The sequence below is a fragment of the Odontesthes bonariensis genome, chromosome 14 (genome assembly GCF_027942865.1).
Source record: "Odontesthes bonariensis isolate fOdoBon6 chromosome 14, fOdoBon6.hap1, whole genome shotgun sequence".
Classification (NCBI taxonomy): Eukaryota; Metazoa; Chordata; class Actinopteri; order Atheriniformes; family Atherinopsidae; genus Odontesthes; species Odontesthes bonariensis.
Window position 1 is genome coordinate 4,826,310 of NC_134519.1, and position 122,411 is coordinate 4,948,720.

The 122,411-nt window shown below is 43.7% G+C and overlaps 2 protein-coding genes across 9 annotated transcripts in view; both read right to left on the reverse strand.

Annotated features, from left to right (window-relative positions):
* The window catches only part of LOC142398604 (disco-interacting protein 2 homolog C), a 262,105-nt gene extending 223,705 nt beyond the window's left edge, over positions 1-38,400 (reverse strand). For 6 of the 7 annotated variants that reach the window (XM_075482675.1, XM_075482674.1, XM_075482671.1 and 3 more), the window contains exon 1: positions 38,163-38,400. In XM_075482675.1, coding sequence (XP_075338790.1) covers positions 38,163-38,241 — 79 coding nt within the window. In that variant the 5' untranslated portion in view covers positions 38,242-38,400. Of the gene's footprint in view, positions 1-26,495; positions 26,558-38,162 lie in introns of those variants that run through there. The other variant, XM_075482673.1, reaches the window with a different exon arrangement.
* A 14,484-nt stretch (positions 38,401-52,884) lies between these two features.
* larp4b (La ribonucleoprotein 4B) lies at positions 52,885-121,051 on the reverse strand. 2 transcript variants are annotated; one of them, XM_075482657.1, is made up of 17 exons: positions 120,525-121,051; positions 107,680-107,813; positions 91,372-91,525; positions 89,199-89,378; positions 87,236-87,314; positions 82,584-82,720; positions 77,775-77,878; positions 75,605-75,715; positions 75,346-75,399; positions 68,001-68,207; positions 65,814-65,917; positions 64,801-65,064; positions 63,613-63,637; positions 63,258-63,428; positions 60,764-60,960; positions 60,559-60,670; positions 52,885-58,487 (listed from the first exon to the last, which is right to left on the reverse strand). In XM_075482657.1, exons 2-17 carry the CDS (start codon positions 107,758-107,760, stop codon positions 58,146-58,148), a joined length of 2,322 nt encoding a protein of 773 aa, XP_075338772.1. In that variant the 5' UTR covers positions 107,761-107,813; positions 120,525-121,051; the 3' UTR covers positions 52,885-58,145. The 2 variants fall into 2 exon arrangements, with proteins under 2 accessions (XP_075338772.1, XP_075338770.1); XM_075482655.1 differs by having other exon boundaries at positions 63,613-63,658.
* Positions 121,052-122,411: the final 1,360 nt, after the last annotated feature.

Here is a 122,411-nt window from a genome sequence, read left to right on the forward strand (position 1 = left end):
ATCTCGAGTTTTTCTAGCTGTGTACACAATCGAGTTATAAAATACCTCTATAAAAGGGAAATATTTAGCTCCCCCTCTGCCCCCCCTCCCTTTCACAGGCTTTGCCACAAAGGATGTTTTAAACTAAAATGTAGGTCAGAGTGCACACGCCTCCTCTAAGAATGTGCCGTTCATGATCATGATGGAAGTGGAGGGTAAAGGGGTGACAGCGATGGTGAGTGGGGGCGCTACGGGCTCCATATGCCATTTTCCATCATTCCCCGTTTTTTTCAGGTGCCCTAAAAAACGAGTGTTGAGACAGAAGGGCCGAACATACGGACCCTCGCTGAGCCTGCAGCTGAGAGGGAGGGATTACGAGAGGTGCCTGTATGTGGACCGCAGAGAAAGAAGGAAACAAAAAGGCAGAAAGAACCTTGGCAGGAGTGTGTCGCCAACTGTTTAAGCTACTTACGCTGCCGGAAAACAGACAGGAAATCTGTCAATAAGACTTTATTGCATCCCCCGAGGGTAAGCACTTTCCTACGTTTTTAAGTATTAATCGTGCAAAGAGACCCTAACGTCAAAGCCAGATGTGTCAAGTTTAAATTCTAAATATCAAGTGTGGGATTTGAACCCACAGTTTTTAAGATCAGCTGGAAATGTTAAGCTTTATTCCACTAAAATAATTACTGCTCCGGAGTCTATCTTTAACCGAATGGACTGGTGGTAAACTGAGACCTAAAGTAGCCTGAAATGCTGGATGGAGCAGCAGACGCCACGTTTATCTGTGGCCTGGCAACAACAACAACAACAACAACGTACAGTAGGACTGGTGATGAGCCAATTCACAAGCCAACCTTCATCCCTAAAGGGCAAAGCTACAGTACCAGAACAATAAGACACACACACACTGCAACTCTGGAAGCAAAATGTCACGCAATGTAGGACGCATGAGTGACTCGAATGACAGCCAAAATAACCGCAATGATCGATGGGCCAAAATCACTGCAATGATGGGCCAAAATCACAGCAATGATGGGCCAAAATCACAGCAATGATCGATGGGCCAAAATCACAGCAATGATGGGCCAAAATCACTGCAATGATGGGCCAAAATCACTACAATGATGGGCCAAAATCATTACAATGATGGGCCAAAATCACAGCAATGATCGATGGGCCAAAATCACTTCAATGATGGGCCAAAATCACTGCAATGATCGATGGGCCAAAATCACTACAAAGATGGGCCAAAATCACAGCAATGATGGGCCAAAATCACAGCAATGATGGGCCAAAATCACAGCAATGATCGATGGGCCAAAATCACAGCAATGATCGATGGGCCAAAATCACAGCAATGATCGATGGGCCAAAATCACTGCAATGATCGATGGGCCAAAATCACTACAAAGATGGGCCAAAATCACTGCAAAGATGGGCCAAAATCACTGCAATGATCGATGGGCCGAAATCACTACAAAGATGGGCAAAAATCACAGCAATGATCGATGGGCCAAAATCACTACAAAGATGGGCCAAAATCACTGCAAAGATGGGCCAAAATCACTGCAATGATCGATGGGCCGAAATCACTACAAAGATGGGCCAAAATCACTGCAAAGATGGGCCAAAATCACTGCAATGATCGATGGGCCGAAATCACTACAATGATGGGCCAAAATCACAGCAATGATGGGCCAAAATCACAGCAATGATGGGCCAAAATCACTGCAATGATCCATGGGCCAAAATCACAGCAATGATGGGCCAAAATCACAGCAATGATGGGCCAAAATCACAGCAATGATCGATGGGCCAAAATCACTGCAATGATCCATGGGCCAAAATCACAGCAATGATCCATGGGCCAAAATCACTGCAATGATCCATGGGCCAAAATCACTGCAATGATCCATGGGCCAAAATCACTGCAATGATCCATGGGCCAAAATCACTGCAATGATCCATGGGCCAAAATCACTGCAATGATGGGCCAAAATCACAGCAATGATGGGCCAAAATCACAGCAATGATGGGCCAAAATCACTGCAATGATCGATGGGCCAAAATCACTGCAATGATCGATGGGCCAAAATCACTACAAAGATGGGCCAAAATCACAGCAATGATGGGCCAAAATCACAGCAATGATGGGCCAAAATCACAGCAATGATGGGCCAAAATCACTACAATGATGGGCCAAAATCACAGCAATGATCGATGGGCCAAAATCACTGCAATGATCGATGGGCCAAAATCACTACAAAGATGGGCCAAAATCACTGCAATGATCGATGGGCCAAAATCACAGCAATGATGGGCCAAAATCACAGCAATGATGGGCCAAAATCACAGCAATGATGGGCCAAAATCACAGCAATGATCGATGGGCCAAAATCACTGCAATGATCGATGGGCCGAAATCACTACAAAGATGGGCCAAAATCACAGCAATGATGGGCCAAAATCACAGCAATGATGGGCCAAAATCACTACAATGATGGGCCAAAATCATTACAATGATGGGCCAAAATCACAGCAATGATGGGCCAAAATCACCACAATGATGGGCCAAAATCACAGCAATGATCCATGGGCCAAAATCACTGCAATGATCGATGGGCCAAAATCACTGCAATGATCGATGGGCCAAAATCACTACAAAGATGGGCCAAAATCACAGCAATGATGGGCCAAAATCACTGCAATGATGGGCCAAAATCACAGCAATGATGGGCCAAAATCACTACAATGATCGATGGGCCAAAATCACTACAATGATGGGCCAAAATCACAGCAATGATGGGCCAAAATCACTACAATGATGGGCCAAAATCACTGCAATGATCGATGGGCCAAAATCACTGCAATGATGGGCCAAAATCACCACAATGATCGATGGGCCGAAATCACTACAAAGATGGGCCAAAATCACAGCAATGATGGGCCAAAATCACAGCAATGATCGATGGGCCAAAATCACTGCAATGATCGATGGGCCAAAATCACTACAAAGATGGGCCAAAATCACAGCAATGATCGATGGGCCAAAATCATTACAATGATGGGCCAAAATCACAGCAATGATGGGCCAAAATCACAGCAATGATCGATGGGCCAAAATCACAGCAATGATCGATGGGCCAAAATCATTACAATGATGGGCCAAAATCACAGCAATGATGGGCCAAAATCACAGCAATGATCGATGGGCCAAAATCACAGCAATGATCGATGGGCCAAAATCACAGCAATGATCGATGGGCCAAAATCACAGCAATGATCGATGGGCCAAAATCACTACAAAGATGGGCCAAAATCACAGCAATGATGGGCCAAAATCACAGCAATGATGGGCCAAAATCACAGCAATGATCGATGGGCCAAAATCAATGCAATGATGGGCCAAAATCAATGCAATGATGGGCCAAAATCACAGCAATGATGGGCCAAAATCACAGCAATGATGGGCCAAAATCACAGCAATGATGGGCCAAAATCACAGCAATGATCGATGGGCCAAAATCACAGCAATGATCGATGGGCCAAAATCAATGCAATGATGGGCCAAAATCAATGCAATGATGGGCCAAAATCACAGCAATGATGGGCCAAAATCACAGCAATGATGGGCCAAAATCACAGCAATGATCGATGGGCCAAAATCAATGCAATGATGGGCCAAAATCACTGCAAAGATGGGCCAAAATCACAGCAATGATGGGCCAAAATCACAGCAATGATCGATGGGCCAAAATCACTACAATGATCGATGGGCCAAAATCAATGCAATGATCGATGGGCCAAAATCACTACAAAGATGGGCCAAAATCACAGCAATGATGGGCCAAAATCACAGCAATGATGGGCCAAAATCACAGCAATGATCGATGGGCCAAAATCACTGCAATGATCGATGGGCCAAAATCACTGCAATGATCGATGGGCCAAAATCACTGCAATGATCGATGGGCCAAAATCACTACAAAGATGGGCCAAAATCACAGCAATGATGGGCCAAAATCACTGCAATGATCGATGGGCCAAAATCAATGCAATGATGGGCCAAAATCACTGCAAAGATGGGCCAAAATCACAGCAATGATGGGCCAAAATCACAGCAATGATCGATGGGCCAAAATCACTACAATGATGGGCCAAAATCACTACAAAGATGGGCCAAAATCACAGCAATGATGGGCCAAAATCACTACAATGATCGATGGGCCAAAATCACTACAATGATGGGCCAAAATCACAGCAATGATGGGCCAAAATCACTACAATGATGGGCCAAAATCACTACAATGATGGGCCAAAATCACTGCAATGATCGATGGGCCAAAATCACTGCAATGATGGGCCAAAATCACAGCAATGATGGGCCAAAATCACTACAATGATGGGCCAAAATCACTGCAATGATCGATGGGCCAAAATCACTGCAATGATGGGCCAAAATCACTGCAATGATCGATGGGCCAAAATCAATGCAATGATGGGCCAAAATCACAGCAATGATGGGCCAAAATCACTACAATGATGGGCCAAAATCACTGCAATGATCGATGGGCCAAAATCACTGCAATGATGGGCCAAAATCACCACAATGATCGATGGGCCGAAATCACTACAAAGATGGGCCAAAATCACAGCAATGATGGGCCAAAATCACAGCAATGATCGATGGGCCAAAATCACTGCAATGATCGATGGGCCAAAATCACTACAAAGATGGGCCAAAATCACAGCAATGATGGGCCAAAATCACTACAATGATGGGCCAAAATCACAGCAATGATCGATGGGCCAAAATCATTACAATGATGGGCCAAAATCACAGCAATGATGGGCCAAAATCACAGCAATGATCGATGGGCCAAAATCACAGCAATGATCGATGGGCCAAAATCACTACAAAGATGGGCCAAAATCACAGCAATGATGGGCCAAAATCACAGCAATGATGGGCCAAAATCACAGCAATGATCGATGGGCCAAAATCACAGCAATGATCGATGGGCCAAAATCACTGCAATGATCGATGGGCCAAAATCACTGCAATGATGGGCCAAAATCACTGCAAAGATGGGCCAAAATCACAGCAATGATGGGCCAAAATCACTGCAATGATCGATGGGCCAAAATCACTGCAATGATGGGCCAAAATCACTGCAAAGATGGGCCAAAATCACAGCAATGATGGGCCAAAATCACTGCAATGATCGATGGGCCAAAATCAATGCAATGATGGGCCAAAATCACTGCAAAGATGGGCCAAAATCACAGCAATGATGGGCCAAAATCACAGCAATGATGGGCCAAAATCACAGCAATGATCGATGGGCCAAAATCAATGCAATGATGGGCCAAAATCACTGCAAAGATGGGCCAAAATCACTGCAATGATGGGCCAAAATCACTGCAAAGATGGGCCAAAATCACTGCAATGATGGGCCAAAATCACAGCAATGATCGATGGGCCAAAATCACTACAATGATGGGCCAAAATCAATGCAATGATCGATGGGCCAAAATCACTACAAAGATGGGCCAAAATCACAGCAATGATGGGCCAAAATCACAGCAATGATCGATGGGCCAAAATCACTGCAATGATCGATGGGCCAAAATCACTACAAAGATGGGCCAAAATCACAGCAATGATGGGCCAAAATCACTGCAATGATGGGCCAAAATCACAGCAATGATGGGCCAAAATCACAGCAATGATCGATGGGCCAAAATCACTGCAATGATCGATGGGCCAAAATCACTGCAATGATCGATGGGCCAAAATCAATGCAATGATGGGCCAAAATCACAGCAATGATGGGCCAAAATCACTACAAAGATGGGCCAAAATCACAGCAATGATGGGCCAAAATCACTGCAATGATCGATGGGCCAAAATCAATGCAATGATGGGCCAAAATCACTGCAAAGATGGGCCAAAATCACAGCAATGATGGGCCAAAATCACAGCAATGATGGGCCAAAATCACAGCAATGATCGATGGGCCAAAATCAATGCAATGATGGGCCAAAATCACTGCAAAGATGGGCCAAAATCACAGCAATGATGGGCCAAAATCACAGCAATGATCGATGGGCCAAAATCACTACAATGATGGGCCAAAATCAATGCAATGATTGATGGGCCAAAATCACTACAAAGATGGGCCAAAATCACAGCAATGATGGGCCAAAATCACAGCAATGATGGGCCAAAATCACTGCAATGATCGATGGGCCAAAATCACTGCAATGATCGATGGGCCAAAATCACTGCAATGATGGGCCAAAATCACAGCAATGATGGGCCAAAATCACAGCAATGATGGGCCAAAATCACAGCAATGATGGGCCAAAATCACAGCAATGATGGGCCAAAATCACTGCAATGATGGGCCAAAATCACTGCAATGATGGGCCAAAATCACTACAATGATGGGCCAAAATCACTACAATGATGGGCCAAAATCACTACAATGATGGGCCAAAATCACAGCAATGATGGGCCAAAATCACAGCAATGATGGGCCAAAATCACTACAATGATGGGCCAAAATCACAGCAATGATGGGCCAAAATCACAGCAATGATGGGCCAAAATCACTACAAAGATGGGACAAAATCATAGCAATGATGGGCCAAAATCACAGCAATGATGGGCCAAAATCACAGCAATGATGGGCCAAAATCACCATAATGAGAGCCGTGCACTTTATACAACATTTTTATCAACTAATTTATTGCTGTTTTGTATAATGTGACCCCCTGGCATTGTGTTGTATTACCTTAATGTTCTGTGTTTTCAAAAATTGTAACGTCTGACTTTTCAATAAAGTTTGTTTAAAAAGAAAATTTGAATTAAACAAAAAATTGAATTAAAAAAAGAATTGAATAAAAAAAAAATATTATTATTATTTTTTAATTAAAAAAAAAAAAAAAAAGGGAAAAAAAAATTGGAAACTTTATCGGGAAACGAAATATCGATATATATCGCAGTATCGATAAAATTGCTCAGCCCTATGAGTCATCCTGGATGGATGCTGCGTGTGGTGTGGGCATGAAACCCTCAGAATATTAGCACTCTAAATGTAACCTGAGCCATCGGTGAGGGAAACCCGGCACTCCTCTGGATGCTTTATATCTTTTATTGTTGTTTGGTCGACTGATTAATCAGCAGCTGCTGCTCTTGTTGGACTCCTTGAAACAAAGTTCTGAACCTTCAAAGCGACATGTCTACATATGGAGCCTGACCAACCATATTAGTAACGGGACGAACCCACTCACAGAACCCTGTATCACACAGAATACGAGCGGATTTGAACCGTCCTCACCTGTAATTTTAGCATCATTTGGATCCTGCAACCACAGAAATATCATCCATCACCTGAACCTTACGAAACACTTCACAGAAATAATATCCTGCTCTGGCAACGAGGCCCGACGCTGGCATAAATCATGCATGCACAACTGTTAAACACACCGTGTTCATTAAATCTCACATACGAACCTGATCAGGTGAGAAACTTAACGACTGCGTGAAACCAACAGCAGAAAAAAATCAGCCGTTCTCGATGCAAGTGGTGCGAATAAATAGCAGATTTTTACATCGACTATGAGCAACATATGGTACAAGGGCAACAGGAAGTTGTATTGAGCAGCAAAGGGCAGAGTGGGACATACAGGTGACTTCACATGATTCGATGATGGCACCGACTCGCATCCAAAGCCTCAGTGACCATCTGCTCTGGAGTTTTTCTCCCACACCGGATGGAAAAGAGGCTAAAGCGCTGATCCGTCGCCCCTTAAAACAATATAAAGCCCATTCATCGATGTTAAACCTGAGCCGATGATGTAAAGCAGGCAGCCACAGCCTGGATTAAGATGCGGTTTAACAAGAAAGGCGAGTGGGAGTTATAGATAATCAAAGCTCTGATTTTCAAACCCAACAATCAAGAAAAGGAGCAAAAAGAGCAAAAAGAGGGGATTTCCGTCCCCTCAGAAGGAGGGAAAGTCTTCGTCCCACAGCTGCTGGTTTCAGAGTAAAAGAAAGGAGTCACATGGGGTTAATAAAGGAAGGGAAGATATGGGAGGAGGATGACAGGAAGAAGAATTATAAAAGGGTGAAACAGCCCAGAACAGGGAATACTGCACAAAGAACTGAGGTCTAATTGAGACGTAAGTGAAGGTGCTTCCATCTTAAAAGGCCAGCAGACCGCCGCTGACCTTTGGAAAGGCCAACCATCGACTTGGTCTTCCTTTAAAGCACCATTAACAGCTTCATTAGATAAACAATCAAACAGCTCGTCACCGAAATGTAGAACTACAGGTTCGGAAAACTCTGAAGACCGAAGTATGATCCCAGAAATAACAGCTGACTGGGAGCAGAGGAGCGCCACCTCAAAAAGCCTTACCCCGCCACCAACACAACAACATATTATATTATCTGTATTATCTTATTATATATAATCTTAAATACAAAAAGATACCACATGCAGCTTACAAAATGCCATGTCAGTGTATATTAGAAGTTTAAGTTATTTAATTTAGCATATAGCTCATAACAATAAAAATAATCCACAGTCGGGACTTCTTGTTGTGTTGCAAACACAAACCAGACCAGGTTGCCTTTGGGCGAAATTAGCTGCATGACATGATGCCTCAAGTCTAATTCTAGTTCAGCAAAACTAAAAATCAAACACAGTCGTGGCTAATAGCAACATGTTAGCAAGAGGCTAACAGCTAGCCTATAGCCTACGTCACTGATAGAAATCTGCATCCCTTTATCTTCTGCCCGTTTCTCCTCTTCTTCTCTTTCTAAACTGGGCACCTGATGGCTTCTTTGCTCTTTCACCATGATGATGATCCATGATGACTCCACATTATTACCTTTGCTTTTCCCATTAACGCCGTCCGTTCAGCCGTCAATCAACCGCAGTCACGTGACGTAAACACATTCACGTGGATGGCTGCACAGATTTATTTATTTTTTTACATTTTTCACATAACCCAGTTAATTACATGAAGGTATATGGGTCTATGTTCATTTTAGGAATGAAATACAGTTTATTTGTGGCCTGGGATCAGTGTGCTTATGGGTGAGTTTTTATTTTTCCCCTCTTCTTTGATAGTTTTTAACTGTGTTTTAATTTTTATTCTATTTTTTTTCTCTTTAAATTGCTTGTTTTTAATGCTGCTTTATGCTGATCTTTTAAATGCCTTGTCTTTATGTAAAGCACACTGAGTTGCCTGTGGTATGAAATGCTCTGTATAAATAAAGATGCCTTGCCTAGGACTCTCAGCAGCAAGTTGACGTGACAATGAGCGTCCACTCCACTAACTTCTCATGGAAATGAGCAGTAGTTTAGAAAACTTTTTTTGTGCGCCCTCACATAGAGGTCGCCCACATTGCCCACAGCAAAAACCGGCCCTGGCCAGCAGGGTGGACTTGATGTTTGGATCTGCTTTGTGACGAGGTTCTGATGAACCCAAAGCAGCAGGTCCAGGAATGAGCAACAAACCATTTAAGTGTAAAAACCGAGTCAGAGATGATTTGTTCACAAGCTGCTGCTGCTTCATACGAGTTATTTCTGCCAACACACAGGAGACGAGTGCATCCAGAGGCCTTCTGCCTCATTATCCAGGCCCAACAGATGGCCCGAACTCTGCATTCAGGATCTTATTTCATGACTTTATGAGCTAAAAGGACCCGTCAGGCAGCCTGAACTCTGATCACTAACTGCTCTGAAGACGGTAAAGCTGCTGAAACAAACATGATCACATACTGTAGAGGCCTCCCTCTGCTGCCCGTCCTCACCTTCAGACCCCCCGGCAGGCGCCCGCCCTCCGTCCAGCGTGTCGCTCAGCTCACGAGCTGCTTCCTCCTCCAGCGTGCGACCGCGGTTTAATCCTCTCATCTCTGCCTGGCAGCTCAGGACATCCTGGATTTGCAGCCAGGCTTCCTGAGCCTGCGCACACTCTCTCCTGAAGGCCGTGTGGTGCCGGCGAGCTCAGATTCCACAAGCTAACAATGAGCTAAATCATTCTAAAACATAAAAAAAATGAAGCGCTTTCTGTAATTAACCCTCTCAGCTGTCAGGGACTGAGCACTGCCCGAGGACGCCTCGCGCCGGGGAGGCTCGAACCCTCGACCTTCCGACCCGCTCCACTTCCTGACAAACAATACCTGCACTGTGAGCCGGCGTATAAAAGCAATTACTTCTCAGGTGCTGGATGGCTGCATCGTTTTGTCCTTTCTCTCAACGCTTCACATCTCACCGCTTTTATTCAGTGTCGATGACGTACAAAAAGTGCATCTTTAACACAAAAACAACTGAAATTAAAGGGATAGTTCGCCTCTTCTGACATGAAGCTGTATGACATCCCATATCAGCAACATCATTTATGAACATTTTCTTACCCCCTGCTGCGTCCTGTGAGCAGAGTTCCAGCTACATTCTTCCTGCTTTGTGGTGAATTAAAGCTTTCTTTAGGTTTCTCCCAACAGATTAAAGGCGGGGTAGGGGATCTTTTTCTGGAACTTTTTTTTTACATATTGCTTGAAATACTCTTCACACCCCCATTGCAACCAATTAATTAAAAGTTTTGACACAAATATGAAAAGTTTTAGTGTCCTCTAGAACGTACAATCTAGGAAAAACAGTATCCAATCATACTGAACGGACCGTTCACAATGATTGGATTCTGATGCCGTCTATCAAACTGCAATCTGCTCGTGCTCGTTCATGTACTCTAGAGGCGTGCCTTCGGGGGGAAAGTGAAGAAAAGGGTTGGGACTTTTTACCGGTGTATTTTCAAAATGCAGCTTCGCTGGACTCAAAATCCAGGATCTCCTACCCTACCTTTAATCCCTAAAATGAATTTCTTCTTCTTTGAGTTTATTAAATAAAAATCACAGAACAAATTTGACTAATTATTTCCGTTCTCTTCTCTGTAAAAGAAAAAAAAAAAAACCAAGAGCTACATCTCAGACTCATGTTAAAGGTTAAAGTTCATGACAGCACAGTTAGAAACAGACTGAAGAAGTATGGCTTGTTTGGAAGGGCTGCATCAGGGGTTCACTTAGTTTCTCACTCAATGATGCTACAATTTGGTTTAGTTTGTGTTCAACAAATAATGGCAAGGTGTCGTATGTCACAGTTTTCTGTTTTTTTCCAGTTGTTACTGAAGATAATTAAAATAGTTTGGACTTCTTTAACTGTTGGTCACACAAAGAGATGCATGAAAACTCCAGAAATATGTTGAGTTAATCATGTTCAATTATGTTTTAAAGTCTAGATAAATGCGATGTTTATTTGCTCTTCATTCATAGAACACTTTCATGTTGATCTGTTAAAGAAACTGTTCAGATTTTACACATATTTTCTTCTTGTTTCATAAGGTAAACATCGAGTCACTGACACCAGAAGCTTCAGAGTCTCCTCTGATCCGCTGATAAGAAAACTGCCCCATGAACAGATAAATACCCCCAGGAGCAGCAGGCAGCAACACATTTTGTGTTCCACCTGGTCTCACTCTGTTCCCGCCTCCGTCCTCTCTGCCGTCTGCCGGCTGTTTAGTCAGAGATAAAAACACTAAAAGCCGAGCAGAACAACATGTTAATGTCCCTGAAGCCCTTATCTGGATGAGATGCCATCGGACAGAAACACGACCGCTGCACAGATCAGAGATCAGAGATAAGCCGAACGTCTCGGTCCTGGAGCGCTGCCACGGCGAGGCCACAACACCGGGAGCATCTCTGGAGATCAGCAGTCTGATCCTCCTCCTCCTCCTCAAAGCGTCAGAAGATGCCTCTCCAGATGCATCTCCAGATGCCTCTCCAGATGCATCTCCAGATGCCTCTCCAGATGCCTCTCCAGATGCATCTCCAGATGCATCTCCAGATGCCTCTCCAGATGCCTCTCCAGATGCCTCTCCAGATGCCTCTCCAGATGCATCTCCAGATGCCTCTCCAGATGCCTCTCCAGATGCCTCTAGGTGTCTCCAGATGCCTCCAGATGCATCTCCAGATGCATCTCCAGATGCATCTCCAGATGCATCTCCAGATGTCTCTCCAGATGTCTCTCCAGATGTCTCTCCAGATGTCTCTCCAGATTTCTTTCCAGATGCCTCTAGGTGTCTCCAGATGCCTCCAGATGTATCCAGATGCCTCCAGATTTCAGAGTCAGCCAAATGTCAGACGCTTGCTGAACATGTCAGAGAAACAAAAATGGCCGTTTTGCGACATTACAAGTGATGGAATATATGCACAGACGGGACCCTGATCTACAGAGCGACGCTGACGGGCATCTCAGGTGAACTCAGGTGCTATGTTTGAGTGAGGAGCCGAGACCGGAGACTCTCTGATGGAATCACTTTAAGCCTGATTTATGGCCTGATTTATGGAGAGGACTCAACAAGACAACACAACCATCTTATGAATGAATTTAACATCTTAACGATAAAAAACTGTTAACTTCTAATTAATAACCAGCCGTTTTGACCTTTAACCCACATACAGCCCGATAAGAAAATGCAACGAGGCTCTTTATGTCTCACTCAAAATAGTTGTAATTTGGTTATTACCCATCGACATTTCACAATTTCCCTAACCCTAACAATGTTAGCCCTAACCCTAACAATGTTAGCCCTAACCCTAACAATGTTATCCCTAACCCTAACAATGTTAGCCCTAACCCTAACAATGTTAGCCCTAACCCTAACAATGTTAGCCCTAAACCTAACAATGTTAGCCCTTAACCCTAACAATGTTAGCCCTAAACCTAACAATGTTAGCCCTTAACCCTAACAATGTTAGCCCTAACCCTAACAATGTTAGCCCTAAACCTAACAATGTTAGCCCTTAACCCTAACAATGTTAGCCCTAAACCTAACAATGTTAGCCCTTAACCCTAACAATGTTAGCCCTAAACCCTAACAATGTTAGCCCTAAACCTAACAATGTTAGCCCTAAACCTAACAATGTTAGCCCTAACCCTAACAATGTTAGCCCTAACAATGTTAGCCCTAAACCTAACAATGTCAGCCCTAACCCTAACAATGTTAGCCCTAAACCTAACAATGTTAGCCCTAAACCTAACAATGTTAGCCCTAACCCTAACAATGTTAGCCCTAACAATGTTAGCCCTAAACCTAACAATGTCAGCCCTAACAATGTCAGCCCTAACAATGTCAGCCCTAACAATGTTAGCCCTAACAATGTTAGCCCTAACAATGTTAGCCCTAACAATGTTAGCCCTAACAATGTTAGCCCTAACAATGTTAGCCCTAACCCTAACAATGTTAGCCCTAAACCTAAAGTCCTTCTCCATAGAATTACCTTTCTTTCTAAAAACCTTTCCCACTTCATCTTTTCTAAAGCCTGATTTACAGTCGTCCAGGAAAGGCTACAGCCAACATTCCCATCTATCCGTCGAGAAGGCGGAGACTCGCGGAGACCCCAACGGTTGTGATTGGTCGGCTAACAACATAATTTCCGGAATCAATTTCCCGGTTTAGCTCCTTCCTCTCAGAACAACAACGCCGCCATTTCTGAAAGAATTTACTGTGTGACGGTCAATATTTGTTCAAAATTATTTGCATTTCAACATCAACAAGCTCCAACTCCAACAACAGTCTTTCTCTGTCGGTCGCCATCGTTCACTGTGAGGAGTGGAACGGAGCCGGAAGGTGAACAATCAATCAACCACTTTCACCAGAGACGTCGTGAGATTGGGTCGTCTAACGTAGCGCCGCCTACTGATCGGGAGGTGAACTGCCTTGCGTATCCGACATCCCGACGGAGAACTTCGAAAGGTTTAGTGACCACGGAGTCGGATAGCGACGGAGAAGCATACCGAGGCCTTTAAACTGAGCGACAGCACGACACAGAAGACTCGTCCAAGCACCGTCCCAGGGTCTGTTTTTAAAGACAGCACTCCACTCAGCGGGGTCACATGGCACTGAAAGGATCGGATTATTGGCTAAATTACAATAATAATAATGAGTTGAGCAAGGGTAATTATCCTTGGATACATGGCGGTGAATGAATCGTCACACTCATCACACTCAAAGTGTGTAAGTGACTCAAACCGGTCAAATTCACATAATAATCTGAGGTAATATTTGCCGTTGGGCACACTCAGCCTCCAGTGTTCTGTGGGCGAGGACAGAAGGGCAATAGAAGCTGTTCCACAGCCTGGCTGACTGGAAGTCCTGCAGTTGCCTGGTTATGTGAGAAAACAAACCCAAATCAGGCCTGAGGAACCCAGAACCCCACAAAGGGCTCGTTTAGAGCAGCAGAGGGAAGCTGGGGATCGCACAATGCTGTCAGAGCCAGAGGAAGGTCATTGAATGCCACTGATGAGCACATTGGGGGCGTGGGGGGGGGGGGGGGGGGGGTGCTGAAGGGGGATATCGAGTCTTTTTTTGTTTGTTTTTAGACTAAAAGGAGCAGTTGATGAAATCCTGCTGAAATGTATGACTCATCCATCTCCATCAGGACCGGGTCAGCTGGACGTAGATGATCAGTTCGAAGCTTACGGGGACGTCCCTCCACTCAGCCGGCCTCTGCTCTCTGATGCCTCATCATTAACAGATGATTCCCCCCTTCATAAAGGTCAGGAGCTGCCGCACTCCTTCCCAGCATGCTGTCGGTTAGGATTTACTCAGGAAGCAACTTTACAAAGATAAATAAACTAGGGCTGGGCAACGATTAAAATGTTTAATCTAATTAATCACATGATTTCTCTGATTAATCACGATTAATCGCATTTGTACGCAAAATCCCAAAGTGAATCCAAAAGTAGTGTATAGCTTTTAGCATTTAGCTTTATTTTAAATGTGCTGCCATATGAATGAAAGTGCCATAACATTTGTGTGCAAACACACTTTTAACATCAGCATCTTTCTGTAGTTTTTATGTAGAAGCCTCGCTCCACTGTCTGTTTCCTTGAATGACTTGCTGCTATCAGTTGTGTGTTTTGCCTTTAAGTGATATTTTAGACTGGAACTACTACGCTGAGAAGACAATTCAACTTGGCAGTGTTTACAGATGACTTTGGTTCTGTCCACTCCGCCGTCTGGAAGAACTTTAACATGAAAATGGCCGAGTAAAAGTTCCGTACCCTTCTCCATGTTTGGTGGATCCGCCGATTACTTTCTTTTCCTGTTCCACAGCAGACAGCATCAGACTTTTACAAAATAAAAGCCTGTGAGCAACAGACTTTTACAAAATAAAAGCCTGTGAGCAATACGAAGGGAGAGAAAATAGGGCCAAGCGATTGTGAGGTCTGACTTTTTCCTGGAGAACCATTTTGTGATGCAAATGTATTACTCTGTTGAACGCATATTGTTCTGAGAAGCAACACGCTTTATTTTTTTAAACCCCAGCCAACTAGCCGGACTACCTTCATCAACACCAAAACGAGGCTGGAACTCTGCTCACAGGACGCAGCAGGGGGTAAGAAGATGTTCAGAAATGATGTTGCTGATATGGGATGTTACACAGCTTCATGTCAAAAGAGGCGAACTGTCCCTTTAAGGAGAGAAAACACACGAATGTGAAAGAAAGTCCAGCCGAGCGAGTGAAACACTGAAAACAGCTGATTCGGTTCTGGAAGAGCTGAGATATCAGCAGCTGGCAGAAGGTTAAAGAGTTTAACTTTACGATGCGTTTCAAACCCTTCTGCATCATTCATGCCCCCCCCCCCCCTTTAAAACACAACACCTCCACTGTTCCTCTGAGTTTAACATTAATAAAGTTCAAGCCGTTTTTCCACCTGAGCAGTTCATGCAAAGTCATTTTCATGACTCTGTGTCTCTCTTTGTTCAGCTCAGTGTTGATTACATCATAATAAAGCCCCCCCCGCCGCCCCCCCGCTCTGGTCATGGACCTCAGCCAGCAGCCTAAAAATGCAAATCCGTTTAATCTTCTGTTAAAACAACAGTCAAAGCTGCTTCCCTGCGACTTTGAAATCAGAATAAAAAAGCAGCAAAGCACCTGAAATGTGTGATTTTCACCCGTTCAGAGTCGCGTTATTTCCTCTGATCACCTGCTGACCTCCGATCAGTTCAACTAAAGAAGATTAAATCTGAGAGTTTCATTCCCACCATTCCCTGACACCATTCCCCGTCTATAAAAGGAAATTAAAACATCACCTGTACTCTATGGGACTGTCCTAATACTTTTTCTTCTGTTTATAGTTGCCATTGCAATTTAGTCTTTTGATTTATTGTAATTTATTTCTTGATTCATTGCTTGATTATTGATTTTTGTGACGTTGTTTTTATTCTTTGTTTTTTTTCCTCTCTCATTAATCCATTTGTTGTTTTATCCTGATAAGATACATTTAATTTAGTTTCTTTATCTTAATGGTGAGGTTCTCGATAAGCCCCCCCCCCCCGCAACTTATCTTTTATTATCTATTGTATATATATATATATTTATTTATTTTTATTCTATTTCTTTCTTTTCTGTGAAATACTCTTGTTTGTAATGTTTTATTAAAGTGCAAACAAACAATAAACAAATAAACATCCTGACCGCAGCCACATCTTTGTCCTCAGAAGACAAACCGTGAGCTCAGAGGCTTTTATCTTAAACATCTGCCGACTGTAATAAAGTGAAGCAGTTTGTGAACTTTGTACAAAGCTCCACTGAAACAATAAATCAGCCGACCTGAAGCGGGGCAGCGAGTCGGCTTCAGGTGCTCACAGCCAATCGGGGGAAGGGTTTTAGAAGCAGTGGCAGAACTGGAGAATCATTACAAGTCGCTCTGACTCTCATCACACATAAAACGACTGTAAACGCAGAGAAAACATCCAGATGATGCTCAATACGGATCCAAATGTTGGAAAACTTCCAAGGAAAAGCCGTCCTGAACATCCCTGCAGCCTGAATAAATCAAAGCTAACACGTGTATTTATGCAGGTTTAGTGGAAATGTGATCATGATGAGCATCGATCCACTCAGACACCCGGCAGGCTTCTCCATCACATCTTTCTAACTTTAACTTTCAGCTCCTGGCTGCCTCAGAGGGAAAATGGCCTCGGCGTGTGAGGGAGGAGACGAGCTTTTATTTACACGTAAAAGGCAACATCTGGATGGCTGTAAAGCTCCAGCGCCCTGCCCAGCCAGCTGTGCTCCAGGGTTGGATCCAGTTATTTACAGGAGAAGCCACACGGTTTGTATACAAAGAGGGAGAAGGCTGTCAGAGCTGTCCTGTTGTTCCTCCCCAAGAGCCCAAAGAGCCCAAAGAGCCCAAAGGCCAGAGGTGAGCTTTTTTTGGGCTCTGTCCCCGTTGGAGGATTTTAAGACCCTTAGTTTGTTTTTGAGCCACCGTTTGCAGAGTCCTGTGATGCAGCTGTGGCGTTTGACTCCTCGCTCACGCCTCAGCATGACGGAGCTCATCCACCTTCTGCCCGGCTGGATGCCGTCTGTGCTCAGCTCAGTTTGGCCTCCTGTCAGAATGTTTGGACAAACGCTCCGAAGACGTCTAAGCACTCGAGGACGGAGAAGTGAGAGCCGTGCTCAAACTTTCCACAACAGTCACAGCTACAGGTCCGTCCAGATGTTTCCAGTCCAGATGTTTCCAGTCTCTGGAAGAACGGTGTGTTCCTGCGGGGCTGCAGCCGGTGCTGCGCTCACTGAGCTGTCGTCCACGTCGACCTGCAGCCGATCTGCCAGCCAGCTTTTCCTGGAAGGCTCTCTGGATACGAGCCGCTCAGAGAGTTTATCACCCCGACATACCGGGAGGGCCGAGCAGCCAGAGCCCCGCCTGCCTGGGCCCCAGCTCCAGAGGGCCGGGCCTTCCCTCGCTTTTCTCCTAAAGCCGAATCACTAAAGGGGCTGGAACTGCTTTAAAGGGGAGGGCAGATTCCAGGAATATGAAGAAGAGGTGCGAACCGGGCCAGAATCTAACCTACCGACTGGTTTCAGCCATCTTCAGCTCAACCTGATCTTTACCAGGGATGGGAATCGAGAACCGGTTCTCATAGAGACTCATAATAACTTAATAAAATGGGTTTTGTTGACACTGAAAAACTGTGATGCCTACTTTTTCCACACAGAGAAAAAAAAACAAACACAGGAATCGATAAAGAATCGGAATAATGGCATTGATATCGATAAAATCTTATCAACTCCCCTCCCTGACCTCTACAGGTGCAGCTGGTGCCACAGGCCTCTGAGCCTCGGCCATATGGGCCCGTCAGTGCACCGAAGGGGCAGTAACTTCAGGTTTTAAAGGCTATTATTCAAAAACAACCATGAGCTTGTGCATCTTTAGCAGGACTGACAGGGTTGTTATCCATATCAGCAGCAGAATCTCATTAGAAGGTCTTCAGGGGGAAAATGTCTCGGATTTTCCACTGAATGTTGCCACATTTAGCGCCTTCACAGGAGCTAGCCGGGCCGCGTTAACCGGAGTCCAGCGGAGAAACGAGGTGGTCAGACCCTGCACGCCGGCACAGATGTGCGAGCATGAACACAGATTGGACGCAGCCCAGCTAAAGGTCAAAGGTCAAAAGATAATTACTCGGCGTGCCTGAGCTTTATGTCAAAGACTGAAGTCAAACCAGCAGCTTTTCCAGTGATCTTTCATCAAAAACCTCGAGTTAAATCATCAGAGTTTCCCTTAATAATGGAAAACGACCCTCTGACATCACATCTACATCAACAAACTGACAACGATGAGGATTAAAAGCTGCATCATGCTGCATAGAAGTGAAAATAATCGTTATCTTCACCATATATGAAGCCACCAGAGGTGGGTAGTAACGAGTTACATTTACTTGAGTAAGTTTTTGAAAAAATGATACTTCTACTTCCTTAAGTTAGAAAAGATCAAATTTATGAAACTTGGGCCCCACTTTTATCTTATTTGGAGAAGCTTGAAGCCCTCACACATGACTGAAAGGTAAACGGGAATAAAGACTCGGGCCCCATCCACACGTAGCCGGGTATCTGCTAAAACGAATATATTTTTCTACGTTTGGACCTGTCATCCACATGAAAACGCATGAAAACGCATCGTAAACGAATGTTTTTAAAAACTCCGGGCAAAGTGAAGATTTTTGAAAACTCCGTTTATGCAGCTGCGTGCAGACAGAGATAACCGGAGTTTTGCGTTTTCGAACGTCACAATATGCGCCAAAACAACAACAACAAGTGCGCCCTTTGTTTACTGAAGAAGCATGGATGCCCTGAGAACTGTGGTGGTTATTATTGTGCAGGCGCTGTTTACTGCCTTGATTTTACACGCCCAAGTCGTACTCCTCACTCCTGTCGCTGTCGGAATTATTACGTCCTCATATCGAGTCCACTGTCATGCGATCACCTGTCCGTGTGCTCAAAAAAGTGGCGTGCACACTTTATTATTTAGCCGACGAGGGCAGATTACGCAAAACAGCAAATGCATTTGGGTTGTCAAGACAGGTGAAAACGCAGATGTTCGCTTATGTGTGGAAGGTGTTTTTTCGAAAACGAGGCAACGTGGATACAGATTATTTTATAAACGGAGGGGGGGGAATATTCGGTTTTAAAAATAACCTGGCTACGTGTGTACATAGACTCAGAGACCTCAGAACACCGGTGTAGTGACAATTAAAGAAAGCAAATAGCCTGCTGGTACTGTCCTGAATATTATTATTTTTTATTTTGTATCATTATTGTCTTTTTTTTATTATAATTTTAATCTTGTATATTTTCTCGTCTAACTTTTTTCGAGTGTAACATTTGGGGTGTACTTTGTTTATTTTTATCATTCAGCTTGTTTTTTTTTTTATAAAAAAGCCAAAAAAACAGAAATGCGGTTCTTTTAGGACGGAATGGCTGTCTGACTGCAAATAGAAGAACAAGCGGTGAAACTGGGGGAGATTTTTTCTTTTTCGAGTGAGAAAGGTCTACTCTGCAAAGCATGCAGGCTGCTAGCATGACTCTCACATATAACAGATAACATACTACACATCTGATGAACAACAAGATTGTCTTTTTCATTTTAAGTGGGCCGAATCGCTTATATTAAAAGTAAAACTAGTGAAAATTGCTGCTGTGATTTGATTCTTTTAATAAGCCATGTAACTGGCTATGATCCAAGGTTTTGAACATTGCGTAGAGGTGTTTTTATGAGTCAAAACAAGCAGCGTCTGGAGCAGGAGCTGCAGGTAATCACCCCCAATCAGCCCCGCAGAAAGGAAAATATTCACCACAGCGGGGGGTAAGTGGGGTCAGGGGGTAGCAAGGCCGAGGCTGAGTCTGTAAACTGGCAGGATGGAGAGGAAACACACCATCTGAGGCTGATACGTGTGTCTGAGAGAAACAAACGGAGTGCGTTTCCCCCGTCGGTTTCATTTGTTTCCACAGCCAGAGGGCAGAAGGGCTCCTTTCACCCCGAGACCTCCCATCTGAGGGGCAAACGCCTCGCAGCCCGCTGCCTCCAAGAGGAGGGAAGAAAACGGGCACAAGTGGTCTGAAAGTGCCCGTCTGAGCAGCTCTCTGATGCAATCTGCCAGAAACCCACCTCCACAAAACTGCCCCCCTCCCACCCCTGCCTGCTCCAGCGATGACATCACCTCCCCGAGAAGCAACATGGCAGCACGCAGGCGCTGGAAATGTGTCCCGACAGCAGTTAGCTCGAGCTGTCGCCCCCTCAGAGGAGAGAGGATCCAGGATTAGTGACTTCATGTTCTGTAATTCCCCCGTTTCAGAAAACGCAGAGAACTGTGGGTCAAAGAGATGAAATCTGAACTGAAAGCTGCGCCTCTGGACTTAAATCCACCGGATCTCTAACTGTTATTCTGCAGAGCGACTGTTCAGCATCATCTGCAGGACATACGGAACGTTTCATGCAGGTTAATTAATGATGAGAAACACTGGCTGAGAGCTTTCAGGTGATCAGCGCAGCCTCCTGACAGAACCTGCTCTTACAGGCGTTAGCTTCCCTGGTAACCGCTCAGTAAAACAAGTTAATGTTTGCCAAGTCGCCTTGAAAATGGAGACAATCAGCAGGAAAAGACGTCCATGTTTTACGCCATAAACGCTACAGGAGTGAAAAAGGACCAGGCTATTCGCTAGCTGCGTACAAAGCAGCCGGCGCACTCCACAACCGCAACAAACCAGAGGACGCGCCTGCTAGCAAACCAGAGGAGGGGCCTGCTAGCAAACCAGAGGAGGGGCCTGCTAGCAAAACAGAGGAGGCACCTGCTAGCAAACCAGAGGAGGGGCCTGCTAGCAAACCAGAGGAGGCGCCTGCTAGCAAACCATAGGAGGCGCCTGCTAGCAAACCATAGGACGCGCCTGCTAGCAAACCATAGGACGCGCCTGCTAGCAAACCATAGGACGCGCCTGCTAGCAGACCAGAGGACGCGCCTGCTAGCAGACCAGAGGACGGGCCTGCTAGCAGACCAGAGGAGGCGCCTGCTAGCAAACCAGAGGAGGGGCCTGCTAGCAAACCATAGGACGCGCCTGCTAGCAAACCAGAGGAGGCGCCTGCTAGCAAACCAGAGGAGGCGCCTGCTAGCAAACCAGAGGAGGCGCCTGCTAGCAAACCAGAGGAGGCGCCTGCTAGCAACCCAGAGGAGGCGCCTGCTAGCAAACCAGAGGAGGCGCCTGCTAGCAAAACAGAGGAGGCGCCTGCTAGCAGACCAGAGGACGTGCCTGCTAGCAGACCAGAGGACGCGCCTGCTAGCAAACCAGAGGAGGCACCTGCTAGCAAACCAGAGGACGCGCCTGCTAGCAAACCAGAGGACAGGCCTGCTAGCAAACCAGAGGACGCGCCTGCTAGCAAACCAGAGGACGCGCCTGCTAGCAAACCAGAGGAGGCGCCTGCTAGCAAACCAGAGGAGGGGCCTGCTAGCAAACCATAGGACGCGCCTGCTAGCAAACCAGAGGAGGCGCCTGCTAGCAAACCAGAGGAGGCGCCTGCTAGCAAACCAGAGGAGGCGCCTGCTAGCAAACCAGAGGAGGCGCCTGCTAGCAACCCAGAGGAGGCGCCTGCTAGCAAACCAGAGGAGGCGCCTGCTAGCAAAACAGAGGAGGCGCCTGCTAGCAGACCAGAGGACGTGCCTGCTAGCAGACCAGAGGACGCGCCTGCTAGCAAACCAGAGGAGGCACCTGCTAGCAAACCAGAGGACGCGCCTGCTAGCAAACCAGAGGACAGGCCTGCTAGCAAACCAGAGGACGCGCCTGCTAGCAAACCAGAGGACGCGCCTGCTAGCAAACCAGAGGACGCGCCTGCTAGCAAACCAGAGGACGCGCCTGCTAGCAAACCAGAGGACGCGCCTGCTAGCAAACCAGAGGAGGCGCCTGCCAGCAAACCAGAGAAGGCGCCTGCCAGCAAACCAGAGAAGGCGCCTGCCAGCAAACCAGAGGACGCGCCTGCCAGCAAACCAGAGGATGCGCCTGCTAGCAAACCAGAGGACGCGCCTGCTAGCAAACCAGAGGACGCGCCTGCTAGCAAACCAGAGGAGGCGCCTGCTAGCAAACCAGAGGAGGCGCCTGCTAGCAAAACAGAGGAGGCGCCTGCTAGCAGACCAGAGGACGTGCCTGCTAGCAGACCAGAGGACGCGCCTGCTAGCAAACCAGAGGAGGCGCCTGCCAGCAAACCAGAGAAGGCGCCTGCCAGCAAACCAGAGAAGGCGCCTGCCAGCAAACCAGAGGACGCGCCTGCTAGCAAACCAGAGGACGCGCCTGCTAGCAAACCAGAGGACGCGCCTGCTAGCAAACCAGAGGACGCGCCTGCTAGCAAACCAGAGGACGCGCCTGCTAGCAAACCAGAGGACGCGCCTGCTAGCAAACCAGAGGAGGCGCCTGCTAGCAAACCAGAGGAGGCGCCTGCTAGCAAAACAGAGGAGGCGCCTGCTAGCAGACCAGAGGACGTGCCTGCTAGCAGACCAGAGGACGCGCCTGCTAGCAAACCAGAGGAGGCGCCTGCTAGCAAACCAGAGGACGCGCCTGCTAGCAAACCAGAGGACAGGCCTGCTAGCAAACCAGAGGACGCGCCTGCTAGCAAACCAGAGGACGCGCCTGCTAGCAAACCAGAGGACGCGCCTGCTAGCAAACCAGAGGACGCGCCTGCTAGCAAACCAGAGGACGCGCCTGCTAGCAAACCAGAGGACGCGCCTGCTAGCAAACCAGAGGAGGCGCCTGCCAGCAAACCAGAGAAGGCGCCTGCCAGCAAACCAGAGAAGGCGCCTGCTAGCAAACCTGAGGAGGCGCCTGCCAGCAAACCAGAGAAGGCACCTGCTAGCAAACCAGAGGACGCGTCTGATAGCAAACCAGAGGACACACCTGCTAGCTCACTGGGTGTTCAACACAGGGTGTCCAACACTGTCAAACAGCCACTCATTGGTGCCAGTTTCAGGAGCTAATGATGGAGGAAGTGGCTTCGCTGGCCACACGTGTTCATGTGAGAGTTGAAAATGTATTTCCAGAAACATCAACACTGGTTTGTGGCATAAAAAAAGCTGAATTTTCCTGTTAAAAACTTGAAGAAAGACTGTAGAATCAAACAGCTACAACCAGATTTAAGCACTGATTAGCTGTGAAATACTTATTTTCTTCAGCGTCACAGACGTCAGTAAAAAGCAAACCTTTACTACTTTTCTCCGGCAGGATCTAAAAAACATCTCAAGCTCTCCTCCTGGCCTTCTGTTGGACGTTTAGTTTCGGTCGTTCAGGGTTGTGCGACACCCCTCGCTAACAGTTAACAGCTAACATTCCTCCAGACCACAAACTGTAGCTGTGCACAGCCTGGACTTTTTACCCAGAAACCCCTCCTGCACAATGAGCTGGCAGAAGGTGCACGAACCTGAAGTAAACCCTCCCAGGAGTTACACTCTGGGCTCATTAAACGCAGATTCTGGAGGACGGCGCCGTGTTTCCCGATCAGCGCCGCCTTACTGAAGCCAATCGGGTGATTTTTTTTTTTTTCTGTGCTCTGAAAAGGTTTGATGCTGATTGGACAGATGTTCCAGGCTGTTCCTGTCAGGTGTGTTAGAACCTGAAAGCTTCACATTTCCCATCTCTTCCTGCTCCAAACCAACAAACAGACCCATAAAGCCGGGTTTCTGACAGCCTGCTGAGAACTGACAGCCCAACGGCGGCTGCAGCCGGCGCCCGTTCGCCCCGCTGACATCTCCAGCCCTCAGCCTTGTTGTGCTGACGGCTGACGGCGAGGGGCAGATGAATATTAATGCCTCCCGTGAGAAGCCACCCGGCTCCTGGAGACGGATGACAGCAGATGACAAACGCGTGGAAGAGGAGTCGCTGCTTATCGCTCAGCCTCCCGGCGTCTGTAAATCCTCAGCTTTATGCCGTCTAATAATGGGAATAATCACGGCGAGCAGGTGCTTCTTTCAGCTTAATCACTGGCAGGCAGGTGTGTAATTACGGGTGGAGACAGTACAGAAAACACTCGAGCTCCGGGGGAGTCGATTCAGCCGCTAACGGGGGTTTGGGATGGCGGAACGTGGGTTTGGGATGGCGTAAAGGGGATTTGGGATGGCGGAACGTGGGTTTGGGATGGCGTAAAGGGGATTTGGGATGGCGGAACGGGGGTTTGGGATGCCGGAACGGGGGTTTGGGATGCCGGAACGGGGGTTTGGGATGCCGGAACGGGGGTTTGGGATGCCGGAACGGGGGTTTGGGATGCCGGAACGGGGTTTGGGATGCCGGAACGGGGGGTTTGGGATGGCGGAACGTGGGTTTGGGATGGCGTAAAGGGGATTTGGGATGGCGGAACGGGGGTTTGGGATGCCGGAACGGGGGTTTGGGATGCCGGAACGGGGGTTTGGGATGCCGGAACGGGGGTTTGGGATGGCGGAACGGGGCTTTGGGATGGCGGAACGGGGCTTTGGGATGGCGGAACGGGGCTTTGGGATGGCGGAACGGGGCTTTGGGATGCTGTAACGTGGGCTTTGGGATGGCGGAACGGGGCTTTGGGATGCTGTAACGTGGGCTTTGGGATGCTGTAACGTGGGCTTTGGGATGCTGTAACGTGGGCTTTGGGATGGCGGAACGGGGTTTGGGATGCCGGAACGGGGTTTGGGATGCTGAAGCCATCAACTTAAAGTCAACTTCAGTGAGAACATAACTCCCTTCCACAGGAGGTGTGCAGCAGCTCCACAGCTGTGAGTCTGCTGTGTTTGCTCAGCTCCAGAGGCTGACGTCACCTCGCTGGATCTGAAGTGCTGCCTCAGACCGTCTTTAAACAACAGCCTCATCTGTAATAACGAGGCGTTTCAGCGGATATTCCTCCGGCGGGAGTCAGGCGAGGACAGTGGCCAGATTTACGTCCGGTGACGGCACGTTAGGAGTCTTGGAGCTCTTTTCATTTCCCTCTGGGGAGCCAACAAAGAGAGAAAATACAGATTTATGGCCCTGCGGCGGGGTACGGGGGCCTCTGTGGCTCCCCAGCAGAACCAGCCTCGCTCCGTCCCCGCAGGTCATAATCTCCCAGGAAAGGAGGAGAGAAAATAACATCTCTATGGCAACTGACAGTCTGAAGGTAAGACGCTGTGGTGCAGGAGAAGAAGCTCCGACCAGCCACCGATACAAAGTGAAACACGTGTTTCAGCTCCACCGGCAGGCGTCACAGGATCAGCTCAGAACAGGAAAACGCACCTGAGGAAGCGGATAAAGCTTTGGTTCATCTACCTGAAGCACCGCGACACCTGCAGATCACATTTCTGCACATATAAAGAGCAGAAGAGTTTATATGAGAACACCTCCATCAGAAATAAAAGAACTTTTAATTCATAAGAAGACTGAAAGCTGAGCACAAACACCAGCCTCCACCTCTGCTTTCCATCCGTCCTGCTGAGACATCGAGTTCGCTGCCAGGGTCGCCCATAAGTTCGGTGCACGTGTGTGTGTGTGTGTGTGTGCACACGTGTGTGTGCACGTGTGTGTACGTGTGTGTACGTGTGTGCACGTCCTCCAGAACACGCCACAAGCTTCCATCCAAAGGTCGGGCCGCGCCCGGTTTCAACTGCCCGGCTGCCAATAAAAGCCATCAGTGGTTGCCGTGGCGCCCACCTGTTGCATCAGACAGAGCATCGATTCTGGGTTGTTTTTATTCTCTGTTTTTTTAATATATTTTCAGAGTGAATCTGAGCCGTTAAACTGCAGGTTAGTTCTGGATCACTTCTCTGGACCGCTGTTTGCTTTTTCTTTAGATTAATCCAGTGTTTCTCAGTTCGGGTCCTCGGGACCCACTGCCCTGCATGTTTTCGATGTTTCCCTCCTGTTACACACCTGATTCAAATGATCAACTCGTCATCAAGCTCTGCAGTGGCCTGATGAAGAAGCCATTCATTTGAATCAGGTGTGCAGGAGGAGGGAAACATAGAAAACATGCAGGGCAGTGGGTCCCGAGGACCGGAATTGAGAAACACTGGATTAAAGACACGAAACACGGATGAGTGAAGCAGCAGCAGCAGCAGCAGGAGGAGGAGGATCTGTTTTGTCCTGAAATATTACAGGACACACACAGTTTATTTACCTCGGGTAAAGAGGGAGCTGATGAGCTTCATTTACAGCTTCAGCAGCCACAGAATCGATGCCGTCCTCAGCCTGAGCGAGCTGTGCTGCTGCACCTCCATCCGTGGGTCTCAGCCCGACTCCACCGCTGGGACGGGGGTTAGATTCAGCTCTCTGTAAGGTGACATTAGGAACCATTTTCTTTTATTTTCAGTCTGTGCACGGCTGCAGGTCCTTCTGTTTGGTCTGATCACCTAAAGTGAAGAGGAGCATCTTTCAGAGGTGGGTACGGTCTTGAGCGCAGCTTTAAAGGTCTGATGTGGATGAAAGTTAACCAACTGCACTGCAGACTTCTTGCCTTCAGACAGCTGAAGTCACACGAGTGAAAACTTAGTGCGTTCGTACAGCAGAAGCCTTTCGTCTCGTGCTCAGATCTGTGAAGCCCAGCTCAATGATCCATCTCACCTGGTGTTTCTTGTTGGATTAGAAGCAGAGAAACACCCAGAGAGGCGTTCAGGAGCAGCTCTGTCTGTGGGACAGAATCACTCTCCTTGGTGTGGACTTTTTAAAGGATAAATAAAAACATAAATCACCTCCTTTATTACTCTGCATGTTTATCTTAGATCTGACCAACTCTTCTGCTTTAAGCCTGTGGGTCAATAGTGTGAAAAATATGAAAAATGAATCAAAAAGGTCCTTTAAAATAGTTCCATCTGTCTGAAACTTCACACAGTTACTGCTACATATGAGGTTCATGCTGTGCAGAATATTCTGCCTTCGTGGCCTTTTCTAAAGTACACGTTTCCTCCTTTCTGAGCCTGAATTTCCCTTCGTCACTCAGCCGATAAACGGTGCCGTTACCCAGCTTTCTGCCGTGTTATTCAGGAGGTTAGCTGCTGCCGTCAGATGCTTTTCTAACTCGAGTTTATAAAAAGCTTCTTTATGAAACCTCCAGGCAACACAAATCAGAAGGAGCTAACAGAGGGAGCTTGTTCTTCAGACTTAAAAAAGCCGGTTTCCTCTCGGGCCGACGTCAGGGAGTGAAAGTGTGTGCAGGACACAGATAATCTGTGGTTCCTTCTGTTAGGTCTGCATCATGTGCCACCACACAGCTGCAGACAGACATCAGGACCAGCTGAACACCTCTGATGCTCCCACAGATTCTCCTCCTGAGTTATTCCAACAACCACAGAAGCCATTGAGCTGATAAACTAACCCAAGGACGCGTTCAGTCTTTAGTTTGCTGCACTTACAAAAAGGAAGGAGAGAAAACACAGAGCGATGTCAGTTTTTAGCACATAACTGAAGTAATTCAGTAAAATGTCACCGGCTGAACACATTTAGAGAGTTTGGCTTTTATTAACGGGGAGAAGTTGGCTGGGGTTTAAAAAATAAAGCGTTTTGCTTCTCAAAACAATATGCGTTCAAAAGAGTAATACATTTGCATCACAAAATCGTTCTCCAGGTAAAAGTCAGACCTCTCCTCTCCTTCCTTCCTTCCTTCCTTCCTTCCTTCCTTCCTTCCTTCCTTCCTTCCTTCCTTCCTTCCTTCCTTCCTTCCCTCCTTTCGTTTCCTTTTCATTACCTGCTGTGCAGACCGAGCAGTCCCCTCCTTCCGAGCAGCAAACTAGAGCCTGGCTCGGGCCGGATTTTTCTGTCCGAGCCCGGCCCTCAACCGATAGAAAAGTTCTCAAATCCGACCCGAGCCCGAGATTAATTAAAATATTTGTGTCCGAGCCCGCCAGAAGCCCGAGACCAGTGACCAACGCAAGACAGCGCACCATTATCCACCATAATCCATTATAAAACATAGGCTACACATTAATGGCAGTGCACCATAACAAATGCACAAGCACTCTTCGACCAGAATAAACACCCATTAAACTCAATACAGAGAGAAAAAAAAAATTGACTATAAAACAGTAGAAACATTCTCATTTTCCACGACTTTCAGTTCTCCAGAAGCTATTTTTCTTTTAATGTCCTTCATAGCGCTTCCAGCCAACTGAGCTCGGCTGCACTGATCGCACGTGTTTAATGTAAACTTGTTCGAATGTTCGATAGCGTGCGTGCGCACCGAGCATGCACACACCACAGATGCACACAGATGCATGCTGCACGGCATGAGGCACGAATAGCCTACCAACATTTTCATTTATGCATATTCAATTATTTATGTTTAATCACAAAAAACGACGTTTGCAATGAACTGAAACCTGTCCTCTGGCTGTTTATCATTTTCACCATGTCTGCTTGCTTTCGAGCCCGACCCGAGTCCGACAAGACATTCTAATTTTTTGCCCGAGTCCGGCCCGGCCCGTCGGGTTGCCATACTCTACAGCAAACAGCGTAACAGGCGCGGCTGTCGGCAGGCGGCAGCAGGCAGTGATACGAAGGGAGAGAAAATAGGGCCAAGCGATTGTGAGGTCTGACTTTTTCCTGGAGAACCATTTTGTGATGCAAATGTATTACTCTGTTGAACGCATATTGTTTTGAGAAGCAAGACGCTTTATTTTTTAAACCCCAGCCAACTAGCCGGACTACCTTCATCAACACCTAAACGAGGCTGGAACTCTGCTCACAGGACGCAGCAGGGGGTAAGAAGATGTTCATAAATGATGCTGCTGATATGGGATGTTACACAGCTTCATGTCAGAATAGGCGAACTGTCCCTTTAGAACTGGAACCGTCTCAGTGTTTGTGTTCCACAGCAAACCGCTCAGCTGATTGAAGGTTGAACAGATCCTCCAGCCTCCGCCCTGAAGCGCCACATCCATCACTCTGGATTTACATCCTTCTGTGCACGTTTCAGTAATGGAAACAGGGAGCCGTTTCTCCGGGTTCATATCGCTCCCCTGAAAAGCTGCAGCAGAGAGCTGTGATGCAACATTAATGTGAGTCAGATCACAGCTCAGTGATGCTGGTGTCACAATCTGCTGAGCAACCCTCTGAAACGCCACATCACGCCCTGTTCCCACGAGAGCCGACACGCGGATTCATCACAGGAAACCGCTAAAGCCCCAGAAACCAGCAACGTGCACGGCTCAGAAACCAGCAGCTGGGGAATAAGAACGCGCGCGGCTCAGAAACCCGCAGCTGGGGAATAAGAACGCGCACGGCTCAAACCAGCAGCTGGGGAATAAGAACGCGCGCGGCTCAGAAACCAGCAGCTGGGGAATAAGAACGCGCGCGGCTCAGAAACCAGCAGCTGGGGAATAAGAACGCGCGCGGCTCAGAAACCAGCAGCTGGGGAATAAGAACGCGCGCGGCTCAGAAACCAGCAGCTGGGGAATAAGAACGCGCGCGGCTCAGAAACCAGCAGCTGGGGAATAAGAACGCGCGCGGCTCAGAAACCCGCAGCTGGGGAATAAGAACGCGCACGGCTCAAACCAGCAGCTGGGGAATAAGAACGCGCGCGGCTCAGAAACCCGCAGCTGGGGAATAAGAACGCGCGCGGCTCAGAAACCAGCAGCTGGGGAATAAGAACGCGCACGGCTCAGAAACCAGCAGCTGGGGAATAAGAACGCGCACGGCTCAGAAACCAGCAGCTGGGGAATAAGAACGCGCACGGCTCAAACCAGCAGCTGGGGAATAAGAACGCGCGCGGCTCAGAAACCAGCAGCTGGGGAATAAGAACGCGCGCGGCTCAGAAACCAGCAGCTGGGGAATAAGAACGTGCACGGCTCAGAAACCAGCAGCTGGGGAATAAGAACGCGCACGGCTCAGAAACCCGCAGCTGGGGAATAAGAACGCGCACGGCTCAAACCAGCAGCTGGGGAATAAGAACGCGCACGGCTCAAACCAGCAGCTGGGGAATAAGAACGCGCACGGCTCAAACCAGCAGCTGGGGAATAAGAACGCGCACCGCTCAAACCAGCAGCTGGGGAATAAGAACGCGCACGGCTCAGAAACCAGCAGCTGGGGAATAAGAACGTGCGCGGCTCAGAAACCAGCAGCTGGGGAATAAGAACGCGCACGGCTCAGAAACCAGCAGCTGGGGAATAAGAACGCGCACGGCTCAAACCAGCAGCTGGGGAATAAGAACGCGCGCGGCTCAAACCAGCAGCTGGGGAATAAGAACGCGCGCGGCTCAAACCAGCAGCTGGGGAATAAGAACGCGCACGGCTCAAACCAGCAGCTGGGGAATAAGAACGCGCGCGGCTCAGAAACCAGCAGCTGGGGAATAAGAACGCGCGCGGCTCAGAAACCAGCAGCTGGGGAATAAGAACGCGCGCGGCTCAGAAACCAGCAGCTGGGGAATAAGAACGCGCGCGGCTCAGAAACCAGCAGCTGGGGAATAAGAACGCGCGCGGCTCAGAAACCAGCAGCTGGGGAATAAGAACGCGCACGGCTCAGAAACCAGCAGCTGGGGAATAAGAACGCGCGCGGCTCAGAAACCAGCAGCTGGGGAATAAGAACGCGCACGGCTCAAACCAGCAGCTGGGGAATAAGAACGCGCACGGCTCAGAAACCAGCAGCTGGGGAATAAGAACGCGCACGGCTCAGAAACCAGCAGCTGGGGAATAAGAACGTGCGCGGCTCAGAAACCAGCAGCTGGGGAATAAGAACGCGCACGGCTCAAACCAGCAGCTGGGGAATAAGAACGTGCCCGGCTCAGGCGGCCGGCTGATGGACGAGTGTTGAACAGATAAAACAAACTTCCAAGCTGCATATTTACAGTTAATCCTGCGAGCGTTTGGGTCAGAGCACGGCTGAACGGTCCCACAGGTACGCTGGAGTCCAAACACACCCTGCTGTTAGTACTCAGGACAGACAGAAAGGGCCGGGAGGAAGGAGAAGGCCGAGAGTTTCCTGAAGCCTCTCACAGAAACCTCATCGAGTCCAGATGTGGGCGAAGCAGCGGAGAAAAGAAGGAAATCTGCAGCGCTGTGTTTTAACATGGGCCCAAACCTGCCAAAGATATGATGACACCATAGAAACGTGACACTGGAATAACAAATCATAAAACCCGAGGTTAGCCTGATCCACTGCCGTGTTCCTCACTGTTCTTATCCAACATGGAGATCAGAAACAGATTTAACCAAATTAGAGCTGCAGCAATGAGCCGAGTCACTGATTCCACAACATAAAGCTCGGCTGTGTTCCAAACCGCATACTACTCCTACTTCTCCCACTACTCATACTAACTTTTTGAGTTAGTATGCGAGTTTGAGTATGCGAGAAGTTCCCGGATGCATACTAGCTTCTCCTAAATGTTGGGTATGCATCATGAGGTTACTACTCAAACTACCCAAGATGCAACGTAACGTGACGTCGCCGATCGCCATTTCCTGTCAAAACGGCAGTTTCAAGCTAGCTACAACGAGGGTAGGTTCACTTCCTGTTTTCAAAACAAAAGCACCAATTGTATGGTAATGGCTTTCCCTATGATAAAAGGCAACGGGTATTTTATTTTGTGAAAATAACCGGAAGTGCGTTGCTCACTGCGGCTAGCTTTAGTAGCGCCGAATTCGTGGGAACAAAATTGTAAACAGCCGGTATTTTGTCAGGTTTTCAACACGTTGGGGATCTAAACGACTACTTTCTCACCTGAAAATGTTTCAAATGTTGCTAAAGTTTACAGAGTTTAGAGCTTAAGAGAAATCAGCTTCAGGCCGGCTGATTTCGGCTCGGGCAGGAGCGAAATGCATTGTGGGTAAACGCTCTGCATACTGTCTGATCGATGAGTATGCAGTATGCAGTATGTAGTATGCAGTATGCAGTATGTAGTATGGAAGTATGCAGTATGTAGTAAGCAGTATGCAGTATGTAGCATGCAGTATGCAGTATGTAGTATGTAGTATGCAAGTATGCAGTATGTAGTATCCGGTAAGTAGTATGCAGAATGTAGTATGGAAGTATGCAGTATGTAGTATGTAGTATGCAGAATGCGGTATGTAGTATGCAGTATGCAGTATGTAGTATGCAGTAAGTAGTATGCGGTATGTAGTATGCAGTATGCAGTATGCGGTATGTAGTATGTAGTATGCAGTATGCAGTAAGTAGTATGCGGTATGTAGTATGCAGTATGCAGTATGCAGTATGTAGTATGCAGTATGTGGTATGCAGTATGTGGTATGCAGTATGTAGTATGCAGTATGCAGTATGCGGTATGTAGTATGCAGTATGTAGTATGCAGTATGTAGTATGCAGTATGTAGTATGCAGTATGTAGTATGTAGTATGCAGTATGTAGTATGCGGTATGCAGTATGCGGTATGTAGTATGCAGTATATAGTATATAGTATGCAGTATGTAGTATGCGGTATGTAGTATGCGGTATGTAGTATGCAGTATGTAGTATGCAGTATGCAGTATGTAGTATGTAGTATGCAGTATGTAGTATGCGGTATGTAGTATGCAGTATGTAGTATGCAGTATGCAGTATGTAGTATGCAGTATGCAGTATGTAGTATGCAGTATGTAGTATGCAGTATGTAGTATGCAGTATGCAGTATGCAGTATGCGGTATGTAGTATGCAGTATGTAGTATGCAGTATGCAGTATGCAGTATGTAATATGCAGTATGTAGTATGCAGTATGTAGTATGCAGTATGTAGTATGCAGTATGTAGTATGCAGTATGTAGTATGCAGTATGTAGTATGCAGTATGTAGTATGCAGTATGCAGTTTCGAACACAGCCTATGTGTCCTTAAAGTCTGGTTCCATCATGGCTGATCCCCTTCAGTCCTGTGGCTCTGACATCAGTAATAATAATGTTTTTTTGCTCTAAAAAGGACAGAAAAGTTGCTTTTTCTCTGCGTTGTTTCTCACTGCAGCTGCTGAGCGACGCTGAGAAGATAAAAACTAAGAGCTCGTGCGATCAGAGGCAGAACTGAAGTGTTTCCATCCGTCTGCAGCTAATGAACAAACAGCCTCCATCCACCTGCTGACGCAGCGCCGCCTGATGAGAGCGACGCTGCGCTGCACGTTCAAGCTGCCTGGAAACGGCTGCTTTCATTTCCACAAAGCTCCATTAGTGAAAGTGAGAGGACGGCTGCTTCTCTCTTCTCCAACTCAATCGTTTCCTGGTTGACGGATGCCTTCATCAGGCAGAGATCCTAAGAGATCATTAAAGATCCTGCAGTTAATTCTGCAAGAAGTTAGCTCGATTCAAAGCTGTGCAGCACCCGTCTCCATCTTTAAAATCTGTTATGATTCGGTGATATTTTATCCGCAGTTTACAACCATTTTAAATAATAAAATCACATATATCCAGATCATATTACCCCAATCCCTCCAATGTGAGACGTAAATCCAGATTAATTCAATATTTGGCAGATTTTCTTCTACTCACGGACCGATAAAAATGGTGGGAATAACGGGAAGTTCTGAATCTTTTATTTTTTTAAACATGTTTATTGCACATTTTGTTCATTTACAAACGGTGAAAAACATAGAACAAGAAGGAAAAAAAGGAACGATAATAATTGCAATAATAATTATTAAAATAAAATTCCAGTGTGTTCACAGACCTTTTACATCATTCAATGTGATTTTAACTGTAATTAGAGTGTTAAACTAATTAGAGAGTTAGCCTAATTGGAGCGTTAGCCTAATTAGAGCGTTAGCCTAATTAGAGCGTTAGCCTAATTGGAGCGTTAGCCTAATTAGAGCGTTAGCCTAAAAAATAAAATAAAAAGACTAAAAATCGAGCATTTACTCCATGTGGTTCTGAAGCAGCTGTAAATTGACTTTGGGTAAATGACACTGATGGGCAACAGAATGAGACGGGGTAACACTTTCTAATGAAGTCATGCTAATGCTAATGCTAATTCAGAGGTCTGGGAACTGCTAAGTGAGCCAAGAAGATATGAGAAGCACCTAAAGGCGGAAAAGTTTGCAACACAAATTCAGAAGCTCCAACAAATGCACAAACCCTGCAGGTCATTTGGGGTTGGACACACGTGCACACGTACATTGTGTGCATGAGTGTGTAATCTGCTGTGTATTGAGGTGGACAGCTTGTTATCTGGGCTGAGCTGCAGAGCTTAATATTCAGCCGGCAGCCACGTTAGCTAAAGGACCATTTCGGTCGCTTACAACATCCAGCTGTATTGCCCAATCTGCCCATGATTTAGCCAAAGCAAAGACGCAAAGAAATGTCATCCGACCCTGACAGTGTTGCTTGCACGGAGATTTAGGACTGACAACATAGCCATGGGGGCATGGATTTATATTGTGTTTTAAACACTATTTTTATACCTCTTCTACAGCTCCAAACAACATAACACTTACGTGGTAGTGAGTAGAGGGTCCCTAAAGCCAAACCGAAGTGTCCCGAGGTCTTCATGTGGTCGGATAGAGAGTCCAGAATGAATTTAATCAAGCCAGTACCTGCTCTCAATCAGAGCTCTTCCGTCAACATGAGGCTATCTCACGCGAGACATCACGTGAGTCCGTAGTTGATTGCCGAGTGTGGAGTAACTCGCTCTGGAAAGTCACAATTTCGTTGCCGTTCTTTTTACAAACATAGTCCAGTATTTCTTTCCAAAGTGAAATGAAGTTGTATGCAACAGCAAAGCCTAGCTTACTAACAGGTTGGAACTTTGAAATGTCACGTGACGTGATGTCTCGCGTGAGGTAGCCTCCTGTTGAGCTCTGATTGAGAGCAGGTACTGGCTTGATTAAATTCATTCTGGACTCTCTATCCGACCACATGAAGACCTCGGGACACTTCGGTTTGGCTTTAGGGACCCTCTACTCACCACCACGTAAGTGTTATGTTGTTTGGAGCTGTAGAAGAGGTATAAAAATAGCGTTTAAAACACAATATAAATCCATGCCCCCATGGCTATGTTGTCAGTCCGAAATCTCCGTGCAAGCAACACTGTCAGGGTCGGATGGCATTTTTTTGCGTCTTTGCTTTGGCTAAATCATGGGTAGATTGGGCAATACAGCTGGATGTTGTAAACGACCGAAATGGTCCTTTAAAAGTTTAACTAAAGCTGGAACCAAAAAGCTGCAAAGATCTGTCGAATCTAATCAAGTCAAATGCTGAAGCAAACTCATCTAAAGGAAGCTGACCTTTGCTTAGCAACAAGGAGCTGAAACCCTGAACACGCAAATAGAAGTTGATGTCTCCAGAGTTAAATGACAGAATAAGTTCCAGTTTCGGCCGTCAGCATGACGCAGATCTCTCTTCCTCAAAATGCAGAGTTCAGTCCTGAGCTCTGAAAAGCTTTCTGAGACAATGAGGAGGCGTGTCCCCAACCGAGCTTCCCTTGAGCAAGGCATCCAACCAGAAGCTTCTACATTTGATCTCAGAGTCGACCTGAGTCGCTGTTTTGATGACTTGTGACTTGACAAAAAAATAAAAGACTTGAGACTCGACTCGGACTTGGAAGTTACAGACTCGGCACTTGACTTGACTTGAGACACGATGACTTGAATGACTCGAGTGTGATTCAGTTCCTGTTTTCAGTTAGAATATAAATTAATAAATAAATTTAAATAATAACATGGATTAGCCGGTAGGAGCGCAGGCTGAGAATGGCGTCCTGATTGGATCCCTACCCTGTCAGTCAGCCATGCCCTCTCTGCATACCTTAGTGTTTATTGGAGAGAATAAACTCATATCAGATATGCATCAACATGTCAGCGGGACCGAGAGTCGTTGTCTTCAGCTTTTAATAATTAGCATTTTGACGGCAAAAGACGAACAGCTCAGTGCAAGACATGCGGCATCAACATCTCAGACAGCCAGACGACAACTTCCAACTTTGTTCGTCATCTGAAGATCCATTCTGACCAGTAAGTGCTGTTAAATTAGCTAATATTATCCTGTTAGCCTAGTCGGTAGTTAGCTAACGTTAGCTTGATATGATGCGGGGTGGACAGGTTGGACACATTGGCCAATGATGTTTACTGACAGTTACTTATATCTTTGTGTTTTCACTTTATTAAGATCAGATTCTGCAGGTAAAACTGCAATAATAAGGTGACTCTACCAAGAAAAAATACTTGAGACTTGCACATGTGTGCCTTTGTCCCATCTCTGCCTCAGAGACACTTGTTTATATAAAGAGAAATTCAAAATGAATGCCCCCCCCCCCCCCCTCTTTCCTTTCTCTCTCCTTCTGAAACCTGCATCTGCAGCAGTGGAAACATTAAAATGAGCTGTGAGGATTTGCAGTCAGCTGTTTATACCCCCCCCCCCCAACTCTTTCCTTTCTCCATACATGGCTGAGCCCGGCGAAGAGCCTCCAGACTCCCTGAGAAACGGGGAAAACACTGAAATACGACACTGTGATCCTCTGCAGGCTGAGAGTGAGCCTGCAGAAATGTGACATATCAATCTGGAACAGAAGAGGAGGCAGGAGGCGGGGAGCTAATGAGAAAATCAATACCGAGGCCTCAGCCTCCTGTAAACTGTGGCATTATGAAGAGGAAGAAAGCTGGAATATAATGGACATCATTCACCCCCCCCCCCGGACAAAAAGCTGGCTGGCTGCGGTGTGTCATGTGCAGACTGAGCCTGCGAACAGCTGCACAGAATCTGAGCAGCTCTGATCCAGCAGGACAACTTCTGATGGCCAGCCCCAAACATCCCAAAGCTCAGCAGCAGTCCTGCCATGTTCCCACCGGGGCAGCAACGCAATGCCCCCCCACCCACCCCGGGGCTCACAGGGGGCTTTAAAGTGCGTTTTATGGGGTTTGCTTTTATTAGTCCAAGCCACAGAAAATATCAACAACTCATTTGTAGCAACAACAAGAATTTTCTTTAAAAATAATACAAAATTAAATAAAAATCACTGCTACTGGGAGATGTTTGGATTTTAGAAACACCGGTTGGAACAAATCGAGTATTTACACAAGTAGTGGAACTTATTTGAGTCACATTTAAGCTTCAGAGATCAGATGCATTGTTATCATGACTAATGCTGTTGTGGTTGGGATTTCTCTTTTATTCTGAGCATATCACTCTGAAAAAAAATGATTCTGGGGTCTGTTTGTTGGTCTGTGCTGCAGGTTTAATCTCTAATGAGACCTTTGTTATCCGCGCAGGGATCTTCAGATCATCAGGAAACCACTACGGTCCTCCCACAGCACGCCAGGTGTTTCCATTTCTGCTAATCACCACCAAAAACACCTCCAAGACACCACAAAAACACCACCAATAAACACGCAAAAACACCACCAAAAACAACCAAAAAACCTCCAAAACACCACCAATAAACACGCAAAAACACCACCAAAAACAACCAAAAAAACCTCCAAAACACCACCAATAAACACGCAAAAACACCACCAAAAGCAACCAAAAAACCTCCAAAACACCACCAAAAACAACCAAAAAACCTCCAAAACACCACCAATAAACACGCAAAAACACCACCAAAAGCAACCAAAAAACCTCCAAAACACCACCAAAAACAACCAAAAAACCTCCAAAACACCACCAATAAACACGCAAAAACACCACCAAAAACAACCAAAAAAACCTCCAAAACACCACCAAAAAACACGCAAAAACAGCACATCTCCTGCATCCAAATCACCGACACGTCCACTCTGCACGGCTGCACGCGTGTGTGCGTGCGTGCGTGTATGCATGAACAAATGTGGACTTGAACTTGTGGCAGCACTTCAGCTCCTGGCTGCACAAACTCTGAGCCCGAACAGCCCCCCAAAGCCCCCCAAACAGCCGCAGCGGAGCCGCAGCTCAGCGGGGAAACGCAGAACTCACCCTCCGACAACTCCAGCTCCAGCTCGGCCAGTTTGGCCCGCACCTCCGCGGGAAGCGGCACCGGGTCCCGGTCCGCCATTCCTCCGACTGAAACCGACTGGAATCCGGGCTTTGCGTCCTCTTTGCTCCCCTGTTTCGTCTCTCCGAGGTTCTCCTCGAAAACCCCCCAAAATCCAAAGTGAGTCAGAGCGCGTCTCCGCGTGTCGCTCCGTGTGCGGCAGCGGCGCGGTGCGTCAAGCGCGAGGAAACCCGCCGCTTCCGGTGCTGCGCTTTTCAAAGTAAAGGACCCACCTGTCACACCTGTTACACCCACGGAAAAAAGAGGGAAAGAGACAGGAATTCATCCTAAAGTCGTGTTTACATTGTAGATAACAATAAAAACAATTAATTATATTTATCATCAGAACATTTAGTAACTTAAATGGTGTTTTTTATATAGATTTTAACTAATAATTCAGTTATAGATAGATAGATAGATAGATAGATAGATAGATACTTTATTCATCCCAATTTGGGAAATTGTTTTGTTGCAGCAGCATACAGTAAAATATATGAAAACAATTAAAGTAAAAACAAGCAATTAGAATAGAATAAAATGAAGATAAAATAAAATAAAATAAAAATAGTGAATAAACATTCGCTATGTACAAATCTACAGTATGAAGAGTTTTTCTCATTTCTCTGCTGGACAGAAAGCAGAATGTTTTATTGAACGTTTTAACATAATTTTCCAGCATTTTTTTCCCCAGCTGAAGAAAATAAATCAGCAGGAACATTTTTGTCTGTTTAATTATTTAGACTCTATAAGTTCAGCTAAATATTACAAAAATTAAACTATATTCAACTAGAAAGAAACATTTTCTTTATAGAAAACTGAAAATACCCCACAGCCCCCACCATAAAGCTATTTTCTTTTTGAATTTCCCCTATTGGAGGATGAATAAAGTATTTTTTTATTTCTATTCTATTCTTTACAGATGTAAATCCAAAGTCGTCTCACTTCCTGTGTGCCTCGCGCTAAATGCCGCCGGCTTTCCGCCTCTGGCAGGTATAATTTACTGCAGGTGTCCGGACAGACTGAAGAAGGCATCATTAACTGAACCAACACCAATTATATGAGGTGTTTTCATCAGTCTCAGACAAAAGAAGCCCGTTAAGGTGAGATTTCTGTTCAAAAAGATCAAACTGACCAACCACCAGAGGGCGCCAGATCCATCTGGTAAAGAAAAAGAATGGATGGGGGAACAGGAGCTGATCCAACTCACCTTTTGGGTAAATGTTTGCCATGTTTGAAGCATTTACTGCAGTGCTTTTCACCACCATCACCCTCATCCTGCCTCTTTGCTCACCCGGAGACTCAGAGAAAAAGATGGAAACTGCAGCAGCTTCAAAGATCTGCAACTTTATTTCAGACTTTCCTTCATTTCTGAACCTGAACATGGACGAGATGGCGTGTGGATGAAGCAAACTTTCACATTCTGCAGGTGGAAGCTTCAGTCTGCTGCCAGGTGACATTAAAAAGAAGAAAAAAAAGTGTTCAGGTGTCTTTTAGGTTTATCAGGTGGAGGCAAAGAAAACAAAGCGTGGGAAATAACAAGGTCAGGCTGAATTCTGGTTCCTGTCACAGGAAGCAGCTAGTTAGCTTAGCTTAGCATAAAGACTGGAAACAGGGGAAACTGCTAGCCTCCCAGCCCCAGTGAATACCAACAGTTCTAATAATTCAGTTCTGGTCTGAGGCTGATCCAACTTCACATTCACTTCCGGTCATTCGTTCATTGGAGATTCCAATAAAAAGATCCAGAGAGAGAATCGGCCTTCTGGTCTGTTTGTGAGTTCAGACACTGGATCTGCAGCCGTGCATCTTCAGCTCATCCCAGTAGCTTTAAAGGGATTCTGCCATAGATGATAAATAAAGATAAAACTGAGATTCTGGTGTTGGGACAAAGTAATCCCCTGTGATCGGTCCTCCTGCTGCCGTCCTTTTGTCAGGAACCTGGATGTGACTCTGTTTAAATTTGATAAACACATCAGGGCCGTCATCAAGGCTTCTTCCAGCTGAGGACTCCTGCAAAGATTAAATCTCATCTTCCTCGGGCTGATTTTGAAAGAGCAACCCACTCATTTATAACATCACCTTTGGATTCCTGTAATTCTTTATATATAGCAGGGCTGGACCAGGGCGTCCAAAACGCTGCAGCCCGCCTGCTGACCAGAACAAAGAGGCAAGAATCCATCACCCCTTCACTGGCTGCCTGTCGGCTTTCGGGTGAAATTTAATGTTTTATTGATTGTTTTTAAGTGTTTAAAGTAGGGCTGGGCGAGTTAACTCGTTATTATTTAACGCCGATAAATATTTTATCGCGCATTAACGCAGGTTTTTATTTTATTTATTTATTTTTAATAAAAATTTTATTTTTAAAAACAATTTTTCAGGCTTTTATTATTGGAAAAGTCTGCTGCTCACAGGCTTTTATTTTGTAAAAGTCTGCTGCTGTCTGCTGTGGAACAGGAAAAGAAAGTAATCGGCGGATCCACCAAACATGGAGAAGGGTACGGAACTTTTACTCGGCCATTTTCATTTTAAAGTTCTTCCAGACGGCGGAGTCGACAGAACCAAAGTCATCTGTAAACTCTGCCAAGTTGAATTGTCTTCTCAGCGTAGTAGTTCCAGTCTAAAATATCACTTAAAGGCAAAACACACAACTGATAGCAGCAAGTCATTCAAGGAAACAGACAGTGGAGCGAGGCTTCTACATAAAAACTACAGAAAGATGCTGATGTTAAAAGTGTGTTTGCACAACAAATGTTATGGCACTTTCATTCATATGGCAGCACATTTAAAATAAAGCTAAATGCTAAAGCTACACACTACTTTTGGATTCATTTTTGGATTCTGCGTACAAATGCGATTAATCGTGATTAATCAGGGAAATCATGTGATTAATTAGATTAAACATTTTAATCGTTGCCCGGCCCTAATTAAACTCTATGGGCCCGTCTTACATGGTCAGCTGACCAGCTCCTGTTGGCTGTTCCCACAGCTGAAGACCAGCGGTGATGGAGATGATGGACGTGATGGAGGTGATGGAGGTGATGGAGGAGATGGAGTTAATGTAGGTGATGTAGGTGATGGAGATGATGGACGTGATGGAGGTAATGGAGGTGATGGACGTGATGGAGGAGATGGACGTGATGGAGGAGATGGAGATGATGGACGTGATGGAGGAGATTGAGGTAATGGAGGTGATGGAGATGATGGACGTGATGGAGGTAATGGAGGTGATGGAGATGATGGAGGTGATGGAGGAGATGGAGATGATGGACGTGATGGAGGAGATGGAGGTGATGGAGGTAATGGAGGTGATAGAGCTGATGGAGGTGATGGTGGTGATAGAGCTGATGGAGGCGATGGAGGTGATGAAGGAGATGGAGGTAATGGGGTGATGGACGTGATGGAGGTGATGGAGGAGATGAAGGAGATGGAGATGATGGACGTGATGGAGGAGATGGAGGTAATGGAGGTGATGGACGTGATGGAGGTGATGAGGAGATGAAGGAGATGGAGATGATGGACGTGATGGAGGTGATGGAGGAGATGGAGGTAATGGAGGTGATGGAGATGATGGAGGAGATGGAGATGATGGACTTGATGGAGGTGATGAGGAGATGGAGTTAATGTAGGTGATGTAGGTGATGGAGATGGACGTGATGGAGGTAATGGAGGTGATGGAGGTGATGGACGTGATGGAGGTAATGGAGGTGATGGAGATGATGGAGGTGATGGAGGAGATCGAGATGATGGACGTGATGGAGGAGATGGAGATGATGGAGGTGATGGAGCTGATGGAGGTGATGGAGGTAATGGGGTGATGGAGGCGATGGAGCGGATGGAGGCGATGGAGGGGATGGATGTGATGGACGTGATGGAGGTGATGGAGGAGATGGAGTTAATGTAGGTGATGTAGGTGATGGAGATGATGGACGTGATGGAGGTGATGGAGGAGATGGACGTGATGGAGGAGATGGAGATGATGGACGTGATGGAGGAGATTGAGGTAATGGAGGTGATGGAGATGATGGACGTGATGGAGGTAATGGAGGTGATGGAGATGATGGAGGTGATGGAGGAGATGGAGATGATGGACGTGATGGAGGAGATGGAGGTAATGGAGGTGATGGAGGTGATGGAGATGATGGACGTGATGGAGGTAATGGAGGTGATGGACGTGATGGAGGTGATGGAGGAGATGGAGATGATGGACGTGATGGAGGAGATGGAGGTGATGGAGATGATGGAGCTGATGGAGGTGATGGAGGTAATGGGGTGATGGAGGCGATGGAGGCGATGGAGGGGATGGATGTGATGGACGTGATGGAGGAGATGGAGGTGATGAGGTGATGGGGTGATGGAGGTGATGGAGGAGATGGACGTGATGGAGGAGATGGAGATGATAGAGCTGATGGAGGCGATGGTGGTGATAGAGCTGATGGAGGCGATGGGGGTGATGAGGAGATGGAGGTGATGGAGGAGATGGAGGTAATGGGGTGATGGACGTGATGGAGGTGATGGAGATGATGGAGGTGATGGAGGAGATGGAGATGATGGACTTGATGAAGGTGATGGAGTTAATGTAGGTGATGGAGGTGATGGAGATGATGGACGTGATGGAGGTAATGGAGGTGATGGACGTGATGGAGGAGATGGAGATGATGGACGTGATGGAGGAGATGGAGGTAATGGAGGTGATGGAGGTGATGGACGTGATGGAGGTAATGGAGGTGATGGAGATGATGGAGGTGATGGAGGAGATGGAGGTGATGGAGATGATGGACGTGATGGAGGTAATGGAGGTGATGGACGTGATGGAGGTGATGGAGGAGATGGAGATGATGGACGTGATGGAGGAGATGGAGATGATGGACGTGATGGAGGTGATGGAGGAGATGGAGGCGATGGAGATGATGGAGCTGATGGAGATAATGGAGGTAATGGGGTGATGGAGGCGATGGAGCTGATGGAGGCGATGAGGCGATGGAGGGGATGGATATGATGGACGTGATGGAGGTGATGGAGGAGATGGAGGTGATGGAGGTGATGGGGTGATGGAAGTGATGGAGCTGATGGAGGTGATGGGGGTGATGGAGGTGATGGAGGAGATGGAGCTGATGGAGCTGATGGAGGTAATGGGGTGATGGAGGCGATAGAGCTGATGGAGGCGATGGTGGTGATGGAGATGATGGAGGTGATGGACATGATGGACATGATGGAGGTGATGAGGAGATGGAGGTGATGGAGGAGATGGAGGTAATGGGGTGATGGAGGCGATGGAGCTGATGGAGGCGATGGAGGTGATGAAGATGATGAAGGTGATGGATGATATGGAGGTAATGGAGGTGATGGAGGTGATGGATGATATGGAGGTAATGGAGGTGATGGATATGATGGACGTGATGGAGGATATGGAGGTAATGGGGTGATGGAGGCAATGGAGCTGATGAAGGCGATGAGGCGATGGAGGGGATGGATATGATGGACGTGATGGAGGTGATGGAGGAGATGGAGGTGATGGAGGTGATGGGGTGATGGAAGTGATGGAGCTGATGGAGGTGATGGGGGTGATGGAGGAGATGGAGCTGATGGAGCTGATGGAGGTAATGGGGTGATGGAGGCGATAGAGCTGATGGAGGCGATGGTGGTGATGGAGATGATGGAGGTGATGGAGATGATGGACATGATGGAGGTGATGAGGAGATGGAGGTGATGGAGGAGATGGAGGTAATGGGGTGATGGAGGCGATGGAGCTGATGGAGGCGATGGAGGTGATGAAGATGATGAAGGTGATGGATGATATGGAGGTAATGGAGGTGATGGAGGTGATGGATGATATGGAGGTAATGGAGGTGATGGATATGATGGACGTGATGGAGGATATGGAGGTAATGGAGGTAATGGAGGTGATGGGGTGATGGAGGCGATGGAGCTGATGGAGGTGATGGAGGTGATGGAGGATATGGAGGTAATGAGGTGATGGAGATGATGGTGATGGATATGATGGACGTGATGGAGGATATGGAGGTAATGGAGGTGATGGAGGCAATGGAGCTGATGGAGGCGATGGAGGGGATGGAGATGATGGAGGTGATGGAGGATATGGAGGTAATGGGGTGATGGAGGCGATGGAGCTGATGGAGGCGATGAGGCGATGGAGGGGATGGATATGATGGACGTGATGGAGGTGATGGAGGAGATGGAGGTGATGGAGGTGATGGGGTGATGGAAGTGATGGAGCTGATGGGGGTGATGGAGGTGATGGAGGAGATGGAGCTGATGGAGCTGATGGAGGTAATGGGGTGATGGAGGCGATAGAGCTGATGGAGGCGATGGTGGTGATGGAGATGATGGAGGTGATGGATGATATGGAGGTAATGGAGGTGATGGAGGTGATGGATGATATGGAGGTAATGGAGGTGATGGATATGATGGACGTGATGGAGGATATGGAGGTAATGGAGGTAATGGAGGTGATGGGGTGATGGACATGATGGAGGTGATGAGGAGATGGAGGTGATGGAGGAGATGGAGGTAATGGGGTGATGGAGGCGATGGAGCTGATGGAGGCGATGGAGGTGATGAAGATGATGAAGGTGATGGATGATATGGAGGTAATGGAGGTGATGGAGGTGATGGATGATATGGAGGTAATGGAGGTGATGGATATGATGGACGTGATGGAGGATATGGAGGTAATGGAGGTAATGGAGGTGATGGGGTGATGGAGGCGATGGAGCTGATGGAGGTGATGGATGATATGGAGGTAATGGAGGTGATGGATATGATGGACGTGATGGAGGATATGGAGGTAATGAGGTGATGGAGATGATGGTGATGGATATGATGGACGTGATGGAGGATATGGAGGTAATGGAGGTGATGGAGGCAATGGAGCTGATGGAGGCGATGGAGGGGATGGAGATGATGGAGGTGATGGAGATGATGGAGGTGATGGAGGGGATGGAGATGATGGAGGCGATGGAGGTGATGGAGATGGAGATGATGGAGCTGATGGAGGTGATGGTGATGATGGAGATGGAGATGATGGAGGTGATGGAGGTAATGGAGGTGATGGAGGCGATGGAGGTGATGGAGATGGAGATGATGGAGCTGATGATGATGGAGGAGATGGAGGCGATGGAGGAGATGGAGGAGATGGAGGCGATGGAGGTGATGGAGATGGAGATGATGGAGGAGATGGAGGTAATGGGGTGATGGAGGCGATGGAGCTGATGGAGGCGATGGTGGTGATGGAGATGATGGAGGTGATGGAGGAGATGGAGGCGATGGAGCTGATGGAGGCGATGGTGGTGATGGAGATGATGGAGGTGATGGAGGGGATGGAGATGATGGAGGTGATGGAGGTGATGGAGCTGATGGAGATGATGGAGGTGATGGGGGTGATGGAGATGATGGAGATGATGGAGGCGATGAGATGGAGATGATGGAGCTGATGGAGGTGATGGAGCTTCTCTGTGGAGCAGGTCAGTTGTCTGTCAGCTCCTCTCAGTCTTTGGTCTTCAGTTCAAATCCAGACTGAAAACATTTCTTTTCTCCGGCCTTCCACCAGCTGAAATGGAGATTACCTCGGTTTGCTACTTTTATTGTTATTTTATTGCTAATTTTATCTCAAATTTGATTTTTATCTGTGATGAAGTTATTCTTATTGCTATTTTATTGATGACTCTCTTAATATGTGATGCAGTTTGGTCACCTGAGGTTGTTTTAATGTGCGATATAAATACATTTTGAATTGAATTGATTCTGTGCCAACGACTCAGGGCTGTGTGTGTCTCGGGTGTTTTTCTCTCAAAAGAAACATTCCTGTGAAACGCAGCGCTAACAAACATCACCCTGACCTGACTGCACACAGCTGAAAGGAAACGGTGGGAGCAGGGCGCCCCCTGGTGGCTCCTCAGCCCACATTCACCATAAGATCATGTAAACAAAAGCCTTTAAAATCTTTACTCTGGCTTCCAGTCAGTCACAGAATAGATTTTAAAAGCCTGCTGATGGTTTAAATCTGTGATATGTTCAGAGAATATAAAGCCAGCAGAGCTCTTAGATCCAAGGAGTCAGGTCAGCTGGTCCAGTCCAGAGTCCAGACTAAACATGGAGAAGCAGCATTTAGCTGTTATGCTGCAAACAAGTGGAACAAACTGCCAGTGGAGATTAAACTTTCACCAAATGGAGACATTTTTAAATCCAGGTTAAAGACACTTCTGTTCTCGTGTGTCTATGCATGAAATCTGCACGATATCTTTGAATTTATCTGGACTGTTGCTTGTTTTTAATCATTTTAATTCTTTTATTTGTTTCTCTTTATGTTCTTTTATGTATTTTAATGCTTCTTCCACTCAAGTATTCAAAAACATTTCAAGTATTTAAAACATTACAACAATACATACCCAGTAATATTGTTGTAATGTTTTAAATACTTGAACGCAGTTTTTCTAGAGAAGATAATTGTTTTGTATATGGGATTATTCTCCATCGACTCTTTTGGGCTTTCACATGCGCGAGCCTACAACCAGCCGGTGAGTGACATGCTGTTTATAAAGTTGTTTTGTAACGTCCCCATGCCAGTAATGTGAGAACCATGCATATGGTTTTGATGGTAAGGCTTGTGACTTTATTGTCGGATGGGTTATAAAGTGGTGTGACGTTTCTGCTGTGTGCAAGTTGTTGTTTTACGTGGAAGGGTTAGCAGTTGCCCCTTAGCCACCACGTATTAGCCTCGCATGACAGGCTGCGCAAACAGCGCAATCTCCGCACAGGGAGCGCCGATTTGCACCTCTCTGTGTCCTACTATCAGTATTTGACAACCTCTAGCAATGGAAACGCGCTTCAAATGCCCCGGAGTTCCCCTTTAAGCTTTGGATCCGGTCGATTCAGCTGTGAACCAACATTTTATTTCAGCTAGCCAATCAGAGAGGGAGGTGGCAGGCAGAGGAGCGGTGGACTTGGAGAAGTAGAGCTGGGTGTCATCCGCATAGCAGTGAAAGTTGATGTTGAATTAGAGAAAAATACGACCAAGTGAAAACAAGTAAAACGATGAGCAGGAGGGGCCCCAGGACGGAACCCTGGGGGACACCGGTGGTGACTGGAAATGACCTGAAAGCACGGATCTGTTCTGGTTCATGTTCTGCTTTTGATACGATCGTTTCACTGCTTTCCATCAAGTCATTTTCAAGTGCGCAGGGATAGTTAGGTTAGAGAATAAGTACATTTTGCACCCTAAAGTACATCGACGTGCAGATTTAAGACTTACGAAACATGCGCGACTCAAACAGCTCTTCTGGTTTCTGTCTTTGCAGCAGATGTTGTCAGTCAGGGTCTTCCTCCCCAAAGTGGGAAAACAGTTGTGATATAAAGTGTTTCCATCATCAGTAAAACACAAACTGAGCTGCTGGGTGGAGCAGATGGAGGCTGTGGGGGATTCATGTGGCCACCGATGCACGAACAGACGTTAAATAAACCATCATTTTAAAATATTTAGCAGAGAGAGACTTGAAACACTTGATGAATTTACAGACAAAACCAGAAAGTTTCAGATCATCAGGACAGAGAAGAGCCGGACTTTCAATGTTCAGGAAGCGACGCCACGAATCAATGAACTAATAAACAGGCGAGACTGAAAGAAACGGATTAAAAGATCTGGAGAACAAAACGAGTGACAGAAAACAGGAAAATAAAGACGAAAGAATGAACCGAGGACTAAAAAACAAGCAAAAGTCAGAACACAGAGCTGAATATCTGTTGGTTTCCTTAGCTAGGAAATTGTTTTTTAATTGGCTCTATATGAATGAATTGGATTATTTTATAAATAATTATGATTACAACTACTTGAATTCAAATTGACCCCTTGAGCTGTCACCTTATCGTGGTGGGGGGGTTTGCGTGCCCCAATGAGTCTGGGAGCTATGTTGTCTGGGGCTTTAAGCCCCTGGTAGGGTCACCCATGGCAAACAGATCCTAGATGAGGGACCAGACAAAGAACAGCTCACAAGACCCCTATGATGAATAATATTTATGGACACCGTGTTCCCTTGCCCGGACGCGGGTCACCGGGGCCTCCCCCTGGAGCCAGGCCCAGGGGTGGGGCCCGCCGGCGAGCGCCTGGTGGCCGGGTCTGTGCCCGTGGGGCTCGGTCGGGCACAGCCCGAAGAAACGACACGGGTCCCCCTTCCTACGGGCTCACCACCCGTGGGAGGGGCCATGGGGGTCGGGTGCAATGTGAGCTGGGCGGCAGCCGAAGGCGGGGACCTTGGCGGTCTGATCCTCGGCTACTGAAGCTGGCTCTTGGGACGTGGAACGTCACCTCTCTGCTGGGGAAGGAGCCTGAGCTGGTGCGCGAGGCTGAGCGGTTCCGGCTAGATATAGTCGGACTCACCTCGACGCATGGCTTGGGCTCCGGAACCAGCCTCCTCGAGAGGGGTTGGACTCTCTTCCACTCTGGAGTTGCCCGCGGTGAGAGGCGTAAAGCAGGTGTGGGCATACTTATCGCCCCCCGGCTGTGCGCCTGTACATTGGGGTTTACCCCGGTAGACGAGAGGGTAGCCTCCCTCCGCCTTAGGGTGGGGGGACGGGTCCTGACTGTTGTTTGTGCTTATGCACCGAACGGCAGTTCAGAGTACCCACCCTTTTTGGAGTCCCTGGAGGAGGCACTAGAGAGTGCTCCTCCGGGAGACTCCCTCGTCCTGCTGGGGGACTTCAATGCTCACGTGGGCAATGACAGTGAGACCTGGAGGGGCGTGATTGGGAGGAACGGCCCCCCCGATCTGAATCAGAGTGGTGTTTTGTTGTTGGACTTCTGTGCTCGTCACGGATTGTCCATAACGAACACCATGTTCAGGCATAAGGGTGTCCATATGTGCACTTGGCACCAGGACACCCTAGGCCGCAGCTCGATGATCGACTTTGTAGTCGTATCATCGGACTTGCGGCCGTATGTCCTGGACACTCGGGTGAAGAGAGGGGCGGAGCTGTCAACTGATCACCACCTGGTGGTGAGTTGGCTCCGCTGGTGGGGGAGGAAGCCGGTCAGACCTGGCAGGCCCAAACGTATTGTGAGGGTCTGCTGGGAACGGCTGGCGGAATCCCCTGTAAGGAGGAGTTTCAACTCCCACCTCCGGCAGAGCTTCAACCATGTCCCGGGGGAGGTGGGGGACATTGAGCCCGAATGGGCCATGTTCCGTGCCTCCATTGTTGAGGCGGCCGACCGGAGCTGTGGCCGCAAGGTGGTCGGTGCCTGTCGTGGCGGCAATCCCCGAACCCGCTGGTGGACCCCAGTGGTGAGGGAGGCCGTCAAGCTGAAGAAGGAGTCCTATCGGGCCTTTTTGGCCAGTGGGACTCTGGAAGCAGCTGATGGGTACCGACAGGCCAAGCGGAACGCGGCCTCGGCGGTTGCTGAGGCAAAAACTCGGGCTTGGGAGGAGTTCGGGGAGGCCATGGAGAACGATTTCCGGACGGCCTCGAGGAGATTCTGGTCCACCATCCGGCGGCTCAGGGGGGGGAAGCGGTGCATCGTCAACACCGTGTATGGTGAGGGCGGGGCTCTGCTGACTTCAACTAGGGACGTCGTGAGTCGGTGGGGGGAGTACTTCGAGGGCCTCCTCAATCCTACCGACACGCCTTCCGATGAGGAAGCAGAGTTGGGGAGCTCGGACGTGGGACCTCCCATTTCTGGGGCTGAGGTTGCCGAGGTGGTCAAAAAACTCCTCGGTGGCAAGGCCCCGGGGGTGGATGAGGTCCGTCCTGAGTTCCTCAAGGCTCTGGATGTTGTGGGGCTGTCTTGGTTGACACGCCTCTGCAGCATCGCGTGGACATCGGGGGCAGTGCCTCTGGACTGGCAGATCGGGGTGGTGGTCCCCCTCTTTAAAAAGGGGGACCGGAGGGTGTGTTCCAACTATAGGGGGATCACACTCCTCAGCCTCCCTGGTAAGGTCTTTTCGGGGGTACTGGAGAGGAGGATCCGCCGGATAGTCGAATCTCGGATTCAGGAGGTGCAGTGTGGTTTTCGTCCTGGCCGTGGAACAGTGGACCAGCTCTATACCCTCCGCAGGATCCTGGAGGGTGCATGGGAGTTCGCCCAACCGGTCTACATGTGTTTTGTGGACTTGGAGAAGGCGTTCGACCGTGTCCCTCGGGGACTCTTGTGGGGGGTGCTCCGGGAGTATGGAGTGCCGGACTCCTTGATATGGGCTGTTCGGTCTCTGTATGACCGGTGTCAGAGTTTGGTCCGCATTGCCGGCAGTAAGTCGGACATGTTTCCTGTGAGGGTTGGACTCCGTCAGGGCTGCCCTTTGTCACCGATTCTGTTCATAATTTTTATGGACAGAATTTCTAGGCGCAGCCAGGGCGTTGAGGGGGTCCGGTTTGGCGACCTCAGAATCGGGTCTCTGCTTTTTGCGGACGATTTGGTTCTGTTGGCGTCGTCAGGCCGTGACCTTCAGCTCTCACTGGAGCGGTTCGCAGCCGAGTGTGAAGCGGCTGGGATGACCATCAGCACCTCCAAATCTGAGACCATGGTCTTCAGCCGGAAAAGGGTGGAATGCTCTCTTCGGGTCGGGAATGAGATCCTTCCCCAAGTGGAGGAGTTCAAGTATCTCGGGGTCTTGTTCACGAGTGAGGGACGAATGGAGCAGGAGATTGACAGACGGATCGGTGCGGCGTCTGCAGTGATGCGGGCTCTGCACCGGCCCGTCGTGGTGAAGAAGGAGCTGAGCCAGAAGGCGAAGCTCTCGATTTACCGGTCAATCTATGTTCCTACCCTCACCTATGGTCACGAGCTGTGGGTAGTGACCGAAAGAACGAGATCGCGAATACAAGCGGCCGAAATGAGTTTCCTCCGCAGGGTGTCTGGGCTCTCCCTTAGAGATAGGGTGAGAAGCTCGGTCATCCGGGAGGGGCTCGGAGTAGAACCGCTGCTCCTCCGCATCGAGAGGAGTCAGATGAGGTGGCTCGGGCATCTGGTGAGAATGCCTCCTGGACGCCTCCCCGGTGAGGTGTTCCGGGCCCGTCCCACTGGGAGGAGGCCCCGGGGAAGACCCAGGACACATTGGAGAGACTATGTCTCTCGGCTGGCCTGGGAACGCCTCGGGGTCCCCCCAGAAGAGCTGGAGGAAGTGGCCGGGGACAGGGACGTCTGGGTCTCTTTGCTCAAGCTGCTGCCCCCGCGACCCGATCCCCGGACCAGCGGAAGATGATGGATGGATGGATGGATGGAATTCAAATTGGCTTGAATTGGACTTTATTATTTAAGTGCCTTGAGATGACATTTGTTGTATTTGGCGCTATATAAATAAAAATGAATTGAACAAACGAGGAGGAAAAGCAGAGAAAATAAAAGCAATTCCTCAGAAATGAATCCAAGTTAAAAAAGACCAAAAAGAAACAGAAGAAGAATAAATACAGGTGAACATGTCACTTACCTGTCTTCTGTTCATTTTAACCATTTCATGAGCAAACCTGCACAAATACAGAACTCAACCAAAAGAGAAAAGTCCCACAAATGCTCATTTCTTTATATGTTGAAACATAATAAATGTTAAATACAGTGAATATCTGCTCTGAGCTCCTTTCTCCTCCAGCACAGCCTGAACCCTCTCAGACGAGCTTTCTGTCCTTTCTTTAAGGAGTCTTCAGGAATAGTTCTCCAGGCTTCTTGAAGGACATCCCAAAGCTCTTCTTTGGATGTGGGCTGCCTTTTGTTGCGTTCTCCGCCAACATGATCCCACACTGCTTCAGTAATGTTGAGCTCCGGGCTCTGGGGAGGATTCATCCCTCCATCAGACCTGCTGCCACTGATTTTCAGCCCACTTCTTGTGTCCTTTGGCACAGCTCAGCCTTTTCTGTCTGTCACACTGTGTTATCTTTGCTGTTTTTCACAGATGCAGCTAAAGAAATGGGAACAAATGATGTGTCTCTGTGACAGGCTGCTGGGAACAAAGTGCCTAAAGATCCAGTTTAAAATGGCTTCTTTGCTAAGTTGTCTGTTCTGTGTGGACACAACACTGGTTCATCCCTTGAGTTAAGTGGCTTAACGAAGAAAAACTGGACTGAAAATGAGGAAAAAAAGCAGAAAATGTCCAAAGAAATACATTGAAAGAGCTTCAGAAAGTGTTGAAACTATTGCTGAAGATCACTTAAGCTGCTTGGATGCAAAATATAAAAGAAATAAGAGGTGTCTCATGACCAAGATGCTTCAAAAACCACATAAAATACGTAATATGGCTGTCAAAGTCACACAAATGTAGATGGAAATTAATTGTTATACAATAAATTATAATTAAATGTCTGTTTCTGTTCATTTTAGGCCACTATTTGAGTTAGGAGCCTTTTTCCTGCCTGAATGGTTCATAGCTCAGAGTTAAGTGGCTTAATGAAGAAAAAATGGACTGAAAATGAGTGAAAAAGCAGAAAATGTCCAAAGAAAACTCAGGACACTGTTAATCAGGACCTAAATCTGGCTGCTTGGGAGGAAAATATGAGACTTTTGCTCAGAGATCCCTCTAATGTCGGACTTTAGGTTGATGAACGTTCAGCTCTTCACATGCAGAAGTTTTAAATCAATCAACATAACTGGTTAAAAACAGAACAAATATGAGAATCCGCACAATAAAAACTGTTCAGACAGACCATAAAACACATGTAAGAAAAGACAGCGGCTCCTGAAACAGTGCCTAAATCTTTATTTTTCAGTAAGCTACATTTTTTTCTCCAAATTAGACAGTTTTACATCATGACACGAGAGTAACTTAAATTATCTATAGCCGACATTTACGCTTGATTCCAGTCTTGATGGAAGAAAAAAAGACCCAAAAACATAACAACAAAAGGGAACAAAAAAAAAAAAAAAGAGAGAGAGAACAGAACGAAAAACAAAAGAAGCCCTCTTTAATCACAGCCTCCGTGCCACTCGTGTTAGTTTCGGTCCGAACCCCGACACGACGGGGAGTCTTCGATTGTCCACAGCTGCTAGCGTAGCACAGTACGAGTGTTAATGAGTTAAACCACAGTGAGTTGATAAAGAATCTGCTTCCAGTCACTTTTGTGCATTCATTGTCATATTTTTTTTTGATAAACAAAACAAAAACAAACAAACAAACAAAAAAAAAAATCAACCCAGAGGGGTCGATTTCTTTCAGACAAAGATGCGACCCTTTAGGGGCGGTGGGGGGGGGGGGGACCAAATGGCACTGTCAAAAATGGGCTAACGAGGAGGAGGAGGCGGCCGACAGGCTGATATGAAGTGTGACGCTCCATGCAGAAGTCCACGAGTAAGAAGAGCTCGTTCAGCCGAGGCGTGCGGAGCGGGTACCGTCCAGTCCGAGGTACCGCCCTCCCCAACAAGAGTCCCCCCGATTCCTGGGTGGTACATTTACTTATTCCACACATGCACACATTCACAGTCCAGCGGCGCTCAGGTTTAGGAATCGGCGCCCACGTTGGAGGCCCGGGAGCGCTCGTACAGTCAGTGGTGTCACGTGTCCTCCAGTAACAGGAAAAAGAAAAACAAAGTTTTAAAAAAACACAAAAAAAAAAAACACATGAAAGATGAAAGAAAAGTCAAAGATGGCGAGCGCGCAGCTACGTATGTACAGGTTAAACTGCCCAGTCCAGGTCGTATAATGGCACCGTTGTTGGGTTGTTTTTTTTTGTGTTTTTTGCCACATCAAAACGCAGGTTTGAACAGACGGTCGCTGCTCCGTATGTGCCAGAAAACTCCCCGTGAAACAAAAAACAAAAAACAGAAAAATAATTCCAGTAGAGCGCGGCGAGCGTCTCAACTCCACCAAAAACAAAACAAAAGAAAACCATTTTGTACATTAATTTCTCAGGAGAAGAAGACATTTAGGCTGATCAACATCAACAGGAAAACCTCAAAAGAAAATCAGAAGAGGAGATTAGTACAAAACACCCACGTTTTTTTGGCGGGTTTACGGATGTGGACGCCCCCCCCCCCCCCGGGTGGGAAACTCTTTGCTCAAACTGCCACAAACCAGCTAAAAATGTACACTCTCACGGGCCCGGGGAACGCCGCCTCGCCCGGCCGGCGTTCGGCAAAGACTTTCCACCCTCGCTGAAGCTTCGCAGGGCGCTTCTTTCCCTTTTACATCGTCCGTGGGCGCCGAACAGCACGGGGGGGCAAAACTGAGGCGTGTCCATCAAGCATCGCTCTTTGCAACGGCAGGTCAGGAAGTCGCTCTCTAACGAGCCCCCCCGCTAACTTCTGGGCTTCCTTTCTGCTTCCCCCATAAGGAAAACCCTGTTTTCCAGGTCCAGGCCGCTCTCAAACCAAACCAAAGACCCGTGAAACACGGTTGGGAACGACCTAAACTCACTGGCGGCGGCTGTTTTCACCTTTTTTCGTGAACCGATGGGACACTTGAGGATCTAAAAGCGTCCAAAGTGCCTAAAATCGTGTTCTTGGAATGTCGGGGAAACAGCAAAACCGCCTCCAATCACGCCGAGCGGACCGATTGGCGCCGCCTGGGCTTATACGTCTTTCAGGAAGGCGGCGTTCCCCGGCGAACGCCAACAGGATTCAGCTCCGATTCAAGTACAAATACCGAGTTCAACAAACAGGTAAACGCCGATGAGCTTTCAGGAGCTGTTGGTGGATGTTTTACCGCTCCACAGGCCCCGCCCACCCGCCTTCAGACATATTTACCCCCCCAAATATGAACATTTTCGTCCCTATTCTTGTAAATGTCGCCTCGCCATCTGACGTGGACACGATGCAGTTTGATTAAATAGTCGTATACGCACGGACGTGTCACAGCTATAAATGGTACGTTAAGAGTATTAGTGTTAAGATCTCCCATCATGCCTTCTGCTCGAGTTCATCTCAGATATATACGTAGTGCTTTCAGAAACTCTGGGAAAACTCTGAGAAACCAAAGCAAAGTTCCACTGAAGGCGCACAAAGAGCGAGAGAAAGAGGATGCTGGTTGGACACTCAGCTTTGTGAGATGCTCGTCGGTTACCGCGGGAGGAAGGGGGCGGGGCTACGGCCAGGTGAGACCGCCCACAAAAATGGAATGCAAAACAACAAACAATCAACAGAAACGTACAATCAGACGACCTGCCGAGCGGAGCAGAAATCACCCAAAAACATCCAAAAAAAAAAAAAAAAAAAAAAAAAAAAAAAAAGTTAAAGAAAAACAAAAAAACGTCTCCGAAAAGCACAACAAACACGTTTTTTTTTTTTTTTTACATCCTACATCCAGCTCAACAGCGACATTATAGTTAACAAGGATCAATATATTTTTATAATCATTTTAAGGTACCTCTTATATTTTTCTGAGTATTTACAACTGTACAAGCAAAGCACACACTTCAAAGTGCACAGGTTTAATACAGTATCGACTAGTTGCATTTACAAGGTTTACCCCCCCCCGTCCCGTCCCTCCCCCCTCAAAAATAAACCACCTGAAACTACCGAACAGGGAACCTAAAGAACAACCCAAACGATTCGTACGTTTTACAGAAAGAAAGTAACTGCTGCTGGATTCGCTTCCTCAACGCTTTTCGGGGGGGAAATAAACTCTATGCTCATCTCGTATAAAAGTTAAGGCAAAGTCATTTTTCAAGTTTAAATAAAATTCAAGTTTCTCGAACACTGGATGGATTCTTTTTTCTCTTTTTCCAACATTTCGCTCGTGTTTTTTTTCTGTTTTTTTTTCCATTCTCCCACAAAAAAAACAAAAAAAAGGAAACTTAATGATATTTCTCATGAAATAAACAGCACTGCTTCATATAAATAGGCGGATATGGTTGTTTTCAACCCTTTTTTTTTTAACCATATTTCCACTGATGAGGAGAAAAGAAAAAAAAAAAAAAAAAGAAAAGAAATCAAACCATCCAAGTGCGTTTCAGTCCTTCAGAAGAGTTTTAAACCCAACTCGAGCTTTAGGGTCCAAATCAGAAGCAGCCATCAGCATCCATCCGCCTTTAAAGGAGTGGGATTACCCAGAATGCTTTGTGTTGCAGGAAGACTTGAGCAAGGTTTCCCGCGCAGGTGATGTGTGTAGTAAAGTGGTTTATTTCAGGGTGAAAACTGGGAAAGATTAACCTGAACGCACGGCTGATGGAGGCGGAGTCACATCCGGCTCTTTGTGCCCCAGAAACTCTCGTTTAGACATTTTTTAGAATGATAACAGCTCGACTTTTCTTTAAATATTCAAAGATTTACTGTCAAATATCCCAGATTTGATTGGTTACCTGCTACAGTCGACAGACTGGAAGTCTAACCTGCGTCCCGGAGGGTGCCCTGGGGTGCTCCGGTCAACCTTTTTTTCCACTTCTTCAACGGTTACACACTCAGAGGAAGTTAAAGAACTGACAAAAATCAGGACGTAAAAAAAGACCCAACGACCCTGCCGAGGAAGGAGGAGGAGCCTAAACACGGAAATATTTAAAAGGACGTTTGGTTCTCCGTTCACGTTCCAACTTTGCCAACTACATTCCAAAACAAAAAGAAATCCACCTTCATCGCCTCGGGTCGAATACAAAAATACTTCAGGTGGTCTCGACCTTCTCACTTTTCCATCTTCATCGGTTACGCACAGAAACACTCACAGCTGACTGATACGAAACCAAACGCCAAACTCCAAACTCCAAACTCACTGCAGGTCTGCACAAGCACCAGCTGCTTCAACGCAAGAAAAAAGTGAAACGATCCGGAACATCCGCCCTCCACACGCGTTCCACATGCATCCAACAAGGCAGAACGACGAGAACAAAAAGGCTTCGACGGGACGACGGTCCTGGAAACCCGAGCCGGGACCACCGGGACCGAGTCCGCTCGCCGTCTTCGTGTCGGACAATCAAACAAATTTGCCTGCAAGTCTGAGAAAAAACGCCAACGGTACGAGTAAGTAAGGTTTGGCGGATGTAAATCAAGTATTTTGACACGCACACACACACGAGGAGTAGAAGCTGATTCCAGGACTGGAGGTCTAGCACCGTGTCTTTGAGAAAGAACTAGAAGCGTGTGAATGATTCTCCGTTGTTGGCGGCGTGCCAAACCCGCCGATAACGCCAACAGGAAGTCAGAGTGACGGCGCGCCGGCTCGGCTTTTTACCACAACGAAATGCCAACAAGGTTTTTAAGGTTCCTGAACAGCTAAACTAAAACAAAAAGACTTCAAACTTCCAAACAGATTGATCAATTCCTAATCCGCCTTTAAGAAAAGTTTTCGTTGGAGTCGTTAGATACAAGCTGTCGTTGGTAAAAAAACAAAAAAAAAACAACAACAAATCAGCACAGAGAGGCGGATTAGAGGAAGAAGACGCCGCCGAGGCGACGCCCAGCCGTGATAATCAGTAACTGTACCAACAGTGAAAAAGAGTGTGAGTAAATCAGAAAAACAACAATGGCCGAAGCCTTCTTCTGTCAGGGTGTGGATGTTAGGTTGCATATGGGTGCAGAAACGCGTCGTCTACCAGTAATGAACCATAATTAAGCTACATCAAGCTGCACGGCGGTGCCACCCGACAAGCAGACAAACCCGTCACTATGGAAACCAAAACAAAAGGGAGTTCTTTCCCAGCATCCTTTTGGGGGGGTTTCTTCCAACAATGCCCTGCTGCTTCACAACAAAAGACCGATTTTAATCCCACGAGGCCAGAACAGAGCGGGTAAATCTCAGTGTTGGTTGTCCCGACTCGACACAAACTCAAAGTAAAACGGGAAATAAAAAACAAAAAAACAGCAAATAAATAGAATAAAATGAAAGAAATGGTGCTCTACATGCACAGTAAAGTGCTTTTTGTCTGCAAGCCCTGATCCAGAAAAGAAGGCGTCCTCTATGCTTGTTTGTTACTGGTGGTTCTGGGATTCATGAGGAGCCCTGACTTATTTTCCTTTTTTTCAGACGCCTCTGTGGAGCGCAGTGGGGGGCCGAGGAGGACCGGGAGCCGCCCTACTGCGGGGACTTGGGCGGGGTGTTGTTGTGGGGATCTTTGCTCGGGGTTTTCCCTGGATGTGGGGGCGGGGAGGCCCACCGCCCGGCTGGCCTCCGGGCCTCCTTTAAGGGTCTGCCTGTGGCGGCGGCGGCCGAGCCGGCTTTGGAGCAGGGGTGGTATGTCTCTCTGGCTTTGGCCTCCCCCGGGGGGGCGGCGGGGGCGTCAGTGCACTTCCTCTCCTCGGCTGCGGGGGCAGCGCCGGGTGGCTTGGCTTCCTTGGGGGTCGGCGGTTGCTGCGATGATGTCGGGGAGTCCTTCACCCGCTGGCAGATCTCAGCGTAGGAGGGCTTCCTCAGCTCCTGAAGGGAAACACAACAGCTGTAAGAGCACGGAAACCCGAGGGCTGGGCAACGATTAAAATGTTTAATCTAATTAATCACATGATTTCCTTGATTAATCACGATTAAACGCATTTGTACGCAAAATCCAAAAATGAACCAAAATGTGAAAGAATTGACCACACTGGGGGGTCCAAAAGTCAAAGCCTGTGTTCGAAACTGCATACTTGTCCTACTACTCATACTAACTTTTTGAGTTAGTATGCCAGTTTGAGTAAGCGAGAAGTTCCCGGATGCATACTAGATTCTCCTAAATGTTGGGTATGCATCATGAGGTCACTACTCATACTCAAACTACCCAAGATGCAACGTAACGTGACGTCGCCGATCGTCATTTCCTGTCAAAACGGCAGTTTCAAGCTAGCTACAACGAGGGTAGGTTCACTTCCTGTTTTCAAAACAAAAGCACCAATTGTATGGTAATGGCTTTCCCTATGATAAAAGGCAACGGGTATTTTATTTTGTGAAAATAACAGGAAGTGCGTTGCTCACTGCGGCTAGCTTTAGTAGCGCCGAATTCGTGGGAGCAAAATTGTAAACAGCCGGTATTTTGTCAGGTTTTCAACACGTTGGGGATCTAAACGACTACTTTCTCACCTGAAAATGTTTCAAATGTTGCTAAAGTTTACAGAGTTTAGAGCTTAAGGGAAACCAGCTTCAAGCCGGCTGATTTCGGCTCGGGCAGGAGCGAAATGCATTGTGGGTAAATGCTCTGCATACTGTCTGATCGATTAGTATGTGGTATGAGGTTTAGAACACAGCCTTAGAGTCGTACTGTCCACATGCAGAGCACTTTAAACCTGTTTGATTTAATCCAGAAACGGCTTCATTTTGAATTATATCGGTGCTTTTTGTGCATATCATCGCAGAAGCCCCGATAAATCTCCATTTAAACAGTTTTAATTGGGCTGGGCAACGATTAAAACTTTTAATCTAATTAATCTCATGATTTCCCTGATTAATCACGATTAATCGCATTTGTACGCAAAATCCAAAAATGAATCCAAAAGTAGCGTATAGCTTTTAGCATTTAGCTTTATTTTAAATGTGCTGCCATATGAATGAAAGTGCCATAACATTTGTTGTGCAAACACACTTTTAACATCAGCATCTTTCTGTAGTTTTTATGTAGAAGCCTCGCTCCACTGTCTGTTTCCTTGAATGACTTGCTGCTATCAGTTGTGTGTTTTGCCTTTAAGTGATATTTCAGACTGGAACTACTACGCTGAGAAGACAATTCAACTTGGCAGTGTTTACAGATGACTTTGGTTCTGTCGACTCCGCCGTCTGGAAGAACTTTAAAAGACAACAAAGCAAGGCTGCACAATATCTCCATTGATAAAATAAATTCACAACTCTACAACATAAAAATTCATAAAAAATCATGTAGAATATAGCATATACTTTGTTGTCTACAGTAGTAGATCAACCCTCATCTTACTTTGAAGCTCCCAGATCAAGGAAGTGACGTTGACGCAGCTTTAGCAGCAGAAAAGCTATCAGGCTTGTGTTGATAATAATAAACTCCTGGACTATGTACAAACTTCCAAATGCATCGTTTTGTGAGTACAGACCATATTTGTAATACTGTAGAAGTTTGGTGTCATGACATGTGATTTTAGTGTGGTAATTTTGGAGATACTGCCAGGTTCCATTAGCGCTTGTACTAAGCTATTCGGGATAACTCAGTAACTCAGCTGATGTTCGGCCAATATCGGAAAAACTGCGGGTGGGCTACTTGGCTGGATATCACGGTTCAAATGACCCCAGGTTGAATCTACTCCGGAGTATCGCTTTAAGTATTCACACCGAGGCCTGCGGCTGCTTAAAGATTCAACTTTCTCTTCTCGAAGGAACAAGACTTAAGGTTTTAAATCAAATCAATTCGTGGATGGTGAAGAATTACGGCTTCAATTAATCTTCTGTGGATGAGTCGATCGATCTGTTGGTGACGGAGGCGTCCGAGGGGCAGGAAAGACTGAAAAAAGGTCCGGGGTCAAGAAGAAGAAAACAAAGACGAATCAATACTGACTGTGGCGGCGCCGTTGACCTGCACCGATTTGCTTGCAGTGGACAAAGTGCCGGGAACTCGCTCCACGGACAGCTGCACCTCCTTTGGCTTGGCCTCAGTCGCCTTCACCTCCCTGAAAATAAAAACACAAACGGGAGAAAATGGCATCAAACCCGGTCAAATCAGCGGCTACGAAGCTGAGCTGCACCGTCGGAGCGGGTCTTACGCTGCTGGGACAGCGGGGGCAGGACTCTGCGGCGTGCCGGAGGTCGGGGTCAGTGTCGGGGTCGGGGTGGAGGTCACGGTCGGGGCGGTCGGTGAGGGCTGGAAGTTTGGGGGCAACGGGGAGCTGATGGCCCGGAGGCGCTCTTTAGGAGCCGCTGGGGAGAGCGCTCCTCCACTGCTGGAGTCAGCACTTACATTCTGTTCCATCAACACACAAACAAACAGGAAGACGTTTAAGAGAAACACCGGATTAAGTTCAAAACTTTACACCAACAGGCCAGAAACAGGACTTCCTGCAGTGTTACAGTCATATTTACCATCCTTTAAAACTACTGTTGGACCGTTATATTCGACCTGCTGTGAGTCGTACAGTCAAAGTTTGTGGAATGTGTGAAAAGTCGCCTCAAAAGGAACAAAACTCTCCATTTATATCTGACTGTTGACTAACCGTAAAGCACTTTGATCAACAAAGAGGAATAAACATGATCCTAACCCCAGATAAACTCAGTAAACATGACTCTAACCCTAGATAAACTCGGGGAACATGACCCTAACCCTAGATAAACTCGGGGTACATGACCCTAACCCTAGATAAACTCGGGGAACATGACCCTAACCCTAGATAAACTCGAGGAACATGACCCTTACCCTAAATAAACTCGGGGAACATGATCCTAACCCCAGATAAACTCAGGGAACATGATCCTAACCCTAGATAAACTCTTGGAACATGACCCTAAGCCTAAATAAACTCGGGGAACATGACCCTAACCCTGGATAAACTTGAGGAACATGATCCTAACCCTAGATAAACTCGGGGAACATGACCCTAACCCTAGATAAACTCGAGGAACATGACCCTAAGCCTAAATAAACTCGAGGAACATGACCCTAACCCTGGATAAACTTGAGGAACATGATCCTAACCCTAGATAAACTCGGGGAACATGATCCTAACCCTAGATAAACTCTTGGAACATGACCCTAAGCCTAAATAAACTCGGGGAACATGACCCTAACCCTGGATAAACTTGAGGAACATGATCCTAACCCTAGATAAACTCGGGGAACATGACCCTAACCCTAGATAAACTCGAGGAACATGACCCTTACCCTAAATAAACTCGAGGAACATGACCCTTACCCTAAATACACTCGGGGAACATGATCCTAACTCTAGATTAACTCAGTAAACATGACCCTAACCCCAGATAAACTCGGGGAACATGACCCTAACCCTAAATAAACTCGGGGAACATGATCCTAACTCTAGATTAACTCAGTAAACATGACCCTAACCCCAGATAAACTCAGGGAACATGATCCTAACCCTGGATAAACTCGGGGAACATGATCCTAACCCTGGATAAACTCGGGGAACATGATCCTAACTCTAGATTAACTCAGTAAACATGACCCTAACCCCAGATAAACTCAGGGAACATGATCCTAACCCTAGATAAACTCGGGGAACATGACCCTAAGCCTAAATAAACTCAGTAAACATGACCCTAACCCTAAATAAACTCGGGGAACATGATCCTAACTCTAGATTAACTCAGTAAACATGACCCTAACCCCAGAAAAACTCAGGGAACATGACCCTAACCCTAGATAAACTCGGGGAACATGACCCTAACCCTAGATAAACTCGGGGAACATGACCCTTACCCTAAATAAACTCGGGGAACATGACCCTAACCCTAGATAAACTCGGGGAACATGACCCTAACCCTAGATAAACTCGAGGAACATGACCCTTACCCTAAATAAACTCAGGGAACATGATCCTAACCCTAGATAAACTCGAGGAACATGACCCTTACCCTAGATAAACTCGGGGAACATGACCCTAACCCTAGATAAACTCGAGGAACATGACCCTTACCCTAAATAAACTCAGGGAACATGATCCTAACCCTAGATAAACTCGGGGAACATGACCCTAACCCTAGATAAACTCGGGGAACATGACCCTAACCCTAGATAAACTCGGGGAACATGACCCTAACCCTAGATAAACTCGGGGAACATGACCCTAACCCTAGATAAACTCAATAAACATGACCCTAACCCTGGATTTACTCGAGGAACATGACCCTAACCCTGGATAAAATCAATGTCACACTGCAGCTGCAGAATCTCAGTCTGGAACAAACTGACCCAGAAACAAAAGGGAAACTCTGGCTCAAATATCAAATATAAGCAGCTTTCAGCTGGAGAAACTGGTTCCTTTAGTTGTGGGAAACCAAACCGAAGGCGCATGTGAGCCCATCAGAACGCCACAACGCTGACGAGTGGAGCCTGGACAACAACATACAGAAGAACTGCTCGTTCCAGCGGGTTTGCTGCCATGTTCAGGTTTAAATAAACATCTTATTTACTCTGTGTATTCTTCAGTATTTGTGCCGAGCAGAGGAGCAAAAGGGTGACGCATACATCCCAAAGACTCAATAATAACGAACAGAATTGAAGGTTGTGGTGTTAAGTTTTACCCGTTCCTTGGTGGGTCCAACAACCACACTGGTGGCTAACCGGTTGTCGAATACGTCGTCGGTTTTGAGTTGGCCGGCTGCTCCGGGAAGCGGAGGAAAGCTGGAGAGGCCGAGCTCAAAGCTCGGAGATGGAGGTTTGGGAGGAGGAGGCGGTGACTGGGGAGCCACTCTCTGCGGGGTAAACGCAAAGGAAACGGGGTGAAGCCAAAGTGACAGACAGCAGGGGGTATGGTGACCGCTCACAATGCTCACAGGGACGGAAAACACGAGGAATTCATTCCCTACTTAAGTCACTTTTAACTGAAACTGTTGTACTGGAACGTAAAAGGGGAAAAAAAAAAAAAACAGTACTTACTGTAAACTTTTCGTCCCTCTTTTTCCTAGAAGCAGAAACATTTTTCCTTTAAGAAAGAGAACATCTCAATTTACAAACATCCCTCAAGGGGACTCAACTTTACACACTTCTGACTGTTTCATGGATCTGAAGAGGTGCTAGTGTTGCTTTCAGAGCCTCTTTGGTGCTATATTTTCAGAGATGGGACTAATCACACATGTGCAAGTCTCAAGTGAGTCCCAAGTAATTTTTTCTCAGGCAAGTCAAGTCCCGTAACAGGGCAAGTCAAGTCAAAGTAAAGTCACCTTATTATTGCAATTTTACCTGCAGAATCTGATCTTAATAAAGTGAAAACACAAAGACATAAGTAACTGTCAGTAAACATCATTGGCCAATGTGTCCAACCTGTCCACCCCGTATCATATCAAGCTAACGTTAGCTAACTACCGACTAGGCTAACAGGATAATATTAGCTAATTTGACGAGCACTTACTGGTCAGAATGGATCTTCAGATGAGGAACAAAGTTGGAAGTTATGCTAGATGCTTAACACTCAAGTCCTTCAAGTCATCGTGTCTCAAGTCAAGTGCCGAGTCTTTAACTTCCAAGTCCGAATCGAGTCTCAAGTCTTTTGTTTTTTCTCAAGACAAGTAACAAGTCATCAAAACAGCAACGAGTCGACTTGCAGGGTGCTTGCTCTTTTTCCAAATTAAAATTCCAGACTTTTTTAAAACTGATATTTTTTCCCCCCAATTAACTTTATGTACTTGTAACTTGTGTGCCTACTGCCTACTTCATTGGTTGAGACTGTACCAACTGTGTTTATTAGAAATGTTAATTTTTATAGGCTAGTATTCAACGAACAAATGCATTATTCACAGTAAATTATGCTTTTACTGATGAAAACGTTTCAAAACATGAAAATCACAAGTACATGAATTTTACATCAAACAAGTGTCACAAAAACTATCTATTAAAAAAAAATGAATGGATGTAGAATTCAGTCTCTTCACTCACATCTCATCCCATTAGGCTAATACAGCACGTGACCAGTTAGTAAAATTATAGTTTTATAGCCTACCTTCCCATTTCTCATTTCACAATGCCTTTCAGCATACTGTAAAATTCTACCATACATTTATTTTCCATACTTTATTAAGACTTTCACACAAAATTCAAGACTTTTCAAGGTCTGGAGGAGAGTCCTACCTTCCTCTGCCGACACCCAGGGAGTAGTCTGTGGTGGCGGGCTCTGTGACCCGCCCGGTGCCCCCGGCGTCTCTGCGAGGAAAGGCCGCAGTGGAGGATAACCTGGTTCTGGGCTGGCTGGTGGGAAGTCGCGTCGGCGGGCTGCTGCGAACCCCGTTGAGCCTCTCGCTGGGGAAGCTGGCGAAGAGCCCGGGGCTGTCCAGGAGCCCGGTGCTGCGGTCCGCCGTGGGGATGGTCGGCCTCAAGTGAGGTTTACTGTGATTCCTGCGGGAACATTTGAGTTAAGAGTGACGCGCTGAAGAGGAGAAAGTCTGGAGAATAAACTCGTGCACGATGCTTCTGATGTTCGCTTATTGTAGACCAGTAAAAACCACACGACAGATACAAGAAAAGAGCTTCTGGATCACTTTAAATACAAGTCCTGCTGATTTGTTTAAGGCGAGACGTTACAGGTGAATAGGGTAATATTTTAAAATAACAGATATCACCATGAAACTTCCTCTGTTGATTACTTAAACAAGTATGAAAAAAAAAATGTATTACAAATTTTAGAAATTTGTACGTTTAATTATGTAAATTAGGCATTATCTCATTAAATATGCGCAAATTCGCGTATATTTCCGGAAGATGGTTCTGAACATATGATAAAGCCAGGTGCAAAATTCTTTTTTTCATTTTGTTTACACACAAAATGAAAAGAAAATTACAGAGGGATTTCAGGATATCTGCTTTCATTTCCTAGGAAATCAAAATATACTGTCCATAACCTTAAAAAGCATTGATTTTCGCCATATCTTTTTATTATAATGTCACATAAATCAGGCCAGGAATGATTTATCAACAAATCCTTCTGTAAATATCTTCAGAATAGTGCTAAGTGTATAACTGGAAAGTTTGGTGTTAGTAGGTGCTCCATAGGCTGAGATATTGATAAGTGATTTTGAGAAAACAGCATTTAAAGATGCCTTGGGGCAGCTTATTCGATGGATTTGTGGATGCTCGCGGTCACGAACCTGTTCCTGGGTGAGAAGTGTCTGACAGAGAGGTGCGACGTCGCTGGTTTGAAGTTGTGGGATGTAAACCCGTTGATGAACTGGTTGTTGTGAAACGGGGCGACCTGGTGAATAAAAACAAGACAAATCAGTGGAGTAAAACTACAGAGAATAAAAGGAGGGAACGGGATGGTCCAGTCCAGGTGGGACCTTAAACCAACGCTGGAAGGAAGAGTGGGCCAACTTATCGCTGCTAAAGCTGCTGGATCAGGGGTTCACTTAGTTTTTCACACACTGCTTCTACTTTCTCTCTCAGTTTTTGTCACATGAATAAAATAAATAAGCAAGTCTAACTTCAGAACTGAGTTATTGGCATACAGCATACTTCTCCTACTACTCATACTAACTTTTTGAGTTAGTATGCGAGTTTGAGTAAGCGAGAAGTTCCCGGATGCATACTAGATTCTCCGAAATGTTGGGTATGCATCATGAGGTTACTACTCATACTCAAACTACCCAAGATGCAACGTAACGTGACGTCGCCGATCGTCATTTCCTGTCAAAACGGCAGTTTCAAGCTAGCTACAACGAGGGTAAGTTCACTTCCTGTTTTCAAAACAAAAGCACCAATTGTATGGTAATGGCTTTCCCTATGATAAAAGGCAACGGGTATTTTATTTTGTGAAAATAACCAGAAGTGCGTTGCTCACTGCGGCTAGCTTTAGTAGCGCCGAATTCGTGGGAACAAAATTGTAAACAGCCGGTATTTTGTCAGGTTTTCAACACGTTGGGGATCTAAACGACTACTTTCTCACCTGAAAATGTTTCAAATGTTGCTAAAGTTTACAGAGTTTAGAGCTTAAGAGAAATCAGCTTCAGGCCGGCTGATTTTGGCTCGGCAGGAGAGAAATGCATTGTGGGTAAACGCTCTCCATACTGTCTGATCGATGAGTATGTAGTATGGAAGTATGCAGTATGTGGTATGTAGTAGGCAGTATGTAGTATGCAGTATGTAGTATACAGTATGTAGTATACAGTATGCAGCATGTAGTATGTAGTATGCAGTATGTAGTATACAGTATGCAGCATGTAGTATGTAGTATGCAGTATGTAGTATACAGTATGTAGTATGCAGTATGTAGTATACAGTATGCAGCATGTAGTAGGCAGTATGTAGTATGTAGTATACAGTATGTAGTAGGCAGTATGTAGTATACAGTATGTAGTATACAGTATGTAGTATACAGTATGTAGTATGCAGTATGTAGTATACAGTATGCAGCATGTAGTATGTAGTATGCAGTATGTAGTATACAGTATGCAGCATGTAGTATGTAGTATGCAGTATGTAGTATGCAGTATGTAGTATGCAGTATGTAGTAGGCAGTATGTAGTATACAGTATGTAGTATGCAGTATGTAGTAGGCAGTATGTAGTATACAGTATGTAGTATGCAGTATGTAGTATACAGTATGCAGCATGTAGTATGTAGTATGCAGTATGTAGTATACAGTATGTAGTATGCAGTATGTAGTATACAGTATGCAGCATGTAGTATGTAGTAGGCAGTATGTAGTATGTAGTATACAGTATGTAGTAGGCAGTATGTAGTATGCAGTATGCAGTATGTAGTATACAGTATGCAGCATGTAGTATGCAGCATGTAGTATGCAGTATGTAGTATGCAGTATGTAGTATATAGTATGCAGTATGTAGTTTGCAGTATGTAGTATACAGTATGCAGCATGTAGTATGCAGTATGTAGTATGTAGTATGCAGTATGTAGTATACAGTATGCAGCATGTAGTATGTAGTAGGCAGTATGTAGTATGCAGGATGTAGTATGTAGCATGTAGTATGTAGTATGCAGTATGTGGCTTCGAACACAGCCTAAGACACAGTTACAATATCTAAGATTATTTTAAACTATTACTTAAAGTCAGTGCTGCTAAAAGTCGCTCGACAAGCTACTAACTCGCAGTGAGCTTTAGTCTTTCACCTCCTGCTTTCTGCCTTAGTTTAGTTAAATATCTGAGGCTGTATTTACTGAGTTTAGGACCTGAAACAGGGCGACGGCGTATAAAAGAGAAAGTGAAACGTGTCCCTGCTGTGGACTCGTTTCCCCTCAGACTGAAGCTCCTGAAAGTTTCCAAACCTTTTACTCTCAAAGCCTGCATTAGATGGGAAGTTATTCGCGGAGCGTCTTACCAGCGCGGGGTCGATGAAGCTGTGCGTGGTGGACCAGGCCTGCGGCGTGATGAGGCTGTACAGAGGGAACTGCTGCTGCGGGCTGTAGACCGGCGGGATGTAGTAGGATGTGTAGCGCTGCTGGGCGTACGGGTTCACCTCCACCGGCCGGTATCCGTTCTTTGGCATGAAAGTGTTGATAGCGATTGCCTTCGCCTTTATCCTCGCCTGGTGGGGGGACAACGCCGTCAGGTACTCACAGAACAGAGACGACCCAACACACGATGCGTTTTTCAGATAGGCCTGCAGCTCTAAACATTTAGGTTTAATCTCAGGCTTAATCTCCAATAAAACCTCAGTTTTCTCAGGTTTAATCTCTAATAAAACCTCAGTTATCTCAGGTTTAATCTCTAATAAAACCTCCGTTATCTCAGGTTTAATCTCTAATAAAACCTCCGTTATCTCAGGCTTAATCTCCAATAAAAACCTCGGTTATCTCAGGTTTAATCTCCAATAAAACCTCAGTTTTCTCAGGCTTAATCTCCAATAAAACCTCGGTTATCTCAGGTTTAATCTCAGGTTTAATCTCCAATAAAACCTCAGTTATCTCAGGTTTAATCTCCAATAAAACCTCAGTTTTCTCAGGTTTAATCTCTAATAAAACCTCAGTTATCTCAGGTTTAATCTCCAATAAAACCTCAGTTATCTCAGGTTTAATCTCCAATAAAACCTCAGTTTTCTCAGGTTTAATCTCTAATAAAACCTCAGTTTTCTCAGGTTTAATCTCTAATAAAACCTCTGTTATCTCAGGTTTAATCTCCAATAAAACCTCTGTTATCTCAGGTTTAATCTCCAATAAAACCTCAGTTATCTCAGGCTTAATCTCCAATAAAACCTCAGTTATCTCAGGTTTAATCTCCAATAAAACCTCCGTTATCTCAGGTTTAATCTCTAATAAAAACCTCAGTTTTCTCAGGTTTAATCTCCAATAAAACCTCAGTTATCTCAGGTTTAATCTCCAATAAAACCTCAGTTATCTCAGGTTTAATCTCCAATAAAAACCTCAGTTATCTCAGGTTTAATCTCTAATAAAAACCTCAGTTATCTCAGGTTTAATCTCCAATAAAACCTCAGTTGTCTCAGGTTTAATCTCCAATAAAACCTCAGTTGTCTCAGGTTTAATCTCCAATAAAACCTCAGTTATCTCAGGTTTAATCTCTAATAAAAACCTCAGTTATCTCAAGTTTAATCTCCAATAAAACCTCAGTTTTCTCAGGTTTAATCTCCAATAAAACCTTGGTTATCTCAGGTTTAATCTCCAATAAAACCTCAGTTTTCTCAGGTTTAATCTCTAATAAAACCTCCGTTATCTCAGGTTTAATCTCTAATAAAACCTCCGTTATCTCAGGTTTAATCTCCAATAAAACCTCCGTTATTTCAGGCTTAATCTCCAATAAAACCTCCGTTATCTCAGGTTTAATCTCCAATAAAACCTCAGTTATCTCAGGTTTAATCTCCAATAAAACCTCCGTTATCTCAGGTTTAATCTCCAATAAAACCTCCGTTATCTCAGGCCTAATCTCCAATAAAACCTCAGTTATCTCAGGTTTAATCTCCAATAAAACCTCAGTTATCTCAGGTTTAATCTCCAATAAAAACCTCCGTTATCTCAGGTTTAATCTCCAATAAAAACCTCCGTTATCTCAGGTTTAATCTCCAATAAAACCTCAGTTATCTCAGGTTTAATCTCCAATAAAACCTCAGTTATCTCAGGTTTAATCTCCAATAAAACCTCCGTTATCTCAGGTTTAATCTCCAATAAAACCTCGGTTATCTCAGGTTTAATCTCCAATAAAACCTCCGTTATCTCAGGCTTAATCTCCAATAAAACCTCAGTTATCTCAGGTTTAATCTCCAATAAAACCTCAGTTATCTCAGGTTTAATCTCCAATAAAACCTCAGTTATCTCAGGTTTAATCTCCAATAAAAACCTCCGTTATTTCAGGTTTAATCTCCAATAAAACCTCCGTTATCTCAGGTTTAATCTCCAATAAAACCTCAGTTATCTCAGGTTTAATCTCCAATAAAACCTCAGTTATCTCAGGTTTAATCTCCAATAAAACCTCAGTTATCTCAGGTTTAATCTCCAATAAAACCTCAGTTATCTCAGGTTTAATCTCCAATAAAACCTCAGTTATCTCAGGTTTAATTTCCAATAAAACCTCCGTTATCTCAGGCTTAATCTCCAATAAAACCTCCGTTATCTCAGGTTTAATCTCCAATAAAACCTTGGTTATCTCAGGTTTAATCTCCAATAAAACCTCCGTTATCTCAGGCCTAATCTCCAATAAAACCTCAGTTATCTCAGGTTTAATCTCCAATAAAAACCTCCGTTATCTCAGGTTTAATCTCCAATAAAACCTCAGTTATCTCAGGTTTAATCTCCAATAAAACCTCCGTTATCTCAGGTTTAATCTCCAATAAAACCTCGGTTATCTCAGGCTTAATCTCTAATAAAACCTCAGTTATCTCAGGTTTAATCTCCAATAAAACCTCAGTTATCTCAGGTTTAATCTCCAATAAAACCTCCGTTATCTCAGGCTTAATCTCCAATAAAAACCTCCGTTATTTCAGGTTTAATCTCCAATAAAACCTCAGTTATCTCAGGTTTAATCTCCAATAAAACCTCAGTTATCTCAGGTTTAATCTCCAATAAAACCTCAGTTATCTCAGGTTTAATCTCCAATAAAACCTCAGTTATCTCAGGTTTAATCTCCAATAAAACCTCAGTTATCTCAGGTTTAATCTCCAATAAAACCTCCGTTATTTCAGGTTTAATCTCCAATAAAAACCTCCGTTATTTCAGGTTTAATCTCCAATAAAACCTCCGTTATCTCAGGTTTAATCTCCAATAAAACCTCAGTTATCTCAGGTTTAATCTCCAATAAAACCTCAGTTATCTCAGGTTTAATCTCCAATAAAACCTCCGTTATCTCAGGCTTAATCTCCAATAAAACCTCCGTTATCTCAGGTTTAATCTCCAATAAAACCTTGGTTATCTCAGGTTTAATCTCCAATAAAACCTCCGTTATCTCAGGCCTAATCTCCAATAAAACCTCAGTTATCTCAGGTTTAATCTCCAATAAAAACCTCCGTTATCTCAGGTTTAATCTCCAATAAAACCTCAGTTATCTCAGGTTTAATCTCCAATAAAACCTCCGTTATCTCAGGTTTAATCTCCAATAAAACCTCGGTTATCTCAGGCTTAATCTCTAATAAAACCTCAGTTATCTCAGGTTTAATCTCCAATAAAACCTCAGTTATCTCAGGTTTAATCTCCAATAAAACCTCCGTTATCTCAGGCTTAATCTCCAATAAAAACCTCCGTTATTTCAGGTTTAATCTCCAATAAAACCTCAGTTATCTCAGGTTTAATCTCCAATAAAACCTCAGTTATCTCAGGTTTAATCTCCAATAAAACCTCAGTTATCTCAGGTTTAATCTCCAATAAAACCTCAGTTATCTCAGGTTTAATCTCCAATAAAACCTCAGTTATCTCAGGTTTAATCTCCAATAAAACCTCCGTTATTTCAGGTTTAATCTCCAATAAAAACCTCCGTTATTTCAGGTTTAATCTCCAATAAAACCTCCGTTATCTCAGGTTTAATCTCCAATAAAACCTCAGTTATCTCAGGTTTAATCTCCAATAAAACCTCAGTTATCTCAGGTTTAATCTCCAATAAAACCTCAGTTATCTCAGGTTTAATCTCCAATAAAACCTCCGTTATCTCAGGTTTAATCTCCAATAAAACCTCGGTTATCTCAGGTTTAATCTCCAATAAAACCTCCGTTATCTCAGGCTTAATCTCCAATAAAACCTCAGTTATCTCAGGTTTAATCTCCAATAAAACCTCAGTTATCTCAGGTTTAATCTCCAATAAAACCTCAGTTATCTCAGGTTTAATCTCCAATAAAAACCTCCGTTATTTCAGGTTTAATCTCCAATAAAACCTCCGTTATCTCAGGTTTAATCTCCAATAAAACCTCAGTTATCTCAGGTTTAATCTCCAATAAAACCTCAGTTATCTCAGGTTTAATCTCCAATAAAACCTCAGTTATCTCAGGTTTAATCTCCAATAAAACCTCAGTTATCTCAGGTTTAATCTCCAATAAAACCTCAGTTATCTCAGGTTTAATTTCCAATAAAACCTCCGTTATCTCAGGCTTAATCTCCAATAAAACCTCCGTTATCTCAGGTTTAATCTCCAATAAAACCTTGGTTATCTCAGGTTTAATCTCCAATAAAACCTCCGTTATCTCAGGCCTAATCTCCAATAAAACCTCAGTTATCTCAGGTTTAATCTCCAATAAAAACCTCCGTTATCTCAGGTTTAATCTCCAATAAAACCTCAGTTATCTCAGGTTTAATCTCCAATAAAACCTCCGTTATCTCAGGTTTAATCTCCAATAAAACCTCAGTTATCTCAGGCTTAATCTCTAATAAAACCTCAGTTATCTCAGGTTTAATCTCCAATAAAACCTCAGTTATCTCAGGTTTAATCTCCAATAAAACCTCCGTTATCTCAGGCTTAATCTCCAATAAAAACCTCCGTTATTTCAGGTTTAATCTCCAATAAAACCTCAGTTATCTCAGGTTTAATCTCCAATAAAACCTCAGTTATCTCAGGTTTAATCTCCAATAAAACCTCAGTTATCTCAGGTTTAATCTCCAATAAAACCTCAGTTATCTCAGGTTTAATCTCCAATAAAACCTCAGTTATCTCAGGTTTAATCTCCAATAAAACCTCCGTTATTTCAGGTTTAATCTCCAATAAAAACCTCCGTTATTTCAGGTTTAATCTCCAATAAAACCTCCGTTATCTCAGGTTTAATCTCCAATAAAACCTCAGTTATCTCAGGTTTAATCTCCAATAAAACCTCAGTTATCTCAGGTTTAATCTCCAATAAAACCTCCGTTATCTCAGGCTTAATCTCCAATAAAACCTCCGTTATCTCAGGTTTAATCTCCAATAAAACCTTGGTTATCTCAGGTTTAATCTCCAATAAAACCTCCGTTATCTCAGGCCTAATCTCCAATAAAACCTCAGTTATCTCAGGTTTAATCTCCAATAAAAACCTCCGTTATCTCAGGTTTAATCTCCAATAAAACCTCAGTTATCTCAGGTTTAATCTCCAATAAAACCTCCGTTATCTCAGGTTTAATCTCCAATAAAACCTCGGTTATCTCAGGCTTAATCTCTAATAAAACCTCAGTTATCTCAGGTTTAATCTCCAATAAAACCTCAGTTATCTCAGGTTTAATCTCCAATAAAACCTCCGTTATCTCAGGCTTAATCTCCAATAAAAACCTCCGTTATTTCAGGTTTAATCTCCAATAAAACCTCAGTTATCTCAGGTTTAATCTCCAATAAAACCTCAGTTATCTCAGGTTTAATCTCCAATAAAACCTCAGTTATCTCAGGTTTAATCTCCAATAAAACCTCAGTTATCTCAGGTTTAATCTCCAATAAAACCTCAGTTATCTCAGGTTTAATCTCCAATAAAACCTCCGTTATTTCAGGTTTAATCTCCAATAAAAACCTCCGTTATTTCAGGTTTAATCTCCAATAAAACCTCCGTTATCTCAGGTTTAATCTCCAATAAAACCTCAGTTATCTCAGGTTTAATCTCCAATAAAACCTCAGTTATCTCAGGTTTAATCTCCAATAAAACCTCAGTTATCTCAGGTTTAATCTCCAATAAAACCTCAGTTATCTCAGGTTTAATCTCCAATAAAACCTCAGTTATCTCAGGTTTAATCTCCAATAAAACCTCCGTTATCTCAGGTTTAATCTCCAATAAAACCTCAGTTATCTCAGGTTTAATCTCCAATAAAAACCTCCGTTATCTCAGGTTTAATCTCCAATAAAACCTCCGTTATCTCAGGTTTAATCTCTAATAAAACCTCAGTTATCACAGGTTTAATCTCCAATAAAACCTCAGTTATCTCAGGTTTAATCTCCAATAAAACCTCAGTTATCTCAGGTTTAATCTCCAATAAAACCTCAGTTATCTCAGGTTTAATCTCCAATAAAACCTCAGTTATCTCAGGTTTAATCTCTAATAAAACCTCAGTTATCTCAGGTTTAATCTCCAATAAAACCTCCGTTATCTCAGGTTTAATAAAACTGAGGTTTTATTGGAGATTAAACCTCTGCAGCGCTCATCGTGGGTACGACGTACTTAAAGTGTGACTGTTTACAAAGCATTTACAAAGCATTAGGACGGCGATGGGAGCCCACCTCTGAACATTAAATATGCATGTGCACCTTTTTAAGCAAACAGGCTGCATTATTAAAGTTTTGGCCTGAATTAAAACGGTAAATTGCAGCAACAGCTGAGTAAAGTCCATCTCGATGTTCAGTTAATCGTGCAGAACTGCTGCAGTGGTCATTTATTATATTTAAAAGCAAACAAAGAGCAGTTATATTGGAAACTGCTGGTTTAAGGTTAACTCCGGCTGCTACGAGCAGATTTAACCATGAGTGGAACGGTTTTAAAAACGAGACGTCGTGACACCTGTGAACGCTAAAAACTGATTAATTACGCTTCATTTCTGACTCATACAAACATACAAGCCTGTTTTTAAGGACAGGGGTGCTTAAATTGAGCTTCAAACCCTTTAAAAGGCTGTGAATTAGTCTTAGAATCACAGCAGATAAAAGACAGAAGAAAAGTAGCAACAGTTTGGTGAAAGTGAGTATTTACAACAAGATGAAGTTTCCCTGTAGTGCTGTGCGATATGGACAAAATCTTATATCCCGATAACGACGTATATCCCAATATACTATTTTTTCTTAAAATTATATTGAATTATTATTAAGCACTATATATATATATATATATATATATATATATATATATATATATATATATATATATATATATACATACACATACATATACACACACACACACAGCTTAATTTGTAAATCACAAGGTCTCGGAACGCATACAGAAAACATACAAATGTCCACTGACAACGCTGTGGGACTTACAAACCTTAATTTCAAATAATATCCATGGTATAAATGTTATGACAATAATTTACAATTATTTTTAAAAATTCAACTTCAAAAAATTCAATGGAAAAAAAAGTCTGGTTCTTTTTCCACTGAATTTTTTTCCACTGATTTTTGTTTTTAGAAATTGATTTTTTTTTTTACACTGTTGGTTTTTCAAATTCAAAGTCTGATTTTGATGCTGTAAAAATTCAAGATTTGAAAATCATTCAAAATGGCACAGAAAAACTTCCATACATTCTTCCCTTAAAGGAAAAGCTTTATGTAGAGATGGCGTCAGCTACCTTTATCGGCTTCCCTTGAAACGTCTTCACTTCCTCACGGAGATACTGATATGCCTTTAAAGGACAAAGTGGACACAACAGCATTAAGTCACAATCTAATCTAAATGCAATAAAGAGACATGACATAACTTTCATGCTTGGACTCTGAATCTGGACCAAAGTGCACGTTAAAGAAGAGTTTTTAGGCGAATCAAACGCTGGGAAACTAAAACCAGAAGTGAGTTCTGTCACAACGATTTAAGGGAATCATGTTCGTTACCTGCTGAGCATCGGCCTCCGATTCAAAGGTGATGAACCAGTTGTCGTTGTAGGCAAATTCACAGTTGATGAACTTGGGTAATTTGTCTCCTTTAAAAAGGGCTTCGACCTCCTGTGAAAGGAAACGGGAAACAGTTTGACTTTGTTACGCAGCGTCACCAGATGGGTTGAAAAGCAAAGGTTCGGCTGGTTAAACAACAACTTCATTTATCGTGGCGTGAGAGCGGGACAGGAAACCGGTTCTGGCTGCTGATGCAGTTAAACATCAAAGTCCATCTCAGATTTTATGACCAACAGAGGCAGAAACACTGTTTTCAGACTGTTGCAGGCTCAGTCCATGCAGTCATCAAACATTACTGGCTTCTGGCCACGCCCCCATGAGCTGTCGAGATAAAACTTTGACGACCTAAAGACACAACCGGTCCGACAACATGACGGCACACTGATCTGTAGTTAACCAGGTTAGCCAAACACCTCACTATCATTACAGCTAAAAAAGGCCGATTAGCCTGCCTGAGTCATGTTGTGAATGACTGTTCTGGCTCTGAATAGTTTGCAGAGGTGGGTAGTAACGAGTTACATTTATTTGAGTATGTTTTTGAAATAATTATACTTCTAGGAGTAGTTTTAAATCTCTATACTTTTTACTTTTACTTGAGTAGATGTGTGCAGCAGAAACTGTCCTCTTACTCCGCTACATTAGGCTACAATGAGCTGGTTACTTTTCTTCTTACCTCTTTGGTATTCTACGCCTCATTATTTTTATCCCCCCGCGTACGCCTCATTTTAATGTTTTATTCTGACAGAGAGAGAGACTTCCGCCAAAGGCTCTACCACCTGACTGTGTTCCACCAATCAGACGCAGCCGTGCAGTCTGGTCACGTGACCGTACTCGATCTCAGCGGCGGGACGGGTTAGCTTTAGCATTAGCAGTCGTAGCAAACAAACAAAGAAACGGATGAAAAATGTCAGAACCAACGGTGGGAAATGAAGACGCAGACGAGGCCTCATACTGAAAGCATGTTTACCTTACAAAGAGTGAGAAACAGCAGCTACATTATGTGTCTTCTGTGTCAACCAAAACAAACGCACATTTCAGCAGAAACTCAACATCTAACTTGAGGAAACATGTAGCGCTAAGTTTCCTAAACTCGTTTTTTCCCCCATGGATAGGTGAATGTTTGTTTTTTAGGTTACATATGGGTTACATATGTTTTAAACATTTCCTAAGTCTCTTTTATTCTTTATTGAAGTTCTTGAATTTACCTGGATTATTTTAATTTAAGCTATTTTGTAATTAATTAATTCATTTTAATTTATTTTATCAATTGGATGAACTCTAATTGGCCTAAAGATGATTATTTAGTATTTTTGTCTGTCTGATTGAATGCTTGTGTTAACAAATAAATCAGACGTTACTCAGCAGTTACTCAGTACTTGAGTAGTTTTTTCACCGAGCACTTTTTTACTCTTACTCAAGTAATTATTTGGATGAATACTTTTTACTTTTACTTGAGTCATATTATTCTGAAGTAACAGTACTTTTACTTGAGTACAGTTTTTGGCTGCTCTGCCCACCTCTGATAGTTTGTGAGGCTTCATGTCAGTCACTACAGAGTGACAGAATATAAATATCATCATGCCCTGAAAGCTCCATGAAACATTCTCATTTATGCATCTCATCTGTTAGCTTAACGTTTGGTTTAAACACAGCGGCCACTTTATTAGGCACACCTTGCTATTTAAAGGTTGGACCCCCTTCAGTCTTCGTGGCATACTCTCAAAGAGGAGCTGGAAACGTTCCTCAGATGTTGGTTGTTAGAATTAAATGAAAAGAGCTGCGTCCTCTGCATAGAAACTCTCTCTCCTTGATTAAGCAGATAAGTACATAAACTCTGTAAACATGCTGCTTATTTTACTCTGTGGGTTTCTTTAAGTGGCTTAAATGTGACACAACAATACAAACATGTGCTGCGGCCGCCTGGGTGGAGAAAACTATGGGAAGTATGTGAAATGTGTGGTCTTAACCGGTGTTATAAAGTGCTGCCATGGTTCATTCTGATAACTCAGATGTTCAATAAGCAGATTTACCACATAATAATGATGAGAGCAAACTGTTGATTAAAAACAGGTATTCTGGGGGTGAAACACATAAATGCGTCATCACTGACCTCTATGGGTGTGCTCTCTGGAACTTCTCTGAGGATCACGATGCAGCGGTTCTGATTGGGTCGCACCTTTTCCCCCTTTTCATCCACCTGGACCAACGGCAAAGCTGGAGGAATCACAGAGAACTAAGTTTCAGTAGAAGCCACGTGAAAGAGGTCGAATTAGTGAATAAAATACAGCTTAAATATCCCGTTTAGTTATGTATTCGTCGAAAGAATTCAAAGTGCTTCACATAAAATAAAAGCATTGCAGCAGGAAGTGTAAGAAGCATTAAAAATACTTAAAAAACCATAAAGAGAAACAAATAAAACTAGAAAGCTGCAAGCAGCTGTATGCGGGACCGAGATGTGCGCACGTTGGGCATGCGCTTATCGCCGTAGTCGCGCAGCTCTGCCCAGATGCACAATACCCTCTGCGTACGTACGAGCACATAATAACCCCAATGTGGAGGGGTTTTTGAAAATTTATAGGGGGCGCCACTGAGCCATTTTGCTCCGCCCACACACGATACCCTTTACATACGTACGAGGTCGTCAGGGTGGACGTGTGTGCCAAGTTTCATGACCTTGTGATGATGATAAGGCTTTCAAATCACAGACGCCATCACATGATTTTCACCGCTTGGCCACGCCCACACCGTTCAGAGTTTGGAAAAGTTTCCCCATGATTTTTCCCCCCCCATGTCTTAAGAGTAACCTGGCCAAGTTTGAAGTCTGTAGCATTAAATCTGTAGGACGAGTTCGATCAAATGCAAGGCGTGGAATCGGTCAAAAATTACACGAAAATGCACTTTCCATCCAAAATGGCCGCCTTCCTGTGGACGTGGGACCATGGCGGCAAGAGACTTTTTTGTGCGTCTGGGCATGATGAATGAGTGTACCAAATTTCGTTGTCCCACGTGAAACTAACCCCAATGCGGGGACCATTTTTAAGCATCGTAGGGGGCGCTACAGAGTCAATGAGCGACTCCCAAAAATATAAAGTTTAGATTCTTTCATGTTGTCGACTGGCAGGTGGCGCTCGCAAAATTTCCTGAGTTTTCGAGCACCTTTAGCAAGAATCGGACGGAAAGAAGACGGCGGAATAATAATAAACCTTACAGATACAATAGGGTCCTTGCAGTTTCACTGCTCGGTCCCTAATAATTAAAATGAATTTAAAAACAAGTAAGATATCGTTTAGAGAAAACACGAACCTAACTGAACCTGTTTGACGAACTTAGGAGTCAAAACGAGTGTAAAGGAACTGATAAACAGGATCGGGTCAAGGCCCAGAACTGGAGAAGTATACAAGAAGAAGTCCAGGAGAACTGAAAGGCCTCCATCTTTTTAATTCTGACAAATGGGGATGAAGAAGGGCCTTATTCAGACACGTAATCAACAAGCCATTGATGGACGCCATAGAGAGTTCCTTTATGTGGAAGGGAGACCCTCACAGAAGGACAATAATCAGAACAGCGTCTGTCCTTTAGGCAAAAACAAAGATTAAGCTATATGGTGACTGTTCCGAGAATCTCCGGGTTCATACCGTCTCTGCAATGACGGCATCGTTTTCTTTAAGGTCCTGCAACGGTGGCGAGGAAACGAATCAGGATGGAAAGAAGGACGGATGCAGGAAGACGTAGAACAACTCTGAGTGAAAACCTATCCGAGAGGCTGCAGTACAGGCGTTTAGATTTAAAAACAACACGCATCCACCCAAAGAATAAGACTCTTGGAAGGGATTCAGGCATCCAGGGCAGGAGAAGCACCTTCTTCAGACACTTAAATGGCTCAGCATAGATCCACCCGACCCAAGTTTGAATATTTTCCAAGAAGAAAACGAGGAAAACCAACGAAGAGAGCATCCCGAGTAGGGATGTCGAAATTTAAAAAAAGTCTTGACCGACCACTGAGCCTCATTAGTCGATTAAAGTCGGTCACCGAAAATTCTATAAGTGCCATTTATGATATCTGTGTCCTGTCGCGCGTCTTTCTCTGCCGACTGGTTAGGCTCCCACCACACAATTAATGTTGGTTCGTGCCCTTGGTATTATACATTTTCCCCAATCATTGACCACTAGTTCTAGGCGTACTTGTGGAGGAATAAGGGTTTTGGGTAGAAAAATAATTGCTGTGCCTGCGCAGACACGCACAGCCACACATTACGCGCAACGGCGCCCTTCCAGTCACGGTACTTTTTAAACACGAATCAAACGCGGCACCGAACTCGGGCTGTTAAAAGCCCCCGTTACAAAGTCACAAACAGAGAACGGTGCATTTGGCGGTGTTACAGGAAAGTAGGTTAACCAATGACTTCGTTAAAAAAAAACTTACCGAATGCCAACAGCCTCTGTGGCGTAGCCTATGCTGCACAAAATCCTTTGCAATAAGTTCCTGTCGTCATGCTATTTAAGTACAGATGAATATATCACAAGTAGGCTAAGTTAGTCTTGTGTCTTTTGCCATTACAGTGTTACAATTATTATTATGTTGTAGTCCACACGCAGCCACATTGGCTTTATTTAGGTTAATAGTGGCGATTTTTTGCGCAGACAGGACCCGTCATGTACGGCGTACAAGTTGCAACCGGTGTAAGAGAGGACCTCTGAGGAGGGCGCTACGTGAGCTCTGCTGCGGTTGTTCTTCCATCGTGGGATGGCTCATGCTCACATAACATTTCTAAAGATATAGTGAGTTTTTTTTTTTTGTTTGTTTGTTTTTTTGTTTTTTTTTTTAAACCGACGGCAGAAAAATTCTAACTGGACGACGTTGATTCGGTCAACCATCGGTCATACGGTCATCGGTTAACATCCCTAATCCCGAGTTGTAAGAGTCACTGAAATAAAGCGTGAAAGCTGCACGACCACCAAAGGTGCGCAACAATTCGAGTCCCAAGGACGTCCTTAAAGGGTTCAAATGTGTCCTCAGACCTCAGACTGTGTATACAAAGAGTTTTACACCAGTGTAAAGAATGCTTCATTCATACATTTCAGTTTGGGATCTTTAACCAACTCCTTTATCTCCTCTTAAAGGGACAGTTCGCCTCTTTGGACATGAAGCTGTGTAACATCCCATATCAGCAACATCATTTCTGAACATCTTCTTACCCCCTGCTGCGTCCTGTGAGCAGAGTTCCAGCCTCGTTTTGGTGTTGATGAAGGTAGTCCGGCTAGTTGGCTGGGGTTTAAAAAATAAAGCGTTTTGCTTCTCAGAACAATATGCGTTCAACAGAGTAATACATTTGCATCACAGAATGGTTCTCCAGGAAACAGTCAGAGCTCACAATGGCTCATCGGCTCCTAAAACGTCTTTATTTTGGGATCTTTTTACCTTGTTCCTCGCACTCTTTAGACCATAAGCGTTAGTACAGGAGTACATTCTGTACTTACAAAAAGCATCAAAGCTGCCAGTGTAAACTCAAACTGGGTTAGATTGTTGTTTTTTCCTGATGTGTTAGAATAATAGTCAGAAACTGGCTTCCATCGGGTCAGATTCTTTAGGCTGAAATGAAGTGATTTGATAAAATGATCCACACAGTAACTCAACTCATCCTTAATGAAGAAGATGGAGACTGATCACCGGCTTTGGAGCACAACACAACCAGAACACTTCCTGGTTCACCCCCATGTGACAGAGCTGGCCAATCAGAAGCTACAAGGAGTCAGACCAAGGAAAAAAACTCATGAGCAGACTCATAAGATAGTGTCGGAGTGATAAACATGTAAATATGTTCATTATTAGAGATAAATAAGTAGATAGTTCTCATGTTGCATGCACACAGAAGTAAAACAATCGCTTGGCCCTATTTTCTCTCCCTTCGTATCACTGCCTGCTGCCGCCTGCCGACAGCAGCGCCTGTTACGGTGTTTGCTGCTCGGTCTGCGCTTCGGTCTACACAACAGGCAGTGATATGAAGGGAGAGAAAATAGGGCCAAGAGATTGTGAGGTCTGACTTTTTCCTGGAGAATGAGTTTGTGATGCAAATGTATTACTCTTTGGAACGCATATTGTTTTGAGAAGCAAAACGCTTTATTCTTTAAACTCCAGCCAACTAGCCGGACTACCTTCATCAACACCAAAACGAGGCTGGAACTCTGCTCACAGGACGCAGCAGGGGGTAAGAAGATGTTCAGAAATGATGTTGCTGATAGAATAGAAAAATACTTTATTCATCCCCCAATGGGCGAAATTCAAATTTGTCAAGTAGCTCAAAAAAATTATAAATATTTATAATGATTGTATATTAACAACAACAACAATAATAATACCAATTCTAGTAAAAATACTACTACTAACTAATAATCATAATTATAAATGACTAAATAAACAAATTAAAATTAAAAAAAAAAAAAAAATCAATTTGAGAAGAACTCAGCAGTCACTGTTAAAAATAATATTATATATCCCATATTATAATAATAATAATAACAATATGGGATGTCATACAGCTTCATGTCAAAAGAGGCAAACTATCCCTTTAACTGTTAAGCTGCAAGCTGTTGCACCACTTTCTGAGGACTGCATTTAAAAAAAACAAAAAAAACAAGCTAATTAAGCTGATAACAAGTTGTTTTTAACCTCCACAAAGCCGAATATAAATGTAAGATCAGCCCAGAGCCCTGAAACAAAAGCTTTGGTTTAAGCAGTAAATCGAGTCATTTAACAGCAGCCGGTCAGACTTTAACAACCTCTCCTGAGAAATCAGCCCGAGTGCGTCTCCTCTCGAAGCTTTTTCTGCAGGTGGGCAACGCTCACACGGTTTATTTCACCTGTGGCATAAAACCACAAAGTCGGTGACGCACGCCGAGAGCAAACAGCGCTATTACTCACATCGTAAAATATCCACAATCAGCTCCACGTCAGTGCTGAGCTTCTTGACGTGGTCCAGGTTGGCCACCGTCACAATTGGCACGTACTGGTCGCTGTCCATCTGGGAGATGAGGTACATGTCACTGGCCAGGTTCTCCCTGACGGAGAGGAAGCAGATCGGGTTAGTTGGGCCTCAGGGGAGGAGCTCAGACAGCCTTTTAACTGGGAAAACAGTCTTTATTTACTCAGATAACACTCCTGATTATCACATCAATGGAACAAAGACAAAACCCCACTCAAGGATGGATGATAAAATGTTCATAAATCATAATAACAGTTTAGAAAGGCTCCAAAGCAAAGGCAGTACAGATGATAGTTAAAGTTATCGCCAGTGTGTGGCGGAGCGACTTAAGGTGAGATACGGCAGGCAAAAACAGTTATTTTTTATTTATTTTTTTCATGCAGTGGTCAATTTTGAGATTTTGGGCCAGTCTGCTCCTTCAACATGTGTTCTTTAGACCTGCTATAAAGAAAACATTGAAAACATAAATTAAAATGTTTATTTTATTACATTTTGTTTACTCGCGGCAGCACGTTTCGCCCGAATTTACCAAAAAGTTAGCATTCCAACGCGCCATGCCGAGCTTTGTCTATTTACTGAAATCTGTCGTGACCGGTGTCGTTGGAAAGCTCCGAGTCTCCTGCACAATGATATGTCACCCAAATAACGGCACTTCCTTTCTATCAGCAACCAATCGGGAATGTCTAAAGGCGGATTTATTGCTAAAGACAAAATCTCATTGGCTGCTGCTCGTTTCTGCTAACGTGATTGGCTCAGACGCATCACGCGGTGGACTCTGACGCTCCGAAAATGCCCCAAAACACGGCAACTTTCAGAGAAAAGAAAGCAACAATTTGAGCTTTGCAAGATGCAATAAAAGAAACTTTGTTAGATCAGCTGATGAAGCATCAGGAAGCAGCACAGCTGACCGTAAACTGCCGTTAGGAAACCGAGTTAATGACAGAGGCTGGAATACATGTGGCACGTCTCAATGAACTGATACGCCATCTTTTATTGTATTGATTTATTGAGCTTGTATTCTTTATTAATAAGATTATTTTATTCAATATTAGTATTACTAAGGGCCTGAGCATTTATTCTGGTTTTGAGCAATTGTTTCTAATACAAATGTATTGAATTCCCTATTTAAATCTTTAAATGCTGTTTTCTCAAAATCAGTTTTTTGTATTTTTCCAGTATCAATATCTCAGCCTATGGAGCACCTACTAACACCAAACTTTCCAGTTATACACTTAGCAGTATTCTGAAGATATTTACAGAAGGATTTGTTTATAAATCATTCCTGGCCTGATTTATGTGACATTATAATAAAAAAATATGGCGAAAATCAATGTTTTTTTAGGCTATGGACAGTAGATTTTGATTTCCTAGGAAATGAAAGCAGATATCCTGAAATCCCTCTGTAATTTGCCTAATGATAATGCCTAATTTGCATAATTAAACAAACAAATTTCTAAAACTTGTAAAACATTTTTTTTCATACTTGTATAAGTAATCAACAGAGGAAGTTTCATGGTGATTTCTATTATTTTGAAATATTACCCTATTCACCTGTAGCGGTTCAGATAACTTGATTTATTTCATAATTCTCTCTTTTTTATTAAAGGGAAACCTGCTGCTTACTCACACCAGCTGTGGCTTTGGGCTTCTGCACCAAAGACACCTTATTGTGTCTGAGAAAGCACCAAGATGCGAGTTATTTGATGGTTTCCAAGGCATTACAGCAGAAGGTTTCCCCTCTAAACAGGCGTCCAACATCTTCTGTGTGAGTTTTACTCTATCTATAACTATCAGAAACTGATGTTTTAACTTTGAACAGCACCAACGGTTCAGCTCACATCACCTGCCTGCACCCAGAGCCGACAGAACAATTTACACATCAAGCTCCACGTTACTCTGAGCGGGCAGGAGGACCAAAAACAGACATTTTTCATCTGAAGAGCGTCAAACCACTGCTGTCATTACAGGAAAAAAAGAGCGTCAATCAGTGTCTAAATGGATATTAAACACTCTGCTTCCCAACATGTGTCCTTCTATACAACTTCTCTGAAGTTACTCTGAAAGGTTCGGCACATAAATGCACAAAAGAGAACACGCTGAGGAAAGGAAAAGCAAACAAAATACAAGCATTTCAGTTTCAACACCTGCCATTTGATCTCTTATAATTCAATATTTTGACCAATTCTGAATGAAAGCATCAATCACCGGATAATTATTTTCTTCCTTGTTCAGCATCTAATTGAGATTGATCAGCTTTGTGTTGGTGAATGCAAACGCCGCCCTCGGGGACATAAGTGCACCTCTTGAAGCTCTCAGCTCCTTCAATGTTGCACACTTAACTGTTTTATTTATACAACTGCAAGCCAAGTGGTTTCCTGAAGGGAAAGCAAAGTGCTACAGGTATGCATCCGCTCACATGGCAGCCCTGCGGTGCCCCGAGGGGTTCAGTGGCCTGCATGTCGATCCGTGTAGTTTTAGAGAAGCCGATGGTCTTCTTTAGTGGGTAAATGGGTCATTTTTTGTCTTTTTTAGTCAGTAGAATGGTCATTTTTGTCTTTTTTAGTCAGTAAAATGGTCATTTTTGTCTTTTTTAGAGGGTAAATACATAATTTTTTGTCTTTTTTAGTGGGTAAATAGGTAATTTTTTGTCTTTTTTGGTGGGTAAATGTAGCCTGGCTGACGCGTCCACATCTGGATGAGATGGCGGTCTGGGAACTAGGTTTGCATTTTCTCGTATTTGAGGCGTGGTTTACGAATGCCTAGATCCGTTTATTGGGCGTTACGAATGCCTATCAAATGGCGTCTGGTTCTTCTCATGCTGCTTTGCGCGCGATTCATAGCCAATTGTATCACTTATACCAGATGACGTATGTAGAGCGACAGAAATTCGACGAGGAAGAAGGCAATGAAATCTTTCAACGCCAAACGTTGCTCTTTTTTAAAAGTAAACTTGCGCTCTAAGCTACTTAAAACACTTTCTAAGGCTGCATCGAACGGTAACGTTGTGTCCGCTGCCATGTTGGATTAACACTCTACAAGCTTCGGTGTCGCGCATAGACGTCGTCATCGCCTTGCTGTTCTATGATTGGTTCCCTAACTCAGGCAAAAATAAGGGCGGTGGTTTCCAGGCTGACTTTGCAGTGTGAATGAAATCGCACGCAAAGCAGCATGGGAATTCCCAGGCTAGGGTAAATGGGTAATTTTTTGTCTTTTTTGGAGGGTAAATGGGTAATTTTTTGTCTTTTTTTGGAGGGTAAATGGGTAATTTTTTGTCTTTTTTGGAGGGTAAATGGGTAATTTTTTGTCTTTTTTGGAGGGTAAATGGGTAATTTTTTGTCTTTTTTGGAGGGTAAATGGGTAATTTTTTGTTTTTTTTGGTGGATAAATGGGTCATTTTTTGTCTTTTTTGGAGGGTAAATGGGCAATTTTTTGTCTTTTTTGGTGGGTAAATAGGTCATTTTTTGTCTTTTTTGGAGGGTAAATGAGTAATTTTTTGTCTTTTTTGGGGGGTAAATAGGTCATTTTTTGTCTTTTTTGGAGGGTAAATGAGTAATTTTTTGTCTTTTTTGGGGGGTAAATGGGTCATTTTTTGGCTCAATTTCAACAGCAGCAGCTAAACCACCTCAGAGGCGTTCAAAAATATGAAATAGGGCTTTCATTCAGGCCACGCCCACAGAGTCATGTGCTCAGCCAGTAAATGACTTCACGGCACAACTTGACACAGAAATGATTGATCTCATCCTGGAGCTCATAATTTACCTCATTAATTACTGATTTATCTTTAGAGAATATTAAAATAAACATCACTACTACCAATACTTCTGAAGATATTCAAACACGCCTCCAAATAAAAGGCAAAAGGGCCAAACTAAGGGATCATTTGGCCCTTTTTATCAGTAATAAAATGATGAAAACAGTCAATCCTTTCATCAACGTATCAGTTCAGCTCTGCTACCTTTAATCAGATCTCTCTAAAGCTCAGGCTGAAATACAGTCTTTAAATTCTACTTCAAGTTCTTGTTACCGATACTGGAAGTTCTGGTCTCTGACCATCTTAAAGCTGGTAAAGTTTATCAGAGCTTTGCAGTCTTAATTTTAGGGTTTAACATAAGAATCACCCGGTCCTACAGCCTCGAATGAACAAAAATGTCTGAAAAAGTGTGTGAAATGGACACCAAACTCAAGCCCAGATCATCAGCCCGCCACCACCGTGCTTTACAGCTGGTGTGAGGTGTTTGTGCTGATATGCTGTGTTTGGTTTGCTGATCTGTTTTACTCGCAGTGATTCAAAGTAAGAGCTGTTCTCTATGCTGCTGAGCGACGGGTTTGGGATTTTTGAGGTTTAACGGTCCAAATTTAATCTTAACGGTGAGTCACATTGTGTGCAGAAAGCTTTCATTCATCTAGCTTTTTGTGGAGGGAACATTATCTATATTAACGGTACAAATGGGTGATAATTACACATGATGGCTGATCACAACACAACTGAGTCATCACCATTCTGCCTGATAGATTTCATGCAAAAATAAAACCTGTTTTTTTCCCTGTGTGAGCTCACTAATGTGGTATGAAAGCATCGGGGTCAGCTTACCGGGACAGACAGAACTCCAGGGTCTTCTTCAGGTGCTCCCTCAAGCCTTCCCGGGGGTTCTCAGGCTGGGAGTCGCTGCCTGTGGACGGACGAGGGGGAAAAGACTTGGATCAAACCAAAAGAAACTTCCTTTACACCAAATCCTGGGATTACAGGCATGAATGAAATGGGACATGGGTGGAATGGATTAAAAAAAAAAATGTTGAAAATGAAGGCAAAGCACACAAAATGCAAAGAAAAGTAAAAACCAGTCTCGTGATTTCACAAAAATTGGCCTTCTGTTGTAAACTAAGTGGAAACTTATCTAAGAACTCAGAATTAAAACCTCGGCTTTCATGCTTGTTATAAATATTTAGACACATCAACTGGCCAAAAGAAAGAAAGAAGAAGCTTTGGCCTTTTCTATGGATGCATCTCTTTCTCATTTTGAGCTGATGAGCCTGACATCGTTATCCTGGAATATAAAATACATAAACTTTGTCACCGACTGTGAACCCATCAGCATGTTTAGGACATTTAATGTCTCCAAACCTTCCCAGAGCGTGTGGAAATGCTCTTTTTTTCCACTATTAAACATTGTTTTGACCCAATTCTCCTTGATTTGAGAACGTTTAAAGTGATCTCTGATCTTTGTTTTTATCTGAAAGACGACGGTTCGCCACTATCCTTCCAGATTCTAACAAAGCTTCGGGCACAGTTTTACTTCTTAGTTGTTTTGTTTGCTTCATGCCGACAAACAATTTGCCCCATTACGTCTTTTTTTCCATCACCACGAGATGACTCACCCGTTTGTTTAAAGAAGCAGATCGAGTTAAATAACTTAAACATGTTCATACGACAGCATTTCTTACCAATTAGCTTGGGCGACTTTATCCATTTATTCATCTTTTTATGTCTTTGACCAGCCAATGCATGTATATATACAAACTTTATGCTAATTCTCATCGACTGGAGGTTCAAATATGAAGATTTATCAGCCAAACGTCTGTTAAATTCGTGGCGTAGACACAACATGAGACGAGTACACTGTGCAATAACAGTTCTGTGCAGACTACAACTCCTTTTCTGTTGATAATCCTTCCAAATAGAGAACATTTAGAGATAAATGTCTGCTGACAGATGCTGTCTGGAACAGGCCACTGAACTCCTAATGCTGCAATAAATAAAACATAAGACAACAAATGGCTCTTAAACGGCCGCTCTGAGTCCCAAAAACAAAGACTGGAGAATGAGTTCTGCTTCTAATATGATGCGTTATCGCTTGGAAGTGAAATTAAGATGCAATATTAATGACTAAATCACTAAACAGGAGATCCACCCCTCAGCGGGTGCGAGTGGAAAACCTGCCTGAGCACAACAGGTCGTCTCAGCTCAGAGAAACATTCACTGAACTGCTCGGTTTGTCTTAAACTCCCACATTAAATAACGTGTGTTTTTTATTCCTGCTGGATCACAGACAAAAACAACACTGGAAAAAATCTAAATCTTACCAAGTATATTTGTCTCATTGAGTATCTCATTACACTTGATATAAGACACAACTGCCTAACAAGTACCATTTCAGCCAGATATAGGGACTTGTTTTAATACAATACATCTGGAATATCTTGTTAAATGAAAAAGTCTTGAAAACAAATTGTTTTGAGTCACATATCATATGAAACAAGCTTTTTTTTTTACATTTGAAGAGGTTTTTAAGCTAATTTCAAGATCACTTTTATCTCAAAAGTCCTAAATATTACATTTTATTTCAAGAAATCTTGACAAGTCGATTTTCACTAGTTCCATTGGCAGATGTTTTTGCTTATTTCAAGCAAAAACATCTTTTATTTGTTGTTTTTTTGCTTATTTTTTCCAGTGAATCCTGATGACCTTATTTCTGCAGCCGAAGGAGGCTTTAACCTCCTTTACACTGTGTTTGTGAGGCCGAACAGACCGATCTGCGCCCAACCAACCAGCCCACCTGTGCACCCCGGTTGCCCGGGCTCGGGGTATTCTGCGTAGGCCGGCTCGGAGCACTCCAGGGTGACGGAGGCAACGGGGGCCGGCTCGGCCAGCCTTACTGGTACTGGTGCTGGTGGAGGCTCATCTGGGTCAGTTAGCAGAGGCTCCTTGTAAGCTTTGTCCTCACTGGCTTCAAAGCCTGTTGTATGATGACAGTCAGGGATTTAAGCAGCCATTTTAAACTTTGTGGCGACCATGGCTGTGTTCGAAACCGCATACTTCCATACTGCATACTGCAGACTCGATCAGGCAGTATGCAGAGCGTTTACCCACAATGCATTTCGCTCCTGCCCGAGCCGAAATCAGCCGGCCTGAAGCTGATTTCCCTTAAGCTCTAAACTCTGTAAACTTTAGCAACATTTGAAACATTTTCAGGTGAGAAAGTAGTCGTTTAGATCCCCAACGTGTTGAAAACCTGACAAAATACCGGCTGTTTACAATTTTGGTCCCACGAATGCGGCGCTACTAAAGCTAGCCGCAGTGAGCTAACGCACTTCCTGTTATTTTCACAAAATAAAATACCCGTTGCCTTTTATCATAGGGAAAGCCATTACCATACAATTGGTGCTTTTGTTTTGAAAACAGGAAGTGAACCTACCCTCGTTGTAGCTAGCTTGAAACTGCCGTTTTGACAGGAAATGACGATCGGCGAAGTCACGTTACGTTGCATCTTGGGTAGTTTGAGTATGAGTAGTAACCTCATGATGCATGCCCAACATTTCAGAGAATCTAGTATGCATCCGGGAACTTCTCGCTTACTCAAACTGGCATTCTAACTCAGAAAGTTAGTAGGAGTAGTAGGAGAAGTAGGAGAAGTATGCGGTTTCAAACACAGACCATCACATCTGAACTTTAGTTTCCAAGCTAGCAGAGATTTAGGAAGGAGAGCATTATAAAGAGGCGAGAACAATTCACCGTCTCCACATTTATACAACACTTTTTTACCCATGAAAGAGGAAAAAACAGGCATTCAAATAAAGGGAGCATGATAATAAATGAGGGCAGCACAACCACTCAAATTACAAACTCAAAAGAACAGGCTGTGATTTAATGCTTTAACACGTTTTTCATTTGAATTTAAGCCTCCGTCAAACACCTCCCATTACAAGCCTACAGAGAACAAAGGAATTCAAATGTTCGGGTGTATCAGACCTCTGGCTGCAGCTCCAAAATGCACAACATTCACTTAACAAAACAAAATGCAGAAAACTCCTCATATATCCAGGAAAAAGTTATCTCAATGCCCCGGAAAGGTATCACTTTCAAAAGAACAACATGAAAAAAAACACGATAAAAAGCTGAAACTGCAAAGTTGGCTTGAATTTAACTGATATATTAAAAAGAAAAATACTTATTTTACCACCTCGGTTTGAAAAGAATGCTGCTGAAAGAGTTTTATTAATTTAAATAAGCTGCATATCGTCTAAATTATGAAGGGAATTCAATCTTTAACTCTTTTAAAGTGCTGACAACTCAACACAGGCACCACAGACGGATCTTAAGTTAAGGTTTAAGGAGTAACTACCTGTTTTTTCTCTCCACCATTTAAACGACCCGACTCAGGAGGAGAAGCAGGCCAGGGTGTCAATCAGAGTCAAATTGAGGCTAATCAATCATCTCCGCTCCAACACCACGTCCTTGATGCCTCAGCAGCGGCTATGCTTGGCCGGGGACATCGAATTAAAACATTACAATAATTTGTGCTGCGGCTGGAATATTCATGCCTCACGTCAAGCTGAATGTGATTCATCAAAAGCAGCGGCTTGCTGACCAAAACACGAGTCCTTTCCACACGTAAATACCTTTAAACCGTCATGAATGGATGGGTGGAATGGCGTAAAAACTGTATGCGTGTCGGGGTTTCAGCTCATTTTAATGGCTCAACTCCGAGTGCTTCAACCAACCTTTTATTCGCATTAAAATAAAGTTATTTTAACCCAAAGTAGACACGCATTTAAACAGTTTCTTCTTTTAATAATGGATGGAACCAAAGAGCTTTTAACTGTACTTCTGTGAGGATTTTTAATGAATCACCAAAGATGAGGAGGGATATAACTGCTTATCAAAGGGTCAGTTAAGTGTCCGGTTTACTTAGAGAATCTAATTTATTCCGAGTTTAGAGGTGATCTGACCTTCTGTTCCAGGGTCGGCCGGACTATCGCAGCCTTCCTTCCATGGCTGCAGGGCAGCAGTTGTGGTGTCGGCAGTCCCGCTGGGGTCCAGGCTAAACATGTGGTTGGCCCATGCTTTCGCATTGGGGTTGAGGTCTGAAACCTTGGCGGATTCCTGTGAACACATAAAGTTACCCGTTAACCAACTCCATGTACTCGAGCCTTGGAAGCATTTCCAATGAATCAGGTCGTAACAGTGATGTACAGACTGTCTCTTTAGTGCCTGGAAATGGGAAAGAGGTGCAAATATAGAGATTAAAAACACTGAATGTACAGTTCAAACAAGCTTGAAGGTAAATATATATTTGTATGAGGACCTATGCATGAAATCTGCACGATATCTTTGAACTTATCTGGACTGTTGCTTGTTTTTAAATTCATTTAAATGATTTTATTGGTTTCTCTTTATATTCTTTCGTGTATTTTTAATGCTTCTTCCACTCCCTGCTGCAATGCTTTTATTTTATGTAAAGCACTTTGAATTGTTTTGTACATGAAATGTGCTATACAAATAAATTTGATTTGATTTTGATCTTCTACACAGTGTCTTTGTGACAGGCTGCTAGTCACAAAGCGCCTAAAGATACCATTTAAAATGGTCTCTTTGCCAGATTGTCTAGTTATCGCTTGAATTAGGCGTCTTTCGGTCTGCCTGAATGGTTAATAAGTCGGTGTAAAGTGGCTCGAACATAAAAAAAAGACACATTCCTCTGTAAATAGACGGTTACAAGGACTTAAAAAGACCTTCAGACAGTCTGGAGATCCACTGCTCAAGATCCAATTTAAAAGATTACAAGAAAACCCGGCTGCTTGGGAGGAAGATGCAACGAAATCGGGACTTTTAAGAGTATTTACTTGTTAAAGTGTGTCAAACGCTGACAAACTTGCACGCCTACATTTAAAGGGAAAGCTGTATGACATCCCATATCAGCAACATCATTTATGAACATCTTCTTACCCCCTGCTGCGTCCTGTGAGCAGAGTTCCAGCCTCGTTTTGGTGTTGATGAAGGTAGTCCGGCTAGTTGGCTGGGGTTTAAAAAATAAAGCGTTTTGCTTCTCAAAACAATATGTGTTCAACAGAGTAATACATTTGCATCACAAAATGGTTCTCCAGGAAAAAGTCAGTCCTCACAATCGCTTGGCCCTATTTTCTCTCCCTTCGTATCACTGCCTGCCTGTCATACAGCTTCATGTCAAAAGAAGCTGTTACTGTTATTTTATTGCTAATTTTATCTCAAATGTTATCTTCATCTGTGATGAAGTCATTCTTATTGCTTTTATTGATGACTCTCTTGTGATGCAGTTGCTGTTGTGAAGCACTTCAATCAGCTGAGGCTGTTTTAATGTGCTATATAAATAAATTTTGAATTGAATTTGAACTATCCCTTTAAATGTAGGCGTGCAAGTTTGTCAGCGTTGCACTAAATGTACCTTTGAGCCTATTTTCGACACATTTTAACGAGTAAAACTCTTAAAAGTCCCGATTTCTTTGCATCTTCCTCCCAAACAGCCGGGTATTCTTGTAATCTTTTAAAGTGGATCTTGAGCAGTGGATGGACTTTTTCCCGGAGAACGATTTTGTGATACAAATATATTACTCCTTTGAACGCATATTGTTTTGAGAAGCAAAACGCTTTATTTTTTAAACCCCAGCCAACTAGCCGGACTACCTTCATCAACACCAAAACGAGGCTGGAACTCTGCTCACAGGACGCAGCAGGGGGTAAGAAGATGTTCATAAATGATGTTGCTGATATGGGATGTTATACAGCTTCATGTCAAAAGAGGCGAACTGTACCTTTAAGCGCACAGAGACCTGAGAAGTTCTTTTGTTCCGAGTCTCGGTTCGGTTCAGTGTTTACTTTCACCTCTCTCCCCATCATCATCATGAATGCAACGATAAACAAATCAATCTTGGGGAAGATGAGCACAGGTAGCAACAAAAGCCTTTATCAACCTCTTTAAGGAGCCATTTGTTCCAAAGAGCGTTGCTAAGAAAGCCAGCGCTGCTTAATCCTCCCAAACAAAGAGCGAAGCCAAAGTGAGCGCTCAGCAGACATCTGCAGCCAGGCCCAGCTCTCAGGTCTTTACAGAATAGATTTTAAAGTTCTGCTGCTCGTCTACAAATCACAGAATGGTTTAGGTCCAGAATACATGAATAGAAATAGAAATAGAAAATTACTTTATTCATCCCCCAATGGGGGAAATTCAAATTAGTCAAGTAGCTCAATTTTTTTTTTTAAATATTTACAATGATTGTATACTAACAACAACAATAATAATACAAATTCTAGTAAAAATACTATTATTACTAACTAGTAATGATAATAAATGACTAAATAAACAAATAAATAAAAAAATAAATAAATAAAAATAAAAAAATCAATCAATTTGAGAAGAACTCAGCAGTCACTGTTAAAAAAATATATAAATAATAAAAAAAACCAGTAGAATGACCTGCTGGCAGAGTATAAACCCAGCAGAGCTCTGAGATCTGCTGACTCAGGTCAGATAGTGGAGCCCAGAGTTCAAACTGGACCCGGTGAAGCAGCTTTTAGCTGTTATGCTGCACACAACTGGAACAAACTACCAGCAGAACTGAAATCAGCCCCAACTGTGAGCACTTTTACATCCAGGTTAAAAACATTTCTCTTTCCGTGTGCTTATGGTTGAGTTTTTATTTTTCCCTTCTTCTTTGATTGCTTTTAACTGTGTTTTTTAATTTTTATTCTCTTTAAATTGCTTGTTTTTATGCTGCTTTATGCTGTTCTTTTAAATGCCTTGTCTTTATGTAAAGCACATTGAGTTGCCTGTGGTTTGAAATGCTCTAACACAGAGATCCTCATTGTGCGGCTCCTCAAGCTCTAATTGGCGGCTCGCACTCGCATAGTAGCTTATAACAATATGCTAACAATAACAATACATTTTTTCAAATAACATACAGCAAATACTGCACTGTATTAAGTATTTTTATTAAGTTTGCATTTTTGTAGTATTAAGTATTTTTATTAAGTATTAATTAAGGCTTAATGGTGTTTCTTAAAGGGGGAACTGTTAAACCTGGCAACGCAGCCCGCTTAAACCATAGAGCACGCTAGCTCCTTTAGCCAGCGCGAGATGCAGGCACAATGGATCTGTTTTTAATTAAAAAAGGGCAAAAACCAGCACAGAAACCAGCACAGAAACCAGCACAGAAACCAGCACAGAAACCAGCACAGAAACCATGCTCATCCTGAATGTCTCACTATGATTACAACAACAAACTACAAATACAACATGAAGAAAGTCGAGCACATGCACGCCAGCTTCAGCTCATCCCAGTATTAAGGTAAATGTGGTCTGAATTGAACATGTATTGGCTGTGTTGGTTCTTTTTTATGTGTAGAAATGCATATTTGCAAAAGGGGACTTTAGTATGTTGTGGTAAAAGTGGCTCTAACCTTGATTTTGCTGCCAATGTGGCTCTGGTGAAATAAATAGCGAGCATCACTGCTCTATATAAATAAAGATGCCTTGAACAGAGACATTCAACTAATTATTCCTCCTAATAAACAGAAATCTAAGCATCGGTCCGTCTTGTTGTGGAGGCGCCTCGTGAGACTCGTCAGAACCAACCTCCTCTGACAGCTTCGCTCGGGGGGGGGGGGGGGGGGGGGGGGGGGGGTGCTCGCCGACCGGCTCAGACGGGCCCGTGGACATACTCACAGCATCAAAGCAGCGGTGCAGCATGCGAGTCTCACAGGCCAACAGGCTGCAGCCCAGCGCCGTGGTCAGAGCCAGCGTTTCACTCAGCTCCTGAGGGACGGCGGCCCAGGCGCCTCCCGCCGGTGGCGGCAGAAGGCTCCACCGCATCCAGTCCATCACCAGCACGCAGGACGACACGCCCGGGGGTCCCTTCAGGCCTTAAAGTGCGACCCGGGCTCCTCCTCCGAGTCATTCTGGTCAGATCACAGCCCACGCCGCGCTGCGTCTGGCCCAGCGAATGTGATGACAGCAGTGAGGCTCCTCGGCCCCGGTGGGTTAGGCTGACGTGGCAGAAGCCGATTGGCTGCTCAGCATCCGCGTCCTGCCTCTGTTTTGTCACCGCTGCACTGAGTCATTCGCCGCGCTCGCCTGAGCTCGAGCCGAACACACCGAGCCGTCCACTTTAATTAAGCCAGCCCTCCGGAGCTTCGGGTTTCTCATGGATTACTCCTGCTAACAAGCAGAGCTGCCGAGGGAAAAACCGAAAAAGGGCTCGGAAAAAACCCGCTCTGTGTTCAAAGGTTGAATAAATAAAGCTGAATAAAAGAAAGAGTTAACATTCTTCTCTCCTGGAAGAAAGCCACTCCTCCCACCTTTCCAAAGAAATGGATGAAAGATATAATGCACGTTCTTACACTTGAGAAAATCAGATACACCCTTAAAGGCTCCTTGCAAAAATTTGAGAGGATTTGGACCCCCTTTCTAGAATATTACAAAAGCTTACAAACTCCGTTAAATGAGGATTAATAGAATAGAATAATACTTTATTTATCCCCCAACGGGGGAAATTCAAATTCGTCAAGTAGCTCAACATTTTTTTTAAATATTTACAATTATTGTATTAACAGCAATAAAAATACTACTACTAACTAAATAATAATAAATGACTAAATGGCAAAATAAACAAATAAATAAGACACCAATACAGAAGTGAGAACGGAACCCCCCCCCACCCTTTCCTTCTTCAAACTATTATTTACTTTATTTATTTACTTATTAATTTATTTATTCTATTTTTTAATTAATCTTACTTTATTCTATTTTACCCTTATTATCATTATTATTACTACTATTGATATTACACATTTATTTATTTTATTTACCCTTTTTAAATATATACTGTATATGTATATTTCTTAAGATATCTGAATTTTTCTTATCTATTACTTATTTTATTTCATTATTGTTATTGCCGTCTGTGTCTCTGTTCGATAATTCATTGTGAAAAATCAATAAAAATTGTTGAAACTAAAGAAGGAGTTAAAGAAAGAGGAAAAAGGAACATTTTTCTGACTGGATGCAAGATTTCCCCGGGTCCCGTTTCACAGATAGTGCACGAGCAGATATCCTTCAGGAGATCTGGTCAGACAGACACGCAGCAGCAGCGGATGCTAATAACCAAAGACTCCCACTCCGGCTGCCATAGAAACCGCTGCTGACATCACCGGATGTGCACGTTTCCGGGCGCAGCTTGACCTTTACAAACATTTTAAAACACTCCGTCTTCACACGGGCCGGAAAGGTTAGCGGCCGCCCTGATTGAGAGTGCGTTTTCGGGGAGGAAACGAGGATGCGATTCATCACGAGTTATGGCCGGCGTCATGGCAGCGCCGGGTTTACGGCTCTGCCGTCTGTCTGCAGACCCGAGGCTCATCGTCAGCTCAAACGTGAGCCAGCTGAGTCCTGAAATGCACCACAGCGCCGGGAAAATACTGTTTTTAGCAACATTTTCCACACGATTACACCAAGAAGTGCTTCAATGTTTCCAGTTCGACACCAAGAAGTCAGAAACAGTATTTCACCGCAAAACTATATAAAGGAAGAGGCCTGGACTCAACTCGAGCTTCTCCAGTCACAGTTCTGTGCTGCTGCCACAGAGGGAGTTAAAGGGACAGTTCGCCTCTTTGGACATGAAGCTGTGTAACATCCCATATCAGCAACATCATTTCTGAACATCTTCTTACCCCCTGCTGCGTCCTGTGAGCAGAGTTCCAGCCTCGTTTTGGTGTTGATGAAGGTAGTCCGGCTAGTTGGCTGGGGTTTAAAAAATAAAGCGTTTTGCTTCTCTAAACAATATGCGTTCAACAGAGTAATACATTTGCATCACAAAATGGTTCTCCAGGAAAAAGTCAGACCTCACAATCTCTTGGCCCTATTTTCTCTCCCTTCGTATCACTGCCTGCTGCCGCCTGCCGACAGACGCGCCTGTTACGGTGTTTGGAAGGAAAAGGAAAGCAAAGGAAAGAAAAAAAAAGGAAACGAAAGCAAAGAAAAGAGAAGGACAGGAAACAAAAGAAAGAAGGAAACAAAATAAAAGGAAAGAAAGGAAAGAAAAGGAAAGGAAAGACGCCTGCCGACAGCCGCGCCTGTTACGGTGTTTGCTGCTCGGTCTGCACAGCAGGCAGTGATACGAAGGGAGAGAAAATAGGGCCAAGAGATTGTGAGCTCTGACTCTGGGGGTGTCTTTCTTTTGTTCCTCAGGAAGTCTTTTCTGTGCAAAAAGCAGGTCTCATTCCGTCTCTACTTGGTAAAACCAACAATAATAAAAGTTATAATAACGAGTGCCTGCAACCGGCTTTGCAGGTTCTGTCCACATGGTGGCCCCTCTCCTCTCTGTGCTCATATAAACTGAGGCTGTGTTCCAAACCGCATACTTCTCCTACTACTCATACTAACTTTAACTTTTTTTAAGTTCCCGGATGCATACTAGATTCTCCGAAATGTTGGGTATGCATCATGAGGTTACTACTCATACTCAAACTACCCAAGATGCAACGTAACGTGACGTCGCCGATCGTCATTTCCTGTCAAAACGGCAGTTTCAAGCTAGCTACAACGAGGGTAGGTTCACTTCCTGTTTTCAAAACAAAAGCACCAATTGTATCGTAATGGCTTTCCCTATGATAAAAGGCAACGGGTATTTTATTTTGTGAAAATAACCGGAAGTGCGTTGCTCACTGCGGCTAGCTTTAGTAGCGCCGAATTCGTGGGAACAAAATTGTAAACAGCCGGTATTTTGTCAGGTTTTCAACACGTTGGGGATCTAAACGACTACTTTCTCTCCTGAAAATGTTTCAAATGTTGCTAAAGTTTACAGAGTTTAGACCTTAAGCAAAATCAGCTTCAGGCCGGCTGATTTCGGCTCGGGCAGGAGCGAAATGCATTGTGGGTAAACGCTCTGCATACTGTCTGATCGATGAGTATGCAGTATGTAGTATGCGGTATGCAAGTATGCAGTATGCAAGTATGCAGTATGCAGTATGCGGTATGCGGTATGTAGTATGCGGTATGCGGTATGTAGTATGCGGTATGTAGTATGCAGTATGCGGTATGTAGTATGCAGTATGTAGTATGTAGTATGCAGTATGTAGTATGCAGTATGTAGTATGCAGTATGCAGTATGTAGTATGCAGTATGTAGTATGCAGTATGCAGTATGCAGTGTGCAGTATGCAGTATGCAGTGTGCAGTATGCAGTATGTAGTATGCAGTATGCAGTATGCAGTATGTAGTATGCAGTGTGCAGTATGTAGTATGTAGTATGCAGTGTGCAGTATGCAGTATGTAGTATGCAGTGTGCAGTATGCAGTATGTAGTATGCAGTATGCAGTATGTAGTATGCAGTATGTAGTATGCAGTGTGCAGTATGCAGTATGTAGTATGCAGTGTGCAGTATGCAGTGTGCAGTATGCAGTATGTAGTATGCAGTATGTAGTATGCAGTATGTAGTATGCAGTGTGCAGTATGCAGTATGCAGTATGTAGTATGCAGTATGTAGTATGCAGTGTGCAGTATGCAGTATGTAGTATGCAGTATGCAGTATGCAGTATGCAGTATGTAGTATGCAGTATGTAGTATGCAGTATGTAGTATGCAGTGTGCAGTATGCAGTATGTAGTATGCAGTATGCAGTATGCAGTATGCAGTATGTAGTATGCAGTATGTAGTATGCAGTATGTAGTATGCAGTGTGCAGTATGCAGTATGTAGTATGCAGTGTGCAGTGTGCAGTGTGCAGTATGCAGTATGCAGTATGTAGTATGCAGTATGCAGTATGTAGTATGCAGTATGCAGTGTGCAGTATGCAGTGTGCAGTATGCAGTGTGCAGTATGCAGTGTGCAGTATGCAGTATGTAGTATGATGTATGCAGTATGCAGTGTGCAGTATGCAGTATGCAGTATGCAGTATGTAGTATGCAGTATGCAGTGTGCAGTATGCAGTATGCAGTATGTAGTATGCAGTATGCAGTGTGCAGTATGCAGTATGCAGTATGTAGTATGTAGTATGTAGTATGCAGTATGCAGTGTGCAGTATGCAGTATGTAGTATGCAGTATGCAGTGTGCAGTATGCAGTATGCAGTATGTAGTATGCAGTTTCGAACACAGCCAGTGAACAGCTGAACTCTTGGTCACATGGTGCGACAGATGTGACATTGTTCCTGAAAAGCAGCCCGTTAAGGCTTTAAATCACCTCGTGGCGATGCCACGGCGTCGTAGCGGCTGAAAAACGGATAAATAAATGAATGTTCAGGGGTACGAGGATGTCTCTGAAAGAAAGCTGGAAGCGACAGGATGAGGTTTCCTCACACAGTTCACAGCTTCCTCACACAGGAGCCGACAGGAACTGCCACCTTTCAGGGGGCGGGGCCAGAGTTTCCGCCGCGGGGTGTAAATCACCAAGTCAACGAGACTTCTTTTAGCGCCACAAATGCTGAATGTGTGCGATCTGCGAGTGTCAGAATTTGCCGGCCTCAGCCGGCATCGATCGAGGAATCGATCAGCTCCGAGGCACTCGATTCCAAAGCTTTGTAGAGTTTGGAAGGACGTGAGCAGAAAGTGTATCTTTGGGTCAGGAATGCAGTCCAATGTGTGGTCCCTGCAAGCCCGTCTCCGTCAGATTAAAAAGTTCTTCACGTTTTCAGGCAAACGAACGGCCTGTAACCATGGCAGCAGGCACAGGTAACACAGAGGCTGCACCACCACACATTCTCTGCAGGTGATAAGACGAGAGAAATCTGGTGTTCTGCTTCCTGATCGCTTTCCCCCAGTTGGAGAATCAATTAAAGGGATAGTTCGCCTCTTTTGACATGAAGCTGTATGACATCCCATATTAAAAAATAAATCGTTTCGCTTCTCAAAACAATATTACTCTGTTGAACGCATATTGTTTTGAGAAGCAAAACGCTTTATTTTTTAAACCCCAGCCAACTAGCCGGACTACCTTCATCAACACCAAAACGAGGCTGGAACTCTGCTCACAGGACGCAGCAGGGGGTAAGAAGATGTTCAGAAATGATGTTGCTGATATGGGATGTCATACAGCTTCATGTCAAAAGAGGCGAACTATCCCTTTAACCAATCAATGCTGTGGGAATAGGTTCATATTTTACAGACGTGCATGGACAAAGTGATGCTAAAATGGCCACCGAATTGGCAACAGACGCGTGAATCTGGTTAAGTCGCCTATTAAATGAACATCGAGCTTCACCAGTTGGAGAAACCATCTTTTAAGCAATTAAAGTGAATTTATCAATAAGCAGAATAAACAACAGGTCGACTCCTTCAAAAGGTAACATTTCCAGAAGATTAGCTTGTGTCCTTTTCTTCCAACCTGCATTATTTATTTATTTATTTATTTTTAAATTTATTTAGTCATTTATTATTATTAGTTAGTAGTAGTATTTTTTATTAGAATCTGTATTATTATTGTTGTTGTTAATACACAATCATTGTAAATATTTAAAAAAAAAAGTATTTTTCTATTCTATAAAATGGGTCATTTTTGGTTTCTGGTGTTTCTCACACATATGTGCGAGGCATATGGCGCATGTCTCCGTGTGCGTGCACGCGTGTGAATTAGGAATGAGGTGGTTTTGGTGGCACCACATGGCACCAGCTCTCACATTTCTTCCCATTTGGGCCTCAACCAGATTTATGACAAAACTCGGGAGTAAAGAACCGAGTTTTACGGCTTTAACCCTGATCCCTGATAGGGGACATTTTTGTCCACTTGGGCTGTACTTTCTCCTCTGATTTCACACTGTAGATAGTGATACTCATCATATTTGGTCCAGTTGTGCATTTTTGACAATTTTTTTGTTAGTTTTTTTTTTTTTCTTTAAATCAGACATGGCAAAAAAATTTAAAATCCCTAAAAATCAATGTTGTTGATGATCATTGACATATCCCAGACCATAATTATCCCCACTAAATAATTCCTCTTTGCATTCTATATATTGAAAATATCGCAGTTTTTGTGTTTATTTTTATTTTTTTTTAAAGAAATTGTCATTTACATCATATAAACCAGAATTTAAAGGGTTAATTTTTTTTTAAATAATTGAAAACTTGGTAGTTATGATCAGAACTGAAGTGGAAGAAAAGATTTATGGAAAAAAAGTGTAAAAAAAAATAATTTATGATGTTTTTAGGTTGTTTTAAAAGGGGACAAAAATGTCCCTTTTCAGAAATTAAGGAGTTTAAAAAGAAAAAAATAATTTATTCATTTATTAAATCAGACAAAGCAAAAAAAAAAAAAAAAAAATCAATGTTGTTGTTGATCATTGACATCCCAGACCATAATTATCCCCACTAAATAATTCCTCTTTGCATTCTATATATTGAAAATATCGCAGTTTTTGTGTTTATTTTTATTTTTTTTTTAAAGAAATTGTCATTTACATCATATAAACCAGAATTTAAAGGGTTAAATTTTTTTAAAATAATTGAAAACTTGGTAGTTATGATCAGAACTGAAGTGGAAGAAAAGATTTATGGAAAAAAAGTGTAAAAAAAAATAATTTATGATGTTTTTAGGTTGTTTTAAAAGGGGACAAAAATGTCCCTTTTCAGAAATTAAGGAGTTTAAAAAGAAAAAAATAATTTATTCATTTATTAAATCAGACAAAGCAAAAAAAAAAAAAAAAAAAATCAATGTTGTTGTTGATCATTGACATATCCCAGACCATAATTATCCCCGCTCAACAATTCCACTTTGCATTCCATATTTTGAAAATATAGCAGTTTTTTTGTTTGTTTGTTTTTTTTACAGAAATTGGCGTTTACATCATATAAACCAGTATTTAAAGGGTTAAATTTTTTTAAATAATTGAAAACTTGGTAGTTATGATCAGAACTGAAGTGGAATTAACGATCTACGGAGAAAAAAAAAAGCGGAAAAAAAATATTCACAATGTCACTTCAGAAATTAAGTCGTGTTTTAAATCAGGTATGAGGGTTAAAGGGGCTTAAAGCAGCTGCAGGATTTCATGAGAAATAGTGACTTTTATGAGAAAATGTCGTCGGGCTTTGAGTCTTATTTGCGTTTGTGTAAAATGTGCACGAGCAAAGAAAAAGTGCGCCGAGCGATGAGATCTCAGGAGCTCAGTACCCTGAATTGTGAGTGTTATTTTGGTTCCCTGACCGCCTTTCCACCACAACCAGCTTGTAATGAGACCTACAGCCTGAAGCATTAGCCCACTGGACTCCATCGGTGTGGGCGGGCGGGGGGGCGGCGGCGTGCCCCTTTCCCTTTTTTCGTTGGCAATCTTCTTTATAATCTTGAGCGTGTGTAACTGACAGTGGAAAAAAGACAGCGGGCTCTTTCCATTTCCTAATTTTGGAACTCAGGAACAAAATTTTTCTCCGCCCGAGGGCCTTCCACTTACTTTTCTGCCCGTTTCCTCGGCTCCACATTCTTTCCAATTTGAAGTGGCTGATTGAAAGTCATCAGGGGAGCCATGGGGACACAACATTCTCCCATCAGATCCCCCGTTTGTACCAAAGGAAAATTCATATTTCTTGCTACAAAAAGGCACTTTAAGACGCAGAAAGACCAACTAAGAAATCCTGTAGAGACACAAAGAAGCTTGAGCTCCATTTGCATCCAAGATGCAAAGTTAAAGCACCGGAAACGAAACTGGGATTAAAAGACACTTTCCATCGCAAAATGTCTGCAAAGCTGGAGCTAAACACAGCTGAAGAAGAACTAAAGCAAAACACTGCTCAGTGAGAACGCACAAAGCACGTTTTAAATCGTGTTCACACACCTACTACGACTCAAAATCCAAACAGCAGCAGGTTATAACGATGGGTCTCTGCATGGATATACCCTGTAAAATCCTCCATTAAACCTGTATGACCCAAAAATTAACACTTCTCAGACTAAATGTGAAAGAATTGACCACACTGGGGGGTCCAAAAGTCAAAGAGTCGTACTGTACACATGCAGAGCACTTCTAACCTGTTTGATTTAATCCAGAAATGGCATTATTTTGAATTATATCTGTGCTTTTTGTGCATATGAGCCATCGCAGAAGCCCTGATAAATCTCCATTTAAACTCCAATTCAAACAGTTTTAACCAGGGCTGGGCAGCGATTAAAATGTTTAATCTAATTAATCACATGATTTCCCTGATTAATCACGATTAATCGCATTTGTACGCAGAATCCAAAAATGAATCCAAAAGTAGTGTATAGCTTTTAGCATTTAGCTTTATTTTAAATGTGCTGCCATATGAATGAAAGTGCCATAACATTTGTTGTGCAAACACACTTTTAACATCAGCATCTTTCTGTAGTTTTTATGTAGAAGCCTCGCTCCACTGTCTGTTTCCTTGAATGACTTGCTGCTATCAGTTGTGTGTTTTGCCTTTAAGTGATATTTTAGACTGGAACTACTACGCTGAGAAGACAATTCAACTTGGCAGTGTTTACAGATGACTTTGGTTCTGTCGACTCCGCCGTCTGGAAGAACTTTAAAATGAAAATGGCCGAGTAAAAGTTCCGTACCCTTCTCCATGTTTGGTGGATCCGCCGATTACTTTCTTTTCCTGTTCCACAGCAGACAGCAGCAGACTTTTACAAAATAAAAGCCTGTGAGCGACAGACTTTTACAAAATAAAAGCCTGTGAGCAGCAGACTTTTACAATAATCCGTTTTGCCATACAAGCCAATCAAACTCTGCGGCAACGCCGCTAAACAGGAAGTGAGACCATATCTTGGCAACCATTTGATGTTATGACATCAAACTTCTAACACAGACTCATGACCACTACGGTGAGAGGCCCAAGAATTTTGGTGACGTTTGGCCTATAGGGGGCGCTATATGTAGCAAAAAGGGATGTTTGCTCATATCTTTGGACCCCTTTGTCCAAATTTCACCAATGACGTACCAATGAAATCCCTGGATGCAGACGAGGTCATCGCAACCCATGACGTCATCTACGCCATCTTGGATTTTCCGCCATTTTGAATTTTATCAAAAACCTTCAAAAAGCATTTCAGGCCACGCAGATTGTCCGATTTCCACGGGACTTGGCACATAGAATCTTCACACCAAGCCGCACAAAAGTTATTGTGTGGATTTTTTCATTTCGCTTCCGTTTGCTTGTGGCAGCCAATCAAACCCTACGCCGACACGCAAACAGGACGTCAGGTCGTATCTCTGCGATACGTTTATGTATCGATGCCAAACTTGGTGCATGGACTCATGACGCCGTCTTGAGCAGCCTAAGCTTAGCCTATTGTGCCATGCTGCTAGGGCCCCCCCATCGCTGCTTGCAGCTATATTTTATTCTATGTTAATTTTAGCCTTGAAACTAGTTGTTTGCGTCTCTTTGGCCTAATGCTGCTAGCACTTTAGGGAATCTGAGCCATCCTACACGCCGTTTCCCTTCACACTTCGGTCATCTCGACCAGTTTGGACGGATGAAAAAAGGCTGCTTTTTAGTGATCAATTCAGCTGAACTTTGATCCAATACGTCCACGCTCAGAGTCAGGATCCAGAGCATCATTCTCAGCTCGCACAGCTCCAAACACATTACAGTCACGCAACAGCTCAGATTACAATAGCCAGTGACAATGCACCATTGTGTGGTACGTTTCGACCAATAAAAACCGTTTCCCACCTAGAAACCTGATACCGGCGGTGATAGCCCTGAATAACACACTTTAGCCCAACAGCAGGGCACACGCTGGAGGAAATAACTGATGGCAGCCGCAGTTTAAGGCTGATTACAGGCAGAGCTCAGGTCCTGGTGCTGCCTTTATAACCCAAATAATAACCAGTGGACAGTTTGATTAATACCCACGATCTGAAGGATTTCCCTTCTTTCCCAACCTGCCCGTGAGGTTTTATTTAAGGACAACAGACAGCCTGCCATCACCTTCAGGTGCTGCCCTCGTATTAGGAAGGAAACCCACCAATAAAAGGCTGGAGTTAGTAATTCTGCAGCTCAGTCCTGATGGCAGAAGATGAGTTTCGAACTTTCCTCAAAGAGCAAATGTCATTTTCGGTCTCCGAAGTCTCGTATAACAAACATCTGATTTTCTGGCTTTGATTTAAAAGTGTGTGAGTTAACACCTTAGAACAGATAATGGATGTTTGATGGGTCGAAATAAAAAAAATGCTTGTTTTAAGCATGATAAATCCAGTATTTTGGCTCCGAACTGCTTTGTATTCACTCATTTCTGTTGACTCTGCGGTGAATGAGTAATCCAAACTGACATTTATCTTGTGTGGCTTGGCAGAGAGTGTGAGTGTGATTGGTTGTTAGTCTCTGGAGTTGCTTCTGATGGACTGGCCACCTGTACCCCACCACAGGAGGCAGGTACAGGCTCCAGCACCCCCCCACAAACGATCCAGAAGTGGCTCGGTACAACTTAGAGGTCAACATTTCCCATCAGGCTCTAGCAAATAACCTCTCTTTAAAGCTCATTCCTCCATCTTTGCGTTCATGGGGTCTTATTCTATTGAAACTTCATCAAATAAACTGCTTCTGTACATGAAATGCAACTTAAACCAGTTCGTTTATTCACCCGAAAGCTCAAAGATTTACTAAATACGTCTGATTTAAAATAAGATAATCTTCGAAGGTTTTCTTCATTTCCTATCGTTTTCAACAGATTACTGTCAGCAGGGTCACATGGCTCTGAAAGGATCAGATTATTGGCTAAATTCCAATCAGACTGAGTTATTAAGGGTAATTCTCCTTGGATATCTGGCGGTGAATGAATGGGATCAGAGGCACAAAGCGTGTCATACCCCGGTATGATAGGTGGCGCTGTACCCATTCCAGCTGTTGCTAATAGAGCCACTTCCTGTTGACCTCTTCACCACCAACAACAACAACAAACTCAGGCATTGGAGAAAGATGGAGAACGCAGAGCCAGATGAAGCTACGTCCCTCTACATTTGCTCTGTGATGAGCTGCTTGTTGCACAAACTCGATGCCCAACGGAGCATTCTCCATCGCGTTGTTTGTTTCTTTCTGACGGCGACAACAACAGGAATATCGTCTGCTTTGACTTCCGGGTCACGACCCCGGGAAAACATCTGGAGCATGCGCAGAACGCAAAGTCTGATTCACCACGTGCTTCAGCGTCTACAAGCAGGTTTAGAGTGACTTTCAACCCAGTTATCTCGGGTCTGAATCCCATCCGATCCAGTTCTTAGTCAGATTAAGGTGTATACATGCACTTAATAACTCAGTCTGATTGGAATTTAGCCAATAATCCGATCCTTTCAGTGCCATGTGACCCCACTGAGTGGCTGTTTAGAGTCTTTATTTAGTTGTTTATTTCTTTTTTTTGGTCTCTCTGTGGTTATTTTGTGTCTCTTTGGATAAACCGGTACGATTTCTCCTGAACTAATGTCTCAGTAAACTGACTTTTTAACCAAATATCACACATTTAAGCTCTTTGATAGCTAATTCAATGAAGAGCACATATATGTCTATATGTCTACATGCACTTAATAACTCAGTCTGATTGTAATTTTGCCAATAATCCGATCCTTTCAGTGCCGTGTGACCCCACTGAGTGTTGTTCTGACTAAACGAGGTGTCAACTCCTAATCTGCGTCACATGTTATCAACAATATCGTTTCGTATTTACACAGATTTAGAGCACAAATGATTCGGAAATGAATCGGTTATCTTTGACGTCACCGCTTTCAGCAAATTTGAGTGAGAAACGGCTAAAAGCTCTTAAAAAACAAAGGGAACATATGACGAAAGGGGAGAAATCAGAGTATAAAGACAAGAAGTCTGTGTATGAGCATCATAACTCGGTTTAACCTGCAGCCTGTTGAGCATTTTCAGCACTTTTCAGGCTCCTGTAATAGTTAAGATACGTAATAACTTGATCAGCAGCAGTGTTACATGCTCGTGCAAAGGAGAGAAATAAAAAACAGGTCATGGTTATTTAGTTACAGCCTCCTGGATCTTTACCAAGCACTTCTCTATTATACGTAATCAGTGTGGGAGATCAGCTGCAGTGAGCGGCGGGCGGTCGCTACGATGCTTTTTCTGTCCCACGCAGGTTCAGATATTCGGTTAAAAACTACAAACTTATCATCATCAACCTGGCAAAATAAGAGCTGAAACTTCACAGCAAAACATCCAAAACTTTCCTTTAAGACTAATAACTGCAGAAGATAAGAGCCACCTGCACCATTGACCCTCTGTGGGTCCTCCACTGTGCAGTGTGTGACTGTTTGTGTTGTTTTTGTGTGCGACACTCACCAAATGAGAGCTCTCTTTTGCCTCTTGTACTTGCTGCACCTGTGGTTCAGCTACAACTTTCGTGTCCTGGTCAGAAGTCATGAGCCGTCTGCTTCTTGGCTCCTCAGGGAGAAGTCTCTGTGTCACCAAGTAAGCTTCGGGGGTGGAGAAGGGTGGAGGAGGAGGGGACAGATGGGGACAAACAAGTTAGATTCGAGAATGGATGTTTATCAGATCACATCAGCTGTTACAGGACGAGCGAGGCCAAGGGGCAGTGGACGATAGTTACTTCCTGAGAGCACAGACGGAAAGAGAAAAAAACTCCTAAATCATCTGATAAAATAACTAGAGGTGCACCGAATATTCGGCAATTGAAAATATTCGGCCGAAAACGCAAAAAAAAAAAAACACATTCGGCTTTCGGCCGAAAGCCAAATGAGTGGCCGAATCGGAGGCCGAATAGTGGTGACGCAAAATTATCCACAGAAGGTGGAGTCGACAGAACCAAACTCATCTGTAAACTCTGCCAATATGCCGCCCATTGATTCAATGCGAGACTCCGGTTCTTTTCACAGATGTATATTAACGCCACATCAACACCGTAGAACTAAATGTTCAAGTAAACAAAATAAAATACAACATTAGTTGTTGTAATCATTAAAGAAATAGCACTCTTAGCATTGTCGCTGGTACCAATAAATAATCAAAGTAATACTGGCCACTTTGGCTGCTTCTCAACCAGCGGCAGAGTCATTCCCCAGAGGCAATCTGCAGGGTCAGAACTAGGATACTTTAACTTACACTTCTCCTCTGCATCACATTCACACAGTTACAGCAAACACCACGAAGCATGGAGTGATGAAATAAAAATAAACTAGCAGGTAACATCACGCTACAGGTGCTCCTCGGTCTCTGTGTGAAGCTAACGGAGCTAACCGGCGCTACTTCCTGTTTTACTTGTTTCAACATAAAAGCATGTATTTCAAAATAAATTAAAAATAAAAACTCCTGCATTTACAGCCAAGTTGAATTGTCTTCTCACCGTAGTAGTTTCAGTCTAAAATATCACTAAAAGGCAAAACACACAAACTACAAAAAATGCTGCCACTGTTCCTGAAGGAGCAGGTACCTAGACTCTATGCAAAAAAGGACACTCAGATAATTTGTTATATTGCATGTTTTACATTTTTGTGTTGGAGCGCGTTTATGATATGTTGTATTTTTTGTTGTTGTATGAAATGAATGAAAAAAAACCCAGAATGAATTGAAAATGGGAATTAATTAAACTTATCTCTAGTTATTAGTAATAACTTTTGAAGATTTCAAATAAACATTTATTTTCTTTGAAAAACATGTCTAAACATTTATTGTAAGGCGTAGATTTAAGCAATATTTAAAAATGGTGAAAAATCTAACTTTTGTTAACTGTAATATTCGGTTTCGGTTTTCGGCCAAGTGATTAATTATTATTCGGTTACAAATTTTCATTTCGGTGCACCTCTAAAAATAACCGTTTTCATGCAAATGCACCAGTTAGTGGACTGAATACATCACATCCACCACAGATGTGGGTTTTTTTGTGATCAAATTTTTCTTTATTCAAGAAATTTTTATACAAAAAGGAGAAAAAAAAAGAGAACATGTCATAAAATGAAAAGCAAGTAGCAAATAAGGTAATGACCAAGATCAAATAAACAGAAAACGATCATGAAATCCATGCAAATAATCAACAACTTAAACTAAATCTGAAATCATATAAATAAACCCTCCCTCCCTCTGCCTCACAATACAGCTTCAGTGACCTTCAGTCTAACACATTCTTAAGTTTCATAGAAAGAGAATTCCACATTTCGATAGTACACGGGCTGTAGATAGTTCTAAGTATACAACGTCCATATACATAAGAAGCCATGCCTGAAGTGAAAGACAATGCGGGGGCTTCCACCTTGTGGCAACCATTTTTTTTTGGCCTCCGTGAACCCAGCCAGCAGGGCAATTAGACAGCGACAACCCCAGGGTAGGCAGATCACTGAGAATGAATATGATGGGTGACAGTGGTACCACAATCCCAAATAACTTAGAGAGACTGGAGGCAACTATCCCCCAGAACACTGACACTGGGGGGCAGTCACAGCTGTGTTTTTAAAAGTTATTGTAGATCAGAACTCATACATAATAACCAGAGGTGGGTAGTAACCAGTTACATTTACTTGAGTGAGTTTTTGAAAACATTCCACTTCTAGGAGTAGTTTTAAATCTCTATACTTTTTACTTTTCCTTGAGTAGATGTGTGCAGCAGAAGCTGTCCTCTTACTCCGCTACATTAGGCTACAATGAGCTGGTTACTTTTCTTCTTACCTCTTTGGTATTCTACGCCTCATTATTTTTATCCCCCCGCGTACGCCTCATTTTAATGTTTTATTCTGACAGAGAGAGAGACTTCCGCCAAAGGCTCTACCACCTGACTGTGTTCCACCAATCAGACGCAGCCGTGCAGTCTGGTCACGTGACCGTACTCGATCTCAGCGGCGGGACGGGTTAGCTTTAGCATTAGCAGTCGTAGCAAACAAAGAAAGAAACAGATGAAACATGTCAGAACCAACGGTGGGAAATGAAGACGCAGACGAGGCCTCATACTGAAAGCATGTTTACCTTACAAAGAGTGAGAAACAGCAGCTACATTATGTGTCTTCTGTGGCAACCAAAACAAACGCACATTTCAGCAGAAACTCAACATCTAACTTGAGGAAACATGTAGCGCTAAGTTTCCTAAACTCGTTTTTCCCCCCATGGATAGGTGAATGTTTGTTTTTTAGGTTACATATGGGTTACACATGTTTTAAACATTTCCTAAGTCTCTTTTATTTTTTACTGAAGTCCTTGAATTCACCTGGATTATTTTAATTTAAGCTATTTTGTAATTAATTAATTAATTTTAATTTATTTCATCAATTGGATGAACTCTAATTTGCCTAAAGATGATTATTTAGTATTTTTGTCTGTCTGATTGAATGCTTGTGTTAACAATTAAATCAGACGTTACTCAACAGTTACTCAGTACTTGAGTAGTTTTTTCACCGAGCACTTTTTAACTCTTACTCAAGTAATTATTTGGATGACTACTTTTTATTTTTACCTCAGTCATATTATTCTGAAGTAACAGTACTTTTACTTGAGTACAGTTTTTGGCTGCTCTGCCCACCTCTGGTAATAATCCCAGATAATAATTCCCTTTTGCTTCTGGTTTAGCTGCACTTACAGTCGGATTAACAGTCTGCTGCTACAGAAGGAGAAAGAGAAGCTGAAAAGATCAACGTTAGATCGTATTCACCGGGTGTAACAAAGAGTTTAACAGACTTTAAGACTCATAATGATGAGATCGTGTCTGATGCATCAACCACAACACACCTGCTAAACTCCATTAACACCCCCGTTACAGCTCAGGGTTCAGACTGCCGTCATTTAGTTGCATTTTGCATTCATTTTTTTTGTGACAAAGCAACTAAATTGCCCGACTAAGTGCACCAGCGTGGCTTTGAAACACCTCCACTATTCATTTAAGTGATTTAAACAGCGTTCTAATCATGACTCCACTGAAACAACAGATCAGAACGAGGCTGCTCTGTTTACAACCATCCACAACGTATCGTTTCCCACATTTTGTTATGCTACCCACCCAACATCCCATAATGTCAAAGAGGATGAAGTATCCTCCAGGTTTCCTCCAGACACGACGCTCAGCATTCAGGCCAAAGAGTTCAAGGTTTGTTTCTTTAATGTTTGCTTTATACTGGAATCATGAAGAATTGTTATTTCTTTAAAAATCAACATTTATCAACACATATTCTCCACTACGGGCGCAGCCATCGTTTTACGAGCGCAATGCATGCTGGGTAGATGACGTAAATTCGTTGCTTTGCGCTGATGAAGCATCGGGAAGCAAACCGAGGGGAGTTAATGACATCATACATGTCACACGTCTCAATGAACTGATATGCCATCTTTTATTGTATTGAGCTTGTATTCTTTATTAATACAATTATTTTATTCAATATTAGTATTACTAAGGTAAGGGCCTGAGCATTTATTCTCATTCTGCATTAAATTCCCCTATTTAAATCTTTAAATGCCGTTTTCTCAAAATCAGTTTTTTGTATTTTTCCAGTATCAATATCTCAGCCTATGGAGCACCTACTAACACCTAACTTTCCAATTATACACTTAGCAGTATTCTGAAGATATTTCCAGAAGGATTTGTTGATAAATCATTCCCGGCCTGATTTATGTGACATTATAATAAAAAAATATGTTGAATATCAATGTTTTTTTAGGCTATGGGCAGTATATTTTGATTTCCTAGGAAATGAAAGCAGATATCCTGAAATCCTCAACAATTTTCTTTTAATTCTTTGTGTAAACTAAATGAAAAAAGAATTTTGCACCTGGCTTTATCACATGTTCAGATCTATCTTCCAGAAATACATGCAAATGTGCGCATATTTAATGAGATAATGCCTAATTTGTATAAGTAAACATACAAATTTCTAAAACTTGTAATACATTTTTTTTTTCATACTATAGGAAGTTTCATGGTGATATCTATTATTTTAAAATATTACCCTATTCACCTGTAGTGTCTCGCCTTAACAGCGACACTTTGACGTCACTACCCAGACGGGATGATGTAAACAACAATGGCGGCTAAGATGTACAGGCTTATACAGCTGGTAGAAACATTGATCATATAGGACGATATCATCTTGGTTGTCAGGTTCCTTCTGTGATTCAGCAGCAGACTCGTATCTGGCGATCCAACCTGGGCGTGACGCACCGAAGCAAAAAGAAAAGAAAAAAGGAGGACCTGATGGAGCTCGTCCATCACTGGAAACACCTTCTTTTCTGTCCCGCTGAAGCCGCTCGTAAAGCGGCGATAATCCGCCCCAACAATCGGGTGCCTGTCTGTGACACGGGCGCTCGTTGTGTTTGCACACAAAGCAGAAAAAGAATGGCGTGGCTGTAAAAGCCGACGACCTTTGATCCACATACTGATACACGGCCGGCGTGTTTGTGTGTCATTCCACCGAGATGAATGGGGCCCAAACACGAGTCTGCATGGGTTATGGTGCGTTATCCAGACCTGCGAGCCGTCTGCGTTCACGCCGCAGAGCAACACGGGCGCCAAAACACCACGAAAACCTACAACTGCAGCTTTGTACGTCCGTAAAAACGGGCCGAGCCAACTCTGCTTTATGTGCAGACATCAGAGCATTTTCTGCACCGATGACGAGTTATAACCCAACAAAAAGAGTCAGAAAACCTTCAATCTGGATACATTCAGGACATTTCTTCCACTTGTGCCTCTGCTCCATCTCTGTGGGACGCTTCTCTTCCAGTTTGTGCACTTTGTGCGTCGTAGTTTAACCAAAAATAAAACGGTTCAGATCCTAAAAACCTGACATCTGGGGTGTCAAACTCATTTTCACCGAGGGCCACATCAGCATAATCGTTGCCCTCAAAGGGCCAGATGTAACTTATACATGTAACTACTCCTTAATGTTAAATAACTCTGAATTTATTACTTATTCAAGTTACAAATATTACATATATATTTGGATAGATGTAAACAAAAACTATGTCTGCTTGTTGCTCTGTTATTTTATCATAAATCCTTTTAATTTGTCAGGTAATGAAACCCACATCAACGAGCAAACTATCCAAGTGAATAAAGAAAAATAACATCAAACACAAGTTATGACATTTACTTTGTTCCAAACCTGAAATATCAAACAAAGCTAGCTTTTACTGCTGCATTGTTTTGGGTTGTGGCTTTTAGCGAACACGTTCTGCTGTGATCACAGTTTGCCTTTTAATTCTCAGGCAGTTTGTTGTTTTTCTTGGTGATGTTGGCTCTTAGCTCCGTGTTTGGTCTCAGAATGCGGATGTAGGTTGTACTCTTTGACAACCGCCACAGAACACAGAAGACACACCGTTTCTTCTCCTTGAAGCACAAACACATTCGCCTTCCGATCTTTCTTGAAACAGAAAAACTGATGCAGATGGAAGGGCATCTGCATCAGTTTTGGGATCATTATTTGTATTTCTCAATTCCACTTGTTGGGAAAATTGCATCGATTTGGAAACATTGCAGTCCACTTCGTGCGTAACATAATCGGCATGCATTGTGGGAAATGTAGTTTTTGGTCACTGCGTATTTGACTTATTTATTTTTAGTAGGGCTGGGCGAGTTAACTCATTATTATCGCGTTAACTTGTTACTTATTTAACGCCGATAAATGTTTTATTGCGCATTAACGCAGGTTTTATTTTGTAAAGTCTGTTGCTCGCAGGCTTTTATTTTGTAAAAGTCTGTTGCTGTCTGCTGTGGAACAGGAAAAGAAAGTAATCGGCGGATCCACCAAACATGGAGAAGGGTACGGAACTTTTACTCGGCCATTTTCATGTTAAAGTTCTTCCAGACGGCGGAGTCGACAGAACCAAAGTCATCTGTAAACACTGCCAAGTTGAATTGTCTTCTCAGCGTAGTAGTTCCAGTCTAAAATATCACTTAAAGGCAAAACACACAACTGATAGCAGCAAGTCATTCAAGGAAACAGACAGTGGAGCGAGGCTTCTACATAAAAACTACAGAAAGATGCTGATGTTAAAAGTGTGTTTGCACAACAAATGTTATGGCACTTTCATTCATATGGCAGCACATTTAAAATAAAGCTAAATGCTAAAAGCTATACGCTACTTTTGGATTCATTTTTGGATTCTGCGTACAAATGCGATTAATCGTGATTAATCAGGGAAATCATGTGATTAATTAGATTGCCCAGCCCTTGTTTTTAGATAATCAGACCTTTTAAGCTCTCGCGGCCACATTTGGCCCCGCAGGCCTTGAGTTTGACGCATATATTCTACGAGGTAAAAAGAAAGACTCCTGCTTCACCCACCAACCAAAAACCCGTTTTTCCACCTACAGAAGCAGCTGGCTGGCAACAGGCATCGTGTCACAGCTCCTGTGGAAAGAAATCCAAAAGAAGCGCCTGACTCCAGAACAAATGAGCCAGCAACACGGATCTACCAGCTTCCTGTTTGATTGTAGTGGGAAGCTCTGAAGCAACTTTAAACTGGAAAAGGATGCATTTCCTATCAAAACAGCAGAAAACCAAAAGTTTGGAAGACTCAAAGCAGTTTATACGGACTTGTTAAATGGTTAAATGTCCATTGTTTTTGGCACAAATGTTCTTTGGCCTCGGCCATGTTGTTACACAGTTATTCTAATGTTCAGTGACTTGGAAAATAGTTGGGATTTAACGTTAAATAAAGTCAAGTCGTGATATTTTGGCCATATTCTTCAGCCCATAATCTGTTTAAATCAAGGTAATAACAGACATATGTGGATTATCCGTCTTTGAAAACCATCAATACGTCTTTAATAAGCTTTTTTTGCTGCTTAAGTTAGGCGTAACATCCAGAAAAGCTCATAAAATAACTTTAAATTGAACCCTCGGGAGCTCCAGAATGGATCAGGAGACAGAGCTCACATTGTGACAGGAAAACAGATAAATCAGGGCAATAAATCTCAGATTGTTGTGCTCGGAGGGGCACATAAAAACAGCTGAAGCTCTGTAGAAATGTGAAACAAAAGCAGATTTTAGGTAAAAGGAGCTCCTGGTGCAGACTGGGGGGCCGGGCGAGCTCCAGAATGAGAGTGTGACAAGAAAGCAGCGAAATCAGAGCCATAAAACGTCAACTTCTGATCTTTGTTTAACAGCAGTCGTGTTTTACTGTCGAGTCATCGAGATAAACTCACCGAATGACACCCGACTCGATGTCTGACCGACTCTAAAAGTATAGGAAACCCGTCTAAAATTGGAAAGATTCGGTTTTCATTTGACAAACGTCCAAAAAGCAAAGAGAATCCACGGAAACGCCGGCGTCCAGGCTCCGATTCCTGCCCAGTATGTCAGATTATTTGGGTTTAAATCATTATTTTCACAAAACAAAGACTACGACAGACTAATTAAACAGGAAAAATGTGCAGAAAGCAGACTGTAAACTGTAAAGATTCCTCCAGATATGCTCAAATCAAGTTAGTCGATGACATTTTGATGGATGGATAAATCACACTTTTAAAAGTGGTGATAAAAACAGGCTAAAAGCATTTAAACTGTCTTTCAAAGATGCTACGCTTTAATTTAACGGCCTGGGAAACAACTTCAGCCGTCTGGATACGAGCAGACAATCCAGCGGGGTGTTTACTTCTGACCATATATGTCGGTAATCCAAGTCCAATGGGTACATGGATGCATACTGGCCAAACACGTCACACCTTCCACGATCAGGTGAGCGGCAAGAAGCAGCAGAAATTACTTCAAATGGGTTCAATTCAACCACAATCTGTGGCTGTATGTAGCAGAAAGCTGCACTCAACTGCAAATGTAGAGGGACGTAGCTTCATCTGGCTCTGCGTTCTCCATCTTTCTCCAATGCCTGAGTTTGTTGTTGTTGTTGGTGGTGAAGAGGTCAACAGGAAGTGGCTCTATTAGCAACAGCTGGAATGGGTACAGCGCCACCTATCATACCGGGGTATGACACGCTTTGTGCCTCTGATCCCATTCATTCACCGCCATATATCCAAGGAGAATTACCCTTTAATAACTCAGTCTGATTGTAATTTAGCCAATAATCTGATCCTTTCAGAGCCATGTGACCCCACTGAGTGAGACAGTCGGATCAACAACCAACAATTCAAACAGATCAAGCAGTTCCTCCGAGTGTAAGGCTGTGTTCAAAACCGCATACTTCTCCTACTACTCATACTAACTTTTTGAGTTTGTAAGCGAGTTTGAGTAAGCGAGAAGTTCCCGGATGCATACTAGATTCTCTGAAATGTTGGGTATGCATCATGAGGTTACTACTCATACTCAAACTACCCAAGATGCAACGTAACGTGACGTCGCCGATCGTCATTTCCTGTCAAAACGGCAGTTTCAAGCTAGCTACAACGAGGGTAGGTTCACTTCCTGTTTTCAAAACAAAAGCACCAATTGTATGGTAATGGCTTTCCCTATGATAAAAGGCAACGGGTATTTTATTTTGTGAAAATAACCGGAAGTGCGTTGCTCACTGCGGCTAGCTTTAGTAGCGCCGAATTCGTGGGAACAAAATGGTAAACAGCCGGTATTTTGTCAGGTTTTCAACACGTTGGGGATCTAAACGACTACTTTCTCACCTGAAAATGTTTCAAATGTTGCTAAAGTTTACAGAGTTTAGAGCTTAAGGGAAATCAGCTTCAGGCCGGCTGATTTCGGCTCGGGCAGGAGCGAAATGCATTGTGGGTAAACGCTCTGCATACTGTCTGATCGATGAGTATGTAGTATGCAGTATGTAGTATGTAGTATGGAAGTATGCAGTATGCAGTATGTAGTATGCAGTATGTAGTATGCAGTATGCAGTATGTAGTATGCAGTATGTAAGTATATAGTATGTAGTATGCAGTATGCAGTATGTAGTATGCAGTATGTAGTATGCAGTATGTAGTATGCAGTATGTAGTATGCAGTATATAGTATGCAGTATGTAGTATGCAGTATATAGTATGCAGTATGTAGTATGCAGTATATAGTATGCAGTATGTAGTATGCAGTATGTAGTATGTAGTATGCGGTTTCGAACAGCCTAAACCACCAGAATGCAGCACCTGACCACAGCAGTTTCAGCCCACGCCTTTACATAGTCATCCATCCCTGAATATTTACCTAAAAAAGAGCAAATCTGAGCCGAATCTGCTCAGAAACCAAAGTTAAGCCAGTTCAACTGCAGCCAAACAACAACAACAACAACAACAAAACTTTGAAAGCTCATGCTGTAAAAACAGAACATTTTCTCCGGGGTAACATTATGGAAATCAACTCCCTTCAGGAGCAAACAATCCGCCTTCCATGCAAATCCAGAGAGAGAAACACTGAGCTGCCAAATCACAGCACATCCGATATGTTGTGACCTGAAACATCCCATAGAAACACTGACCCTTTAAACCTGACTCAGTGAGCCAGTCTGAACGTCTAGACAAGGCCTGAAAACACGAGCTTTCCCCGCTCCACCTCCTCCCCGCGGTCCGTTTCCTTCCTGCATAATCACAAGAGCTGATTTACGACCCATATGATTCTCCAAAATAAGACCGGTGAAATATGCAAACAGTGGTCCAGGCAGGTTATATTTAGTCGGTGGGTAAACCGCCGCAGGAGGATGGTCCGCAGGCATCCAGCATGTCAGCAGAAAGGGGGCTTAACTCGCGTCCATCTCCCTTAAAAAGGCGGCCGACGTCTAAAGATACCTTTGTTTTTGGAACAACTTTACAAATCAAATCAAACACCGCGCGCAGCTTCTATTAAGGACGCAACGCAGGGCCTATTTGGTGGCTCACACAGCCGAGAAGGACCGCGGCCCCCATGCCAAAGGGCCAAAAGCGGCCACACGAGGACCCAATGAGACCCAAGAACACGCTTCATTAGTCTATAAAGCTCTGAATGGTCTAGGACAGAGGGGGGGGTCGCGAAATCAGGGTGTATACAGGTATAAACAAGTTCCATTTAAGACTTTTTAAGACCTTTTAATACCACTTCTAAATGAAATTTAAGACCAAACGTACGATGGAAATACCAAGTAAGCACACTGACAGTAAAACGGTAAAATGACGGTTGAGTTTAAGAACAGCCGGAAAGATGCGAAAAGGTCACAAAAGTGTCATCACTGTCCTAAATTAAATTTCTTACAATATTTTCAGAACATTTAAAGTGATACTCCGGAGTAGATTCAACCTGGGGTCATTTGAACCGTGACATCCAGCCAAGTAGCCCACCCGCAGTTACTGAGTTATCCCGAATAGCTTCGTACAAGGGTTAATGGACCCTGGCAGTATCTCCAAAATTACCACACTAAAATCACATGCCATGACACCAAACTTCTACAGTAGTACAAATATGGTCTGTACTCACAAAGCGATGCATTTGGAAGTTTGAAAATAGTCCAGGAGTTTATTATTATCAACACAAGCCTGATAGCTTCTCTGCTGCTAAAGCTGCGTCGACGTCACTTCCTTGATCTGGGAGCTTCAAAATAAGATGAGGGTTGATCTACTACTGTAGACAACAAAGCAAGGCTGCTCAGTTTCTCCATTGATAAAATAATTTCACAACTCTACAACATAAAAATTCATAAAAAATCATGTAGAATATAGCATATACTTTGTTGCCTACAGTAGTAGATCAACCCTCATCTTACTTTGAAGCTCCCAGATCAAGGAAGTGACGTTGACGCAGCTTTAGCAGCAGAGAAGCTATCAGGCTTGTGTTGATAATAATAAACTCCTGGACTATTTTCAAACTTCCAAATGCATCGTTTGGTGAGTACAGACCATATTTGTACTACTGTAGAAGTTTGGTGTCATGGCATGTGATTTTAGTGTGGTAACTTTGGAGATACTGCCAGGTTCTGTTAGCGCTTGTACTAAGCTATTCGGGATAACTCAGTAACTCAGCTGATGTTCGGCCAATATCGGAAAAACTGCGGGTGGGCTACTTGGCTGGATGTCACGGTTCAAATGACCCCAGGTTGAATCTACTCCGGAGTATCGCTTTAAGGTCTTATTTTCAGGAAAATTGATTTACGACTTTTTAAGGACCCGCGGCCACCCTGCGAAATCTTTGGTTGATTAGACGATTTTTAACATTTCTCTTTTTTTTTTCCAAACAGTTTTTTCTCACAAATTGTGTGCAAACGTGTGCCATCCACAGATGGTTTGAGGATTCATTGTCCCATCTACATGCATGTTTAAAGTTAAAATCTGTGGATTATTTGAATAGCTCAGTGTTGTATGCAAGATGTTTGTTTATAAATGGCAGTGGCAGCCACCCTGTACCTTGCACATGTTTAAAATAAAAACATGAATATATTAACCTGTGTATTATTTAAATAGCTTAGTATTGAATGTACAATAACAGAGTAGCTATGTTTATACACGGCACTAGGCCCCGTTAAATATAAAACACAATTGTATGCCATATAAATAGTAGGGGGGTCCCTGCTCCAACTCTCCATCAGTTTGGGGGTCCCTGAAGACCCCTGGTCTAGGACCAGAACACATCAGTGACCTCCTGACCCAGTATGAAGCTTCCAGACCCCTCAGCTCATCTGGATCCGGTCTTCCATCAGTTCCCAGAGTCAGAACCAGACATGGAGGAGCTGCATTCAGCTTCTATGCTCCACATGTCTGGAACAAACTCCCAGAAAGCCTCAGATCAGCTGAAACACTCAGTGGGTTTAAGTCACACCTATTTTCAGCTGCATTTGAATAAAGCTCAAAACTTAAATCACATTTTAACTACTGATTTTATTTATTGTTCTTATTTCTTTATTTTTTTGTTTAAAATTAAAATCATGCTTTTTATTTCTACTGTTTTAATGTCTCTGTGGAGCACTTTGAATCACCTTGTTGTTGAATTGTGCTGCACAAATAAACCTGCCTTCATTTGCGGGGGTAAAATATTCAACAGGGAGGGGTTTTTTTTGTTTTTAATCCAAATTATAAAACAGCTAAGTTGTAAAGTTGACTCGAGCTCTAAAGTAGCAGCCATGTCTGGTTAGCTGGCTTGCAGCAGCAGCAGCAGCATCCGATGAAAGATGGCGACCTCCGGCGTGATTTCGCGGATTCCCCCCCAACCCCCAACCGTCTCAAATCAAGCTAATATTCAGCTACCAGTCGAGCTAACTCAACGGAGCAGAAATGTGACGGAGTCTAATAGTGAATGCAGACCCGACAGCAACTTTTTCAGACGGTATAAGCAGTTTCTCACTCACCTGTCAGCCGGTGGTTGGTGCTGGACTCGGGCCTTGAGCTGCTTTCCAGGCTAAAGTGCGCAGAGTGTTAGCTAGCAGGCTGTATGTAGCTTCTAGCTTTCAGGACAACAGCTTTAAACCTCGCTGCGAGAACTCCTCAGATGTGACGGAAACAAGTCGAGAGGCAGCTGCGATGTAACGTGAAAACGACGCCCCCAGAACTGACAACAAAAAATAAAAAATGGACTCTCCCCCCGTCCAAACACTGCAAGCTAGTTAGCGAGTGAGCTAGCCCGAGAGTTAGCTAGGTGGCTAACCAGCTAGCTTGCCTATCAACTTTGTGCAGTCGGGTTGGATAAACCTGGCGTCTGGAATCTCACCAGAGGCTGATTCTTTGCAACCAGAAGCAGGCTCTAAAGGTAGGGGGGTCGAAAAATGAGCAAAAGAACCCCCCAAAAATCAAGAAAACGAACGTCTCAAAGCTTTCGGATCGACCACACACTCGTTAGCGCTAAAGATGAGACACAGAGGGGATTTCGGAATGGAGAAGTCGGCGTTTCCTTTCCCTTTCGTGTGCAGCACAAAGATCGTCTATGTTTCCAGGGACGAATCACTTCGCCAGAGGAGCAGTAAGGGTGCCCTGAGCGGTCCTCTGTCCACACAAAGGGGAGGCAAATGAGATGGAATAAGATTGTACCATCCAATAAGAATAACAACAACAGTTCAGTGCGAAAATTAAATTAGATAGATAGAAAAATTCTTTATTCATCCCAATTTGGGAAATTGTTTTGTTGCAGCAGCATACAGTAAAAGATAGGAAAACAATTAAAGTAAAAACAAGCAAATATAATAGAATAAAATAAATATAGAATAAAATAAAATAGTGAATAAACATTCGCTATATACAATTATTATTACAATTATTACAATTAAGAAGTAAATTAATTATTTATGCACAGCTGGATTAAAAAAAAAACAAATAAATAAACAACAGGACATCTTAACCTTGTAGCACCCACAGTTGCAGATATGCAACAAGCTTTTTATTTATTTACATTATTCATTTACATTATATTTTTATTTACATTACATTATTTGATTTTTTAAATTTACATACATTATTTACATTCATGTGTAATATTTTTTTACGTTACATTTTATGTGCCGACAGTTGTCACAGCATCATTTTCTTGGCTCAGTGAATTACACTCTGCTTTGCGGTGGTCTGTTCTAGTTCGTTCTGCTCTCGTTTGGTGTGGTCTGCTTTGTCCACCTTTCACAGCGCTAATGGGAGCTCAGGTCTCCAAATTGTATTATTACAAAATTAATTAGGAAAGCCCACAGTTGCAAATATGCAACATTGCCTAAAATGATCAAAAATAGCCCAATTTAAAAAAAATATTGGTTTATTTCCACCCAAAAAGATGCAAGAAGAGCCAAAATGATTTTTTTCAATGTTTATTCATATGCTTGGGTGCTACAAGGTTAAAAAAAAAACAAATAAATAAACAACAGGGCATCTTAAAGGAAGGGATAAAATTAAATGGTTATTTAAATCCAATTTAAAGTTGCCACCAGCACCAAAAACATCTCAAAGAGATTAGTTAAAGAAACACTAGAGAAGTTTGTGAACCTTAAAGGGATTGTTATGCACATTCCTAGGCGACTAAAATACAGCGGCACGCCACTTTGGTTTCCAGCCCTGAACCACAACAATTTGCTTTCTGGTCGCTTGACATTTTTGTGGGTTTTTGTGGCTGTACATGCGCGGGGTTCACACAGAGATTTGTTTTCATGAGAGTGCTGGTAGAGCCCAAATGTAGTTTTTTTTTTTAACTTTGTATCAGATGAACAAAACAAAAGTTTCTGAATTTCTAAGAATAAGAAAAGAAAATCTGGATAATCGGA

Excerpts from the sequence above, each read along its gene's own strand:
- larp4b (XM_075482655.1), bottom strand. The coding sequence starts at position 107,760 with ATGACTTCTGACCAGGACACGAAAGTTGTAGCTGAACCACAGGTGCAG. Across the intron at positions 87,315-89,198 it reads CGGGCAACCGGGGTGCACAG|GCAGCGACTCCCAGCCTGAG; the intron begins GTGGGCTGGTTG and ends GTCCGTCCACAG. Across the intron at positions 60,671-60,763 it reads GCCCCCGCTGTCCCAGCAGC|GGAGGTGAAGGCGACTGAGG; the intron begins GTAAGACCCGCT and ends TTTTATTTTCAG.